Here is a 104,852-nt window from a genome sequence, read left to right as displayed (position 1 = left end):
TAATGGATGAACGTGGCAACAATTACTTAGACTTGTCCATGGAGTAGGAAACTGTAAAAGGGACATATCTATTTTGGAAAGTTTTAAGTTACTTCATATCGTTCGTTCATGCATGCGGCTATCAGGCTATGTGCATGCACATAGGCACATAGCTTAATTAATACTATATACCTGGCCTCCAGAGGATTAATTAGCTCGTTAATTATTCTCAGGGGAATTGATCATTCTCTGTTCGGATTTGACGTATGGATCGAGCTACCGTGAATGGCCGACTAAACAAAGCAACAAAGTTGATCCATGCATCAGTTTTGTGGAAGATGCAAGCTAGCTAGAGATGCTGTGAAAGAAGCTGCTGGCCGGTGCATAAATCAAATAACTAATATAGGTAACTATATATAGTTGACTCTTGCATTCATAGATGAGGGAGTACTGTTTTTTTAGTTGCTTTGATTTCATTTAATTAATTATGATATGCATATCGATCGCCGACACTAATGCTAGTCTATGATATAATGTTTCCAACCGTGCTTGCGCGCATATGTATAACTAAGGCCAAGTCGATCCCGGTCATTTATCAAACAGATTAGATTGGTTTTCTTCCGGATTGTTTTGTCGATGGGCGGGGTTTCCTCTACTAGTGAGAAGGATGGTGATTCCATCTTCCCTATGGTAAAAATTAATATACTGCCGCTGCTAGGGTTTGACGAAGGGCGAGATCTGTTGAAGATCCCCTCATCTATTCGTGTGAAAGACACGGGTGGATTGAGTTCTGCTATTGATTGTAGTCGCTATAAATTCTCGATATATATTATTAGTTATTATTTGGTACCGTGAAACATCGGGATAAAATCCGGGCACCGTAGTCGTGTCCTCGTCACAAGCCGCTGACAGCTGGGCCCACGCCTCTTTCCCTCCATCCATCACCGACAGGTGGGCCCCTCATTAGGCTGTCCGCGTTAGCGGAATATTCCAACAGAATATACCCTCGCTGTTTAATAAATGAATTCTCATTTAATCTTTGAAAATTCGTAGAAATTCAACCGTAACTCTGTTTGACCCCGTTCAACTTCCCAATTTTTTCTAAAATTAAGATCTACACAGTGGCACTGTTGTTTCTGTGAATTGAGCTTGTTTTATTGCCTTTTGTTGATTAGTTTTACTTTTCACGTGTAGAACCCAAGTACAAGGAAGCTCTGGATGCCGCCTTCGAGGAAGAAGACCTGCATCTTATGTAAGGCAAGTCTCTTTGATCACATTGCCACTATATTATAAATTTATTATAACATAAAATTAGTTGTTGGAATTTTAATAGTTAGACCAAATCTTATCTAAAAGACATATTTTTTTTTACCAAAAAGAGTATATATACACCGAGATTGTAACAGGCTAATAGCCTCATTTAGTTTCTAGATAGGGAAAATTCAAATAACCCTACAAGTCACTGGTCTTTCAAATCTTCTACTGCTCAAATCTTCTACTGCAATTTAATTTCGTGCAAAATTCTCCCCATAAGTCCATTCTCTCTTTCAACATAACACCTCAGTCTAGTATATTAACAAATTTTTCTGATCACGCTCAGCGATTTCTCACATCTTGTGGATCTCCAGTTTGGTGAGCGAAGTTGCTCCCTATGTCTTTCCTTATTGGATATGAGATTTGATACACCTTTTCTATAGTACGCGAATGCCATCATGTTTTACCGCCGTACCTTTCGTGGAATTAAAGCATGCAAAATGGAAAGTTGGAAGGATGCCGAGGTATGCACCTTTGATGGCAAGAGGCAACTTCAGGCACCATGGTGGAGGCAAATGGGGCACGATAAATCGCTGAAAATTGGATAAAGGTGGAAAATTGGAAGTGAAAATGAACTTGTGAGAAGTGTTTTGTATGGAATTCGGTTGTAGCTAGGAAGGAGTATGGAAAGACTATTTTGACTTGAAGAGGGATATTTGGATTTTCTCCTTCTCTTCTACTCCTAGTTAATACTAGAAGCTAATTTGTACTTTCTTGTTGTCTCTAAACCAACTAAGAGTTTGTTATTTTTTCTCTAGGTGTAGATCTAATTTAGACTTACATATTCGTCTATCTTGCCAAAATTTATAAATTTTTATACAAATATTTAAACCACATGTATGTAGGTGCTGCACAGAAAAAAAAAACTTTCCGCAGAGACGAAAAAGTGAATCAACTGCAGGCACAAATTAACTCGACTGGTTTCAAAAGTGCAAGTGGATCGACCCGAGAACCCAATTATATGCTAATTAAATGGGTTGATCTGTAAATTATACTCACTTAATTAGCTTATAATAAGTGGGTTTACGGTCGACCCTGCTCGCACCGGTTTTAGGGGAGACAGAAGTGGGATAGACATTATTTTAGCAAAACCGCACAATTACTAGGATATATAAAAACGTTGTACACACCTGCATACATGATACATATATAGGTAATAGGAAACGTACATGATCTGCATGATGATATCGTCTTAGCATGACGTGCGTACGTACATATATATAGTATATGCGTGCACATACAGTAATATATACGTACGTAGAGAGCATATACGGTATTTATGTATGTACGGACAGTATATATGCATGCATGCATGATCGCATGCGAGTATAATAACGTGGCTATATATAGTGTATATAGGCTGCAAATTAAAGCAACCTAGTAGGGAGATTTGCCGTCGACGTTGCCCGGCGGCGAGTAGTTGCAGGTGATGAAGACGCCGAGGTTGTTGTCGCACACGACGCGGTAGCAGCCGATCGCCGTCGTGTTGCGCCACACCACCTGCGTGTAGTGCCCGCACGAGTTCCCCGCCGGCGCCGAGCAGCTGTTCCTGCCGTGGTCGTACCACTGCTTCTCCTTCACCCACGCCACCACGGCGTCCTCCGGCGACCAGTCGGCGCCGGCGGAGCCCCAGAAGATGTTCTCGCCGTACTTCCCGCCGGAGTAGTCCGAGTGCTGCAGCTTGCAGTCGCCCTGCCGCTGCACCGCGTACCACATAGCGAACGCCGCCACCGTGTCGTCCCAGCTCACCGCCGCCACCCCGACGTCGGACCTCGCCGCGTTGTGCGGGTCCACGAAGTCCTGCACCGTGGCCGTCGACGTGGCTGCCATCATGCCCAAAACAATGGCCGTCACCAACACAGCAAAACAGGCAGCTCCTTTCCTTGGAACTCTCTCCATATATGGTATATCTATCGATCGAGCTGCTAGCAGTAGCAGTAGCAGTAGAGGTGATAATTATCGCAATGCAATTCGGCAGTATTTATAGACGAACTAGCTCTCAAATGGCGCTAATAATATACTCCCTCTATCCCTAAATATTTGACGCCGTTGACTTTTTAGCACATGTTTAACTGTTCGTCTTATTTAAAAACTTTTGTGAAATATGTAAACTATATGTATATATAAAAGTATATTTAGCAATGAATCAAATTAGAGGAAAAGAATTAATAATTACTTAACTTTTTTGAATAAGATGAACAATCAAACATATTTAAAAAAGTCAACGGCGTCAAATATTTAAGAACGGAGGGAGTATATAACAAAAAATATATGATGATGTGTATATATATGTTGTAATATAGTGATGGAGATGCACATTTGTCACGCTCCGAACTAGCCTCGAACGAAACTAGCCCGTGACGCTCCAAATTAACCTGTTAATCGATACCAGTCCCAGGAAACAGTGCTGGTATCACAGGAAGACAGAATATCACAGCAACAGTAGTCTCTTTATTACAGAGTAGAAGTATAGTCATGTTGGGCTGCGGACAGAACTCGAGCTCACAACTGCATTACGAAAGGGAAAGCGGAAGCCAAGACTTGGACCAATCATCGCAGGCGCGACTTGGGAACTAGACCGAAACCCTAAAACTCTTCGGACGGCGCGGGCGGGGGCAGCAGGCAGCTGACGATGGCGGCGACCGCGCGGGCGCGCGCGCGAGGCAACGGCACGCGGGGAGCTTGCCGGGGATGGAGCGGGGAGAGGGAGAGCGAGAGAATGAGAGAGAGAGAGCTTGGCTTGGCGTCGGCTCACGCGCACGCGCACGCGCACGCGGTGCACGGGCAGAGCGAGGGGAGAGCTGAGGGAGAGAGAGAGAGAGGGGGAGATGGGCCGAGAGGGAAATCGGCCCACCGAACCTGAGGGAGGCAACCTAGACTTTTGCGAAGGAATTTGATTTGGGAAGGATTTGGATTCGGGATTTGAATTCGACGATGGATCGGGGATTCGAGATTAGGGATTGGCACGGGGACTGACAGCACACAAAGAAACAGATTTCGCAATTAGGGTTTTTAAGAATTAAATTTTCCCGCTAGGCGCCACGACGGAACGGGCGCTACAACATTGGTTAGATACGGTACTGCGCAATGGTAAATGGTATCCAAATGGACACTTGTACTTGTTCTGTTTCATAATGTAAATCTTTCTAGCATTTTCCATATTTATATAGATGTTAATGAATCTAAACATATAAACATATATGTGTGTTTAGATTCATTAGCATATATATATATATATATATATATATATATATATATATATATATATATATATATTAATATGAGCGATGCTAGAAAGTGTTATATTATGAAACGGAGGAAGTACATAATTGATCAGTATCGACGACATTACAAGTCAGTTAATCGTGGCTAAGGTTTAACCGAGGTAAGCTATTAAGTTCAATTAACAAACGGCCCGTCGACAACTTCACTTAGCAAACCATTTACCAATTAATATCACATACGTCGTTCTCACATCACCTAATTTGTTGGCTAGTTCGTGGTCAATCGTCCTCTCGCTCTTTTTCTCTTACCAGTTGCAGTAAATAAATTATTAGTTACTTATCAACTAGTGATTTAGGACTTAAACCTCTCAAAAGAAAAACTAGCAAAGGGGAATATACTCACAACCGTTGCTTATTTCTTAGAGATTTCAATACATATATGAGCATGCATCAGCTATATCTAAAAAGATAGTTCTGTTATTTTATTTTACAAGGTATCGATGTACATATACCTCGTTCGGCCCTCTGATATTACCCGCTGCCCTTAGTATGTCTAATATCCATGTATACATAGGCGCGATTTCCCTATCAGGTTTCACAGTCAAACACCGTAATATATCTATCTAATCTATCTATCTATTTATTACTAAAACAGCCTTGAAAAGAGGCACCACGTTCGCTATGGGGACTAAAAATTCTCACATTAATCGAAGAAAAAGAGAAATATCTACACCGTTAGATCATGGTGGGTCCAAATTATAATGGTGTAGATCAATTGATAACTTCTATAGTTATGAAATAGAATTTGTATTCAACAAGGAAAAGGATATTCCATCTCTCTATTGGTTAGCAGCATATGCATTTACGTATATTAGAGTCCTGATAGTATTTCGGTGTGGTGTCCGATTAGGGAAAGATAAAAAAGAAGTTTGCATGCACAGCAGAACTGGAAAGGTACATGTGGGCATAACTACATATGTATAATCACATATTACTACGAGTAACATAGCATTTGTTGCCAAGTGTTAATTTACTGTGTATTAAAGAAGACATTACGTTCGTTCGTTGTGTAGATTAGAAATTCTCACATCAATTAATTAGAGAAAAAAATATCTTAATCGTTACATCACGATGGGTTTAGATAATAACAACATATATTGATTGATATAGCTGTCTGTAAAATATAATTGTATCTGTATAAATAGAGTTAAGAGTGTATATGAAATCTAAGCTTATAGAAAAAGAAAGAGTTGTATATGAAATTCAAATATACTTTTATATGAACTGTAAAGGAGTAGGGTGGTTCAGAAAAATATGAAATAGAACCCTAATGATGATTATATTTGATTTTTAGAATCCCAATGACAATAAATAGGAGGGATGGCGGGTGGGCCATAAAGGAGTAGGGTCGTGGTAGTTGATAGGACTTATATAGAGTATAAAAGGGACCGCAACGATGATCAGGTTCATTTTTTAACTAACAATGATAATAGGGGGAGCGGGCAGGATTGGGTCGTAAAATTGTAAGATGACCACATTTGATGGGATTTCTAGAAACTAAAAAAGAAATCCGATGAGACAATAAACTCTAAAACTCTATTGTCCGATTTTTAAAGGTTGCAGAGAAGATGAATAGAAGCCGTGGCGGGCTGAGCAACAAGTAAAGGGGGTGTCAGTTGGTGTGACTTTATAAAACTATAAAATTAAAAACCCAATGATGATAAAGTTCGATTTTGAAAATCCTCTAACAATGAGATGATGATGATATAATAAATTTTATAAAAATCATGTGTAAAAATTTAAATAATTTTTTAGAGAAAATTAAATATTTTTTTATGGATGCTAGCCGCGCAATTGCGCGGGCCACCCTACTAGTATATTATTAAAACAGCTTTGAAAAGAGGCGCCACGTTCGCTGTGGAGACTAGAAATTCCCAGATTAATCGGAGAAAAAGAAAAGAATAGTCCAACTAGAAATACAATTTAAAAATAGCTGAAATTCGAAACTAAAAATAAGCAATATTGAAAGAAGAGTCCATATGAGAACCCAATACGAGATTAATCAAAATTCAGAATAAAAATAAAATAAAATGTAAAATTAGAAAAAAAAAGAGTCTAAGTAGGAATACAACTTAAAAATAACTGAAATTCGGAATTAAAAAAAAGAATATTGAAAGAAGAGTCCATATAAGAACCTAATACGGAATTAATTAAAATTCGGAATAAAAATAAAATAAAATCAAATCCAAAATTAGAAAAAAATAAAAGAAGAGTTCACGTAGGAATAAAATTTGAAAATAACTAAAATTCGAAATTTAAAATAAGCAATATTGAAAGAAGAGTCCATATAAGAACCAATAAGATATTAATTGAAATTCAACATAAAAAATCAATCAAAATCCAAAATTAGAAAAAAAAAGAGTTCAAGTAGGAATACAATTTTGAAACAATTGAAATTGGAATAAAAAAAGAAATATTAAAAGAATAGTCTATATAGAACACAATGCGAGATTAATTAAAATTCAAAATAAAACATAAAATAAATTTGGAACATAGAAAAAGAAAAATAAGAGCTCAACTAGAGTACAATTTATAAATAACTAAAATTTGTAATAAAAAAATAAAGACTATTGAAATAAGAGACAATCTAGAACACATGACGAAATTAACTAAAGTTCGAAATAACAAATAAAATAAATTTCAAAAGTAGAAAAATAATTTTAAGAGTTCAAGTAGGAATATAATTTATGAATAAAAATATTGGAATGAAAAATATGCAATTTTTTTTAAAAAAGGCCATCTAGAACACAACGATGACAAATGACAATAAAGAGAGTAGAAGCGATAGGCCTGTAAAGGAGTAGAGTGCCGGCGGTTGATGGGATATCTAAAAACTATAAACAAAATCTCAAATAGAATCCCAATGACGATTAAGAGGAGTAATCATGGGCATGCTGTTAAGCAGCATGGTCACGACGTGTAGACACCTGATTTTGGAAATCGGAAATCTTCTATGTTTATCCGTATCAATCCCTGGATCAGTAGTTGGTACACACATACATAGTTGAATCACAACATATCACGAATGAATTCAGGCTAAAGAGTTAAATACTTACATTAGAGCCAGGTAGGCTAACAACTATCAGAGGACAACAGCGGAAGACAAAATAATACAAGGGCCCGGTTAACATGCCACAGGCAGTCGACTGGGGAACGAGACCTAGAACAAGACTGCACTCCGATCATCTTGTCAAGTACGCAAGCGTACTAACAAGGGCTTCTCTTCAACACTCTCCTAAAAGATATATAAATAGCAAGGGTGAGTACCAACCGTACTCAGCAAGCCACCAAAACAACAATGCATATGATAGAGGGTATTTCAAGGAATAGCCACGGTTCTTTTGCGCAAAGCAAGTTTTGCAATTCTTTTTACAAGCCTAAGACCTAGCATAGACTGATCAAATTTTATTACCAGTGTTCACATTAAACAACGACGGTTTTGTCCACTATCCATTGTGATCCCAAGGATAGCTTCCCGCCATTGAGTCGTCATGGTTTTTTGAGGACGTCCACCTTCCCTCCTCTTAGGAAGTGGCTCCATGCATAAAAATCATCATGTAATATCCCATCCCGCACAAGTTAAGAATTTAGAGTCTAGCCAAGTGTAACACATGTCCTAGTGCTCAATAACCGCGAGCACGGCTATTCGAATAGATTTGGTTTACTCACACTGCAGTGGATGTACACTTTACCCGCACTCCGCGACTGCCCAACATATGAGCCTCATCCCAACACATGAGACGCGTCACGGCAAAGCTTTTTGATAACCTCGCACTGGTAGTACCCGCTCCATGAACTTAAATCCTCATGCACTCTAGGCGTCCATGTTTCTAGCAGTGAGAGGAGTTCTGGCGCTCCCGGGAAAGAGAAGTCTCACACACATATTAAGTTATGGTTCAAGTTAAGTTCTCTCTCTCACATACTCATGGCAGTCCTACCAATGGCGACACCGATGTAGGGCACGCCTCTCGGCCCTACCTCAACGGCTGTCTCACCGTAGCGCAACTGCCTCACTCAGGGGTGAACCATCTATGCAGGGATACTGCCTCCGCTCGACTATCTACTCTGCTAGGTCTATACCCATACGAGAAGTGCGGTTGTACAGGGGTCGTTTCATGCTTAACTTCATGGCTCGGTCCTTAATTGACCGGGGACGGTACTAGCCTTTTCCAGATACCACCCAAATCCTCCGTCCGCCCCAGTCGAAAACAGTTATTTAGTTTATTTCTCCTTTCACAAATCATGTCATCAATATCATGGCAATGTGGCGCTCATGTCTCCACATGCCGCATCTCAATTACCTTCCCAAAGGTAATTGCCCAAGCATATAGTATTTGATAAATATGAGTATGCATGATTCTAGAATAGCATTTCTAAGCAATTGTCATAATTGACTAGGGACTCATACGTAAACATGGTTACGAAAGAATAAGGGGTAACAATAATCAAGGCATGGCATAATCACAAGTAGGATGTTCATCATTGCATGTAATTTTATTTGTAAACAAAGTAATTTCGCAATTGGGATCAACATATTCAAGGAATAGTGATGACTTGCCTGCTCAGTATAGTCCTTATTCTCGATATAATCTTGATCAACCTTCACCTCCAGGAAGTTGCAGACGTTGCCTCACGACTAACCGATACACAAAGTCTATAATACGCGAGAAAAACCAATATTCAAGCAACAATCAAATATGCACAAACAAAATATATTTGTTGAGGTCGAACCTAAGGTTGCTCATATTATTCGCGCTTGCTAATGGACTCTAATCAAGCTAAGAGCTAAGGTTTCTTAGTCTTTCTGTTGTCATGGTGGTTCAGTCTAGCTAATGGCTAAGGAAGGGTTATGGTTACACATGCATCTATCTAAATAGAACGGTTATACACTAGAGGTTCTGTTGCCGGATGGATTTTGGATCGGTCAAATAATTACTGTGAATCATTTGTATTATTATTTTATTAATGGAGGCTTTATTTTAATTATGTACATATTTTACTTGTCAAAATAAATTATAAAAGGTTAACAATTACCCATGCTTTGTATGTTAGAATTGTTTAGGTTAATCATATTATGGTTACGGATTATCCCATCACATAATTTTACAATGGATAATCCAAATTTACAGTTGATCTGTAATTATACGAAGACAAGATGTATAACTAGTATTTATCTAATATTTATGTTTGTCATATACTCCCTCTAAATAAATATATGCAACAAGCAAATTAATACGATACCATATATCTATAATGGGATGTACAATATATGTGTGTGCACAATATCTTAATATATATTGAATCATTTATTTGAATAGTTGCTATTTACTGCTTGGTTAACTAAGGGTTGTTCACCTCTCCTACTATATGCTATTATATGGGATATATCGTTGATTAATTTCATATAGGTGATTTAATCACACTAGCTCTGTTATTATTTGCCATAAACAAGCTTAGGACCGATCTATGTGTCTCTATATTTTACTTACCTAATAATTGTAAGGCTAACTTTATTTAAATAACTAATAAGTCATGGGTTTTAATTATATTTGGACATAGATTAATAAATGGCAATAATATTTTCCTATATATCCATTAATTTCAAACATTGATTATAATTAATTTATGTGGTTGCTACAGTGACAAAACATATTAAAGATAATTATTCTACTGTACAATATCCATTTTTATTTATTGGCACACTATTTAGGTTAACTATTATCTAATCATTTGATATTAATTAATTTATAATTATAAATATATTTTATTAAATAGTGAATTATATACCATTGGAAAGCTTATGAATTTAGATGAATTTAGGTTCAAGTTTCACTCGAATCGGAGTTAAAACGAATAAGTTACGCTAGTTTAAAGATTCAAACTGGAATAAATCCGAAAAATTGTAAAAGGCTACTGTTCATAAATGATTTATTTTAATCCGTAATCTAATCCATAACCCTAGTGACCAACAGGTGGGACCCAGGATTCCTTTTCTTTTTCTACCGAATTAATTTTCTTAGGGAAAAGCAAGAAGAGGGCCCGGCCTGTCAGTGGCTCGGCTGGTCTTCTCCTTCCTCTGTCTCCTTCTTCCTCCCGACCGAGCGGGAGCAGCAGGGGAAACACGACGCGCACGGCAAGGCCGGCCGAGGACGACCCGACGGCAGCCAGGGAAGGGTGCGGCAAGGCTCCGGCAATCTCCCGCCGGCTGCCACGGCGCTTGACGGCACGGGGGCGAGTGGCACAGCATGGCCGCCATGGCTGGGCACGGGTGGCTAGGTGCTAGGGCGATGGGGAGGGTTTCCGACCAAATTGGTGAGGGCTTGAGCATCTACAGCGTATGTGGATTCCATTTTGCTAGTTAGATGGAGAGGAGGAGCTCCAGGATGGCTTGTCCACGGCGAGCTCGCCGGCGGTGGAACGGCGGCCAAACCGGCACGGCTTCGGTTGCTAATTGGCGAAATTAAAGGGGGCTCTAGTTTCTACAGAACTAGGAGAGGCCAGAGGAGCGAGGACTTACCGAGGGATGGAGGAACGACAAAGTTTGATGTCACGGCCGTGGAGTAGAGAAGAAGATGCAGCACGCCCACAAGGTGTTCGACGAAATGAGTAGAAGGGAGGAGGAGTGGTGAGAGGGGAGGACGAGCTCGGGGGCTCTTGGGGCCTTGTGATGGCAGCCAAGAGGGTGTAGGGAAGAAGGGAGATGGGAGGGGGTATTTATAGGGTGTGGGAAGGGTGGCTTAATGGTCGACGCGACGGACGGCGCACGGGGCTCGAGGACGACATGATGGCGCACGGGGCTCGAGGACGACATGATGGCGTGCGGGGCTCGAGGGCGACATGATGGCGCGCGGGGCTCGAGGGAGAGCGTGGGGCTCGAGAGCGATGCAACGGGCGACGGCGACGCGACGCGCACGACTCGGTGTGGGGGCGCGGGGCTCGAGGGCGACGCGACGGGCGACGGCAACATGCGGCAGCGCGGGCGACGGTGATGACGACGCGACGGCGCACGGGGCTCGGCGCGGCGCGGCGCGGCGCAGCCGACGGCGACGGCGACAGTACGCGGCGGGTTGGAGACGGCGCGGCGACGGCGACGCGACATGACACGGTGGCGGCAGTGCGGAGGAAGAGGGCTAGGATGGCTAGGAACCAAATCGAACACCTAGGGGGCTAATAAACAGTGCTAGCAGGCTATTTTTGTTTTTAGAAGGTATTTTGCAATTAGGAAAATATACTATTGCCACTAATTTTGTCACAACGTAAAATACACCAAGTCTAAGTTATTCCATCGAAATTTATATTCAAATTTAATATTGAACATATTCTTATTATTATTATATATTTTTCAAAGTTTTCCTATTTTTCTTCTTTTAGGGTTTTGGTTGATTTATAAATTGAGAAAAGTTGCAAATTAAATTTGTATTTACTCCTAAGCATTTGGGTGACCGTATTAAGTGTTCAAATGTGAATTTGCCCAAAATTTAATATTGTCCAATATTTAAGGTTTATTAAAGATTCTATAATTTTATAATGAGACCGTTATTAACACAATAGCACATTAGCTCAATTTATTTATATGTTAGTTTATTTTATATGGAGGGGTTTAATATATTAAATTTCAATCCCTAAATGCAATTAGGAACTTGGTGCAATATCGATCTACATATCGAATTAAATACTCCCATAATTCTATTATATATACAGAGAGCTCAGTTTATTTGAATGATCATCATTTCATGTGTACCCATATTATGGCACCCACCTACACTATTCAAATATTTTAATATTTGATAAAATAGGTTAATAATAACTTTTCTTTTATTTGATTTTAATATCTTGTGCATAATTATTTGTAGGATTAAATATATTCTCGAAATCATATCTATTGCTTAAATGTAGTTCTTTTCTTTACTTTCTTGGTGATCATTTATGGTTTGGCAAGCAATAGGAATCATAACAACCAGCATGATGCAAAAGTTTTAAAAAGTTCGAAATTTCAGTGATTTTTATTGTTGGGAATTTTCAGGATGTTACACGACGGTTAGCGGAACTTATGAAGAGTAAAAATAAACCCCAATAATAATCATGTTCAACTTTTAAAATCTCAATGACAGTAAGGAGAGAAGGCAGTGGGCGGGCTGTCGAGGAGTATAGTGGCGAAGCCACTAAAGATTTGACGAGATTTATAGAAGTTAAAAAAAGAACACAAACAATAATTATTTTTGATTTTTAAAATCCCAGTGAAAATAAAGAGATGTGGCAGCGGATGGGCCGTAGAGTAGTAAATTGGCGATGTTTGACGATACTTCTAAAAATTATGAAAACGAAACCCAACGAGACAAACTCTAAAAACTATAAGGCCTAATTTTAAAAGTTCTAAAGAGGAATGAATAGAAGTAGTGGTAGATCGAGTAAACAAATAAAAAGGTGATAAAGGAGTAAGGAGTAGCGATTAGCTTGGCTTTTAAAAACTATATAATTATTAGAATCACAGGAATGATAATTTTAAATAAAATCATATGTAAAAATAGATAATTTTAAATTGATGCTAGCTGCGTAATTGCGCGGGCGCCCAACTAGTTTGCATAAACACTACATGGCATTAGCCATTAGGGTTCAGGGCTAACAGGTTATCTGCATGCATGGTTAATTATGTCCTAATCATATAGGGCTATACCGCACAATGTCAACTTTGAAACTAAATGAATTATTAAGGAGATGACATATATAATTATAGATGTGCAGTATAAATAATTGTACATATACCACCACTCCACAGCAGGACCAATTAGAAATAAAGTGCACATTAGGATTACGATCCTGGTATTAACCACAGCTAGCGGATTTAATTTCTCCGCAATATATATGTCCTCTGATCGATCGTTGGCCCCGTTGTTTCCTTTTCTACGTATAAGTTTCTTAGAGAATAGTAATTTAAAATAACTTTCAATTTAATAATTAATAACTTATTCATTTGTTTATATTCTCAAAATAGAGTAAATTACATCAGTGGTCCTTAAACTTGTAAGCATATTTTACTTAGGTCCACGAACTTGTAAAGCATGTATTAATGATTCTAAACTTATTTATTATATCATTATGATCCAAAGCCTCGTAGGGCAACCTGGGCCCCTGTGGCGCAGAGGAGGCGGGGTTGGCCGAGGCGAAGCCGGAGATCGAGCAAAGCGTCTGCGCCGCCGCTGCGACAGAAGAAGGGAGGCAGAAAAAAGATAAGAGACAGGGAAAAAAAAAGGAGAGGGAAAGGGAAAAAAAAGAAAGGAAGAAGAAGGCAAGCTCAACAATATAGGTGCCCGAGGCCCGCGGCCCAGCCCAAGGCACGCCATTTTAGTCCGTCCCAAGCACGGCACGGCCTGACTGGGTCGTGCCCGTGCCGGCCCGCCCCGACAGCCGGGCCGTACCTGGGCTGCACCCTTGGCACAGTGGGCTGGGCAGCTCGGCATAATCGAAGAAAAATAGTATAGGAATAAAAAATAGACTTAAATAACCATATAAGGCAAGGCCCAAAGAGAAGAGGAATACAAAGTAGACTTATTTTTCAGCCATATGAACACAGCCACAGAGTTAAGGGATGAAAAATAGATTTATTCTATGAAGAAGCACAATGAGCTGTCGTGCCTTCGGGCCGACCCAGCACGGCCCGAGTCGTATTGGGCTATGCTTGAGCCGTGTGTGCAGCATGTGGGCTAGCACGGCATGGCCCGGCGTGTCGGTCGGGACGTGCCGGCCTGACTAACCTCGGCCCAGGCACAGCCGGGCCAGGGCCGTGCCTTGCCGGGAGGCCCATTTAACCAACTATATTCAACAACGACAGATGCATGGGAGTTTCGGGAGTCGATCGATCGGCCGTTATCTCCGGTGCCATCACTTGCCGGTGATGATTAATTGTGAATAGACGCAAAACTGGGTAACTACTAGTGCATAACTAATTAAGTATTAATTACTTTAAATTTAAAAAATAGACTAATATAATTTTTAAAGCGATTTTTTATAAAAAATATGTTGTACCCATGAAAACGAAGAAATCTTTACGGGTGCCAAACGCCATCCAGATAAAAACAAATATCGACTGAAGCCCCTCGAAAAATAGCATTCAAATAGGCCTTGATGGCTGATCAACCCACATATAAAATGGAATGTTTCTTCTCAAGAAACAAACTTAGCAATTGAAAAAAAAAAGCATGTAAGCTTTGTAAAAAGGAATAAGTTCACTATGATGACCCTTAAAAGTGATCAAAATCTAATCCGTAATGCTAAACCACAAAACCAGATATCTCGACCCCCAAACTTTTAAAACCGGTGCAATTTAATTCCCTCGGCTGTTTTGGAGGGCGGTTTCGCTGACGTGGCAGCACACATGGTGGTGTTGACCTGGTCTTTATCCTACGTGGCGGTTGACGTCGCTTTTTGTGATATTAGAATTAAAGAAAATTATAGGGCCCATTTGTCATTCACTCTCTCTCTCCTCCTTCCTCTTCCGCTTCGGACGTTCGCAGCAGGTGGGGGCCGGATCGGCGGCGGGCGGCGGGGGCGCGCGAGCGCGCACACCGGCGTCGGCGAACACACGCGCACGCACCCTCCGCAGTGTGTCAGGAACGCGCCCACGGCGCCGTGCCGGAGGATCTCCATCTGCGGTGCCCGAAGGTGGCGCGGCGGCGGCGGGCGGGGGCCGGAGCAGCGGCGACGGCGGGCGCTGACGAAGTTCCCGGCACCGTGTTGGTGACCGTTACTGACAGCACCTCCCCGCGCCACGCCGCCGCCATCGCCACCACAACCAGCAGCAGCATCGCCGGCCGTCACCTCGCTGCCATGGCCCACCGCTCCGTGTCCGCTCTCGCCAACGGCGTGCCCACCCCTCGGCGCGAGCCTGGAGTTCGTACCGGGAGGAGAAGGAGGACGAGGCGATGGCGAGGTCATAGCGATGGGGAAGTAGCCCGGTGGGGGCCGTGTCCCCTTCCCCCTCCGCTGCTCCGGCCTCCGGCTCCCCCAACAAGTTTCAGGAATCAACAAGTTTCAGCAATAGTCTACTTCAAGTTCTCAACAAGCACCTTCCAGATTATAGTTTCACAGCTGATTGGAAGTGTACATGGATGATGGCATACAAATGCTCATCTAATCTGCATTGAAATCTGGCAAATATGCCGACAAATGTACCATATAATTCTGCAATATAGTGCTTCAACTTAGCCTTTTATATTAGTTTACGGCTTGTCCATCAACTTAGCATTCGTCATGACAGCGTTCGACGCAACCACGTTCCTGTTCGGCATTTCACCTAACAGATGGCGGCCAGCATGAGGCGGCCGGTCTTGAAGCACATGTCCAGCGCCGCGCAGGACACGAAGGGGTCGATGGGGAGATAACCAAACCTGATGGCGAGGGAGTGTATCTGGGCCCGATGGTGAAGTGCGGAGGCGCGGAAGCAGCGATCTTGAAGCGGTGGCCTTGAAGGCCGACGGGAAGGTGGAGTCGTTGGGGCGCAGGCCGAGGCGGAGCATGCCGGCGAACACGGAGAGCGCCGGGAGAGGGCGGCCGTGCTGCGCCTCGCCGGATATGAAGGAGGTGTATGAAACCACGTAGGGTTGTGGGTTGGAGGCGAGAGCCGCCGCCGTCGTGGCGTGGAGGTCGAGCTTGGAGTAGAGGTTATCAGGTTGACGAGGTGCGCGCTGATGAATGGCGGGAGTGCCAGGGCGATCAGCCTCAGCGCTCGGGCTTGCGCCGCGAGCGCACGCGCGATGACCGACAAATCGGTGCCACTATCTTTTGTGAATGAAAATATGGGTCCCACACTTTCTTTTTTATTCGAGTGAATTGTATATTGGGCCATATAAATTTACCAGAGTTTCATATTAGACCACCCCTAATATAAAGTTTTCACTTTAGACCATACAACTTTATCATTCTTTTCACTTTGGACCACCTGTCCACCATCTCTAACTCCGGCGACCTGCTGCCACTGCTGCCGTGTGCGCCACCACTGTGAGGATGCCAAGTTGCGGTGAGGGCTTCCGCACGATTGTTGCTAGCCTCTGTCCACTCATCCCCTCCCTTTCTACTATACAATTGAGCTGCCATCGAGCATGGGTGGCTTCCTCAAAATTGATCAACATAAGCCTGGAACTGGTCGGCACATGAGCTCCGCGGTTCTTCACCTGCTCTGGCCGATTAACTCAAGCTCAGCTGAAGGCTGAAGCTCCATCTCTATGCGAATAGGCCCTATGCATGTGCTCGCAGCCTCGCACTTGACCGTACCTCCGCTCAGCTCTAGCCCAGTGTGGTGGCATGCGAGCGCGCCACGCTCTCCTTCCCAGCTCCTCTCTCTCTCTCTCTGGGATGCATTGCCGAAGTGGTGAATACCTGAAGAAGCAACGGCTTGCCGCTTGCGTAGTGTGGTAGTGGTGGCAGTCGGCTAGAAGATGGGAAAGAAGAGACTGAAAGATTGACACAATGATGGCCCAATGTGCAACTAGATGGTAACAAACTCTTGCCTAAAGTGAAAATGTTGCACATGGCCTGGTCCAAGATGAAAATTAGGCAATAATATTTGGCCCATGATGCAATTCACTCCTTTTATTCTAATACCACATAAGAGCCATGTCAACCACCATGTAGGACAAAGACTAGGTCAACACCGCCATGTGTGCGCCACGTCAGCAAAACCACTCTTCAAAACCACTAAGGGAGTGAAATTGCACCGGTTTTAAAAGTTGGGGGTCGAGATATCCGGTATTATAGTTCAGGGATACGAATCATATTCGGCCACTAGTTAAGGGAGTCCAACTGAACTTATTCCTTGTAAAAAGCAACAAAACAGGCCAACAAAAAGTCAGCCCATAAGCAAAGGACGGTGTATTGGAAAAAGTCCATTTCATATCCCTCAACAATAGTTCTAGTTCGATTCATATCCCTGAACTAAAACCAATATAAATCATCGTCCAACTACTCCCTCCGGTTTTAAAATTATTGATGTTTTGAACATCATCTCACATATCAAGGAGTGATTTATTATGGTGTCTAATCTCTGTTTTACCCATATTAAATGTGGTTTTGTGCTAGTTAGAAATCTAGTACTTGCTCTATCCCAGGTGGTTTGGGCATATCACCAGCATTTGTGCATACTGGGTTCCACCATTCGAAGACTACTTTAAGAGGTCATGCGGACATTGGAAACAATGCGTTGGATTTTAATGACTGATGCATGCAGGGATAAGCAGGTCCAAGATGCACAAGCAAACTTAATGGCTGATGCATGCAGGGGCAAGCACGTCCAAGATGCACAAGCAAAATCAAAACGGCAGCTAGCCTACTTTGGTTCCATAGCTAAAACATCAGTAATTTTGACACCGGAGGGAGTATTAAAACTAGATCAATTGCAATCCCTAACTATGGTTCCACCCCACCACCGACTTCCACACCTACGTCGTCCTCTGGAACCAAAACCAGGTCTCTTCTTCCTCATCTACGAGAACAAAAACGGCACCATGCCTTGATCTTGTCATATGCCTCCGTGCCGAGCTCCTCCTCATCCACGTCGTCATCGTCTCCGGCAATGTTCTTGTTGGGTGGCACCGATGCCTTGTACTCCACCTCCCCATACGGGAACTCGACGAGAAGCGGGTCCCATGGCACGGTCGCGCACGGGGTGCAGCACCGCACCGACACGGCGAGTGGCACGTCCACGGCGGCCTCCGCGAACCGTGCCTCGGCATCCTAGCTTGGTGAGGATGGGAAGAGAGGGGAGAGTTGGCTGCTGACATATGAGGATTGCATGGTTCCCTTGCTGAATCCACACAGTATCAAAGCGCCACATCTAACGAAATTGGGAGCCATATATACTGTCTTGGGACAAAAGTTGACACGGTTTGTGAGTTCAGCGACGGGCTATACCTGGTAATGTGATTCACGGCCGAATTTTAAACTCAGCTGCAAATTGAGAGTCGCTGTGGGGACTAGAAATTCTCACATTAATCGGAGAAAAAGAGAAATATCTACACCGTTAGATCGTAGTGGGTCTAAATTATAACGGTGTAGATCAATTGATAACTTCTATAGTTATGAAATAGAATTTGTATTCAACTAGGAAAAGGATATTCCATCTCTCTATATTGGTTAGCAGCATATGCATTTACGTATATTAGAGTCCTGATAGTATTTCGGTGTGGTGTCTGATTTGGGAAAGAAAAAAAAAAGTTTGCATGCACAGCAGAACTGGAAAGGTACATGTGGGCATAACTACATATGTATAATCACATATTACTACGAGTAACATAGCATTTGTTGCCAAGTGTTAATTTACTGTGTATTAAAGAAGACATTATGTTCATTCGTTGTATAGGTTAGAAATTCTCACATCAATTAATTAGAGAAAAAAAATATCTTAATCGTTACATCACGATGGGTTTAGATAATAACAACATATATTGATTGATATAGCTGTATGTAAAATATAATTGTATCTGTATAAATAGAGTTAAGAGTTGTATATGAAATCTAAGCTTATAGAAAAAGAAAGAGTTGTATACGAAATTCAAATATACTTTTATATGAACTGTAAAGGAGTAGGGTGGTTCAGAAAACTATGAAATAGAACCCTAATGACGACTAGGTTTGATTTTTAGAATCCCAATGACAATAAATAGGAGGGATGGCGGGTGGGCCATAAAGGAGTAGGGTCGTGGTAGTTGATAGGACTTTTATAGAGTAAAAAAGGGACCGCAACGATGATCAGGTTCATTTTTTAACTAACAATAATAATAATAGGGGGAGCGGGCAGGATTGGGTTGTAAAGGTGTAAGATGACCACATTGATGGGATTTCTAGAAAATAAAAAACGAAATCCGATGAGACAATAAACTCTAAAACTCTATTGTCCGATTTTTAAAGGTTGCAAGGAAGATGAATAAAAGCCGTGGCGGGCTGAGCAACAAGTAAAGGAGGTGTCAGTTGGTGTGACTTTATAAAACTATAAAATTAAAAACCCGATGATGATAAAGTTCGATTTTGAAAATCCTACAACAATGAGGTGATAATATAATAAATTTTATAAAAATTATGTGTAAAAATTTAAATAATTTTTTAGAGAAAATTAAATATTTTTTTATGAATGCTAGCCGCACAATTGCGCAAGCCACCCTACTAGTTATTATTATTTAGCGACGGACACAATTAATGGCAGTTGGACTGTCCCAACAAATTAACCTTTAATTTCTTCAGATCACCATGCAGTATAGACGCTTCAGAAGACCGGACGTTTCACACATGGATTTCCAAACCGTGTGTAGACACGGTCCTTATATGTGTCACATGCTATTATATATTAACTTTTTCATAAAGTTAATTTGTTTAATGGCTGGATTGTCACGCGTAAATACATTGTCTAGTTAATTATTTTTTAAGCTAGACAAACTGCCTAGTTAATTAACTATGTGCATGACACTATATCATTAGTCTTTGATGTTTTCCATGGATGATGTAAGAGTTTGAAACTATATATCAAATGAGTCAAATGACGGTAACACGTTCTCTTTTGGAACACGTGGTTAGCAGGAGATATGATCTACTTTTTTTCTCCGATAGAAAGTGATGTATGATCTACTTTTTTTTTCTCCGATATCACTTTTGGGTTATTCATCAAAGTACTCTATATGTGTGTATAAAGTACACATCGGTGGATGGTAATCTATCTATCTATCTATTATATATTAAAAGTCCATTAATCTACCTTAAAATGCTCTCAAGATGACACGTGGCTTCCTCAAAAAAACTCTCAAGCTTTTACATGGCGTCAATAAAATCTATCCATTGATTTTTACTTAATTCGATGGGTCCAATATTATAAACCGTTAGATTTGATTGAGATCTAAAACAAACCAGAGGTATAACGTCGAAGTTTGTCTTTGATCAATCATAGACGTCCATAGCAGTGCAACGGTTGGATTACGTTAATGTTCACAAATCAGTTCCTCCTCTTGTCTAACAGTTGATCTAATTCCTTGTCGCCATGGCTGACATGACTGGCTGCATTGTTGGAGGAAATGTCATCTCTACTCATATTTTTCACGAGACTCAAACACCAGCATTAGCACCTAGCTTTAGGCCCTGTTTGTTTCAGCTTAAGATTATTATAATCTAGATTATTGAGCCAGATTACTATAAACTGAATTATAATAAGCCGACATAGAATAAGCTGTGAGCTGTTTGTTTCTCGGTATTATAAGCTGCTTGTTAGCTGTTAGTCACCCAATAATCTAAAATAAGCACCTTTAGAGTGGATTACTAGATTATAGTAATCTAGCTTATAAGTTATAATAATCCATCATAATAAGCTATCTGTTTGTTTCAGCTTATTTTTAATAATCCAGATTATAATAATCCTAAGCTAAATTAAACAGGGCCTGGCCTTAGTAGATTCCATGGTATAGAACGATGTATGTGCTTTTCAAATTGATTGATCTTTGGTTGGAAGGAGACCAGCTTGGTTAGCTTCGTTCACCTTAAATATATATTATCTTCTCTCCCCTGTGAGCAATTGCCCTTTGATTATATCATATCGCAAGTGTCCAATAGGGCGCGAGACTATATGTGAGGGTGAGGTAACCGGGGAAATAAGATGAAACAAACAACAAGCTCGGAGCCTAGCATGGCAGGCAAGTTGCTAATAACGCACTGCAGAAGCAAGCAACAAACGAAAGCAAACCATTAAACGCAAGGTTGGAGTAACAGTTATGAGTTTCTCCACATAGTATTCGATATATAACCTACATTAAGGTAGTAGTGTGCAGTTGGTTTAAAAGTTATATTTGTTAATGTTAAATTCAAATTTTAGGACTCATCTTGACTAGGTTTTTTTTAAAAAAAAACGCTATATATTACACATATAATAGGACAACAAGCTCTAGGATTTATATATCATTAACCAATTATAAGGAGAAGTAGCTTGATGGTATAAATAAAAATATTTATTATCAATAATAATATTTCATCAACTTAACATGAAAAGAAAACACTTCTTTGTACATAACTAAGTTAACCTTCTTTGTACATAACAAAAAAGATTAAAATGAAAAGACATGTCTTTTAAAAAAACTAAGTTAACCTTCTTTGTACATAACGAAAAAGATTACAAATAATTTCTTATAGGAATGAATTCAATATTATATAGTTTGAAGTTAAAAGATAGCTTGGAAAATTACCAAGCAACGTTGATGAAGAAAATTTGTGGAGTAGCACTTTTAAAGCGTGGGAAGTATTATCCGTTTCATATTCGTTCCTTATTAGTTTCTCAAACACAACTTACAATACATGCCCGCGCATTCGCGTGGGCTACCTTCCTAGTTAATCAAAATTTTGTAGGGTAATTTAGCTTACCATCACTGTGCTACATGCCAACGAACTAATTATGTTTCCTTGGGATTAGCAAAAAGTCGCTTGAAACAATCGGGGATACGGAGATACCACAAACCCTTCGTAGGACCCCCCATCTTTGATCTTTTTCCTTCATCAGAATTGCTCTTTCGCTTATATTGTAAAGTCTTGCACATAGGGCAGCATATATCAAACTTGGCGTGTTCCTTATAGAATAATATGCAGTTATTTGGATATGCGTCAATCCTTTGGACCTCCAACGACAGTAGGCACAACACAATGTGAAGTCTTGGATAGCTTGTTCTCCGTGGGAAGAAAATCCTTCAACAAACCAAGCAGTTGCATGAAACTATTGCATATCTATCCATTGCTTTCCTTTAACTTCATAAGATCCAAGGCAGCAGATAACTTCGTGTGTTTTGCCACTCATTTGGCGTACAAAGGTGTTTGGGACGAATCTGCCAGGGATTCTCATTCCCCCTGGGTGCGGACGCCATGGACCCTACCAAGCCCTATAAGATCTACATCTTCATGGTTTCAGAAGAGTGTCGAGACCTACAAGATCCAAATCTTCAAGATATTAAGAAGAGTATCGAGACATCTTGTAGATGCAGAAGTGAGCACCGACACACACCATTGTTTCATCTAAGGTCATGCTCATCATGAACTTCTTCTTCATTGATATCTTTGAGAAGCTCATCCAATACAAAATTGAAATCTACTTTCAACAATGGGAGCATGCCCGAGTAGGCGAGGGTGCCCCGAGGACTCAGCCCGCCCCATCCCAAGGACACAGGGTGACATGAGAACGGCGGTCAATCGGAGACAAACTTTCAACGCCTCAAGGCCCTGAGCTCTGGTTAGGGCCTCAGGATACCCTGGGCTTTACATGGAGGGGTCCACCCACTTAAGGAGGGATACCGGGTCCGATGACTGCTTCTAAACCACTACTTTACATTAATTATAGGATGATTTAAACTTGGTGTACAACTCATACACAATTTGGGAGACGTGGCAGCACATTCAACCCCTTACATGTCCACATCGCTCCAGAGAACATGAGGCATATGACATAGCGTGTCCTTAGCAAACCTTCTCTGGGACCCACCTCTGTTGGATATGGTGGCTGATGATGGGCAGGCCCGGGGATAATTGGCACAAAAACTTTTGACTCCCCTCTTCACTTGTCAGTCAGTAGGTGTGACTGTCACTGGCCGGTGGCTGGCTTGGAGGGATAGCGAGAATACTAAGCATATCAAGTTCAGAGGAGTGGGCCTCACTACTGCATGCATGCAATGATATTGTGGACCCTTGTCACATATAAAACGAGGATCCACTCCACTCCTAGGGTGCAATCTTAATCAATGTAATACCAACTGCGTAGTGCCCCTTGTGCATATCGGAAGATGACTAGAATGCCCCCAATTCAAAGCCGCATTCATGTAAAAGCTCAGGAGTGAAGATGCACTTTCCCATTGTCATATGAACAAAGTGAGCTTCCAATAAGGGGCAAAGGAGAGAGCGATGCCCCTCCATTCACTACCATCATCTCTCTCACGCTCTAAACCTCTCATCATCATCTCCTCTCTATGGTATACTAGAAAGGATTTTCTCCTAGGAAAAGGGAGCTCCTTGTCATGTTTGTTGGGATATAGCTAGCTTCAGTCACCAAAACTTGCACCTAAACTCTAGTAGTAGCTAACTACGGATTTTTTTTGCTAATATTATATTGTTCTAAACACTCCAAGGTAATAATATAGGTAGATAGTAATGACAACGTAGTCCTATAAATATCTAAAATTTGTGTGGAAAAATTTGAGAGTGACAATTGTTATAAATGTAACGGTCATAATGTAATATAAATATTGTTTCGGTGACTTCTATTGTCTAGAGATGCATATATCTTGTGTTCGATAGTTTAAAAAAAAGTGATAAGGATGTAGTTATTTTCTCATTTATATATTAAAAATAAATAATTGTATAACATTTATAACCACTTAGCGGTTGCACTGAAAATGTGTAGTTAATACTCACATTTTTTGAAAATAGAGTAAGTATGAAATTATTAGAACATAATACTATGTGTCTACAAATGTTATTTCAACAAAATTGTGATGGTTGTTGTTTTATTAATGATGTTTCACTTCTTCTAATATTCACAACTAATTAAGAAGAATAAGTTACTGATACGAAATATAGGTTTGCCCATCTCGAGATAAACTATGTCATGCGCTAAAAAAATTTTAGCGTAAAATAATGGTATGTCTTTTTTAAAGAATCAATCGGCTCCATCGTTGACAGAGGCTTCCCTCTAATCCATAGTACAACCTCTCTCTCTTTGTAGATACCGGATTGTCAAACCTGGATCGGCTCCATCATTGAGAGAGGCTTCCCTCTAATCCATAGTACAACTCTCTTTCTTTGTGGATACCGGATTGTCAAACCTGGATGTGCTATTCTTTTTGTTATACACACAGTAGGCGTAGTTGCTAATGCCACGGATGATCCATTCAAGCAATATTCGCCTATCTTGAAATCAAATACATCAATTGCAGCAAGTGGCGTTGAGGAAAAGAGCTTGGTCGTCACCAATTCCCTTCATCTCTAATCAGTAGTGCTTCTTTAGGTACATCTCGAACATATCCAACTTAATCTCTTACTCAGCTCATCAGTGCACCAGTGGTGTACAGAATATGAAATAGGGAGTAGCCACTGCCATCAAACTGTTAATAGCTTGTAGTTCACGACATAGGATGCTCTGCCAATAGTAGTCCAGTAGCCTTAGCGGAGGTGTGTCAATCATGATTTCGATGCAAGACAGGTGATTCTCGCTGATTTATGTCCTTCGCTAAACACGTGGATAATGATCGAAGACAGGGAATCACATCAACGTGTAGTCGACAATGCATCCACCATTGTTGTGGCAACAAAGGTGTACTTCCCTACGTGTCACAACTGCAATATCTTGGAGCTTGACTTGGCACAACTAACATTGAATACAATCAAGTCGACATTTTTCATAGTTGATTCTGGGATGCCGCTGCCAGTGCGAATGACAACTCATCGACCTGAGGTAAATCAATTCGCTTAAGCCAGCCCCTCCCTTGAGCAGCAATCGCTTCACTGTTCCTCTCCCAATTGGCTCTATCGAGATGGCTAGAAGCATCATTTGTTTGGACATTACCTCGACATGCGCAATTTTTTACGCGATCTCCTTATGCCAATTCAAAGTCATATCTCCATACGTGACCTTCTACCTGGCTCCAGCTACAAACTATCCACAGTTTCTTCTACTACTACTTCTGTTGTTTGCCACATTTGGCCTCAAACATTGAAGGAGTGATTGTAATCTTATCTAATTTCAGGTCAAGTCCACTATTGTTTGCCACACCCATTCCAAGTTAGTCACTAGCTGGCCAAACCCATATCCCCTGCAACGTAGACATGTGCTGAAACAATGTGAAATTTCTAATAGGACAAGGTTCCACTGACATGCTACTTCCTTGGCGCTACCTGTAATGCTTTGTTGTTTGTTGTTCCGTTTGTAACCGTCTGAACCAAAGTTTTAGTTTTCCAATGTGAAGAATTGAGCTTATGTTTTTGGCTAGACAACCCTATGTGGCTGTTGATTTGTGCGCCAATTGTAAGCTCAACCTCGCAGCAATAAGTTTGACCTGTTTTTGGCTCACTAATTATGGATGTTGATGCACTAATTGTGACTTGCGGGAATGACTTTTCCCATTATACTTTCTTGAAAGCAGGGTGATTAGCTCTGTTCTCCTTGTCTTTCTTAAAAATTGTTTGCCAAAAAATCCACAAGTTCGATTGTTTATGGGTATCATAAAGGTACAAACTGTGTAATGAAATGCTGCTATCAAGCAAGGAAAGTTACTTTTACAAATCTTGCAGGAATCAAGGTTCTTAAATCTGATTAATGATCACTATGCTAGCTAGTTAGTTTGTATGTGAGTGTCGATTGATGGTTTTGTGTGATCATCTCTTGGCATGATGCTCCTGTTGATCGTCTCTTCAGTACTGAAGTGTGATGTTGCATATTGTAATATTCTAATTTTACCAACAATTGCAGGCGATGATGGTGATGATGTCGGTGGGCATGGCCCTATTGGTAAGGTGTGCTATTCACAAGGTGCGGCATCTGGATCTGGATCTAGATCTCGAGCATGGCCAAGGAAGCGGTGTGGGAACAATATCCTCCAAGATCATTCTGCTCTTGCCACCACCGCCTTCCTTGTTTGTAGCGGTCGTACGTGGACACAATGGTGGACCACGACCAAGCCTATGACATCGGTGATCAGCTCTAGCATTCTCAAATTAATTAACACGGTCTTTTTAGGGATAAAATTTAAATGATAGAATATATAATGTTTTTCGATTGAGGTAGTACAACGTTAAATTTCGAGTGTTTGGTTGTCGGTGAATGAATACCGGTAGTGAGAATCCAGTGAAATTTCATTTGGGTTTGGCTAAGGGATGAATACATTGTGTTACCTTAGGTGCCTCGGAATGAAAAAGTTGATGGAGAATTACGTATGTGTTGCACGCGCAGCTTCAGCATGGACCCTTGACTGAGATTCGCCGGCGGAATAACCTGCTCTACTTTGTAGCAGCAAGAGATTTAAAGGTGTAACTTGCTTGCTCAATAGCAAAGTAGGCCAACCGCTCAACACGCCTGTTGTCATACGTGTAACGACCGCATGAACCCGAGCCTCTGAGCAGGGTACACTGTGGCGGTAGCTTGTCGCCACGTCCGCACCACGAGCAACAAACCGCTTTGGCTCAATCCCGTTTCCCATACGTACGTGCACTGCTTTGATGATAACACGCACAGTCCCATATACCAAGAGGCCTCGTCGACCGTTAGCCACCTATGCCGAGCCCGCTTGCGACGTACGCCCGAGGACCAAGCTAGCCAACCTGTACATATGTGCGCCAAGTTAGCCATCATGGACAGGTCAACCCAGGCAAGTTCCTGTGCGCCGATCGAGTTGGCCACCATCGCCACGATTTAATTACTCCAATTTGTGACGGTGATGGTGCTACTGCTGATGCATTCATGAAACACCTAGTATTTGTTGTCGGAGTGTCGGACGTGTAGTAAATCCCCTCCACTCGATCTACTAGTAGTAGTGCTTGTCCCAGCAAGCCAGTCCCGCTTTAAAGTGCTTGGTTTTTAAACTTGTTCACTCATGTCATCTAGGTTCTCGAACTGTTAAAATACATTTTTAGGTCCACGAACTTGTCATTCCGGTCCCAAATTGCCACGACCCCTCCAAGATCCTACGTGACGCTTACATGGCATACCACATCGACAATAAAGTGACATGCCACGTAAACATCCTAGTCCTAAATTTTTCTTTTTCTTCTTTTTCCTCCCCTCTGCATTTTCCTTCTCTTTTTTTTCTCTTTTTTCCACACCAAGAGAAAGGAAGAATAGAAGAAAAGTGGAAGAAAGAAGATAAAGAAATGAGTCAACTCCCGTGTGGCATGCCACAGGAGCACCATGTAGGATTCCAAAGTGGTTATGGTAATTTAGGACCAGAATGACATATTTTGACAAGTTCGAAAATCCAAAAATGTATTTTGACAGTTTAGGGACCTAGATAATACAGACAAACAAGTTTAGGGACCGGTAATACACTTTACTCTTTTTTTTCTAAAAAAAGAACTATTCTGCTTCACTTTTGAAATATAAACATACTAGTGGTCCCAGCCTCCAAACAAGCTGGAACAAATATCATCCTATGAGACCCACCGTGACTTTTGAGAAAAGGCCAAGGAGATCAACAAGTACCTTCGTCTTAATGTATAGCAATCTAGGATAGAATTAGACTATCCTAAAACTATAAATCTAGACATATTTATAGCACTGGTGGAGAAACCATCTTTGGTCGGTCAGCTAAAATCCACACTAGTCCCGGTTGCAATAAAAATCGGGACTAAAGATTATCTTTAGTCCCGGTTCAAAAGGTTAGAGCTACTTTTTTATCTTTAGTCCCGGTTGGTGTTGTCAACCGGGACTAAAAATCTATTTTTAGTCCTGGTTGGTAACACCAACCGGGAAAAAGGATCCCTATTATCTTTAGTCCCGGTTGGTAATCCTATTATCCAACCGGGATTAAAAATCTATTTCTAGTTCCGGTTGGTAGCCTAAACCGGAACAAAAGATCGGTATGCGCGCATGCGTGGCGGAGAGGATGAGGCGTGCGCGAGATCGAGGAGTTAATAAATTATATTCTTATCTCTTCCCTAACTTTATCTCTTCCTTCTCTCGTCTCTTCCTCTTCCTCCTCCTCTCCTCGTTCTATTCCTCCCCTCTCTTCCATCTTATCTCTTCCTTCTCCCATCTCTTCCTCTTCCTCCTCCTCCTCTCCCCGTTCTATTCCTCCCCTCTCTTCCGTCAGTGGCCGGGCGGAGGTGGAGGCGGCCTCGCGCAGCGGTGGCCAGCCGGGCGGCAGCGGTGGGGCCCTCGAGAGGCATGGTGGAGGCGGCCTCGCGCCGCGGCAGCCGGACGGCCCGGATCCGGAGGGGAGGCGACCGGCCGCCGCCGGATCTGAAGGGGGAGGCGGCCGGGCGGCAGCCTCGCGCGGAGGGCTGCGCCCGGCGGCGCCCAGCGCGGAGGCCAGTGCGGCGGCAGGCGGTGGAGGCCGGCGCTGCCGTGGATTATTTTTCTTTTTTTCTTTTTTTTTCTTAATGTGCGATTCGATCTCTGTTGATTGATATGATCTGTGTTGAATGTGTAATTTGATCTGTGTTGTTGTTGTTGTGAATGATTTGGGGATGAACTATTGCGTGAATGATTTGGGATGAACTATTGCTGGGAATGATTTGGATGAACTATATTGCTGAGTGCTGTGAATGTTTGATCTAAGATAATGTTGTGAATGATTTGCTGTGAATGTTTGATCTAAGATGATTTGGGCAAATAGCAAAAGAACAGTGAAAATAAAGGGAGAAAAGAAAAAAACCCTCCAACCGGTAACACCAACCGGGACTAAAAATCGATCTTTAATCCCGGGTATTTGAACCGGGACTAAAGATACTCCCGGTTGAAAAACCGGAACTATAGAGGGTTCTCAACCGGGAGTAAAAAATCGTTTCTCCACCAGTGTAGTCTTAAGATGAGTCTAAATCCATCCTAGATTGCTACGTATTGGAATCGAAGGAGTAGCTAAACTCGGCGCCACATTCGCCGACGAACCAAGTCAACCACACAGCTATGCCTCGTGCGCGAGTTTGGCAGTGGAATAACTCCATTTAGAGAATTTTTCTGGTCTAGCAGGGGTAGGTACCAAATTAATCCAGATCATCCATTGGTGTAGATCAGACACCTCAGAATTAGTAGTACTGTGTAGTATCATGTTGCTAGTGAGGTGGTACCAGCACATGGATCATGAAGTGAAATAGTAGTATTGTCTTTTTGCCTAAGTGACGGGCTGTGAAGTTGAAGGCAAATCCTAAATTCGCAAATAGGCAGCGTTGCTTGGATCATGGATTTACCCTGAAGTGGGCCTTCACTTTCTGTGGCAGGTGGCTTCAGCGGCACTAGCAGTAACGGATCAAGGAGACAAGGATTCGGCGGCGATGGTTGCTTCTCCCGGATCTCTTGTTTTGATTGGTTTCATTTTTTTCCTTGTAGTTGTATCTCTTTGGGATTTTGTTGGATGTTCCGTAAACAATATTGAACAAAACATCAACAGAATACAGAAATCAAACTTAGCCTCTCTCATCAACTGCGGGTTTTTTTTTTTTTGGCGGGGGAGGACAGGCAGCGGCAGCGGCTAGCTGTGACACCTACGCATGCGAGCTGATGAAACGGAGTCGTGCTTGGCATAGGGCTGAATGTGGTGCTGCCGACCTTATGCCCGTGAGATCATGAGGATGAGGAGGTCATCGCTAGCTGCCTGTTTTGCTTCATCCCAATTGTACCCATGTTATGAATGAATGGTCGTATTTTGTTTGGTACATGGTGGCAGGGACGGATCAGCGTGGGTGCTGGGGAACTCGAGTCTCCCCTATCCCGCTAGATCATCATTAGTAGAAATCATTAGTAGAAGGGGAGATAAAAGGGGAATACTAGGGAGAAAATGAAAAGTAAGGGGACTGAAGAAGAAACAAAGAGATGAGCCCCCCTTAAATCTTGTTCTGGATCCGCTCCTGCGTGGTGGTACTAGCAAGTACCTCGAGAGGGTATTCAGATGTATACCCAAGAATTTTTGACAAAAATAAATATATATACTATATATTTCATATATGTATTCAAAACAATAAAGAGAAAACCTTAAACAGCCCAATAGATAAATAAACTGCTCATTTTAGGCCTTGCTTCACCCTTCCTCCTCTATTGGCCCAAGTTATTGGGCCCAAATTTCCCACTCCCCTCTCCCTCTCCTCTCTCCCTCTAAGCCCATTCCGGCTGATTTCTTCTCTGCTCTCCCCCTTCCCCTAATTCCCCAAACCCTAGCTGGAGTCTGGAGACCGGAGGCGGACGGCGGTGCGGGGGCGAGGCGGGCAGGTGGTGCAATATGGCGTGCGGCGGCGTCATGGTAGTGTGCCGACGCGCAGACGCCGGCGCCGGCGTGCAGCTTGGCTCTAGACCTCCGGTGCGCGGGGTAGCGGGCGGCGGGCGCGCGGCGGATTCGGCCGGACACCCCTCACACTCGTGGCCTCACACGGTCCGGTGCCGGCGCCGTCGCCACACGCCGAAGCAACGGCATCGCAGCTGGGGGCAGCGCGCACCAACGCCAGGTGGAGGCCGTATGGTCGCCGCCGCCGGCACCACGGAAGCACGAGCACACTTATCTTCGTTCCCCTGTGAGGCTGTGAGCCAAATCCCCTCTTCTGGCTTGGCTTCCCATGCTTGATCTGCAATTCTTTTCTTATTTTCTTGCTACAACTACAAGTAGTCCAGTACTATCATGGATTTTGGCGGATCTAGCAGCTCAGTGCTAGTGCATGTGTATCTAGCAATCCTAGTGCTAGCGCAGCTGCTAAATTGCTAATGCAGCTGCTGATTTATCAAGAGAAACTAATCAGAGAGCTAGAAGGAAAGGGACCCTAGTACTGTTAGGCATTTAGGCCGGCTTGCATTTAATACTCCTTTTGTCCTATAATATAAGGGATTTTGGTCATGCACTTATATTATGGAATAAAATGAGTAGTAGTTTAGTACTTTCTATTTGTTGAACAATTGGTAATTAGTACGTAGTATAAATCAATTATATAAATATATGAAATTATATCCAATTCATGTTACACAATTTGTAGTTTAGTAATATGTGAAACATGCTAAAAAGATTACTCTTCTATATTTTGAATACCCAGCCTGAAAATCCTGGCCCGGCTCTGGTCATACGCCAATGATGCCGCGCGCGGAGGGTAACGCGAACTCGCGGGGCAAAGCATATATATACATAATACATGCATGACAAGAAGAGGATGTGAAAGGTGGTGTACAGTGCATGCGTTCTGCTGCAGGAGCAAACGTACCGTGCCGTACGTTCACATGCATGCACCGCGCGCGTCTGCCAAGAGGGAGGGAGTGCGCCGCGCGCGTGGCAATGTTCAATCTGAAAACAAAAAATTGAAATAGGACGTTGAATATATGCCTTGATTCTCCAAGATTTCTCTTGAATTAAGATTTGTTGTCCATCACTCTGTTCTTTACTTTCTTTGCCATCGATGCCCGCATGATTAAGATCGTTGCCACGTAGAAATATATATAGCTGCATCTAACATTTTCATTAATTTTCATCGTAAAATATAATTAAGTCGCTTCTCCACCTGTATATTAACCAATCACTACCTGCGTTCCTTACCTAGGTTTGAAAAAAGAAGTGCATGTGAAACGAGAAAACTAATTAATTAAATAATAACTATTACAAAATTAGAAAATGGATTTTTTTTCAAACAACTACTATATATAGAAAAGCTTTGCAAAAGACACAACATTTAATACTTTAAAAAACATGCTAACAGAGAAAAGAGCAAGTTGAAGAAAATAACAGGCCACAATTATCTCTCATTTAATTTGTCCACCAACTTTCTCATATAATTAGTCAATAACACTAATTTTATTTCAATTCTTTAATTTAATCTTTATAGAAAAACTCTGGAAAATGCTTATATTTCGGTTTAGTACTCCTATATTTCTCATTTATGTTCATGTGCAACTAATTTTTTGTATATTGGTAAAATTCACACATAGAACCAATATTTCATCTCTTCGTTCTTCCTCCTCTCCTCTAACTTTCTTATATAGAGGTGAGGAAGAAAATATGACGAAGGAAAACACTGGCAGGTGGGATCCATAAGTTGACTCGGCCAGTCAACCGCGGGGTTAAAGCTGCACTAAAAGTCAGACGGAATTGCCTCCCAAATCACTAAACTAAGGAGGCTTTTGCACCGGCTTTAGAAGATGGGGAAGTCGTTATATCCGTTTTTGCGGTTGAGTGATGTTCAGTAGTAAGTAGCGGAGACAGGGAGTGGTGAGCAGGGGTCTCCTCTCCATCTATATTTACTGTCAGTAGGCACATCCCTATTGTTGGCCACCTCCAACAAATAAAATTCAGTGTTTCTGTCCATTTAGCAAACCCGTTTTTTATTTAATTAGGAAAAAAAGATAGATATGTTTACATACTGGATACATATATGTAGACAGACAATATGTCTTTATTTTATTTTAGATGATATACTTAGATAGGTAGCACTGCTGTATCATGACCAGATCTTATTATTCCAATATGAACTACATATTCATGTACATATATACGTATAAGTATATAGTACGTACGTACATACGTGCGTACACCACCAGATTATATATCTAGTAGGGCCTCTCGTTGTAGATGTTACCACGCGGGTAGTAATTGCATGCGATGATGGTGCCGATGCCGTTGTTGGTGTTGCAGGTGACGCGGGCGCAGCCGACGTACGCCGTGCGCCTCCACACCACCTGCGTGTAGTGCCCGCACTGGTGGCCGCCGATGCAGCTGTTGCTGCGGTAGTCGTAGTACGGCCTCTCGCCCACCCAGTAGCTCATCGCCTCGGCGGGCGTCCCCGTCGAGCCTCCGACGCTGCTCCACCACAGGTTCTCGCCGTACTTCCCCGGGATGTGCTGCTTCCGGCAGTAGCGGGCGTGCTCCAGGGCTTTCGCCGCCAGCACGTCGCTCCACGCCACCCTGCCGACGCCGACCGCCGCCCGGGCCTTGTTGTGGAGCTGCACGAACACCTCCTTCTCGCGCGCCGAGAATTGCTGCTGCGCCGCCGTGGTGGTGGAGGCCATGATCATGGCGAGGGCCGCCATGGCCACCACCATCTTTGCTACTGATCTCATGTCCATACCCATGGTAGTGTACGTATCACCAATTGATCAGTTTCCCGTTTGGTCCATTTTTTTTATTTTCTTCCAAATTGAGTGTGATGTATATACCCAAATCAAATACCAAATCCCCAAATCTGAGTGCCATGCATGTACCCAAATCAAACCCCAAATCCCAAATCAATGTAACATCCCAAATCATTCACATCACAAATACAAATCCTAAGTTACTTACACACAAATCAACTACATCACAAATCTTAAAAAAATTACATACAAATCAAATACATCACAGATCGATTATACATCTCAGATCCATGCAATGAATCACAAATTGTAATAAAAGAAATTATACATCTCTCAAATAACAAATTATTAAAAAAATGGAGAGGAGAACCGACGCGCTGCCGCTGTTGATGCAAAAACACACACTGGCCGCGCGCTGCCGCCCCGTGCGCGGCAGCGCCGGCCGCCGCTGCGCGCGGCCCCTCTGCCCGCCGCCGCGCGCTGCCTCGCCGACAGCGCCAGCCGCCACTGCCCGCCGACGCCGGCCGTCAGATGTGAGGAGGAGAGGGGAGGAGGAGGAAGGGGAGGGGGGAAGAGGAGAAAGGGGAGGAGAGGAAGGAGATCTGAGATATAGGAGGAGGATCTGATCTTATCTAAATATATCGGTGAGGAGGAAGTATGATCTGGGACTTAACTGATCAGATATGGGAGAAAAATATGTACTCCCGGTTGGAGTTTTCAACCGGGACTAAAGATAGATTTTTAGTCTCGGTTGGTGTTATCAACCGGGATTAAAGATCTAAATGATCTTTACTCCCGGTTGATGTCACCAACAGGGACTAAAGATTGGTAATCTTTAGTCCCAGTTGGTGTTATCAACCGGGACTAAAGATTTTCGGCTCCCTGACATGCCTCTGACAGGCCATAAACCAGGACTAAAGATCAAAATTTTTATAGCCGAGACTAAAAACAATCTTTAGTCCCGATTTGTTCTTTTTGGAACGAGGACTACTGTAGAAAACAGCCGACGTAGCAAAGATCATTTTTCTAGTAGTGTATATGCCCCATTGATTTTCGACGGAGATCAGGAAGAATTATGCTTATATTTTGAGTAAATTACGCTATTCTTCACGGTACATGAAATTCTTACAGTGATGTGATAATGACACTTAAAATACTAGGACGGAGTCTCTTACCTAAAAGTCACAAAATGCAAGTCAACAATGTAAACATGTTTACGCTTCATTAATTATTTGATTTCTGCACAAGCCAGCCGCTTCTTTCAGCATCTAGCTAACTAGCTAGCATCTTGAGTAGCCTAGTGGTTACAGTGATCTAAGTAGCACCCTAAGATTCTGAGTTCAAATATGTAAAATCAAAGGTGTTTTTGATTATTATTCTGTGATGAACAATTGTCATCTGAGATTATTGGTTTTGATATTTGAAATTTATTTGCAAAGTGGTTTTGGAGATAATTGGATTTTACAGGTGATCTACAGGTACTGCTGTTGATTTGGGTCCGGTCAGACCGGGCAGTGGTTGCTGGTCAGACCGGCGTGTATCGCGCGGTCAAACCGGCTAGCCCGCGGTTTGACCGGCCGACGCTGTGTCGGTTTCGGTTTCGGGTTGTTTATTTAGATATCCGTGATTGTTTCATATTTATGGCTTCTAGATGGATACTATACGTATGTAATACTGTTGTTTGCTACTAATGAGTCAAGTTGGAGATAGCTTGGTCTCGGAATATGGTGTTTTTGGTTCTGGAAATTTTCGGACTTGTCCAAAAAGTTTTCGGAATGTCCAAAAAATCTCTCGTTGACTTTGCTGTTGGTGCTGAGCTGAAATTTTCGGACATGTCCAAAAATATTTCGGAATATCCGAAAATCTCAATTATTGTGCATAACGGGCAGAATCTGGGCTTTGGCTATAAATAGCCCCCTCCCCTCACTTGTGAGGGCTGCTGGTTCAGTAGTAAGTAGCGGAGACAGGGAGTGGTGAGCAGGGGTCTCCTCTCCATCTATATTTACTGTCAGTAGGCACATCCCTATTGTTGGCCACCTCCAACAAATAAAATTCAGTGTTTCTGTCCATTTAGCAAACCCGTTTTTTATTTAATTAGGAAAAAAAGATAGATATGTTTACATACTGGATACATATATGTAGACAGACAATATGTCTTTATTTTATTTTAGATGATATACTTAGATAGGTAGCACTGCTGTATCATGACCAGATCTTATTATTCCAATATGAACTACATATTCATGTACATATATACGTATAAGTATATAGTACGTACGTACATACGTGCGTACACCACCAGATTATATATCTAGTAGGGCCTCTCGTTGTAGATGTTACCACGCGGGTAGTAATTGCATACGATGATGGTGCCGATGCCGTTGTTGGTGTTGCAGGTGACGCGGGCGCAGCCGACGTACGCCGTGCGCCTCCACACCACCTGCGTGTAGTGCCCGCACTGGTGGCCGCCGATGCAGCTGTTGCTGCGGTAGTCGTAGTACGGCCTCTCGCCCACCCAGTAGCTCATCGCCTCGGCGGGCGTCCCCGTCGAGCCTCCGACGCTGCTCCACCACAGGTTCTCGCCGTACTTCCCCGGGATGTGCTGCTTCCGGCAGTAGCGGGCGTGCTCCAGGGCTTTCGCCGCCAGCACGTCGCTCCACGCCACCCTGCCGACGCCGACCGCCGCCCGGGCCTTGTTGTGGAGCTGCACGAACACCTCCTTCTCGCGCGCCGAGAATTGCTGCTGCGCCGCCGTGGTGGTGGTGGCCATGATCATGGCGAGGGCCGCCATGGCCACCACCATCTTTGCTACTGATCTCATGTCCATACCCATGGTAGTGTACGTATCACCAATTGATCAGTTTTTCAGGTCCTAATAATGAATTAATTCACGAATGGCTACTGATCGATCGATCTCTATTGGTAGCTAGCTAGCTAGACTCCTGTACTATGCAGAGGCGATGATTAACGCGTGCAGTTAGGCAGTATTTATAGGCGGAGATCACTGGGTGATCAACACGTATGGCTAATTAAGTACGGACAAACGTACAATGCTCGCTGGTTGTGTCTGTGCATACCTCGATCGATCGATCGAGCTGACATCGCCGATGCACACTGGTTAAGAATGATACCAGGTGAAACGGTAAATGCGCGTCAATCCGATCCAGCAGACATGGTCAACGTCAACCCAGCACAGACAGACTTGGTATATATCCTCGACCATTTTGAAATCCCTATAGAGAACTCGTCATCGTCCTCACATAAACCGATCTGTTGGCGAGTTCGATCATCCGAGATCTTCATCTCACTTTTTGGAAAAGACCGAAATTTCATGATTCTTAGAGCTTTCTTGCAGGAATTATTTAAACTTATAACTGAATCTGAATAAATAATTTTGACCAAATTCACAGAAAATTAGAAAAATTCAAGAACTTCTTTTAACACTTAACTTGAGATAGTGGCTAGATTGCCCGGGGTGGGTTTTGATACTGATCTCACCTTCTTTTAACACTTAACTTGTGACAAATTTAACTATCATATATTCTACGAAAGGTTTATCAAATTATTATCATATATATCATCTATTCTGTGGAATCTATTCTATGGAAGGTTTACTAAATTATTGTCATATATAATCTATAGCACGGCTGCCTACCTACTTTTGTTTTTTTCCCCCCAATTATTCTGGGACGTCACGACTATAGTTGGCCATAAGGCCCGAGACCCGACGTCCTAGCCCAGGGCACGAGGTTTTGACCCAGCCCAGGCACCGCATGGCCCGATCGCTGTCGGGCCCGCATCGGCACGACCTGGCTGTTGGGTCATGCCTGGGCTTATGCCTCGGCACAGTGGGCCAGCCCGGCACAGCACAAAGTTCAGGGAGGTGAAATAGACTTATTTTTAGCCATATGTATAGAGGGCACACAGAATAGGGAGGACAAATAGACGTATTATATGCATGGCACGGCCAAAGAGTAGGGACGTAAAATAGACTTATTAGCTATATATATATCACAACCCAAAGATGAAGGAGGGAAAATAGACTTATTTCAAAGAAAGCACGATGAGTTGCCTGTGCCTTGGCTATGCCTGGGCCATTGGTGGAGCACGTGGGCCGGCACGGCACGACTCGGCGTGTAGGTCGGGCCATGCCGCACGGCCCGACAAATCTTTGGCCCGGGCATGACCAGGCCTGGGCCGTGTCGGGTCGGGCAGCCCATTTGGCCATTATAGTCACGACTCACAACCAGACATTTTCTACCCTGAATTTTCTTAACCGGACGAATTACCCCCCGTTCAACTACAAGGTTGTTTTAGTCCTTGGTGACGCCAATGTGGTAATTGTCGACGGGTGATACCCGTAGACTGGATGAATAGGGTACCGGGGTACGTTGGTACGAGGATCTACACGGTACAATATCAAGCAAGCAAAAGAGACAAGGATTATACTAATTCAAGCCCTTTATCAGGTAATAGCTCTAGTCCAGTTTATATGGGATTCATATGGAAAAACACATAATACAATTGGAGTAGTGAATTCGGCGATATCGATGAGATCGTAGTCAATGGATTCAATGAGATCTCCTAGCGACTTGGCTTTACGCGCTTCGACTTTGTAGACTATGGTTGGTGTGTTGGCGATGAAATTCGATGCATTGAACTTCTTCTGGGGTGTCCCTTTTATACCATGGATCACCTTGGCTTCCAAGTAAGACTCGGAGATATCGGACCCTGTACGATATAGAAGAAACCTTATCCCCTCCGAGTAGAACTATGTTTACCTCCCGATTTGTAGGGATATTTTCCATAACACTTGATAAATTCCTTTAGCGCATACAGATACAACCTGTATATATACGCAAAGGCAAAGGTATACAGTACTAGTATATTACATAAGTCATAGGATAGGAGGTATGCTTATCCAGTACTAGTATATTACATAAGTCATAGGATAGGAGGTATGCTTATCCGTAACTGTGACAGTAATGTATTAACCATGTGGAAATCAATCAACAACTTAATAACATAAATATTCCTAAAATTAGGGTGGCCCTAGCTGTCATACTCATAGCCCTGTTTCTTCCACCTCATTCCCCATCTCTCTCTCTCTCTCTCTCGTCTCAACCTCAACAACAGTAAGGAGGATGTAACGGTAACCTCCACGAGCTTGGGGAGGAATGCCACAGCGCCCTCCAGAGTTGGCTGATGAAGGCGCCAGCTGTGTCCTCCAGGAGCCGATTGAGGAAGGTGGCAGCATCAACACCCGCAACGCGCCGCGCTGAGCTAGCTAGGGGGGAAGAGGATATCAATGGGGGTAGAAGGGGCGGTGTCGTGTGAGATGGGGAGGGTGGGGGTGGAGAGGTGTAGTGGGTGGTCGAGTGTGGAAGCGTCGACAACAGGAGGGGGTTAAGGTGATGATGGTCTAGGAGGAAGGAGAGGGGCCGGGTGCGATGTGGGGCTACATACCACCGCCATGGTGTGGGCAACAGCGGGTTCTGCAGGAGCAAGGAGGAGGCGCCAATGGGGAGGAAGCGGTGATAGTGCGACAGGTCCCTCCCATTTTCCCACCATATTTTCGTTCGATGCAAATTCAACGCTCCACAGAATGGACCGAAGGATTCAAGTTTTTGAAGCAATTCAACTTCAACATGCACTTTTCCTGGGCAATTAATTTAGCAAATCCGTACTTATTTATTTATTATTTATGTAAAAAAATACATACGTTTACGCACTACTGGATACACATTTTTATTTTAGATAATACATAGGGCATCATGACATGTGCAGAAATCTATCTATCTATCTAGTAGGGCCTCTCGTTGTAGATGTTGCCACCCGGGTAGTAGTTGCAAGCGATGATGGTGCCGATGCCGTTGTTGGTGTTGCAGGCGACGCGGGCGCAGCTGACGTACGCCGTGCGCCTCCACACCACCTGCGTGTAGTGCCCGCATTGGTGGCCGCCGACGCAGCTGTTGCTTCGGTAGTCGTAGTACGGCCTCTCCCCCACCCAGTAGCTCATCGCCTGGGCCGGCGTCCCGGTGGTGCCGGCGCCGTAGCTCCACCACAGGTTCTCGCCGTAGGGCCCCGCGATGTGCTGCGTCTGGCAGTAGCTCGCGTGCTGCAGGGCCTGCGCCGCCAGCGCGTCGTTCCACGCCACCGGCCCGACGCCGACCGCCGCGCGGGCGTTGTTGTGGAGCTGGACGAAGGCCGCCTTCTCGTCTGCCGAGAATTGTTGCGCCGTCGTGGTCGTGGCCATGGTAATCATCGCGAAAGCCGCCATGGCCACCACCATCTTTGCTACTGCTGATCTCTCCATGGGGTGTACGTACACCACCAGTTCAGTTTTCTCAGGTCCTAGCTGATTCACGAATTGTTACTGCAGCTAGTTGTATGTATATCTCTAGTTAGCTAGGAAGACTCCTGTATGCAGAAGCGATGATGATTAACGCATGCAATTAGGCAGTATTTATAGGCGGATCGATATCACAGGGTGATCTCAACACGTATGGCTAATAATTAAGTACTATACAAACATATGATGCTGTCTGGTAGTGATCTCTCAATCTGCAAAAACCTCGAGCTGACATCGACCGATGCACACTGGTTAGGAATATGATACCAGGTGAAACGGTCAATCCGATCCAGCAGACAAGGTAAACGTCAATTCAGCAGACAGACTTGGTATATACCCTCGGCCATTTTGAAATCTCTATGTATCGTACGTCATCGTCCTGACATAAACCAATCTGCATATGTTGCCAAGTTGGATATGATCATCGATTCGATCGGATGATCACCGAATTTCGGTGGTCACCCACGGTTTACACTTTTCAGAAAGACCGAATTTTGGTGGTCACCAAAAGTTCATGATTTTTGGGATTTTCATAACATCTTTCACGAAATTCTTCAAAATTTTAACTGAATTTCAATTAATTTTGACCAAATTCACAAGAAAATCCAATAAATTCAGGCGAGATAGTTGCTTGCCGAGCGATTCGAAATTACAAAAAGTCCGAACTGAAACCTAAATAACTGATATCACCCTGTTTTAACACTTGTGGCAAATTTAATTACTATCATCGATGAAAGGTTTATTTTTGTACAAGATTACAAATCTCTTTGTTTTTAGTAAATAACAGATAGTATCTAGCAACCTTGAGCTCGTAAGTGTCAGATCGAGACACCGAGGGTTTATACTGGTCTGCAACAGGTTGTGGCAAAATGTGGGGTAGTGATGGCAAACGAGGTGCCCAATCTTCCGTCAGGTGAAGATAACTATCGATTTGAAGAAAACTTGACACACACGATCCGAGCCCTGCAATCGCAGCACCACGTATCCTTTGGTTATAAACCTTGCAGAAACTTGATTAACCTCGCCGAGAAGGCTAGTCCCTGCATGCAAATTGAATAACACAAACAAGAACAAGAAAGACAGCAACTCAATTGCAGATGAATGATTAATCAGAACTCGAAGTTGGGGTTCCACAAACCGATGAACGGCGAAATTTGAATGGCCGAAATAATCTAAGCAAAACCGCACTATAACTATGATAATGTTAACACCAAAATTTGATATGGTTCTTTAGAGAATTCAGTTAAGGAAAGAAGTTGATTGGTAGATGGAAGTTTCTCAAGAGTCAAGATCAAGCTGAATTCAAAGAGAAATCATGAAGACCATGGTAAGGCAGTTTCATATAGTTAGTATATCTCTTAAATAGGCAAAATTAGTCATTTTCCTTTTGTTGTTAGGAGTCTTATCTCATGTCTAATCAGGACTTGTATCAACATAAGGGTATAAATATGTACATCCGGGGTCTTTATAAATTATCCACATAACAATACAATAATTATATTTCGCTGCATCGTCAACCTTTCGACGAGTTCTTTTTTCCGAGTAGGGCTGCATTGGTTAAATTCGATCTCAAGCGAGAAAGTAATTTCCGTCAATTTCACTTGTATAAGCGAGGAAGAAAAAATGCACCTTTTGTTTGATGAATATATATTGTAACCATGGTCATATTCCTGGTGGTGATGACCTCATCAGGTAGTACAACATTGACGGACACAATGCATAAGCGAACTCTCCAAACAAACCTTTTTGATCAGACTCCAGTAGAAACACTTCAGAAAATCAGGCATCCCATATATGGAATCCAAACTATGTATGAAGTGGTCCATGTATATGGCACGTGATTTTAATTATTAACTTTTAAAGTTAATTTGTCTACGGCTGGATGGATTGTCAAACCCAATACACTGTCTAGCTAATTAATCTTGTAAGACAAACTGCCTAGCTAGTTAATTACTATGGGCACCTTAGGACTATATAACTGTAATCTTCAATGTTTCTGATGAATGACGTGGGAGGTTGAAATTATCAAATGGGATACACACGTTCTCTTTTGGAACCTGCAGTGGTTAGCAGGTTATATGATCTGCTATTTTTTTCTTTCTGAAAGTGATGTATCAATCAAGTTGCAATTACTTTCGGGTTATTCAACTACTCTGATATATATAAAACAATAAAGTACACATCGATCGGTGGGCGGTAATTAATCAAAAGAATGTGAAAATCAAATCTGAAGTCATGGTGTATTACGTGTGAGTAGATAAAGGGATGGTTGCATTGTTCAAATTTGAGACTTCAGATTGATCCACCGAATGACGATTTTAGGTGGCCGGCCCATTTTATCATAGAAAGTGAGTCGATCGTTACAAGAGAAGAGATAAAAAAGGAGATGGATTTTTATCTCTCGAGAATATTTTCTCCTTTCTTACATGTCCCTAAAAACCATAAAACATTTTTAAAAAATTGACAATACATGCACGTTCAAATTCTTAGAAGTTGAATTCGAACATGATTTTTTTTAGAGTTATATATCTCATTAATATATCTTGTTTTTTTTAATCTTTGATGACTATTGAGGTGACATGCAATAGTCCCCTCGAGGGATAAACAAATTAAGCTAAGCTGAAAGCAGTATTATTTCTATAAAGCCTCTACGAAAATAGGATTGTCCTCGGCGATTTCTTAAGACATCTATCTGAGATACTGGTTTTCTCAAAGCTTTATTCGTTTCTCGATTGTGGTTCCTTGAAAGGACCATATATATGTTAGAATGATTTTCTCTAGGCTTTTCATAGACACATGTGGAAATCCAGCCCTAAGTAACAAGTGGGTTTCGTGCGATTGTGTAAATAGCTTATCATTTACATGTAAAAATAGTTGTGTACAATTGCAAGTAGGGTAGAGAAGGAAGATACAAAATAATCCCTTAAAAAGGAATATAATGTCTCGATGCAAATAAATGCCGTATTATAACTCTATCTACCCTATACTCTAACACGGTGTTTAACAATGTATAATTTGCTTGATATATTATTGCATGGCTTGAGTTCGAAAAGAAAAATCATGCAAAGCAGTAGAAGGAAATTTCAATATCATAAATACTATTGCACGGGATACAGTCTAGGGACAGGACACCTTAATGGCGAACCATTATATTCCATCGATGTAGATCTGTTTATCCACCGTCTTTCTCCCAACCAGTCACTATGTCCTCCTCCTTGCTTCCCTCCTCAAACTCCCCCATCCACATCGATCCTATCTCCGATCGCTGGAGAACCAATCACCCTTTCTACACCAGATCAAGAGGCACTAGTGAGAGTATGGATGCCGACGAGGTCACACGGATCCATCAGAATTGGTGAGGTCAATAAAGTGGGAGGCTATTGCGGTGGTGAGGTCACTGTTGTCATCGCTGAGGAGAAAGAAGAGGGAAGACACGGGGCCGAGGGGGACAAGGTCTGAGGCACCGGTGATAAGGCGGAGGCGGTCGTTCTGGGCATGGAGTTGACAAAGCGGACAGGGGGTGGTCGCAAAGTGCTTCTCGTCAGCTCTTTGCTGCTCATCTATATTGTCTACCAGTATGCCATCCTTGGCTGATGCCATGCATTGGGAATGATATCTCGGGGTATCACGGATGTTACCTGCTGGTATTAGGCTTAGTTTCTAGGTACCAGCAGGGTCTGGTACCCAAGTATCAGCTAGTATACATAGATACCAGGTACCAATGCTACCAAGTTTCATGTATCAGTTAGAGCAAGTATAATAGTACTTCCTCAATCGGTGATAACAACAGCCACATCATCCTTGTATTACATGGAGGAGGGAGAAAACATGAAAACGAAAGGAGCGAGTGCTTGTTGAAGCATCGGGTGATAGCACGATAATTTAGGCGGTATGAAATATTTTGTATGTTTTGTGGGCCTTTGGTTCAATTCGTTTCATTTAATTAATTATGATATGCATATTGCTGACACTAATGTCAGTCTATGATATAATGTTTCCAATCGTGCCTGCGCGCACGTATAAAGCCAAGTCGGTCATTTATCAAACATATTAGATTGGTTTAACAAAATGCTTATATTTTAGGACAGAGGGAGTAGTAACAAAATCCTTTATTCATCATAGTAAGTACGAATAACTTACAATATATATTTTACAGCGACGTCGTTTATTCCGTATACATATCTGATGATGCGTACATGCATATGTAGACATATATAGGCGCGCACACACACACAATCCGGCTGCATCTGACTAAATTAAGTACTCACTTAATTATATATAGTTATATGCTACTTAAATTAAGTAGAATATATATAGTCTAGTATGGGCGCTGATCGGGCCAGTTGCCGGGCGGGGAATAGTTGCAGCTGACGATGACGCCGCCGCCGTTGCTGCAGGCGGCGCTCGCGCAGCCGATCGACGTCGTGCTCCGCCACACGATCTGCGTGTAGTGGCCGCAGTCCAGCAGCGCCCCCCTCGTGCACGTGTTGCTGCTGTACACGTAGTCCGCCTTCTCCTCCATCCACTTCCCCACCGCGGCCGCCGCCGTCGCCGCGCTGCTGCCGGCGGCGGCCGGGCCGTACAGGTTCTCGCCGTAGCCCAGGTCCTCGCTGTTGGAGTGCGCGAGGCTGCAGGTGGTGGCGGCGAGCTGCGCCACGTAGCTCTCCGCGAACGCCTGCAGCGTCGTGCTCCACGCCACGTCGGGGAGGCCGACGCCCTCGCCGCGCCGGGCGGCGTTGTGGGCGTCGAGGAAGTCCTGCGGCGAGCTCTGCGCCGCCGCCGTGCTGGCCGCCATGGCCAGCGTCGCCGCCGCCAGCAGCACGAGGGCAAAGGCTTTGATCTGCGCCATACAGACGATGTTAATTAGCCGATAAGCTGATGCGAATTTGTCTTTCAAGCTTAGCTCTAGCTGCTAATGTGTGTGTAATTGTGTTGTGCTTCGATGTGTGTTGCTTGTTGAGGGTATTTATAACTGAATCAGGAGAGCTAGCTTAGCTCATCGATTGCATCAATTGCATGCAATACCATGGCTGATTGCACTACCAATATATATATATTTGGGACGTGGCAACTGGCAATGAACTTTCCAATTATTTTCCTGATCGATCTTTAATTTTCGAGTAGCAGTGTACCCAACGTACTACTCACGAACATACGACGACGATGCTAATACGACAGGGGTTGGAAAGACTTGGACTTGGTCTTGCACTGTCACGTTTTGCATTGATTATAATTAATTGGTCAATTCTAGCAAACTGGTGGCCATGGATGGATCCAAATTACTTTAATACCATGGCACGCGTTACCTCCATATACTTTCTTTAGCTGGGCAGGTGAATCAACTTGATGTTTACTTTTCTGTCATACATATCGATATCACACTATCTGGAAAAAAATCTTGCATGTCAAGTATTGTTGATAATGATGGGTAGCAAAGCACAGCCTTTTTCTACACATGATTCCAGTGGGAAAAAAAATCAGGCAACCTATGTAAATTTATTGAATTTAGTGGTATATTTATATAGTATATATACCTCCAATCATAAGTTAAAGAATATAATGTTGTTCAAGACTTCTTAAGATTAAAATGAGAAACATCCACAGGTCTTCTAGCTAGCTCCACAAGGTGGTGGGCTAGCCATCCTATGTTCGAAGCCTCACCCCTTCTAATTATTTGATATTATGTCATTCTCTAATATTTACTTTTTTTTGTTAAGATTAAAATGTCATCCAAATAGTCATATACACTTTTGACAAATTTAACAACATATGTATGATATCATTTCACAAATATACAAGTCTAAATTCAACACATATTGTATGTTGAAAACATAACAGATTAAACTCTAAATAATATAAACTCCAAATAGTATAGTTGTATTTCAAGCTAGCTAGTGAGTATATGTTAACGATTTTGCTAGAGTAGTAAGTGTCGACAGAAATTAGAGGAACCTTTCAGAGATAATTCCTTATATGCCATTGAAAATTGGTCTGATCCCTTATATGTCACTATAAATTGGCTCTTCCCTTATATGCCATTGGTCCAAATTTACGCACCCTCTCATACCACTACCGTCAGTTGACCGTGTGTTGACCGTTAACTCTCAAGTAAAAAAGACATATTTGCCCTCTTTGAGTTGTTAGGCATGCCCTATGCTCAGAAGGCTAAATACGTCTTTTTTCCTTGAGATTTAACGGTCAACACACGGTCAACTGACGGGAGTGGCATGAGAGGGTGTGCAAATTTGGATCAATGGCATATAAGGGAAGAGCCAATTTTCAATGGCATATAAGGGATCAGACAAATTTTCAGTGGCATATAAGGGATTCTCTCTTCACATTTTTAACCGCCAGTAGATATGCATTAAATAAGGTTGCTAACGTGAGAGGAGAAAAATCTGTGTGTTTCTTCTCTGTGCGCGTGTGGTAAGGATCAAACTGGAGACGCTCTACTTGAACGCTAGCTATCCACTAATCGCTTGCACCTGTATGCTTTTATGATAGGTATATAGAAATTATATTGTAATTACAAGCTATTTACAAATATAATTACATTACAATTATACTATTATAACATTTGAATTTTTTCACTAAAAAACTTTTAATGGTATATATTAGTAGTCCCATATGTTAATATTATCAAGTAGTAAATTCATTTCCACGTGTCGTACTCGTACCTTAAGAGAGTCGTATATATGAAAATGAATTTTTTAACTTCTGGTATTTGTAAAGCCAACAAAATGGGATTATCCCAGGCGGTTCATTAAGTCCGCCTGTGATTATGGTTTTTTTCTAAGCTTTTTCCCATTTTCACATATGGTCGCAATTCCTTAAGAGGACTATCAGTTAGAATGGTTTTCTTCAGGTGATTCGCACACACATGTACATGTGGAATTGTTTTCTCTGTACGGTTTGTAGACACCTGTGGAAATCATTCATTTCTACCGACTGTATAAATTGGTTACCATATCCGCCCATAAAAATAGTTTTCGTACCGTGCAAGTATATGGTATGAAAGAGAAGAAACAAAACAATCTACCGATAAAGTGTAAAGGAAATTAGTGTCCCGATACAAATCAATGCCGTATTATAAATATAGCTTCCTTATGATCTAATATTACGGAGTTTAAATATCTAACCTTATACTCCATATTAATAATTATTTCATGGCTAGTGAGGTCGAAAAGAAAATTCATACAAAGTACTCTCTCCTTCCCAAATAAGTGCAGTTTTGCACTGTTTATGTTCAACGTTTAACTGCTTGTCTTATTTGAAATGTTATTTTATTAGTATTTTATTGTTATTAGATGATAAAACAAGAATAATACTTTATGTGTGACTAATTTTTTTAAAAAAATTCATATTTTTTTCAAATAAGACGAACGATCAACTGTTGGACACGGATATCCACGACTGCACTTATTTTGGGATGGAGGTAGTAGTAGAAAGCAATTTTCATTATAAAAAATCATTTATATTTATTATAGTAAGTACGAATAACGTACTGTGTATGCATGCTTTACGTACATACATGAACATGTTTAATTTATTCCATATATATATATCTGATGTGTACATTCATGTAGTAATTAGTATAGTACTGTACTAGTAATAAATATATAACAAATCCTTTATTTATTACGTAATTATAAGTACAAATAACGTACAGTATATATGTTTTACATACATTCAGATTAATTTATTCCATATATATATATCTGATGCGTACATTCATGTAGTAGTAGTCTACTAGTAAGGGCGCTGATCGGGGTAGTTGCCGGGGGGGAAATAGTTGCAGCTGATGATGACGGCGCCGCTGCTGCAGACGGCGCGAGCGCAGCCGATCGACGTCGTGCTCCCCCACACAACCTGCGTGTAGTGGCCGCAGTCGAGCAGCTTCCCCTTCGTGCACGTGTTGCTGCTGTACACGTAGAACGCCTTCTCCTTCATCCAGTCGCCGACGGCGTCCGCCGCCGCCCACGCCTTGCCGGCGCCGCCCCAGAACAGGTTCTCGCCGTAGCCGCTGCCCGGCGGCGAGTGCGCCAGGCTGCAGCCGGCGGCGGCGAGCCCCGCCACGTGGTTCTCCGCGAACGCCTGCAGCGTCGTGTTCCACCCGACGTCGGCGAGGCCGGCGCCCTCGCCGCGGCGGGCGTCGTTGTGGGCGTCGAGGAAGTCCTGCGGCGTGTTCTGCGCCGCCGCCGTGCTGGCCGCCATGGCGAGCGTCGCCGCCGCCAGCAGCACGAGCGCAAAGGCTTTCGACGCCATTAATTAATACTGCAGAGATGTTAATTAGTAACAGAGAAGCACGATCCAGCAGATGAGTTTCTCAAGCTAATTAATTAATGTCTTGTGCTGAGACTTGTTGCTTGCTGAGGTATTTATAGCAGCTAAATCATGAGAGCTATAGCTTAGCTCGATTACAAGAGAGGTTGGAAAGACTTTAATTTAGACTTGGTCCTGCACTGTCACGTTGCTTCTAGTAGATGTTAATTACTCCCACTAATTAATTAATTAAGTGGTCAATTGTCGCAAACTAGCCATGCATGTATTCACACTGTACCTTATAGTCTTTGGCACACAGCTGCATACTTTCTTCATCTGGGCAGGTAGTGAATGCAATTTGATTTTATTTTTCTTGCTTATTTATATATCCTATAGCCAATAGCTCAACATACAAAAAATAAAGGAGCTATTGGATCATTTCTATGCTTAATCACAACCATCCATTTTGTAGCTACTATTCACCATTAATTAGTAAATAACTCAGCATTGAGTGATTCACTTAGTGTAGAACGTTATTACTATAAAGTTACACCATCACTTATCTTTGACCCCATTGGATCAATGACACTTTTATAGTTCATATCAGCGTATATATAATCTTTCTCATATGTATGTGTATATTGAAATTTTACAACTGCACTGAACACACCAATATTCCACTGCACCACGCAAGCTATCATCTTATGTGTGTGTATCCATATCACATTATCTGAAAAATGTGTTCTTTAAGTTGTGACGGCTCCCAACCAATGATGGATAATAACTGGGCCACTTCGGCCATGACGTACTTATTCCATCCAACACACACTTATATACGCATGCAGATATGCATACATACATACGAACATACATATATAATATAGTTCGCACATATATGCGCATATATATCTATAGATCGATTACGTACAAACAATATATAAGTATAGTAGCAAAATATATATACCATAGCATATACGTTACGTATGCGTACATATATACATACGAACATACATAGTAGTTCGTACATATGCGCATATATATATCTACTGAGCAGATCGATTTATACGTACAATATACCATAGCATATACGTAATACGTTACGTACGTATACGTATACGGTAGCTAGTACGGCCTCTGGTTTTGGACGTTGCCGGCGGGGAAGTAGGTGCAGATGAAGAAGACGCCTCGGTTGGCGTTGCAGGCGACGGCGGCGCATCCGACGGCGGTGGTGTCGCGCCACACGACCTGCGTGTAGTGGCCGCACATGGCGCCGCCGACGCAGCTGTTGCTGGCGTAGTCGTACGAGCCCTTCTCCGCCACCCACTGGTCGACGGAGCTCGCCGCCGTCCACGCCTGCACGGAGGGGTTCCACGACAGGTTCTCGCCGTACTGGTAGTTGTTGCGGTCGGAGTGCCGCAGCGCGCAGTCGCCGGCGCGCTGGTTGGCGTAGCCCTGCGCGTACGCCGCCAGGTTGTCGTCCCACGACAGCGCCGCGACGCCGACGGCGCTCCGGGCGGCGTTGTGGATGTTGACGATGTCGGCCGCCGTGGTCTGCGCCTGCGCCGTCGATATGGTGGCCAGAACCATCGCCATGGCCGCCATCACCACTGCAAAGCTCGCTCCTCTCTCCATGGCAAGCTCGCAGTTGATTTGATTGGCAGTGTACGTTCGATCGACTGCGAAATTAGAGTAGAGATAGCTAGCTAGCAGAGGTGATGATTAATGAATGCAATTCGGCAGTATTTATAGACGGATTGGCTCTCGATCGAGCCATGGACTTAATTAATTAAGCACATGGCAAAGAAGAAACGGTAAACGCACGTCGATACGGCAGACTGGTCCTATATTAAGAGAAAGAGATGGGAGAAGAGGTGATAAGACCTGAAAGTCATGAACAAAGCCACTCATGGGAAATAAAGTGGATAAAATGCGTGGCATAACTTGTTACTACAGACCAAATTCTCTTACCCAAAATGTCTGAAAATTCTTCAAATCGGGTGCCCGCGCCTCGGCGCTGAAAAAAATCGGGCACTGCACCTCCGTCCACCACGCGCCCTACCACACGCACCGTTACAACAAATCTGCCACATATTACAGAAACGCTTTATTAACATGAATCTGTTTCATTTTTTGTTCACCAATAATATTTCAACAAGTATATTCGTATTGTTTCACTATGTACAGATCATTGTTAAATATACTTTTATGTACACGTATAGTTTTATATATTTCACAACTTTTTTTTAATAAGACGAATGGTCAAACATGTGCTTAAAAAGTCAACGATGTCAAATATTTTGAAACGGAGAGAGTAGTAGAAAGGAATTTCAACATAACAAATCCTTTATTTATCATGTAGTCCTTAAGTACGAATAACGTACTGTATACTGTATGTTTTACATATAGATATCTGATGCGTACGTATACGTACATGCATGTACACCAGTAGTCTACTCTACTAGTACGGGCGCTCGTTGGGGACGTTGCCGGGCGGGAAATAGTTGCAGCTGATGAGGACATCGCCGTTGCTGCATTCGGCGCGCCCGCAGCCGATCGACGTCGTGCTCCGCCACACGATCTGCGTGTAGTGGCCGCAGTCGAGCAGCGCCCCTTTGGTGCAGGTGTTGCTGCTGTAGACGTAGGACGCCTTCTCCTCCATCCACAAGCCGACCGCGTCCGCCGCCGACCACGCCTTCCCGACGGGGCCCCAGTAGAGGTTCTCGCCGTAGCCCCTGCCCGACGTGTGCCGGAGATCGCACGCGCCGCCGGCGGCGGCGCTCGCCACCACGCTCTCCGCGAACGCCTCCAGGGTCGCGTTCCACGCCACGTCGGGGAGGTCCACGCCCTCGCCGCGCCGGGCGGCGTTGTGGGCGTCGAGGAAGTCCTGCGGCGAGCTCTGCGCCGCCGCCGTGCCGGCCTCCATGGCGAGCGTCGCCGCCGCCAGTAGCACCAGGACAAAGCCTTTCCGCGCCATTATTGCAGATCGATCCAATGCAGAAGAGTTTCTCAAGGTAGCTAAAGCGATTGTGCTGTGCTAGCTGATCGATATGTGTTGCTCGCTGATCAGGTATTTATAGTCGTTATATCACAAGTAGCTCATCTATTAGCTCGAAGATTTCATGCAATACCATGGCTAATTAATTGCACTGTTTGTATTTGGCACGTGGCCCAAATGAACTTTCCAATTAATTTCCACATCTTTTTCAAGTAGCACGTACGTACGATATTCGATGCTACTAATTACTCCATCCGTCCCATAATATAAGAGAGATTTTGAGTTTTTGTTTACACTGTTTGACCACTCGTCTTATTTAAAAAAAATTAGAATTATTTTTTTTTACTTACTTTATTATCCAAAGTACTTTAAGCATAACTTTTCGTTTTTTATATTTGCACAAATTTTTTGAATAAGACGAGTAGTCAAACGGTGCAAGAAAAACTCAAAATCCCATATATTATGGGACGAAGGGAGTATATAGCTAGATTATGCTTATGTGAAACTTGATCATATAGTAGTATAATCCTGTCCGTACGTTTTACAACGTACGCGCAGCATGCGAGAGAGCTAGGGAGGTTGAAAAGACTTTAGACTTGGTCTTGCACTGTCACGTTGCTTCTAGTAGTTTTTCCTTCCACTAATTGTATGTGGTCAATTGTAGCAAACTGGCCATATGCATGGATCCACACTAGTTTAATATTATCTCCCACGTTACCTGGATATACTTTCCTTAGCAGCTGGGACAGGTGAACCAACTTGTTTAATTATTCTCTGTCATATATATCTTTTTTTAAAAAACTTCTGTCATATATATACCAAGTTTTAGTGAAACTAGTTTTGCATATACACCAAACTAGTTTCGTTAAAACTAAACTTTAATCTATTTTGATAATTTGTCTGTTATGTATTGAAATTTTTTCTATATTTTTATATAAACATAGTAAAACTTAAAAGAAATTTGACTTGAATCAAAACGACTTGTAATATAAAACGCAGGGGATAGCTAGCTATGCTAGAGACAAATAAATCTTCATAATATTGCTAGCTTGCTCTCCCTCTAGACCTGGCAAAGGGAGGGTACCACGGCCGGGTTGTGCCATGCGACTGAGCCGCCGCCTCCTACCTCTAGCACCTCCGCCGAGCCGCTGAGAGAGAGAGAGGGGGGGGAGGGAGAGCTGAGAGAGCGGCGTGAGAGACGAGGAGATAAGATCGAGGAAGAGGAGGTGTTGGCCTTATCACCTCGTGGGTTGTGGGGCCCACCAACTATCTGCCCGAGGACCGGCTCGGTTTGATTTTTAGGTACCGATTCTTGACTATGAACTGGCATCTATTCTTTTTACCACAAAGATGCCGGTTCTTAGAAAGATCCTGTGTCAACTACTCCGATGGGATGGGTACTAAAAGGTGTTGGATATTCAATAAAAACTAGCACCTATTTGAGGAAAAATGTGCCAGTCTTTTGAAATTTGGCGTGTGGACGGACGCGTGAGTGGGCACGTGGGAAGGAAAGACGCTAAGCTAGGTGTCGATTTTACCACTTCCGGTGGCCTATAGTGCCGATATCTATTTAATGTTTTGTAGTAGTGTTCATCGAAAAGAATCCTTCTGTTGAGGTATCTTTCCCTTTTCGTGGTGTCCTAGATTTGTTGGAGCAGGGATTGGTCGCATGGTTTGTGGTGATTAATTTGTTCTTTTCTAGGTGCTGTCTGCGTAATGTACTCTCTGCTGATTTTTTTTTCTCTTTCGGTTTGGTTTGTTCTTCGTGTTGTTGTTTGCAGCAAGAATCGGTGGTTGCGCAGTTGCGCTGCCAAGATTGTTACACCTTTGCTGATAATAGCCGAGGACAATCTCGTCGGCATCCATGGCGGCCAGCAGCTCGAAGGAGATAGTGGACGCGGTGGAGAAGTGGATGGCGTTCCCCATCTCCACCGCCGCCGGCTTGGAGATCGTTGCCGAGGAGGGCCCTAGCGGAAGCAGCGCCCAGCAGCAGCAGGCTTGGCGTCCGGTGGCGGCAGCGGGGTGCGACAACGGCAGCACGGTGGGGACGGGAGCGGCATGCAAGTCGTCGGTGGACGGCGGCGCGCAGCGGCGGCCACGCGTCGTAAGACTGGCTGCCGCGTGGGTGTCACTGGAGGTCAAGGACGCGCTGTCCAGCCTGCAGCAGACGTTCGTCGTCTCCGACGCGACGCGCCCGGACTGCCCCATCATCTACGCCACCGAGGGGTTCTTCACCATAACCGGCTAGTCCCTCAAGGGAGATAAGGCGCAGAGGCATTTCGGTCCGACCACATTAAAAAAGGGCTCCCGAACCTCCACGTCAGCATGGCAAGTTTCATTTAGACGGCGCGGTGCTCATCGATAAATATCTATGGTTATGTAGTGTCTTTCCCCCAAAACTTTATTTTTTGGTGTCCCTAGACTAAAACCACACAACTGCGATGCCGCGTAGAAAAATTTACCTTACTTATTATAGTAAGTACGAATATGGTACTGTATATGTTATACATACATGAACGTGATTAATTTATTCATATAAATATATATCTGATGCGTACATTCATGTAGTAGTAAGTATAGTGTACTAGTAAGGGCGCTGATCGGGGAAGTTGCCGGGCGGGAAATAGTTGCAGCTGATGATGACACCGCCGCCGTTGCTGCAGGCGGCGCGCGCGCAGCCGATCGACGTCGTGCTCCGCCACACCACCTGGGTGTAGTGGCCGCACATCAGCAGCGCCCCCCTCGTGCACGTGTTGCTGCTGTACACGTAGTCCGCCTTCTCCTCCATCCACAAGCCGACCGCGTCCGCCGCCGTCGACGCGCTGCCGGCGCCGCCCATGTACAGGTTCTCGCCGTAGCCCAGCTGCACGCTGTTCGAGTGGTCGAGGCTGCAGGTGGCGGCGAGCACCGCCACGTAGCTCTCCGCGAACGCCTGCAGCGTCGTGTTCCACACCACGTCGGGGAGGCCGACGCCCTCGCCGCGCCGGGCGGCGTTGTGGGCGTCGACGAAGTCCTGCGGCGAGCTCTGCGCTGCCGCCGTGCTGGCCGCCATGGCGAGCGTCGCCGCCGCCAGCAGCACGAGTGCAAAGGCTACCTTCCGCGCCATTAATTACTGCAGATGTTAATAGAGAAGCAATATGCAGGCTCTGCTAATGTGTGTGTGATTGTGTGTTGTGCTGATCGAGGTATTTATAGCTAAATCAAGCATGAGAGCTATAGCTTAGCTCGATTACGAGAGAGGATGGAAAGAGTTTAGACTTGGTCCTGCACTGTCACGTTGCTTCTAGTAGATGTTAATTACTTCCACTAAATATAATTAAGTGGTCAATTGTCGCAAACTTTCCATGCATGTATTCACACTGTACTTTAATAGTCTTGGCACACAGCTCAGCTGCATACTTTCTTCATCTGGGCAGGTAGTGAATGCAACTTGATGTTTATTTTTCTGGCTTATTTATATATCCTATACCAATAGCTCAACATGCATTAAACCACATCATTTTAAAAAAAGAGAGCCATATTGAATCATTCATATGCTTAATCCATTTTGTAGCTACTATTCATCACTAATTAGTAAATAACATAGCATTCAGTGGTTTACTTAGTGTAGAACGTTATTACTATAAAGAAGTTAGACCATCACTTGACCATATTGAAATTTTACAACTGCATTGCACACACCAATATTCCACCTGCTCCGTGCGGGGTATCATCTAGCGTGTGTATATATCCCTATCATATTATCCGAAAATGTGTCTTTTTAAATTGTGATGGCCCCCAACCAATGATGGACCATAAGCGGGCTACCTCGGTCATAGCTCAAGGCCGGAGTACAGAGGCCCATATAAAGCTATGCACACTACATCGGATCTGGTCTCCTCTGACGGTCTCCAAACCCTCATCTTTGACGTGTTTGGCCCGAATCAGAAATTAGTGGTCACTGATGACTTCATATATTTGACAGACGACTGTCCGTCATATGTAACAGTCACCATGTTTTTTTATTTATTTTCCCCAACACTCCACGAACCCGTCGAGGGCTTAACCGAAAGCTAGGTCACGTTCATCCCCTTTCTAACTCTAATCTAATACTTAAAATTACAACTATATTGGGCCCTATTCATAGCCTGGTTGAGAAATATCAATACACACACATATATAGAGTAAAGATACCCTTAATTAGAAAGCTTCGAGTAACACTGACATAGCCGATGACAAGTGGATATGCCGTGATAGATATGGTTTTTAGAGAATATTTTTCTTTTTCTTATCTAAAGAAATGGTAAAAAGGTACTAGTTTCTTTCAAGATTAAAATTAAGGATCAAACCATAATATATGCCCAGCTGGAGGCACAAGATATATCGTTGAGCATGCACAGAGGCAATATTAATATTTGGCACGTTGCAATGAACTTTCCAATGATTTTCCTTGATCTTTTCCTCTCGCGCGTGTAGCCGCATTACCTAACTCACGAAGACGTACGTACGGTTCTACTAGTACTTGTTATAGTACGTACAGCATGCGAGAGAGGTTTGGAAAGACTTTGACTTGGTCTTGTACTGTCACGTTTACCTGTAGTATAGTTTTTAATCCTAACTAGTACTACTAACGTAACTAGAGTTAATTATAAGTGGTCAATTAATTGTAGCAAACTAGCCGTATGCATGGATCCACACTACTTTAGTCTTGGCACACGTACGTACGTTAACTTCTCATACTTTCTTTAGCAACTTGATGTTTAATTTTCTGGTCTACATAAGTCAAACATTTTTAACTGTAACTATTAATAAAATAATAAAAAAATTAATCATCTAAATTTGATGTTACTAGATTTATCATTAACAAACTATCATAATATACAATTTTTTTTAGATATTATTAGTCGTCGAAGTAAAAAAATAATTATATTTTAGAACAAATGGAGTAGCTAACAAAACATAGCCTTTTTACACACGAGTGTGTCCGCTGGGAAAAAAAATCAGGCAACTTGTGTACGTACAGGTGGTGTTTACATAGTACACCTCCGATTTTAATAAAAGAGTAGAATATTACTGCTACTTTGATCACTCAATTACTTAACTCTGGTAAAGAAAACGTACTCCCTCCATAGTCATAAAAAAAGTCGTTTAGAATAATGTTTAAGTCAAACCTTGGAAATATAAATCATAAATAACTCTCAAGTTGTTGAGTTTGAAAATGTAAAACTTATATGAATAGATTTGTCTTGAAAAATATTTTCATAAAAGTATACATATATCACTTTTCAATAAATATTTTTATAGAAAAAAATGTTAAAGTTGTGTTTTGAAGACTATATCGATGTTCAAAACGACTTTTTGAGTACGGAGAGAGTACGCTTGTATATACGGACGATCCATAACTAACCTGTTTTCGGCAGCATTTATTTGAATCGATCAACTGTTACCAAGGGCCTATAAAAATTAAGGATTTGCATGGGGTACGAATTTCATGACCCCGCGTACAAGTTGATTTTCACATATGGCTCTTTCGAGAAATCATCCATCAAAATAAATTCTAGTTAATTACCAAAAAAAATATTTTGTATTTTAATAGGCATAGAGTATTGTTCTTTGGGAAGCACCAAAACTTCTCAGCATCTGACACATCCTTTCCTAGCTGATTGACTCCATCCCACTCCTATTTTTACACATTTTGACGAGGCGTCAACAAATCGGACGCCCGTTTTTCTTTTTAAATCGGGATTGTTCCACCAAGTAGATCGGAATTATTTCACTACGTAGATTGAAAATGTTTCAATCGTTTAAAAAGCTGAAACACAACCAAATCAAATCACTTCATGAAATATTTTGCTACAACGTATGAAACAACGGTTTTTTGAAGCTATTTCACCGCATATAAAAACAATGTTTCAGCAAATAGCGAAAGGATGTTTCAATTCTCTGCAACATTTGATCTATACATAGTGAAACAATATGAATATACTTGCTGAAATATTATTGGAACAAAAAATGAAACAGATTCCTGTTAATAAAGCGTTTCCGTAATATGTGGCAGATTTGTTGTAACGGTGCGTGTGGTGGGGCACGTGGTGGACGGAGGTGCGGTGCCCGATTTTTTTCGGCGCGGAGGCGCGGGCACCCGATTTGAAGAATTTTCAGACATTTTGGGTAAGAGAATTTGGTCTGTAGTAACAAGTTATGCCACGCATTTTATCCACTTTATTTCCCATGAGTGGCTTTGTTCATGACTTTCAGGTCTTATCACCTCTTCTCCCATCTCTTTCTCTTAATATAGGACTAGTCTGCCGTATCGACGTGCGTTTACCGTTTCTTCTTTGCCATGTGCTTAATTAATTAAGTCCATGGCTCGATCGAGAGCCAGTCCGTCTATAAATACTGCCGAATTGCATGCATTAATCATCACCTCTGCTAGCTAGCTATCTCTACTCTAATTTCGCAGTCGATCGAACGTACACTGCCAATCAAATCAACTGCGAGCTTGCCATGGAGAGAGGAGCGAGCTTTGCAGTGGTGATGGCGGCCATGGCAATGGTTCTGGCTGTGATAAAATGTGAAGTGTTGAACCCTTTGCCTCGGGCCGCATCTCTGTTAAATAGTGGTAGAAACAGCCTCTACTATGGCTTACAGTATTCAGTTACAATGGATAAGAAGGTGAAACAAATTTGGAGATAATCTCCTTATCCTAATGAACCATATCCCAGTGATCTCTATTGTCGCATGTACTGGAACATGCGCAAGTACTGGAGCATGCATGTATATCTCATGTTCAGGATAATAGAACAGACTGTTTCACAGCCCCTCTCAATCATAACCTAGTTAGGTTAAGATTGTGTTTAAAATTTTCAAGAAGTCGAGCTGACAGTGCCTTTGTAAACCCGTCAGCAACTTGGTCTCCTGATGGAACAAAATCAATCTCTAACAGCTTCTGTGACACTCGTTCTGTTACAAAATGATAATCAACCTCTATATGCTTTGTTCTTGCATGAAACACAGGATTAGCTGATAAATATTTGGCTCCTAAGTTATCACACCAAATCTTGGCAGCTTTAGGAGACTCAATTCCCAATTCTTTTAACAAGGTTTGTGCCCATATCAGTTCGGCTATAGTATTTGCCACAGCCTTATATTCTGCCTCTATGCTTGACCTTGACACAGTAGGCTGTTTCCTAGCACTCCAGGACACAAGATTAGAACCCAAAAATACTGCAAATTCTCCTGTTGATTTTCTGTCATCTATACTACCTGCCCAGTCTGCATCAGAATACCCATGAACAAGAGTAGAAGCACTCTTGTGTACATGAAGTCCTAGACTTGTGCACTGGTTCAAGTATCTTAGGATTCTTTTTACTGCTATCCAATGACTGGTAGTAGGAGCATGAAGAAACTGACAAACTTTGTTTACTGAATAAACTATGTCAGGTCTTGTCAAGGTCAAGTATTGTAAAGCACCAACTATACTTCTATATTGTGTTGCATCATTAGGACCCAAGGGTGATCCCTCATATAGAGTTAATTTTTCACTAACAGAAAGAGGAGTACTAACTGGCTTGCAATTTGACATATTAACTCTCTTTAGCATATCATTTGCATACTTCTCTTGAGTCAAGATAACGCCATTGGAAACTTTAGTTACCTCAATTCCAAGGAAGTAGTGCAGGTCTCCCAAATCCTTAAGTGCGAACTCCTTGTTTAGATCCTTTAGAAGTGCTGTAGTTGCCTTCTCTGTAGAGCTAGCTACAATTATATCATCAACATATACCAAGACAAACATAATTATCCCTCCTTTGTTAAGAAAGAATAATGAGGTGTCAGCCTTTGAAGCTTCAAAACCAAGTTCAGCAAGTTTCTTACTCAGCCTGGAATACCACACCCTTGGTGCTTGTTTCAGCCCATATAATGCCTTATCCAATTTACATACATAATCAGGTTTAGAGGATGACTCAAACCCAGGAGGTTGTTGCATGTATACTTCTTCTTCTAAGAATCCATGAAGGAAGGCATTCTGAACATCTAACTGTCTAAGACTCCAACCTCTAGAGATAGCAATGGACAGAATAATTCTAATAGTAGCAGCTTTAACAACAGGACTAAAAGTATCTTCATAATCGATACCATATCTTTGTTTAAACCCCTTTGCTACAAGTCTAGCTTTATATCTGTCAAGTGTCCCATCTGCCTTCCTTTTAATCTTATATACCCATTTACACCCAATGATATTTTGTCCTTTCTCATATGGAACTAGGTGCCATGTGTCATTTTTTATCAAAGCATTATACTCAGTTTCCGTTGCATCTCTCCAGTTTTTATCTCCTAAAGCCTCTTTATCATTTTGTGCTTCACCAGTAGAAGAAAAACAACCATATTTAACAGTGCCATCAGTGTATACCTTCTCTTTTCGAATACCACTCCGCAGACGAGTGTGTGGTCTCGATGCAGGGGCTACTGTAGCCGCTACTGTACCCGTCACATCAGGCTGCACCGGCTGGGATTCTTCGCCACCTGCTGCTGCGCCATTTGCTGCTCTAGCTCCCAGGGTGGCAGTGTCTCCACCCGCGTTAGAAGCTGCGCTAGAGACCGCGTCACTGGTGTCAGCTCCCTGGTCCGGCGCAGTGCTGCTGTCAGCAGTTGGCTGATCCAGCACAGGTCCCGATGCCGCATCCCCATGCACGTCGTTCCCATGCTTGACATTCTCTATTTCCTGCTCATTCTCCATTTCCTGTTCATGTGCTGCACTATTTTCTCCAGAAGTCACATCAGCAGCTTTAGAAATTAAATTATCACTAGGTAATGGAGTATTAGCCACTGGTGCAACTATATGTGTTCCCCCTGCACTAACCGTATTATAGTTTGTCAAGGGGGACGGCAACAAAAGAATTTCATACCTGAGTCTGGCTCCTGCATTTGAGTGGAGTGTAGAGAAGGGAAAAACATTTTCATCAAAGACAACATCTCTTGAGATGGAGACACGGCCTGATGACACATCAAGACACTTAAATCCTTTGTGGTGAGTACTAAAACCCAAAAGCACTCACTGTTTGAAGCGAAACTGGAGTTTGTGTGTATTGTAAGGGCGAAGATGAGGCCAACATGCACAACCAAACACTCTCAAGGATGAGTAGTCAGGTTTTTGGTTAAACAGTTTCTCTAGGGGTGTAGAATTTTGGATGGTTTTACTAGGTATACGATTGATGAGATAAGTGGCTGCAACAAAGGCTTCATCCCAAAACTTAAGAGGCATTGATGCATAAGATAAAAGAGAAAGGCCTACTTCAACGATATGCCTGTGTTTTCTCTCAGCTGACCCATTCTGCTGATGAGTGTGAGGACATGACACATGATGATCAATTCCTATTTGAGCAAAAAAGGAATTAAGTTTCTGATATTCTCCCCCCCCCCCCCCCAATCAGTCTGCATGGCAATAATCTTTCTATCAAACATTCGTTCAACTAAAGCCTGAAATTCTTTAAATTTCTCAAAAACCTCAGGCTTGTATTTCAGCAAGTATATCCAAGTAAACTTACTAAAATCATCAATGAAACTCACATAATATTTATTTCTCCCAACAGACTCTGGAGCAGGGCCCCAAACATCAGAAAAACAAGTTCAAGAGGAAATTGAGACACACTAGTAGATCTAATATAAGGTAACTGATGACTCTTTGCTTCTTGGCAAGCATTACACACAGACTGATTGACTGACTCAACTGAACATGGGAGATTATTTCTGCTAATGACTTGCTTAACAATAGGAAGAGACGGATGTCCTAGAGGGCTATGCCACCTAGACAGGGATAACTTGGCGGCACCAAGGGCTTGTTTGTTGGTTGAGCGACCAAAGGACTTGGGGATCGGGTAGAGACCGTGTCTACATTTCCCTTCAAGCAGAACGTCCCTCGTTACCTGATCCTTTATAGAAAAGAATTTCGAGTGAAGTTCAAGAAAGCAGAATTATCAGCGGCTAATTGACTAGTAGATATAAGATTTTTCTTGGCTTGAGGAACATAAAGGACATTATTTAGATGAATATTACGGCTAGGGGTATGCACAATAGTATGACCAATGTGACTAATATCCATACCTGCTCCGCTAGCAGTGTGAATCTGCTCGCCGCCGTTGTATTTCTCCTTGGTGGTAAGCTTCTCTAGCTCACCGGTAATGTGATCTGTAGCACCTGTATCAATATACCAATTTGTATCTATACCATACGAGTTAGTAGCAGCAGCAACGAGCTTCTCATCTGCAACGTAGTCCTCGTCGAAGCGATACCAACAATCAGCTGTTGTATGCCCACGCTTGAAACAAACTTGGCAGGTAGGGCACCTGTCTTGGCCTCCTGTGCGGCGCCCACGGCCACCGCGACCTTGGCCGCCGCCGCTACGTCCACGCGGCGCGCCTCTGCCGCCGCCGCCACCACTGGAGTTGTTGTTGTTGCCGCGCCCGCCGCCGCCGCCGCCGCCCCTGCCGCGATTAGCGACAAAAGCAGCTCCTCCCTGACCAGTGCTGCGGTAGAGATCAAGGAGGGTTTCAAAGTTGACGAGCTGGGAATACAGCTCCTCAACCGTGATGGGATCGGACTTGTTGCAGAGGTTGGAGACGATCGGGCTGAAGTCTTCATTTAGCCCAGCAATGATGTACTGGACAAGGTCTTCTTCATCAAGTGGACGACCGCCAGCAGCCATCTCATCACCAAGCGCTCGCATCTTGGCGACGTACTCGGCGATCTTCATTGTTCCTTTCTTCGTGTTGGTGAGGGCGAGTCTGGTGTTCACCGCCCTTGCTCGAGTGCCGGTGGAGTAGAGTGCTTCAACGTTCCACCATGCCTCAGCCGCCGTCTTGCATGTGGCGACTTGGATCAGCACATCCCTTGAAAGAGATGACAGGAGATAGCCAAGAACAAGCTGGTCATTGGCCTCCCAATCTTCAAATGCCGGATTTGGCTTTGTTGTGGTCTTCCCATCTATGGTGACCGAGATTTCGGCGTCTGGAGCTTTGATATCGCCGTTGAGGTAGCCCAGCAATCGGGCTCCACGCACTGCAGTGCTAACTTGCGCTTTCCACAATGCATGGTTGGCTTTCCCGAGTTTCTCTGAAACCGAGTGGCCTTGGAGGAGATTGGCGGCTGCCGCGCCTGAGGAAGACGACGACGACGCCATGTGGATGAAAGATGAGATCTATCGAGGTAGAGAAAGGCTCTGATACCATGTGATAAAATGTGAAGCGTTGAACCCTTTGCCTCGGGCCGCATCTCTATTAAATAGTGGTAGAAACAGCCTCTACCATGGCTTACAGTATTCAGTTACAATGGATAAGAAGGTGACACAAATTTGGAGATAATCTCCTTATCCTAATGAACCATATCCCAGTGATCTATTGTCGCATGTACTGGAACATGCGCAAGTACTGGAGCATGCATGTATATCTCATGTTCAGATAATAGAACAGACTGTTTCACACTGGCCACCACATCGACGGCGCAGGCGCAGACCACGGCGGCCGACATCGTCAACATCCACAACGCCGCCCGGAGCGCCGTCGGCGTCGCGGCGCTGTCGTGGGACGACAACCTGGCGGCGTACGCGCAGGGCTACGCCAACCAGCGCGCCGGCGACTGCGCGCTGCGGCACTCCGACCGCAACAACTACCAGTACGGCGAGAACCTGTCGTGGAACCCCTCCGTGCAGGCGTGGACGGCGGCGAGCTCCGTCGACCAGTGGGTGGCGGAGAAGGGCTCGTACGACTACGCCAGCAACAGCTGCGTCGGCGGCGCCATGTGCGGCCACTACACGCAGGTCGTGTGGCGCGACACCACCGCCGTCGGATGCGCCGCCGTCGCCTGCAACGCCAACCGAGGCGTCTTCTTCATCTGCACCTACTTCCCCGCCGGCAACGTCCAAAACCAGAGGCCGTACTAGCTACCGTATACGTATACGTACGTAACGTATTACGTATATGCTATGGTATATTGTACGTATAAATCGATCTGCTCAGTAGATATATATATATATATATGCGCATATGTACGAACCACTATGTATGTTCGTACGTATATATGTACGCATATCGATCTGCATGCGTATGCATGATCAATGTGTTGGATGCAATAAGTACGTCATGATGCAGACGTATTGAGTATCTGCAGATACAGATATATGTATCCGGTGTATATTTTTATTACAAATTAATAAATAAAGAGCTGTCTGATTTTAGTCACCTGATCGAGGATACTGCATATATTTGAGTCGATTTTATTATCTCCAGATGTTTAGCAAAATCGAGGTTTGATTAAGTTTACATAAATATATAGTAATATTTTCAACAGAAAATAAATATATTATTAAAATATATTCAATGCTATATTTAATAAAACCAATTTAGTGTTCTAGATGTTGATAAATTTTTATATAAATTTGTGGTCGAACTTTGAAAAATTTTCTATCTTTGATCACTATTTTTTTTCATAAAAAATATAGTTACACGTGCACTGGCTAGTAGCTATATTCAAATTTCCAATACATATGCATCTATTGGAATATGGGTAACCATGCTTTCCTGCCGCGTTTTCTTCCTTTCTACCCTGTGACGTTCATCAGCAGCAAGTACATGGCCGGATCGACTTAATTTGATCCACTTGATTATTTTGATTGGTAATCGATTTCCCACTGACCAATTCTTACACGTACGTCTAACTAGGTCAGACATCATAGCATGTCGATATTAATTTATCAAATTGCGGAGAAATATTAATTACTTTGTCTCTTATAGGAATATGTCCCCAAGCTTGTTGCTTAACTAAATGTCAATCCAAATAATAATCATATATTTTGTTGAAAAATAATTAACAATATAGATCAATATCTGGTATCACTTCACAAACTTTCAAACAAACAAATTGAACTCTAAATAGTACGTATGTACTAGTAGTTATTTTTCAAGGTATATGGTAATATCAAGAAGTAAATTAGTAATGAGCACTCTAATATTTTACCCCTCGGCCATATAGCTAAAGCTATTTTTTTCTTAGCTACAAAATTAGGTTTTCCCTTACTTTGCATACACTATGAGCTTCCTTGATGCTTTTATTGGGATCGATTTACATGGACACCCTATAGTTTTTTTTCACCACTTTTCTTTTTTTTTCACCATATAGTTTTTTTAAGTTTATATACCTAAAGTTTATACATATAGGGTTTACACATCTTTTATAGGTCAAAAGTTTATATACTGATTCAAATTTGAATTTAAATTTAAATACATTTAAAGATGAACTTGAATCTGATATATAACCTTTTGACTTACAAATTTTAGGTCAACAAACTTAACAAACTTTAAGTATATAAACTTTAGATGTGTAAACTTGATATGTATAAACTTTAGGGGTATAAACTTAGTAAAACAGGAAAGTAAAGTTGTCAGGGTTATGGGTCAGACATACCCCCTACCCTTCGATATACGTTACGTATATCGACATGGCATACCCACGCGCACGCGGATATTTCCTTTATGATCTAAGGAAACCTTTCACGAAATCAATAGACGGGAAAAGTCCTTCTCGGACAAGAACTGGGTTACCTACTTATCGTGCTAGGTCTGGTATGTTCGAGTCCTACTCGGAGAGCACCAGACCTGTGATATAAAAGGGACCCCCAGGGGAGGGCATAGGGGATCGAATCTCAGAGCCAACACAATCCACACAGCCTACGAAGCCGGAGCCTGCGAGGAGCCAAGTCGTCGAGAGCTAGTCGAATCAACACGACTACAATCTCGCCGGATCTAACAAGTTCCATCTTTTCCTTTGTAACCTGTGTTTTCCACCATATAATCCCATATCAACTAGATTAGGGCTATTACCTGTCAAGGGGCCTGAACCAGTATAATTCTTGTCTTTTGATTGCTCGATGTCGTACTACGTAGATCCTTGTACCAGCGTACCCCAATACCCTTTATATCCGGTCTACGGGTATCACCCGTCGACAGTGGCGCGCCAAGTAGGGGGACTTGGTACTCAAGGTTCCACTACTATACCATCAAGCTTCGTCGACAACAACGTCTAACACCAGCTCCAGCCAAGCACTCTCAACTTCAACAATGCTGGTATGGACTCAAGTCGGCGAAATCGTCTTCCCGGTTTACACCACGATGCCAATCTCAACCGGTCCTCCAATGACTGAAAACGAGAACGCAGTGGCTACGAACCAAGACGGCTCCATGTCGAAAAATCCACCCGTTGAAACGGAGAACGGATTACCGACTACATCCAAACTCGGGAAGGATTCTGATGCGGCCAAGTCTTGTCCCTCCGACACAAATCACGGGCCGACAAAGATGACTTCCGAAGCTATCAGGTCTTGGTGTCCTATCCACAAAACCAAGAAACATACCCTTCAAGATTGCTGGGTATTCATCAATGTCCGTGCTGAAATTCGCGCCTGCAAAGAACGTGGAATTCAGCGTATTTCTCCAACTCGGGATGTCTATTGTCCTATCCACAAGACAAAGAATCACGATCTCTCGAGCTGCAAAGTTCTCCTCGGCGCCATGAAAACCCCGTCTCCTAAGTCATACGTCCCCGCCAGGGATAACGACAAGGAACAGGGAGCGACTCCAGCCTCAGATCGATTCGTTGGGTAATCGATCTCGATCCTCACGAACCATCGGTCTTACATCTCCTCAAAGACTACGGGTCATCGACAACAAGTGCGCCGCGGGAGGTATTAGTTATCGATGACGTTGGCACGTCAGCGCAAGCCAACGCAGAAGCGGCGAATCAATCGACTACTCCAGCCCAGCACATCAGGGCTATTCAAGCTATACTGAGGGAAACTCCTTACGATCCCGTTCTAAACGACGACCTCGAGCGTTGGACAGAACGATTACGGGAGTCGGTGACCAACCTCAACAATGCGTTCGAAGAGGCCGCTACCGCAGCACACCAAGATCAGCCACCAATCGGTGACGCCAATGGTGAAGATCCGGAGCGGAGGGAATCGCCTCGACAGGCTACCCCTCCACCTCGTGGCACTGGCGATCTTCGAGATCAAATTAATGGTCGCCAAGAAGCACGGCGCACACGGGACGACGCAAACCGCTCTCGGCGTCATGTTTCTTCACGGCACCATGATCGAGGAGACCGCCCAAACGAGGACCGAGAATGCAACAATCGCGAACGGCGGGGGCCAGACAATACTGGTCATGGCCGTCGCCGCAACGACAATGACGAAGGAGATCGGCGCCGAGATAACAGCGAGAGACAACGACAAAATTCCCGGGATCCAGGTCGTCATCCTCGTAATCGTACGCCGGAGCCAAGCGACCCATCGTCATCGTCATCATCCGCGTCCTCTTCATCGTCAGACAGACATCCATGAAGGTCACGCGACCGCCGGCAACCCACCGCCCCCAGTGCTGGGTGTAGGGCTTTTGGTCGTTCCCTACGTGATGTCCGATGGCCTGAGAGATTCTGACCCAGGGCCATTGAAAAGTATGATGGGAGCACCGACCCAGAAGAATTCCTTCAAGTCTACTCGACAGTGCTTTATGCTGCCCGAGCAGATGACAACGCGTTGGCGAACTATTTACCAACTGCGTTGAATGGTTCTGCACGTTCATGGCTGATGCATCTTCCTCCCTACTCAATCTCTTCATGGGCAGACCTGTGGCAACAGTTCGCCGCCAATTTCCAAGGAACATACAAGCGCCACGCGATCGAAGACGACTTACACGCGCTAACACAGAACTCGGGGGAATCATTGAGGGAATACGTTCGGCGCTTCAACGAGTGTAGAAACACAATTCCCGAAATTATCGACGCTTCTGTAATTCGCGCCTTCAAGTCCGGTGTCAGAGATCGCTACACCAGGAGTTGGCGACAATATGCATCACAACTACTCGAAGATTATTCGAGATCGTTGAGCGGTGCGCCCATGTGGATGACGCGCTAAGACGCAAGAACGACAATCCGAAGACTGGGGAGAGAAGAAACCAGCCGCAGACGCCTTTGAGTCAAATAAGAAGAAAAATTGCAAAAACGGGAAAAGGAAAGCTCAAGCGGAAGTCCTCGCAGCAGAATACGCGAACCCTCCCAAGCGCCCAGACCCACAAGGCAGCGATACAAAGAAATCATGGTGCCCCATACACAAAACGGACAGACATTCTCTGGAGGATTGCCTTGTTTTCAAAAAGTCGCTCGAGAAGCACATGGCGTTTGAAAAAGGCAAGCGAGTACGCGTTGTCGAGAAGAACGAGGAGACACCTCCTCACGAATCGGATTCTGCGTACCCAGACTCCGACCTCCACGTCTCACACATCTTCGGCGGCTCCACAACGTACTCCTCCAAGCGGGAATACAAGAAAGTGGAACGTGAAGTCTGTTCGACATGGCAGGGGGCTACACCCAAGATGAAGTGGTCTGAACAGAGAATAGAGTTCTCGGAGGAAGACCACCCCAAGACCTCTGTTATCTCAGGACGATATCCGATTGTGGTCGAACCCACTATTCGGAACGTCAAGATAGCACGAGTTCTCATCGACGGTGGCAGCTCGATCAATCTCCTCTTCGCCAGCACTCTGGATGCAATGGGAATTCCGCAAAGTGAGTTGACACCCACCGATCAACCCTTCCGTGGAATTACTCCCCAATCATCGTCCAGACCTCTGGGCAAGATTACGTTGCCCGTGACTTTCGGCCAAGCCAACAACTTCCGAACAGAGCAGATCACTTTCGATGTCGCTGAATTCGATACAGCTTACAACGCCATCATCGGGAGAACTGCACTTGCGAAGTTCATGGCCGCATCCCACTACGCATATCAAGTGCTCAAGATGCCGGGACCGAAGGGAACAATCACTATTCAGGGGAACGCAAAGCTAGCGGTGCAGTGCGACAAGCGGAGCCTCGACATGGTCGAGCAAACACCCACCCCACCCGCCACGTTTGAGCCACCCAAGAAAGTGAGCAAGCCAAACAAGGCGACGAAGCCGGACGGCACCATCAAGATCATTCCACTCTCCAGTGCTAACCCCGACAAGACTGTCAAAATCGGGGCTACACTAGATGAGAAATAGGAACTCGCGCTCATCACCTTCCTCCGCGATAATGCCGACGTGTTTGCTTGGCAGCCGTCCGACATGCCGGGGGTCCCCAGGGAGGTGATTGAGCACAAACTTATGGTGCGACCCGATGCCAAGCCAATAAAGCAGAGACTGCGGAGATTTGCACCAGACCGAAAACAAGCCATACGAGAAGAGCTCGACAAACTTCTCAAAGCTGGCTTCATCAGAGAAGTACTTCATCCAGAGTGGCTAGCCAACCCAGTCATGGTGCAGAAGGCCAACGGAAAATGGAGAATGTGTGTCGACTTCACAGACCTCAACAAGGCGTGCCCCAAGGATCACTTTCCTCTCCCTCGAATTGATCAGTTGGTGGATTCAACAGCCGGTTGCGAGCTATTAAGCTTCCTCGACGCTTACTCTGGCTACCACCAAATCAGCATGGCAAAAGAGGACGAGGAGAAGATAGCGTTCATCACACCGTTCGGGGTATTTTGCTACGTTAAGATGCCTTTCAGACTGATAACCGTCGGGAATACTTTCCAGCGCACGGTCCAGGGCGCACTTAGCAACCAGCTTGGCAACAATGTCGAGGCTTACGTTGACGACATCGTTGTCAAGACCAAGACAAGCGACTCATTGATTGACGACCTGCGGGAAACGTTCGACAACCTCCGACGATATCGCCTCATGCTCAATCCAGAGAAGTGCACATTCGGAGTACCGTCGGGCAAGCTACTCAGATTCCTTGTTTCTGGCAAAGGAATAGAGGCAAATCCCGAGAAGATCAAAGCAATCGAGAACATGAAGTCGCCCACAAGACTCAAGGAGGTACAAAAGCTAAACGGATGCATGGCAGCGTTAAGCAGATTCGTCGCTAGGATGGGAGAACGAGGACAGCCTTTCTTCGCTTTGTTGAAGAAACAAGACAAATTTGTATGGACACAGGAAGCCGAAGAGGCATTTATTGCACTCAAGCGCTACCTATCAAACCCACCTGTACTCGTTGCTCCCCAACCTAATGAAGAATTATTCCTTTATATTGCCGCCACGCCATATTCTGTTAGCACTATCATTGTAGTCGAGAGAGAGAAAGTACAGCGACCAGTTTATTACGTCAGCGAAGCTCTCCATGACGCAAAGACAAGATACCCGCAGATTCAAAAACTGCTCTACGCAGTCATCATGACAACAAGGAAGCTACGCCACTACTTTCAAGCCCACAGAGTCACAGTTGTCTCCTCCTTCCCCCTTGGCGAAGTTGTGAGAAACAAAGACGTTGTCGGCCGCATCGCGAAATGGGTAGTCGAGCTAAGCCAATTTGATATCCACTTTGTGCCGCGAACAGCCATCAAATCTCAGGTACTCGCCGACTTCGTGGCCGATTGGACCATGCCAGATAACAAGTCAGACAACCAAGGTGACAATGAGACATGGACAATGGCGTTCGATGGCGCACTCAACAGCCAAGGAGCAGAGGCAGGATTTATCTTGACATCTCCCTCCGGAGATCAATTCAAGCACGCAATCCACCTCAACTTCAAGGCAACCAATAATACTGCAGAATACGAAGGACTACTCGCCGGGATACGAGCCGCAGCCGCACTTGGGGCCAAGCGACTAATCGTCAAAGGGGACTCTGAGCTAGTCGCAAACCAGGTGCACAAAGACTACAAATGCTCCAACCCCGAGTTATTCAAGTATCTTGCAGAGGTCAGGAAGCTAGAGAAGAGGTTCGACGGGATCGAGGTCCGACACGTCTATCACAAGGACAACGTCGAGCCAGACGACCTAGCACGACGCGCATCCAGACGAGAACCACTCGACCCCGGCACCTTTCTCGACGTCCTGACGAAGCCATCGGTGAAACAAGTTAACAGTGAATCTGGCCCGAGCACCCCGACATTAGCTCGGAGGTCACCGAGGCAGAACGCGTCGTTGCTGACATCGAAACCACAGACGACTGGCGCACCCCATTAATCAAATTCATCAGCAGCGAGGAATTGCCCGAGGACGATACAGAGGCCGAGAAAATAACCCGTAAAGCAAAGATCTATTGTATGGTCGGTAACGATTTATACAAAAAAGCACCAAACGGGATACTTCTAAAATGCGTCTCTACCGACGACGGCAGACAACTCCTCCTCGACGTACATGAAGGCATATGCGGGTCACACGCCGTCGGTCGGACATTAGTCGGCAAGGCCTTTCGACAAGGGTTTTTCTGGCCAACCGCCCTTAAAGATGCATGCGACATGGTCCAGCGATGTGAAGCCTGTCAATTCCACAGCAAGCACACAAAGCTACCTGCACAAGCGCTCCAGACAATCCCTCTGACTTGGCCATTCTCGTGTTGGGGGCTAGATATACTTGGGCCATTCCCACGAGGACAGGGCGGCTATAGATTTCTATTTGTGGCGATCGACAAATTCACTAAATGGATGGAAGCACTACCCACTGGGGAAATCAAGGCCAACAACGCCATTAAGTTCATCAGAGGGATATTCTGCAGATACAGACTACCGCACCGCATCATAACCGACAACGGCTCTCAATTCATCAGCACCAACTTCCAGGATCACTGCATCGGTTTGGGAGTCAAAATATGTTTCGCCTCAGTCTCTCACCCTCAAAGCAAAGGACAAGTCGAAAGGGCAAACGGCATAATACTATAAGGGATAAAAACCCGCGTCTACGACAGACTCATGTCACACGACAAAAAATGGGTTGAAGAACACCCATCAGTACTATGGGCCGTACGCATCACACCGACAACATCCAATAAGGAAACACCCTTCTTCCTCGTGTACGGCTCTGAAGCCATGCTCCCTGGCGAGTTACGACATCAAAGTACACGAGTACAGAAGCATCCCGACGAGAACCAGGAGGAACAGCGAGACATCGATGTAAACCTTCTCGAGGAGCATCGTGAGCGAGTCGCCGTTCGAGCAGCTAGCTATCAACAAGCCCTCCGCCTTTATCACGAGAAGCGCACCCGAGCACGCATACTTTCGATCAGCGACTATGTCCTCCGACGAGTTCAAACCCAAGCAGGGCGAAACAAACTCTCACCAAAATGGGAAGGACCCTACACGATCACACAAGTCTTGCGGCCAGGCGTATTCAAAATCACAGACAGCGACGGTCGCGAATTAGCAAATTCGTGGAACATTGACCAACTACGTAAATTCTACGTATGAGTCAATAACGCCGTACCTGTAAGCTCCCTTACAGTATCAATAAAGCCTATTTCTAGGCTTCATACCACGACCAAAGTGTTTTTCACCCGACGATCCCTTACTCTGATAACACCTAGCGTTGAAACCTATCCTTATGACCCTTTACGCCGTCTCGACAAGGCCTCCGAGGAACCTAAGGGATCTTCGGCTAGGGACGCCCAGAGCTGATCAGGCCTTGTCAGATCCTTCAGAGACGAAAGACCATGTAAGATCTGGTCGTGTAAGAGTTCTCGCCGTGCGTATTAACCAAGCCGTGTAATCGGAAACCAAGCTTTCCAACTTCACGGCTAGGGGCTAGGATCAGAGCTTATTCATCCAAGGCAGATCAAGTGTCCAAGAGTCTTATCATCCGAGAAAATTTCTCCCACGACAAGGCTGGGGGCTAGGGAGAGTGTATGACTCAAACGAACGAGGTCGTTAACTGAGAACACACTCTAACACATAACATCCAGAGTAAGATGCATTTGTTTAAGGAATATTTCTTTATTCACATAATAATTCTTACTGTTTTTTACATAGATCTCCCACTACATTACACTTTTTCCTAAGACATCTGTAGCAGGCCACGAGTACTACCAAGAGGGCCAATGCCAGTCCATAGATTGGAATACTTTCTCGGCTAACGGCGACATCGACCTCGCAAGGTGGCCTATCTCCGCCGGAGTCCTCCGAGAACGAGCAAACCCTTCATGGAGGAATTCGAGATCCAGGCGCGGGCGGTGATCTCGCAGGCAAGCTAGCACATGTCCTCCGGCATATCGGCTCACTCGACGACATTCTTGCTTCAAGGCCTCGTCGATACGCTTGCCGATGCCATCGAGTTGGGCACAGGCCCCGTTGAGCCACGAGATGTACCCGGCCGCCGATTCCTCAGGATCGCTGCGGACTACTCGAAGCCCCCTGCATACCCGGGCCATTGAGGTACAGGAACTCTTTAAATATGATGCGAACCACACCTCGCGGCCTCAGAGCGTTTCCACGGCTTGCTCTTTCTTCACGGCTAGCATGGTTCTCTCGAGTTCCGCCACTTCAAATTTCGTCTTCCAATATTGGATACGACGATCTTGGTTTTCAAGGGCATCCTCGAGACCTGCTAAACATAACGACCACTAAGACAAGCTGGAAACCACTAACCCAACACAGAGTTAAAAAGGCTACTCACTTGAGGTGGTTGTCGCCATCTCGACCTCCACATCAAGAGTTTGGTCCTCGACGTCAGGTGAGACGTGTGGTTCAAACTCGAGTACCGGAATTATCGCCAGTGACTCAGGCTGCCCACGCTGCTGGACATCCTCGTCATCAGTATCTCTACAATCGACAAGAAAAACTTCCGAAATCAACATTGAACAAGGATGGTAATCATATGCACGAAGGCAACCAGAGTTCAAGATTTACAAATTATAAGGAATACAAGAAGTCCTACTCTTCAAAAAGGGGGAGGACAGACTCCCCCAGGTCACTGACTTCTTCCATCACCTCCTTACGCGTGTCGCTTGCCACCCCCTGATCCAAGATCTCACGCAGATCGAGTTCAGGGCGCGACAACCTTACACACGCGAGGACGTGACACACCCCGGTGTAGATACCGTTGGACGTCTCCTCCGCGATCCTGGCCGTATGCTTGGAGGGGATCTCCCCCATCGCCGTCGCCAGCTCCGCAAGAGAAGAAGTCAACGAGAACTCGTCGGGGTTCACCGGGATCGTGGACTTGACGCCGCACTCCCTGGTGAGCTGGTGGAGGCCGGTGTAGGTGACCCACAGCGAACCACGGATCACGGAGAGATTGTCTCCAAGTTCCGACATGCGGTCCTCGAGCCCTTTGCGTTGGCGCTCGTTCCCGGCCACCAGCTCCCTCATCTTCGTGAGGTCCTCGCGGGCCTCAGCCAGTTCCCGCACCAACCGCTCGGCACGCGCGTTTGCCACCGCCGTCTCCGCCCTCGCCTCTGAGATCTCGTGGCCGATGCCGTGAGCACCAGGTTCGAGAAGGCGCCCCATTTCGACTTGGAGCTCCTCCCAGGTGAGGACGGCCTCTGGCAGACTACGACCCCCAGCGGGATCGCTGACAGGGCCGCTTGGCGTCGCCTCCCAACTCCCGACCACGGGCACGACATCTGTCGACACCGTGGTAGGGGATGCGCTGGACGTTCCCCCGGATTTGGCCCGAGCAGCCTTCGCCCGCGCCTCCCTACAAATGACCACGAATCAAAACTCCATTTGAACAGAAGACACGAGAATTCAAAAGTCTGTTTACTAACTTCTCGCCGATCGTCACAATGCGCTGACGTCGCGGAGGTGGAGGAGACGCGTCGGAAGCCTGCAAGACAACCAATGTGGGGTGAGAATAAACCTTCCTTGCTACATAACCTAGCGACAAGGTGAAATTACCGAGGGAGTCGCTGCCTTACGGCGATGTCCAAGCACAGACGAGAATTTCCTCGTCTTGGTCGGAGCTTCGCCACCACTGGTGGTGGCAGCGTCAGACGCCTCCTTAAGGACCTTCTCCTTCAGAGATGCCGCCACCTGATGATCCGCGAGCGGTCTGACGACATTAGTCAAAGGAAGGGCCTACGCTAAATCATGTCATAAGCTGATTTCGAGCAGAGAAGGCGGGACGCTATCGAATGAACTCACATTGATCGCTTCGTCGCGCTCCATCGCTCCCTTTTCACAAAGGGGTGCGGGGATGTCGCTTGCCGTGGTCGGGCCGCTGATCATCACCTGACCAACACGCTGCTCCACGGCTTCGCTGCTCAGACCTGTCAAAAAAGAATCAATTTTTGATAAGTCGAAGAGGAACGCGAGTACAAGCATGTCTAAATGAATGCGAGAAAGATACCCCGAGGAGAAACCCGGGTCACGTCGTCTGGCCCGGAATAGTTATAAGCCGGATGGGCCCGACCCTGGAGCGGCTGGATTCGCGTACCGACGAAGTCTGCAACGACTTCATATCCCGATAAGCCCCGTTCTCGGAGATCATCGATGATGTCGATAAACGATTGGAGAGAGGGGGTCAAGGGGGGCTTGGCAGTCCAGACCGGAATCTTGTCCGGTTGTTCCTCGGGAACAACGAGGACCGGATTTGAATCCTTGATTTCAAGGTAAAACCACCTGTTCCGCCATTTGCTGCGAGAAGAGGGACACTGGAAGGGGACATAACGCGACTTCATGCCATCACGAAGTCGGAACCCGACGCAACCGGATACCCTATTGGGTTCCATCCAGCGCAACTCGTAATAGAAGCGGAACAGATCAAGAAAGGGCTCTACCCCAATGTAGGCCTCGCAAAGATGCACAAGGACGCTAAGGAAAGCAATGGAATTGGGGTTCAAGTGCAGAAGAGAAAGCCCATAGAAATTCAAAACCAGCAGAAGGAATTCGGAGGGTGGAGGGAGAAACCCGCAGACAACATAATCTTCAATCGCAACCATGCAACCTAAGATGGGCTGAGGATTAGTACCTCCTGCTCCCCTCTCCGCCTTTTCACGGCCAGGAAGGGCGCCATCCTCCTGGAGCTTCTTCAGGGTTGCGCTGGAGGAAGCCGACTTGCCTAGATCCATCGCTGCTGGAAGATCGCCGGAGATGGACCTAGAGCTAGCGAAGCTAGGGTTCTTTACGGCAGCGGAGAAGGCGAGGAGTGCTAACAGGCGGTGTGTTTGACGGAGTTCGGACTTCAAAATGCGCACCCAAAATCCCTTTAAATAGGCGCACCCCCGACAGTGCGAATTCCAAGGAACTGAGAGAAATCCCCGCCGGAAATTTCTAGGTCCGTTATGCGCGGCAGTTTTTGGACTTCAGTTCAAAATTCACTCGCGACCGTTGGGCTTTAAACGGTATGCTCGATTACACATCATCTCCGCGGTTCTTGCACCAGGAATGATAACGTTCTCGACACCCGAAGTCGCGAATGGTCGCCCGAGTTCATTTTTGAGCAGAAGTCGGGGGCTACTGTCAGGGTTACGGGTCAGGCATACCCCCTACCCTTCGATATACGTTACGTATATCGACATGGCATACCCACGTGCACACGGATATTTCCTTTATGATCTAAGGAAACCTTTCACGAAATCAATAGACGGGAAAAGTCCTTCTCGGACAAGAACTGGGTTACCTACGTATCGCGCTAGGTCTGGTATGTTCGAGTCCTACTCGCAGAGCACCAGACCTGTGATATAAAAGGGACCCCCCGGGGAGGGCATAGGGGATCGAATCTCAAAGCCAACACAACCCACACAGCCTACGAAGCCGGAGTCTGCGAGGAGCCAAGTCGTCGAGAGCTAGTCGAATCAACTCGACTACAATCTCGCTGGATCTGACAAGTTCCATCTTTTCCTTTGTAACCTGTGTTTTCCACCATATAATCCCATATCAACTGGATTAGGGCTATTACCTGTCAAGGGGCCTGAACCAGTATAATTCTTGTCTTTTGATTGCTCGATGTCATACTACTAGATCCTTGTACCAGCGTACCCCAATACCCTTTATATCCGGTCTACGGGTATCACCCGTCGACAAAAGTGGTGCCAAAAAAGGATACCGCGTGGGGCAGAGGAACCGATTGCCCCAAGCAATCAATCGTGCCATAGGAGTTTCGCACCCTATCCTCACGGGCTTCAAGTCTAGCCTGATGAAGGCCTTAGATGGGCCTCATCGCCAGCCCATCTATGTAGGCTTGAAATATTAGCTCATACATGCATGTTTGTGGGCTGTAATTCGTTTGACCAGATGAAGCCTATTCAAACTTAGTCCCAATTGGTAGTTTCCCAACATAGGTCAGCCCAGATGTTCAATTCTTTTTGGTAGAGCTTAAAATTGTGAGAATTAATAGATTTGTTCTCAGTTCATGAGAATATGAAAAAGTTAGTTTTCCAAATTTTTGTTATAGTTCATTTTCTGAATTATATATCTACTACAAATTCTTATAATGTGAATGACAATCTAAATTGTTTAGGGAGAGTTAAAGATTATGAGAGAAGTTGTAGCTGCTAAAAGCTTTTCCCAAATAGACACCTAGGGCCTGTTTGGGGGAGCTTCCAGTTGCTGCAGCTTTTCCCAGAATCAGAAACTCCCCCCAAACAGTACAGCTTTTGGTACAGATTCTGAGAAGCTATAGTTGTATGGTAGAGCTCCAATTTCTAAATTTAACTCTAGTAGTTGGGTCTAAAGTGGAGTTGTGGAGTTGACTAAACACAGCTCCACATCTCTAGTTCATTTTGTGACTCCACCCAGCTTCGCTCCTATTAGGTGGAGCTGAAACTGTTTGGCTGAGCTCCAGTTTTAGGAGAGGTGGAGCTGGTGATGGAACTATGCCAAATAGGCCCAGAATTCAAAAAATGAACAAGAAATTAGAAGCTGGGAAACCAACTTTTACAGATCCTCAAAAGATGTCTACTAACCAGCTGCTTCTAAGAATCAATTCTTAATTAGTTTCCCCTGGACAGGCCACTAGGACTGTTCCACCACAGCACCACCCAGTCTCTGATTGTATGGTCGTCCTTTCAAATTACATGCAGACAATGGAATTAATTTTCTCATTTATTTTCTTCTTTTATTCGAACGACAACGTACATATATATATAATAAGATCCCCGTAATTATTATTTCGCACATTTATATCATACTCCATACATAATATTATCACGTAACATAGTTAAAGTAAATACTGTATTAATAACTTATTAAGCAGAGAGAGTGAGGCCACGCTCGAAGGGGCGCTCTCCCTGGAAGTTGCCGGCGGGGTTGTAGTTGCAGGTGATGAAGACGCCGCCGCCGTCGCACTCCACGCGGGCGCAGCCGATCGCCGTCGTGCGGCTCCACATCACCTGCGTGTAGTGGAGGCACGAGTCCCACGACCCCAGGCAGCTGTTGCTGTCGTAGTCGTACAGATCCTTCTCCCCCACCCACATGTTCACCGCGTCCGCCGCCGTCCACTCGCCGCCGGCGGAGCCACCGAAGAGGTTCTCGCCGTAGCCGGCCTTCTCCCAGCTGCCGGAGTGGATGAGGGCGCAGTCGCCGGCGCGCTCCGCCGCGTAGTTCTCCGCGTACGCCGCCACGGCGTCGTCCCAGACCACCTCGCCGACGCCCTCCACGCCGCGCGCCGCGTTGTGGAGGTCCACGAAGTCCTGCGGCGAGTTCTGCGCCGCCGCCGGCGTGGTCGCCATGGCCGCCACAACCACGGCGGCGGCGATGGCTGCCGCTACTGCTCCTGATATCTTTGGTGTCTCCATATGCAAACACTACTACACTAGCTAGTAGCTGTCTTGATCGATTATATGTATCGTGTTCTTCGATCGTTGAATGCTGATGCGATATTACTCGCGATCGATCAAGGTATATATTTATAGCCAGATGAGCCCCCAAGATGTCAGTAAAATAAATCGATTATTAATCCTACAATTTGCATGGCAACTTGGCAAGTAGCCATGATGCTTGGCTCTGCTCGGCGGGAGCGGATTAATTAGGATAAAATAAAACTTTCCCTCACTCTCATTTCTCTTTATTAATTGATTACCCCCTCCATACTTATAAAAGGAGTCGTTTAAGACAGTGACACGGTCTCCAAAACACAACATTGACTTTTTTCTTCTATAAAAATATTTATTGAAAAGTGATATATGTATACTTTTATAAAAGTATTTTTCAAGACAAACCTATTCATATAATTTTTATATTTTCAAACTCAACAACTTGAGAGTTATTTATGATTTATATTTCTAAGGTTTGACTTAAACATTGTTATAAACGATTTTTTTTATAAGTACGGAAGGAGTAATTGTTAATGATTTTGTGTTTGGTTCATGCATGAATGTATGCGACGTGTTCTTTCTTTTCTCCTTTCTTTTTTGGGGTTGCCGTCGTTGAATCGTAGTCATTGGAGGACGCAGCACGTTGCTCATGTGCTCGACGGCTAAGGCGATTATATCGATCCGACTAGGTATGTCTTATCTTTGATTGGTGGACTAGTTCCTTAATTGATTGATCAACTGATCAGTTTGGCATATAGCATGTAGTATTTTATATACATACAATTTTATTTGGTGCAACTTGTTGTGAAGATATATATATATTTTCAGTGTTTCAATAACTAAATTTTAAATACTTAATCAGTTGTAAATGATGATTTTTATGCCATCAGAAAACCCAACCTTAATTTAGTTTATGGAACAAACCACAATGGTTACTGAATAACATTTCTACATTTAGAAACAAAGTCCACCTAAGCATTCATGATCGGATCAAGGATCCATCCAAATCATGTGGGGTATGGGTCAATATTTGGTGGGAAATTTCTCCATCTCCATGCTGTCTGAAAGAATTCTATAAGGCCAAGTAGCCAACTTTAAATAATTCATGCATACCAGCAGGTGCAGAGTTTTTCGATTCCTAGTGGGTGTGGGTCACCCTAGGAAAGAAAAACGAAAGATCAATATTCAAGAACGGAAGAGATATGTCAGCAAATTAAGCACATCCTCGTTGCGTGTTTGCTAAGCCTTCATTATTCCAAACAACCACTAGGATCAATATAATAAGAGTTAATTGCATATTGGGCCACCTTTCTTTACTATTGTGTCAATTTGGACTGGTGATAGAACAATATTTTCACTTTGGACCGCCTAAATTTACATGTTTGTTTCACTTTGGGCCTCTTCTTCCACATCTAGGTCCCTCTCTCTTATCTTTGTTTCTTCTCTCTTTCTTGACTGCAAAGGGATAGAGGAACCACCATGAGCAGGCCAACAAGTGATCATCAGTGCTCGTAACGAAGCTCCGTCGGCGTCACCTCTGTTGGGAGGTCAAGCTCCAGCTCGAGATAGAGTATGGCAAACAACAGGACTCAAGATAGTGAGGCATCAGCAGAGCTTGAGAATGAGTACGGCATGTAATTCAGGGAGGCCAGAGAGAAGATCGATGGAGTTGAAGGTAGAAGAGTGCCTCAAAATGAAACTAACATGTAAATATAGGTGGTCCAAAGTGAAAAGGTTACTCTATCCCTAGTCCAAGTTGAAACCATGGTAAAAAAAGGTGGCCCAATATGCAATTTACTCATATAATAATGATAGTATATAGAGTTATTTACTTTCCTCGGTATTTTTTTATAATATATATTAAACCTGGCCTTTACTTCAATCACAGCTACAACCTCTTATTATATGGTTCTTGACACAAAGTCCAAATAGAATAGAATGAAATAAAGGTAAATGAAAAGAGGACACAACGACAGTAACCAAATAAAAAAAGAAATTTATTCAAAGCTCAAGTCTAATGCTAAATCTCTATCCAAACTTGAAGAAAATATGTATAACAATTGATTCTAATTAAATCCTGGCATGCAGCATTTATGATCTTCATGTTCTCTTCACACCTTTGTAGTTAGCCTCATAATCGAAACCAATACATATGTTGCTCTGAATAATACCTAGATATAAGATTTAGTTAGAGTTTTGTAAAACCATATTATTTTTACGAAGCCATAAAATCTAAAAAAATGCAGATGCTTCTATTAGAATATGTTTCTTGGTCTTTAAGCCTATGCCAACTAGCCAATTTTCAAACATATGTACAAATAAAAATATGCGGCCTTACGTTCAGTAAGAGTGAATCGATCTGACGCCTTAATTAAGTTCGGTAATTAATAAGTTGATTATAGAAGTACGTACTTAAAAAAAAGCAGGATTAATATAATGATATGTATGCTGAAAAAAACAGGTTCCTCATTATTTTGCCCATTAAGTCGATAACGGTGTTGCTAGTCCGCGCGTGCGCGCCAACGGCTGGCGCGTCCTCCCGGCTCCCCAAGCCTTTTTTTCGTTATTTTTGTGATTTTTTTCGTTTTTTTCCTTTTTTCGATTACTTTTTTAATCTTTTTAGCACACATATTTTTTTCGAATGTTTTGAGTTGAAAGTTTTTAAATCTTGACTTAAAAATTTTCAAATCTTAACTTACAAATTTTCAAATCTGGTTTGCAAGTTTTTAAATCTCGAGTTAAAAGTTTTCAAATCTGGGTTGAAAGTTTTTCAAATTTGAGATGAAAGTTGAAAGTTTTCAAATCTCGAGTTGAAAGTTTTCAAATCTGGGTTGAAAGTTTTCAAATCTCGAGTTGAAAGTTTTCAAATCTAGGTTGAAAATTTTCAAATCTTGAGTTGAAAGTTTTTAAATCTGGGTTGAAAGTTTTCAAATTTGAGATGAAAGTTGAAAGTTTTCAAATATCAAGTTGAAAGATTTCAAATCTGAGTTGAAAGTTTTTAAAATTTAACTTCAAAGTTTAAATCTTAAGTCAAAAGTTTTCAAATGTAACTTAAAATTTTTTAATCTATTAGTAAAAAAATCTCCCAAAAAGAAAAAAAATATTTCCTTAGTTACTATCATTATCCATAAGTTACGTTACTTAAAAAAAAAAAGGCCACGAGAAAAAAAAATCCTGATCTTAACAGCATCAACGGTCGAGTGGGCCGTGGGCAAGAAGTACGCGCCGAAGCGCGTACGCGCGAACTAGAAAGGAATAAGTTCACTTTGGGTCCCTCTATTTGTCGCCCAGTCCGATTTTCGTCCCTTGACCGCAAAACCGGGTACAACCCATCCCTCAACTTACCAAAACCGGGCAAACGAGATCCCTCGGCAGTTTTGAAGGCGGTTTTGGCTGACGTGGCGCCTACGTGGCTTGTTTGACCTAGGTCTTCACCCCACGTGGCATTAACGTGGCGCTTACGTGGCAATTATATCCCGGAAAATAATAAAAAGCGTGGCCCCACATGTCAGCTACACACAAAAAATAATTTAAAAATGGTGGGCCCCACATGTCAGCCTCACTCCTTTCTTCTTCCCTATCCCCTCTCTCTCTTCTTCCCTTTCCCCTCTCTCTCTCTCTCCTTCTGGACAGTGGACGACGCGTGTGAGTGGCGGAGCAAGCGAGCTCCGGTGTCTGCGGCGGGCGTGGTCGGCGCCGCTCCCCGACCGGAGCGCCGCGGACAGCGCGGCGTATGCGCGCGGGTGACCGAAGAAGCGCGTGCGCCGGGCGATCGGAGTCAGCGAGCGTTGCGACGTCGGAATCGGCCGGCGGCGTGAGGATGTTGGAGATGCGGACGCCGCCGACGAGTTCGAGGGGGCGAGGCTGCCCCAGTGGCGAGTTGGGGGCGGCGGCATCCTCCGCTTGCGCCCTGGGGCCCCGCGCGCCGCCGACGCCCTACTCCCGCGCCGGCGCCGCCAGTCACGGCCGCTTGCGTCCTTGCGTCCTCGGAGGCGAAGGTCTGCGCGGGCGCGTCCACGTGCCTCCCCCACCGCCACCGCCGCCCACGGCCATGCTGCACGTCGTCTTCGTCGATGGTGACCAGACCGTCGACCTCGCAACCGTCACCGTCCCGCCTCCTCCTCCTCCCGCCTGCCGGCTTCGCTCGCCGCCGGTGGGGCGCATCTCTGCGACGAGCGCGGACTCCCACGCCCGCGCCTTCTCCTTCTCCTCCTCCGCCCACTCGATCCAGTTGCCTTTGTCCTCCATCACCGCCGCCGCCGACGCCCCCATCCTCCGTGCGGCGGGGGCCAGCGCAGGTCAGGGGGACCGCGTGGCGCCGGCGATGTCCTCCTCATCGTCGTCCCCTCCGGCATCGTCCTCCCCCTTGGCATCGCCCTCCGCTCTCGGCTCCGCGGTGGCGCCGTCGCCGCCGCCAGGCTGGTTTCGGCAGATCGCGGAACGGCCGCCTCCACTCTCCTGCCCTGCTGATCAAGGTGCCGGCGAGCATCAGCCGTCGCCCGACCCACTTCGCCCCTCGGATCCGTCCTGCCTTCACCCGCTCCGACTGCCGCTCCACCCTGCCGTCGTCCGCTCCGGCCGCCGCCCATGCCGCTCCGCCAGTTTGGAGAGCGAGAGAAGAGGGAGAGAGAGGATAGAGAGGGATAGAGAAATGGGAGGATGACGTGTGGCTCCTCATGGGCCCACCATTTTTTATTGTTTGTGTGTGACTGACATGTGGCTCCCACGGGTTTTTTTTATCTAGTTGCCACATAAGCGCCACGTCAATGACACGTTGGACAAAAACCTAATCAAAAGGAGCCACGTAGGCGCTACCTCAGCAAAAACCAGACACAATACTGCCGAGGGACCTAATTTAAACGGTTTCGTAAGTTGGGGGACCCGTTGTATCCGGTTTTGCGGTCAAGGGACGAAAATTGGACTGGGTGACAAATAGAGGGACCCAAAGTGAACTTATTCCAACTAGAAATCTCGAGTCGACATGGCGTACTAAATCAGCTTTCTTAAAAAATCTGGCCCAAAAGAGCCCATATTTACATGGACTAGTTTTCGGCCCATCCACCTGTGCATAGGCTTGACATACAAGCGGACAGGCCGAATATAGGCCCATACAAACGAGGCCTAGATTGTGTCGGCCCAGGCGTTCCTCATGCTGCAAGTGTTCCACCACTGAGTCACTGACAGTGGGTCCCCTCAATGCGGACCTCGGGTCCACTTGCAGCCACACACGCACGCCCCGAAACGAGCACACGGGAAGCGACAAGCGAGCGACCGACCGATCCCCAATTCGCCGCGCGCGCGCACGGCGGCGGCGGCGAGCCGGCGACCTCCCCCTCCGCCGCCATGGACGGCCGCCGCAACGGCGAGCACCAGCCGACCCGGTGGCCGCCGGGCGCGGGGGTGGAGGAGAGGGACTCTGCCTCCTCCTCCCCCGCCTCCATCCTCCTCTTCGCCCTCATCGGCGCCACCGCCACCACCGCCGCGGTACGTGCGCGCATTCTCCCCCCGCATCGCTCGAGCCCTACTCCGAGCGGCGATGGCGGCGGTGATTCACTCTAGCTCACTGGGAATCTAAAACGATTAAGCGGTTTATGTTTTCTGTGTTGGCTATTACTGCGTCCGGATTTGTGATTTTGTGCATTCGTCTTGTGGATTTGTAGTTTGGTCAGCTGCGCAGGACGATGAGCTGGTTCTACACGCAGGTACACCGAAAATGCTTCTCATTCGGCTTTTGCCATGGGTTCATAAGCTGCATGGCTCTACATGGAAAATTTGGGCGAGAGGTGTTAATATTTTGTAGTTTGAATGAAGCTTAGTAGGTCGGAGCCTTATGTGTACTGGGAAGACATACCACGTCGACCGAATCGGCGTGGTGAAGCCTGGGGCCAGTATTACCAGAGGATGCGCGAGAAGAGTGAGGATCAGAGGGAGAGAGTGGTCAGTTCCCTGCTCTCCCATCAGACATCATTTGGCATTTGCATTTCAATGCTTATGTTTATCATTTCAGTACTCCTGCAAAGAAAAAAAAAACGTGTTGGATTAGGATTATACCTCAATGATTGTCCATGGTCTTTACAGATTAACTCATAAAATACAGACGTTGCTTTAGAGATTTATGAGCTGCCGATATTGACGATCACCTCAAGTTGTTCCTAAATAAACTATATATCTTAGTAATGTATGGTAAATATACATGGTCAAGAAAATATTTGGTAAATATATCTAAAATATGCCTGAGAAAGAAAACAGCCTTGTTACTATTTGGTGTTGCTCTGTATTCACACGCCGGTATGTTTCAACTAATCCTCAAGCAGCATTAGTGCTTTATGTAGGAACGCATAAGGCACATGCAAGATATGTTCAAGAAGGAGAGAAGTAAATGTCGGGATTACCGAACTCGGGATGGCCATAATCCAAGCTACTATCAGAATAGTCGAAGAGAGGAGTGGTACTGGGATGCAGAGTCATTTTATGCTAACCAAAGAACAGATTTCAGATCGATGCCCAGGGAAGCCATGGGTTACACTATGTCACAGCACTACTCTGTCTTGGGTCTTGACAGGTATGAGTGCACTCACTTTTGCAGCAATACTTAGTATACCTGTCAGTTCGATGTACTGCTCCCCTCAAAAAGAAATTGGATGCCATGATATGCTAGTTTGTTAAGTATTTATTATTTTATTGGCTCTTATACACTCCTGTAGTCCTGTTTCTGATCTCGTGGTCAGTAATCAACCATGAAACTGTACGATGGGCTTGCAAGTTTTTTTGAGAATACGCATAAGCTGTGCATATCTTTGTATTGAGATTTGAGAGGATCACAGCAAGTTTACATTGAATGAAACCACGATGGGCATGTAATGTACTAATTGACCAGCTATTCTGAGTTTTCTCCTATGCTGATTACTCACTACCTTCAAATCATTACATAAACACACTGTATGGTCATTTCATATCTTAGGTATTTCCCTTAACAAAGTTTTCTGCCTTTTATTTGACAGGTCAAGATTGGAGCCGTTCTCAGATGCTGAAATTAAGGTGTGTGCCTTATTTTACCAAGTATTTTTTTTTCTTGCAAAAATCACGGCAGGAAGATTGCCATCGTGCTCTAGTATATTCTATAGCGTTAAATTCATATGTTTAGACAAGAAAAAAAAGTAACTAAAATACATCCTTTCAGGCACATAAAGGATCACTAATTTACTAGAACATTCATCTATTCTTTATACAGGATAGCTAAGTTAGGTAATGAGGCATGCCTGCAGAAGAAGGCATTTTCCTGTTCAATTTATCACTTATCCCCTGTTAACTGTTATGTGCAACTCTGAAAATTCAATGATCATTGGTACACTGTAAAACTTGGCTAATATGTTGTTTACATAGTTCTCTTTACTACTATGATCAGCAAATCTTTTGGGAATCTGGATGTCTTGCTTATTTTCTTTATGGCGTGCATTCCAGAATGCATTTAGGAGAAAAGCGATGGAGTATCATCCAGATCAAAACCAACATAACAAAGGTGAATGCAGCTCCTCTCCTGTATGTAAAGCTAACATGTGTCCAATACATATGTCCTGATATTTTGTCCATTTTATTTCTGTCAGAGTTTGCTGAGGCAAAATTCAAAGAGGTCATGGATTCCTATGAAGCAATAAAATTAGAAAGGCAAAATGGAAGTTTATGAATGCGCTCACAATGGAGGGCTGTTGTATATAAGGCGTTTGACACAAGACAAAACATGTCTTAACCTTGATTGCTGTTTTGCTTCTTTTTTCACTATTTATGTAAGCAACAACAAATAGTTATCTGTTGTGGGTGCTGAACAGCAGATTGTTGCCAAGATATCTAGCTGTCAGACCAGCTGTTGTAGGACATGCTGTCCTTGATAAAAATCCTCGTGTAGAAGTTTTGCTCTCACAAACAAAAGACAGAATTTTGACTTTTCACAACGAGCAGATTTGCTGTCTTTTTTTCAGCATGCCTGAGAATGTTAAGTGTTACAGTGACAGTCCATGGTTCATAGTTAAAAATTGACTCTAGGTTTCAGTGAGTTCAGAGGAATGGGTGGTGCAATTGTTGTGAGTTCAGCTCTTGGAGCTGAGAGCTCCTAAAGAAGTTCAGACTTCCGGACCCATCATTTCGCTTATTCGGGGAATAAGCGAAACAGCATATTTGTAATCGAAAAATAATTTGTGAACAAAACTTTTATATACATGTTCTTATCGTTCTAAAAGCAAAGTCTTAAAAATAAACTTCGATGATAAAACCCCAAAATCAACTCAAAATTCAAGATCAAAAATTCAAATTTTGGCTGATAAGCATAAGTATAAGTGAAAAATGAGGCATTTCTTCAGTATGCTTAAAGGAGTAAATTCAGATAGATCTAGGTACATAACATTATACGACCTTTATAGCCCCTATTTTCTACTTTTCTGTACATTACTCATACTGTGATACTGGCATACAAGATCATGTGGAGAATATCATACCATCACAACTCATACCAGTATTCTTCAGGAAACATGAGTTAAAGCATCACAGAACAAGATAGCAGGCAACCGTTGGTATCTCTGAAACGCATGTTCTCGTGTTTGTCACTGATGCTATTATCTGAAGAGATCACTTTCTACAGTCTGTCCTGTTACTGCTTTTGTACTACCATGGTAATAAGAACAGAACTTGCGGTGCTTATTCTCCTTGTTCTGCATAAACTGTAATACTTGTTCTCCTCAAACCTTTTCAACTAGGTCTCAAAGTCGAAGCCAATAAAGAAGACAGCATGTCATTGCCAAAGTTCTGAAATCGAACTCAAAAGTCTCAAATGGACTGACCAAAAATCTGACGCATCAGTAGGGCAATCTTAACAAGATTATAAGCTTTGGATCCATGATTAGCTTTGGATCCATGATTAGACATGGTTTTTCACAGTTTGCAGATCCGACATGAATCCTCCAGCCCAGGTACAATTCTCACGAGATGCTGTCTGTCCCAAAACAAGCTTGATGTTGCAGATAGAAGGGAACAAAGAAGACTGATGATCTGATCTGATCTGGGACAGAGACGATGGGTCACATACAGAGAGGAAGATCTGATAATATGGGGAAGGGTTCAGTGAATGGGGAACACTGGATGATCAATCACTCTGCAGCCATGGATGTCTAGTTTGTCCTGTCCAGGTACAGCTACAGTTTCTTCCTTACTCTCTACTCCATCAAGATGCTATGCATCTCTATACATGGAGATCACGCTCTAGAATGGGTTTTCTAGCTTGTTGAGTTGTGACAGGCAAGTTGCAAACAACAAAAACTACAGAAGGTCACACGATTCTTTTGTCTCGTATTTTCGTTCCATTGCACTCTTCTACAAGATTGATTATAATCTATTTCCTCCGTTTCAGGTTACAAGGCGTTTTGACTTTGGTCAAAGTCAAACTGTTTTAATTTTGACTAAGTTTATAGACAAATATAATAATATTTATAATACTAAAGTAGTTTCATCAAATCAAATAATTGAATATATTTTCATAATAAATTTGTCTTGGGTTAAAAATGTTACTGTTTTTTTCTATAAACTTAGTCAAACTTAAAGTAATTTGACTTTGACTAAAATCAAAACGTCTTATAACCTAAAACGGAGGGAGTACAAACTTATCATGGGCACGTTTTCCCAGTTTCTAAGCGGTACATAGTCTATAGAAACTTTCTTCGTAAGATTTCTTATAATACCTTTTGAATTAGCCTATCAACTTTCTAATATTTAACTCTTTGATAGAATTTCACTCTTAAAATTGTTAGAAATTTCAACTTTTTTTTTCTTACGGCTAAAATATAATGACTTTTGAGTTAAGATTGTTACTCATGTACAATTTTTTTAAAAAATGATGAAATCCGTTAATCGGTGTGTACGATATGTACGCAAAAAGCTTGTGTATGTAGGATATGTTGTCCATTTATACTATTAATAATTATAAACTTGGTTATCCATAACCCGTAATATGTCGGAATGCAGTACTACTCTTGCCTTCCCCCTTGAAAAAGACTTTAGGTGAAGCTTGAGGGTAATATAAACATAATAAATTAAATCGGCATGGGCATATTACTGGTAACTACTAATGGTTTTGTACTGAATTACGTGAGCAAATATAATGTCATCATCAGGGAACAAAGGCAGTAACATGATTTCTGTTAAGTTTAGTACGGTTTCTTTTCAAATACGCGTATACTGTACATTTCTATGTTGTACACTGACACGCATATCCTGTGTACATTTCTATGTGTATTCTCGAATAAAATACGACTAGTAGGAGTATGTGTTAATGTGCACGTGGCAGCACGCATGCAGCAGAGCAGCTGGTAGCACGAGCAGTAATCCACTTGTTGATTGCGGCACTAGTACATCCAAGATGGATCGGATTGACTCATGCCACGTGGCATGTGTGACCTGGGTTCCAAGACACGTGTCTCAACGGTACGACACCAAACCATGTGTAGGGGTAGGCAACCGAACCGAAAAAGCGAGGCCAATTTGAAACTATTCGGTCAATTTGACCAGCTGTAGGGGTGGGCATTCGATGCAACCGAAAATTTCGGTTTCGGTTTCGGTCTTTCGGTTTTTTCATCTTTAAAAAGTAAAGACCAAATTTCAGCGAAAAAATATCAGGACCGACAAATTCGGTCTTGGTCTCAGTCCTGACCAAAATTCAACAATATTTTCATATATGCAAAGAAATAATGGAAATTTTTAATACAAAAATCACAAAAACAAATTCGTAAGCACCTAATGAGGAAAGACTTTTATTAGGTTGTATGCCTAGAAGAAGTAGGAATGCGAAAATTAGAGTTTAATCCTATTAAACATAGTGGATCGTAGGTTGCATTTAGACATTTTTTGATAATTCGGCCTTTCGTTCTATTCGGTTACCCGAGGAGACTAACCGAATTGACCGAACAAAATTCGGTCTTTCATTACCTAGGACCGAATTTCTCGATCTTGGTCTTTTCGATCTCGGTCTCGGTATTTTCGGTTTGGTTTTTTCTACCCACCCCTAACCACCTGCGGTAAAACCGAATCGACAAAAAAAAGACTGGAAATTACCCAAATAGAATCAGCCTGGAAATTACCCAAATAGAATCAGCCGGCCTACTAGCAATGCTAATCCAGTAAAAACTGTTGGATAGTATAGAGAGGAGAGGAATACTGTGAATATTGGACCATATTGTATTGAGTCTCTGGGGCCAGTATATATAGAAATACATGGATTGTATCTTAAATAAACTCAGAGAGATAGAGATGGAAACTAATCATATCATGCCATAACAAACCGATATAATACAATCGTATCCATATACTCTAACAAAAACCCTATAATACCTATGCCACTTGCCATCTCCTCGCGGTCGCCATGCACCGCATCGATCTCCTCCTCTAGCCCATATGGATAGAGGATCAGAGGTGAATATAGACATATACTTGTCTATCGTAGCTAGGATTTACTTTTTTCTGGGACATAGTATATTTGTAATGAGGTGACATGGTAAGTAACGAGATTAAATCATCACATTAGTTGAAGTGGCCTCACGAGGATGCATATACCATAACGAACGCACCGTAGCCTTTGACTAGGGATGCAAGCAGGCAAACCCGTGAACCCGCTTATAGGTAAAACTAATAGGTAACTCGCGGGTTACCTACTAATTTGACTCATAAATAGGGTTATAGATTGACCCATTTATATCTCTAGATGTGGTAAATCGGACCACGATACGAAAACTTATGGATAAGTACCACCTATTTAACCTACAAGTGGATTTGTGGGGCGATCTGCTGACATCCCCTAACAAATGCATTGTGCGAATAATGTCGTTATCTTTTTTTTTTGCCATTCAAGCTAGGAAGGGAGTGCTAGGAGGATTTTCCTATATTGATTATTCTATTTTTGTAAATTCTACCGGTAGTATTACTAGTATTTTGTTTTGGTTTTGTATATCTGACAAGCTGGTCTCCTAGATGGATAAGAGTACGGATACAGTTGCCGGGGCAGTACCAATAAGGGTCAGTTTAGCTTGCGAAAAAAAAATTAGGTGTCACATTTAGATGTTTGATCGGATGTCGGAAAGGGTTTTTGGACACGAATAAAAAAACTAATTTCATAATTCGCCTGAAAATCACGAGATTAATCTTTTGAGCCTAATTAATCTGTCATTAGCACATGTGGGTTACTGTAGCACTTATAGCTAATCATGAACTAATTAAGCTTAAAAGATTCGTCTCATGATTTCCTTCTAGCTGTGTAATTAGTTTTCTAATATATATTTAATACTTCATACATGTGTTTAAATATTCGATTTGTTGTTTTTTGAAAAAAAAAATTGGGAACTAAAACAGGCCTAAACTTCTGAACCGGATAGAGTAACACGTCTGCAATGTGGGTCCCACCGCCAGCTGTGCAATCCCGTGAATTTATCTTGTGCTTGCAAGTTTGCAGGCAGCAATAAACAATATGTGAATACATCTCCGTTCAAAAAAAAAGTGAATACATCGCATTTTCATTTCAACAGGAGACTCCGTGGCAATATCCAATATGGTCGTTTATATCCACTAATATACACAGCTCAAGGAAGAAAAAAATCTAGCAAGAAAATTAGTATAGAAAAGAGAAAACACTAAAAGAGCGTGAAAAAAATTACAGTAGTCGTGTTTTGATTTTTTTTTTCCTTTTTTATAATGTAATTCAATCCAGCATGGTTATGGTTTGATATTCCAAATGAAGGAATCGCACTAAATTTTAGATTGCTGGAAGAGAAGGTTAAAAGGCTGAGTTCTAAGCTCTTACTAGGAACTGTTATTTTCTCATTTTCTGGACATGTTTTCTAATTATTAAATGGCGTGTTTCGTGTAAAAGTTATCTAATATTAAGCTTAAGAAGATCAAATAAATCTATATTTCAAGTTCATAGTGATTAAAACTGGATTAATCATATGCTAATAACTTAATATTGTTTTGTGTGCTGCCAAAAATCCAAGATGAACTCTGTTCTGAACTCAACCTTTGAAGTGTAGGGTGAATAGATTTAGATTGTCGAGTTGAACAACGTCCAAATTTCAGATTTAGGATTGATTTTCGGACCGGTGGAATTTCATGGTCATATAAAAAATGTACTAATCCTATAAATTTTCGTAAAAAAAAAAAGCAACTCTTGACTAAACATGAACATGTACACGTCCATAGTTAAGTTAACTTTTTAAGTTGTGGGCGCAGATACACTTTTGGATTCCACTAATATTCCACAAAGCCATGCACCTCCCGCGCCATTAAATCATTCAATTAAATTCCATTATTATTATTATTATTATTATTATTATTATTATTATTATTATTATTATTATTATTATTATTATTATTATTACTTCTCTCTCTCTTCCTCCTTGCTTCTTCTTCTTCTTGAGCATTTCTGCCATTGCTTGCAACGGCGGCAGTGGAGGTCGCATTGGCGGAGAGGAGAGTGGTGGGCGGAGGCGGCTCCGGTTGATGGGCATTGGCAGCTCGAAAGAAGGGGAGCCCCAGGAATAGTGTGCGTTTGTGTGTCAGTGAAACCTTGCTATTTTGGGAGCTCAGCGAGTGGCGGGACTGTCGTGTCGTGTCGTCGAGTGTTCGTCCCGCTCCCCGCCGCGTGCATGGCGCCGTGGAGCGGCTTCTGGGCCGCCAGCAGGCCCGCCCTCGCCGCCGCCGCCGCCGGCGGCACGCCGGTCGTCGTCAAGATGGACAATCCCAACTGGTCCATCTCCGAGATCGACGCCGACGGCGGGGAGTTCTTGGCCGGCGGACGGCGGCGAGGCAGGGGCAAGAACGCCAAGCAGATCACCTGGGTGCTGCTGCTCAAGGCGCACCGCGCCGCGGGGTGCCTCGCGTGGCTCGCCTCCGCCGCCGTCGCGCTCGGCGCCGCCGCGCGCCGCCGCGTCGCCGCCGGGCGGACGGACGACGCCGACGCCGAGACGCCGGCGCCGCGGTCCCGGCTCTACGCGTTCATCAGGGCGTCGCTCCTGCTGTCCGTCTTCCTCCTCGCCGTCGAGCTCGCCGCCCACGCCAACGGCCGTGGACGCGTCCTCGCCGCCTCCGTCGACTCGTTCCACTCCTCGTGGGTGCGCTTCCGCGCCGCCTACGTCGCCCCGCCGCTCCAGCTCCTCGCCGACGCCTGCGTCGTGCTCTTCCTCGTCCAGAGCGCCGACCGCCTTGTCCAGTGCCTCGGCTGCCTCTACATCCACCTCAACCGCATCAAGCCTAAACCCATCTCCTCGCCGGCGGCGGCGGCGGCGGCATTGCCCGACCTGGAGGACCCCGACGCCGGCGACTACTACCCCATGGTGCTCGTCCAGATACCAATGTGCAACGAGAAGGAGGTATACAGACAAGCACAAACACCTCTCACAAATTGCCCCCAAATATCCAATTTCTCACCAAAACATTCCAATTTTGTTCAATTTCAGGTGTATCAGCAATCGATTGCGGCGGTCTGCAATCTTGATTGGCCGAGGTCCAACATCTTGGTGCAAGTGCTAGATGATTCCGATGATCCAATTACGCAGTCATTGATCAAGGAAGAGGTGGAGAAATGGCGGCAGAACGGCGCGCGCATTGTGTACCGCCACCGCGTGCTCCGGGAGGGGTACAAGGCCGGCAACCTCAAGTTGGCGATGAGCTGCAGCTATGTCAAGGACTATGAGTATGTTGCCATCTTCGATGCCGACTTTCAGCCATACCCTGACTTCCTCAAGCGCACCGTGCCGCATTTTAAGGTGAAATTCAGTGGCCGAATCATGTGGAATTGTGTGCATTGTTGATAAGATTCTGAACGTGATCAGTTGCATTTGATGGTTGCAATGCAGGACAATGAGGAGTTGGGGTTGGTTCAGGCTAGATGGTCATTTGTGAACAAGGATGAGAACCTCTTGACGCGGTTGCAGAACATAAACCTGTGCTTCCACTTTGAGGTGGAGCAGCAGGTCAATGGCATATTCATCAACTTCTTTGGGTTCAACGGCACGGCTGGCGTGTGGAGGATCAAGGCGCTGGAGGACTCGGGAGGCTGGATGGAGCGTACTACGGTGGAGGACATGGACATTGCGGTCCGCGCACATCTCAATGGCTGGAAGTTTGTGTTCCTGAATGATGTGGAGGTGAGGAGCACAATGAATTGCATCAAAAAGTTGTATTGCCAAACCATTGGGATCATGTTGCTTGATTACGTATTTTGTGCTAAATTGTTCATTTTGTCTTTGGACAGTGCCAGTGTGAACTACCAGAGTCTTATGAGGCTTACAGGAAGCAACAGCACCGCTGGCATTCAGGGCCAATGCAGCTGTTCAGGCTATGTTTACCGGACATCATTAGATGCAAGGTATTTCCATGTGCTGTATTCCTATTGCATAATTGGTTGCAGTGTCAATGCTTCTTTTAGATAATAATAATAACAGTGTTAGTACTTGTCTGTGATCATACATACGACCAAGCTCACAAATTTGTACTGGTGCATTTATATGTAGCATATGTTAGCATTGTACATTTGAGGTACATACTTATGAGAATAGGTTGCCTTGCGTACGATATGCCGTTTCATGATGGATTCCTTAGTTTATCCGTAAAATTTTGTCAGCTAGATCTAATAATTTTAGAAGATACTACTGCCAGTTGATAGTATAGTCCAATTTCAGATATCCCAAAGTACTACTACCTGTATGTACTTCATTATAATTGTGTTAGCTTTGTTGTTTCAGATTGCATTCTGGAAGAAGGCCAATTTGATATTTCTCTTCTTCCTGCTTCGCAAGCTCATCCTGCCCTTCTACTCCTTCACACTTTTCTGCATCATCCTACCAATGACAATGTTTGTACCTGAAGCTGAGCTTCCTGACTGGGTTGTCTGCTACATTCCTGCCCTGATGTCCTTCCTTAACATTCTTCCCGCGCCAAAATCATTCCCGTTCATCATCCCATACCTGCTCTTCGAGAACACCATGTCTGTCACCAAGTTCAATGCAATGATCTCCGGGCTGTTCCAGCTCGGAAGCGCATATGAATGGGTGGTGACCAAGAAATCAGGCCGATCATCGGAGGGTGATCTTATCTCATTGGCACCCAAGGAGCTGAAACAACAGAAGATCCTTGATCTCACAGCAATCAAGGAGCAGTCCATGCTGAAGCAATCCTCTCCAAGAAATGAGGCCAAGAAGAAATACAACCGGATATACAAGAAGGAGCTTGCCCTCTCATTGCTTCTCCTGACCGCCGCGGCTCGCAGCTTGCTTTCGAAACAAGGGATACACTTCTACTTCCTGATGTTTCAGGGATTGTCATTCTTGTTGGTCGGCCTGGACCTCATAGGTGAGGATGTCAAATAATTAAGCTCTAGTGTAGACAAAAACAGAAGATGTTGAACAGCTTGTCCATCATGAAAATGTGGTTGTACTTTTGTTAAGGTGTAGGAACTAGGAATCAGATGCGAATGATCGTTCGGAGGATTAGTCTGTGACTGTAAGTCATGTGTAGATAGTTAATTAGTCCTTGGCATGTAAATCAGTTAGTTGTTTCAGGCCACTTGATTCTTTTGTAACTATTTTGGTGCTCAGGTTTTAGGTTACATTACAATCCAAGATATGTTTTCCTCCTATCTGAATCTGATCGATGCATGGGGCCGAGAAAACATCCCAGATCTCAAGAGTGATGTGCAGAGCTTATGATTATCTTCACCTGTTCTGAATTGTTTCAGTCATGCTGATCAATTCAATGTATCTGTTCAGAATTCAGAATGATGCTGATCAATAACAAGCTACATTGCACATGTCCTGAACCTGGAAGAACAAGTCTACTCATGCACAGCTAGAGAGTTGAAATGCAACTGCATTAGTACAGATAGCATCAAATATTTTGCACTGTGTTTTGGCTGGATGAGCTGTGATGAGTGAGTGAACAGGGAGCAGTTAGTGGTTGCTGTGAATCTGTGATCGGTTGCACTGTACTACTACTTTTTTTTCTTGGCTTTGCCTTATCTGCACTGAAGTCTGAAGGTGACACTGCTACTGCAGTACAGCTTATCATCGTCCTGTGATCCGGTGAGATCATCTCACATGACTGCAGTCATATTGGTTTGTTGGTTGGTTCATGGTTGATTGGTTTTCAGTTTTCAGCTGCATTTGGTTGAACTAGAAAAAGAAAAAAAAGTCTCACTTGTTTGCCATTCTGCTGAATTACTGCTGCTACATTCACCTAGTTTGGGCCAGCCCATTCAAGCCAATCCAACACGGCCCAGCCCAATCATTCAGAAACATTCAGAGAAAACCAGAGTTGACTGACATGTGGGTCCCCCTTGCAGTGAGTCTGGCTTTCAGTTTCAGGCCAAGAGCTACTTAAGCTTGCAAGAACAAGGGGATTGAGAAATTAATTTGGTGAGGCTATAATTAATTAATTAATTAATTAATATAAGATATATAGTTTTGGATTTTGGAGGAGAAGCACCGCCTCGATAGATCTCCGGCCTCCGTGTTACAAAAACCCTTCTTCTCCGGCGCCGATCGAGCTCTCTGATACATGGCGGCCGGCCGTCGCCGGAGAAGAAGGAAAGGTGGGGGAGAGGCCGCGGCCATGGCGTGCGTCGGTTTCCTCGCCTTGAGTGATACTAATTAATACTCCAACTAGCTGCTAGTGCTACTACTACATCGCTAGCTTAGCTAATCATGTCGCCGAGCAACCAAGAACCCTAAATTAACCAACTAAACACGAGCTAATTAAGCTAGTGTCGTCGTCGTCGTTGCCTAGCTCTAGCTATAGCTAGCTAATTACTACTCCGGTGAGCCATGGCGGCGAGGGTGATTAGGCGTCGGTCCAGGCGGCGAAGAGGGGCATGTGGGCGATGGAGACGGCGGGCGGCCTGGCAGACGCCGGCGGCGAGGAGACCCAGGAGCCGAGCGGCAGCGGCGCCGCCATGAGCTTGGTCGACGCCTGCTGCTGCGCCGACGCCGCCACGGCGGGCGACGGCTTGGCGAAGAGCATGGAGAGGCCGCCGCCGCGGTCGGGGCTCCCCTCGCGCGAGTTGCTCAGGCTCGTCACCAGCGACGACGCCGCCGACATGGACATGTGCTGCTGCTGCTGCTGCTGGTGGTGCGCCGCCGCGGCGTCGACGGCGACGAGGTCGTGGAGGACGGAGAATGCGGCCTGGTCGGCGCCGGACAGCACGACGTCGTCGTGGTGCTGCTGCTGCTGCCTCGGGGCAGTGGTGGCCTTCCAGAGGGTGTCGGCGACGGCGATGTCGGCGGCGGAGTGCACCGAGACAATGGCGCCGGCGGCGGCGGCGGAGTGGTCGTCCTTGGAGGTGGTGGTGGCGGCGTTGCGGCGGGCGAGGTCGGCGGGGAGGAGGGTGTTGCTGGCCATGATCTTGTCGACGTCGTAGCGGGTGATGTCGAAGTTGGTGACGGCGTTGAGCCCCCGGAACTTGATCGCCGCCACGTCGTACGCCTCCGCCGCCTCCTCCTGCGTGCCTGCATCCATCCATCCACAAATTTTACCATCCTTCGAGATATCTGAATTTTACACTATAAAATTTTATACCTACAATCGAAAATATTTAATTTTACACTAAAAAATGTGATGTGCTACGATAAGCAAAATATTTAATTTTACATTTAAAAAATGTGATGCGCTACGATAAGCAATGCAAAAAGACACGAATATTAGGGAATGGCCTAATATCAAATAATTAGGAGGGGTGAGGCTTCGAATCCAAATCATCTAATTAATCCACGACCTTGTGAAGTTAGCAGGAAATCCCTGATATAACCGCAAAATATGCAATGCATATGTTACGTAAAAAATGGTCAAAGAAAGCAGGGAAGAAAGCAAGCAGGCGCGTGCGATGGCTGGACAGTGTAAAAACTAGAAAGGATATGCAGATGCAGGCCCAGGGAATGCATGCATTTGCAAACTAGGTCGGTCAGCCTTATGCAAAAGTGAGAGAATCGCAGCTGCACGCACAGGCCCATACACACATTCATCTCTCTCATTCGCTCTCTCTCTATCTCTCTCTCTCTCTCTCTCTAAGATTAGTGTAGAGAGAGAGAAACATTCTTTGGCAGGGAGGCATGATGCACATGTAAGCTTTAGACGATCTAGAGAGAGAGAGAAGAGATAGCCAGCTTTTGCGTTGCGTTGCATGCGATCGATGGATGGAGGTATGAAATGGAGTATTATAGTATATGCAAAATTATGTGACATGCTAATGATCATTGTGACAGGACGGGGTTGTGCCCCTGGAGCATGACAGCCTCCGCATGCAAACGCAATGCCCACGCAACCTCTCATCGTCTCTCACATTGCATCCATATAAACATAAGAGGAAGTTTAATGTTATAGCCAATTAATAGCTTTAAATCATACTCCCTCCGTATTTTAATATATGACGCCGTTGACTTTTTGATAAACGTTTGACCATTCGTTTTATTTAAAATTTTTGTGCAAAATATGAAAATATTTATGTCATGCTTAAAGAACATTTGATGATAAATCAAGTCACAATAAAATAAATAATAATTACATAAATTTTTGAATAAGACAAATGGTCAAATATTGGATAAAAAGTCAACGGCGTCATACATTAAAATGTGGAGGTAGTATATAGTAAATTTAATAGCCAATTCATATAATAGTTACCTATAAACATATACTACATTATTAATATCTGGTCCCCACTTATCATAAACACATTGTATCTTGGAATCCGTGCTGGTCTTCTCTCTTATCTTTTATCTCATATAAATGTATTTATAGCTGACTTATGGTGTGCTATTGTACCTGCTCTAATTGTATATCTATGCACTCCTTCCCAGAAAAAAACATATTTCTGACTAAATCTAAACATAGGTTACGTTCAGATTTATCGTAGCAAGAAGTTGATTTTTTTTTTAAGACGGAGGAAGCATGTATGTGTAGGATCTAATTAAGCTATGAATCTGCATCATGATGAATTGGTACTAGATAGTACTCATCATGCATGCATGGAGGCAGGCATGCATGCAAAAGACGATCAATCGATCGATCGACCATGCATGCATGCATTGCAGACGTCGTCGTCGTCGTCTACTATATGTATGTACGTGTTTGCAGAATTATTATTCAGAGCTAGAAAAAATAATTAAGGCTAATTTAATTAGGATCGATATAATGATTCGTACTGAAAGTGCCGAGGTAGAGGTCCTTGTTGCCGGAGACTCGGCCGATGCGTGCCTGCCACCGTCCGTGCTGATGATGCCTGCATATAAGCAAACCAAAAAACACATGTACAAATTTTTATTCTGAATTTTCTCTTCTTCTTCTGAATTTACGTACGTATATCTTTCTCACCAATGCAAAATGTGTACTTTTCAGTAAGGAAATGTGCAGTACATAAACAAATGTACCGATCGATCGATAGATCGATGTGTGTGTGTGTGTGTGTATTGTTACCTTGTGACACCACGGTACATGGAAGCTCCCCGTGAGAAACCGCTGCTTTTCCTGCATCCACACACCAAAACAAACACACATGTTCAGACTTCTTCAGAGTTCAGACACTGGCCGGTAGGAACGTTAACTATAGTAGTACTATACTACTACCATTCTCTGCACATTCACATGCATATATTTATAGGAACTTGCACGTTACCACAAGTAACAAATACTTTTAAAGTTTGCATCATTATATTGTTGTTATTAACCATTATCCCAAATTAGAGGAAGATCTCCTTAATTAATTAGTACACGAATAATAGTTCAACAATATGTATATTACACATTGAGTCAAATTTGTTTGTACTTAATCACATAGTGCATACTATTCGTAGTCAAATATAAACTTGTATGTTAATGAAGTGACATACCTAATATTGATCTATCATGTAAAAAAAATATTTTGATGACATTTGAATGGTATAAAGAAAACTAGGGGATGATATCCCCTCAATGGATAAAATCCACTTCTCGTAGTTTTATGTGCATCTCTTCAAACAAGTACATATTCTCATTATGCACTCGTCACTCTCTATCTAAAATATAGCACTAGCTAATTTGTCCATAACTATAATCCATGTATTATTCATCCTTTTGATTATTGGTTACTATAATTTTAGTTCTCTCTCTCTCTCTCTCTCTCTCTCTCTCTATATATATATATATATATATATATATATATATACTTTCACAATGTACAGCTCATCATTTCTTATTGCATATCAATATTAAAACATAAATCCAGATATTCCATGAATGGCTTTGAAAGTGTCTAAAATGTGTCCTACATTGTGGTGCGGATGACACTGTACATGCTGTGGTGTTACCCATTTAGTTGACTTTGTGCAAGCATGACATTAACTATGTATGATGCAGGTATATATACATCCATTTGTCTAGTCATTTTTCTGAAGAGTGCAGATTAAGTGATTAATTTATTCAGCATTTTGGCAACAAGAACAATCTGTTTTTATGAATTACCTCCTTAAGTGAGCCACATACTCCTGCCTTGTCATGTTCTTCATCTCCTCCAGCTCCTCCTGGTAGTCCTCCAGCTGCATACATACATACATATGCATGCACATTATTCAATTAACCAACTAATTAATTAACAGTGCTTACAGAATCAAAAATATTAATTGAATTGATTAATTACCGGGAAGTTGATGTGTGTGGAAGGGCCCCAATACTTGAGCGCCGCCAGGTCATACGCTCTCGCCGCTTTCTCCTCCATGTCATACCCACCTAATCACCCCCAACCAAAGTAAAAGAACTTTTTTTATTTATTTTTACTTTTTACCACGAGAACATTTTTACCATGTAAAGTTACCACATGAGGATGTAATAACACTTACCGAGATAAACTGATCAGGGAGGCGCAGCAATATCAGCAGTAGTACACACAAAACCAGCAGCGAAGAACAGGAGCAAGCTTGTGAGTGATTAGTTAGGCAGTAATTACGATTAAAATGATGCTAATGATGGTGAATAAGAAAAGGTGATTAATTAATTACCTTGCCTCCCTTTCCTGGTCTGGCCTTCCTTCTTGCAGCTGTTGTCCCACAGGTGCGCCTCATATCGCCCAGTCCACCTATGCCTGCTTAATTAAAAACACCTCCACTAATTAACACGCTAATCACTCTGCTTAATTAATTAATATTACCAGGTAAATTAGTTAATCATCTAGCTAATTACTATTAGTAATTGAGTTGATTTGTACCTGGTGACGCCTCTGTACTGCGACGTCCTCTGACCGAACGTGTCGATGGACTTGCGGTGGTGCACCGGCTGCTTCTGCCCGCCGCCGCCGGCGCCACCGCGCTTGCGGCCACCGTCGGCGGCTGCCACGGCCGCCATGCCGTACTCGCCGGCGGTGATGCAGCTGGAGAGGGAGCCGGAGCTCATGGACAGGGCGAGCGGGTGGTGCAGGTGCTGCGCGGCGGTGGCGGAGGGGAGGACGTTCTCGGCGGCGTTCGCGTCGGCGGCGCCCGTGGCGTACGCGGTGGCGGCGCCGCGCGCGGCCACCCAGCTCGCCATGGCGGCCGCGGCCGCGGCCGCCTCCTCGTCGGCGGCGGTCACGAGCGACGGCGCGGCCGGGCCGCCGTACAGGTCGCACGCCTGGAGGTAGCCGTGTTGGCCGTGCCCGGCGGCGGCGGCGCCGCCGCCGCCGTAGTAGAAGCTGGAGGTGTTGTCCAGGCTCAGCGCCATCGCCGGCTGCGCCGCGCCGAGGAAGTCCTCAAGCTTGGGCCCTGAGCAATCAATCAACCGATCGATCGATCACGCCATGAATCCAAGAAACCAAGAAATGGATGGATGGATGGATCGAACAAGCAAACGCAGTAGCATACCGTGATGATCTTGATCGGTTCTCCGGAGAGCCTCCATGATGCAGAGCGAGCCGTCGGACTTGAGCGGCATGGAGGCGAGCTGGGAGTAGTACCCATTGGTGGCGGCCACGACGTCGCCGGCGAGCCCATACGCGGCGGCGGCGGCGGCGGTGGTCACCGAAGGGAAGAACAAACCATGTTGCTGCTGCTGGTGATGCTGCTGCTGCTGCTGCTGTTGCTGTTGGTGGTGGTGCACGTGGTGGTGTTCGTCCATGGTGGAGGAGGCCATGTGAGGCGACAGCGAGAAGCCCAGCCATCCACTCGCCGCCGCGTTCGTGCCGCCATTGCCATTGTTGCTGTTCGTCATCGTGCAAACAAACTGAGGCTAATCAAATCAAGAAACAAACGAGCTGGAGATCGATCGTGTCAGTGTCAATGGCGGTGGGCTGCGACAGATCGATCAACCAATCACTGCAGAGGCAACTCCCGCCATTGCCGCGATTGGATTGGAGCTATGGATGGATGGATCGATCGATCAAGAAGAATGGTGGATTGATCCGAGGAGTGGAAGAGGAGGAGGAAGAAGAAGTGAAGTGGAGAAGTGAGGGGGTGAGGTTTTGAGTTTGAGCTTGGCTTTAAAGTAAGCAAAAGGAATGAGCTGCAGCTTATTACTCTCTTGCCCTTGACCCACACACATTTAACACTACACACATATACAACATATATGCAACAAAAAAAATTAAAGAAAAAAGGATAGAAATGAAATGCTTGGATGGATAACATTCTCTTCTACATCCCTCAGCTTTGCTTGGGATCTGTGTAGCAACCAACAACAAAGAAAAAACCAACCTCCCCTTCTCTCTCTGAAACTCTCTCTCTCTCTCTCTCTATCTTCTCTCTCTGTCTGTCTGTCTGAAAGAAAAGAAAAGAGATTGAAAGAAAGAAAGAAATGTGAATGAGCATGTATGGTGTTGTTGGTGTAGTGCACAGTAGAGCTAGTAGTATTGGTGTACAATTAGATGCATGTCTACATATGTGTATGTATGGGTGTAGGTATGTGGTAGAGCAACCTTTTTGTTGTACTAGGTCCAGCATGCAGAGGCATATCTATATGCAAACTATACTAGCTGGTATAGTACTGCACAACTAGTCACCTCACAACAGTTGAGAGCTGAGCATGCATCCTCCTTCACTCTGACCTCAGTGCAATGCAATGCCATCCCAACTGTTTTGTGTGATCTTAAAAAAAGGTTGAGTTGAACATGCTTCAATTGCTTTTTCAAGAAAAAGAAGAACAAGAAGAATAAGAAGCAGCAGATTAATTACAGGTAATACAATGTTAGTATTCTGAAGTTCTTTATGCTATTGGAAAGGGTTTTTTGTGTTAACTCCATGAGCTGTATATATACTTGTACTGAATTGATATATGCCTTGTAGTATATATTAATCATGAGGTATATACATATGTACATATACCTGGCAACACCTCCCAAATGACAGTAAAAAGGTGATCAACAGTAGAATATACACTACTCTAGGACTACTTCTGCACAGCAATACTACTCTACTGCACAAAGTTCAGAGGGAGAACAGAAATGAATAATTCAGGGAAGAGAAGAGGAAAGAGTGAGAATATGGTAAGACTATATCCAGCTAGCTAAACTGTTCCTTGGCTCTGAACTCTCATGGCCAAAGTACAAAAGGCCATTTACTTGTATTGGATTAAATACGTATGTACAGAGGCCACTTGAATACAGTGGTATACGTACACCATTCCACTTGTGTAACTCTGCTGCATTGACAACACATGGGATCTTGTGTCTACTCAATACTCCTATTTGCTTGCATATGCAATAACATGTGTACACACACAGACAGACAGTTGCAGTAAAAATACACACACAACAGTCACATATAGATCAAGATCTTCAATTCATTCCAGCAGTTATATTTCAGGCATAAATGTTGGCTAGCTGTGGATATTTGGCACATCCAAACTGTAATGTGTCTGATCTTTAAATAATTCTATATATTGGCAATGCCAACTAGCCCCTTGACTTTCATACATTGAACCCAATTATTGCTCATCTATATAACTCCACTTCACTATCCTTTATTATTTACTACAGTTGAAAACTGCAGACAGCTGCTAGTAGCTAGCAATATATATAGAGAGGAGTACTGCCTTGAAATTACACAATAATGTTGCAACTATTCATTCTGATCAGAATTAATTAATCAAAGTTCTTCTGGAAAAAAAAAGGCAAGTAGCTAGCTATAGGTGTTGCAACCAATGGATCATATTAAAGTGCTAGCTAGAATAATCATGCATGGCCATGGCCAATTGTGATCGATATGATATTGCTTCATGCCATGAAACAGAAAGAAGGTTCTTGGCGTATCTACAAGAGCCCATACATATATACACCAAACCTGAAGATTCAGACTACAGTATGATCACACAGTATTATTACAGAGGCAAGTTCTGTAAATAGAGGAGGGTCAGAGAGGGTTTGGTACATACATACATATACTACATGTCAATATGAGATATGATAGTGAAGTGAGCTTGCAGCTTGCTACAATGTAACATGTATCTCTGCATGCATGTATGCTGCAGAGAACACTGATCCTTGCTTGATAGATTAGCTAGCTTGCAGATTGTTTTCTTTTGAATTTGGGGGTAGTCAACACCTGCAGACAAAAAAGAGAGATGTCGGTCAATAGGATGTTCTCATGAATGATGTAGGGAAGAAGGGGCCATGGAGATAGATAGATAGAGATGGAGAGAGAAAGAAAGAGAGAGAGAGAGAGAGATGAAAGGCTGTTGCTAATTGGGAGGTATCAGTACTATTCACCATCTCCTTTCAGCATGCTTGGCTACTTGTTGGCAGCCACACTCTCTCTATCTGGGCCCTTCTTTGGACTTTTGCACAAGATGAATGAGAGTGTAGCTAGAGCTAGCTCCAAATCAAGAGAAACAATGGCCTGGAATCTTTTTTTGATCAAACATTGGCTGCACCATATGAGTGCAATGCATCTTCATATATATATAGTATGGAATACTTCTTCTTTTACTCAACTTTTTTTTATTTAAAAAAGTGTACTTTGAGGAGTTATATATGGTAAAAGTGGCTGTTTTGTTTCCAAGTTTTGTCAAAAGGAAAAGTTTAGCATGGCCTAACAAATTTTGCTTTTTACACCCTCTTTTGTAAGTTTGAACTCAACATCTATACTATAGGAGGACTTCTTCTCAATGGCTTGCATCTGCAGAGGGAAACATCCTAAGACAGATATTCTCTGGTACATGATTACGTAGGGAGGTCTAAGAGGAAAAAATGAGTGTGCTTCACAAGGTTAGGAGCTCAGCCTAATTTCTTAAAGATTCTCCATGGGATCCTCTCCACTATCATGGTTTGTGGCTCCCCGTATGCATGCATGTGATTTTGTTGGCATGTCCTCCTGATGGACACATATCTATGCTTCTTTAAAAGACTAATGGGTGGTGATGAATAGTGTTTGCAATCACCTACCACCAATACCAATGGAATCTTCAAATGGACTCATTATAGACATAGACATGTACAGATACATATTACATGTAAAAAAACAACATGTAGCTTGATATATATGTAAAACAAAATGATGAAATATTGATTGCAATGGAATATTTTTTATTATGATTTTTGGGGCTTTAGAGTATATGGTGGTTCTCTTTTTTTTTTTAATTCTGATGCAAAGTACGGGCATTCAGCGAGTACAAGTAAATTTAAATATTAGCCTATGCATTGAAATGTGGATTATATATCTGATATGACTGTTCAGTGAATTAGCCATCTTTTTTCACAGCTTAAGCTTAATTTCTAGTGAACTATATAAAGTGAAAAAAGAAACTGCAATTCGGTTGGTTGCCCTATATAAAACTCACACGACTAAATTTTATCCATTTTGATGGTCCATTTTTTTTAAAATTGCAAGTGTTGAAGCATGCATATTCTAAAATTATATAATAGTATACACGCATATTCTGCATTTCTGTTTAGTAGAATTCTAGCTAAATTACAGCAGTATGAGCTATATATGTGTGTATGGATTGACAAAGATTTGAGCTTTTGACACTGTGAAAGTGTGAAAAAACATGGCATATTGGCATATATGTATGTCACAGAGGATCCAAGATTGAAGGAATAATGGATGGAATGGAACTAGGGATCCATGCACCCACTCCCCTCACTCAGCTTTGATTAAGGTAATGATGGCAAATGGGCAGCTTGCTGCTGCCTCTGCTGCTGCCTTTTGCTTGGAGCTAGCTAGCTACCAGCACAGTGTGGAGTACTGCATACAGTTCACATCACATTCAGGCCACCCTCAGTTAAGTCTCAACTTGAAGAAGCCAACCCATGCATATACATACATCTAGCTAGCTGGACAATATTGCAAATGCAATGCAATGGTGGTGAGCTTAAATGGGGTAGAAAAGGAAAGCAACCAAGATAAATGGAGATCCTCCTTTTGCTCCATGCTCCAGTCCCTTTCA

At 44.0% G+C, this 104,852-nt stretch overlaps 14 protein-coding genes and 1 pseudogene across 16 annotated transcripts; 3 read left to right on the top strand and 12 right to left on the bottom strand.

Moving 5' to 3' along the window:
- Window positions 1–2,670: 2,670 nt before the first annotated feature.
- Window positions 2,671–3,150, bottom strand: LOC127779874 (pathogenesis-related protein 1-like). The gene has a single exon (XM_052306795.1). It carries the CDS (start codon window positions 3,124–3,126, stop codon window positions 2,671–2,673), a length of 456 nt encoding a protein of 151 aa, XP_052162755.1. The 5' UTR covers window positions 3,127–3,150.
- A 29,649-nt stretch (window positions 3,151–32,799) lies between these two features.
- On the bottom strand, window positions 32,800–33,315 carry LOC127780890 (pathogenesis-related protein PRB1-3-like). The gene has a single exon (XM_052307879.1). The coding sequence runs from the start codon at window positions 33,313–33,315 to the stop codon at window positions 32,800–32,802; it is 516 nt and encodes a 171-aa protein (XP_052163839.1).
- Window positions 33,316–35,632: 2,317 nt separating this feature from the next.
- LOC127780856 (pathogenesis-related protein PRB1-3-like) lies at window positions 35,633–36,148 on the bottom strand. Its single transcript, XM_052307830.1, has one exon. The coding sequence runs from the start codon at window positions 36,146–36,148 to the stop codon at window positions 35,633–35,635; it is 516 nt and encodes a 171-aa protein (XP_052163790.1).
- Window positions 36,149–39,124: 2,976 nt separating this feature from the next.
- Window positions 39,125–39,637, bottom strand: LOC127780729 (pathogenesis-related protein PRB1-3-like). Its single transcript, XM_052307685.1, has one exon. It carries the CDS (start codon window positions 39,635–39,637, stop codon window positions 39,125–39,127), a length of 513 nt encoding a protein of 170 aa, XP_052163645.1.
- A 4,130-nt stretch (window positions 39,638–43,767) lies between these two features.
- On the bottom strand, window positions 43,768–44,684 carry LOC127780377 (pathogenesis-related protein PRB1-2-like). The gene has a single exon (XM_052307279.1). The coding sequence runs from the start codon at window positions 44,520–44,522 to the stop codon at window positions 43,992–43,994; it is 531 nt and encodes a 176-aa protein (XP_052163239.1). The 5' UTR covers window positions 44,523–44,684; the 3' UTR covers window positions 43,768–43,991.
- Window positions 44,685–47,287: 2,603 nt separating this feature from the next.
- On the bottom strand, window positions 47,288–48,004 carry LOC127780369 (pathogenesis-related protein PRB1-2-like). The gene has a single exon (XM_052307269.1). It carries the CDS (start codon window positions 47,936–47,938, stop codon window positions 47,423–47,425), a length of 516 nt encoding a protein of 171 aa, XP_052163229.1. The 5' UTR covers window positions 47,939–48,004; the 3' UTR covers window positions 47,288–47,422.
- An 812-nt stretch (window positions 48,005–48,816) lies between these two features.
- LOC127780018 (pathogenesis-related protein PRB1-3-like) lies at window positions 48,817–49,633 on the bottom strand. Its single transcript, XM_052306977.1, has one exon. It carries the CDS (start codon window positions 49,565–49,567, stop codon window positions 49,058–49,060), a length of 510 nt encoding a protein of 169 aa, XP_052162937.1. The 5' UTR covers window positions 49,568–49,633; the 3' UTR covers window positions 48,817–49,057.
- A 649-nt stretch (window positions 49,634–50,282) lies between these two features.
- LOC127780581 (pathogenesis-related protein PRB1-2-like) lies at window positions 50,283–50,959 on the bottom strand. The gene has a single exon (XM_052307502.1). The coding sequence runs from the start codon at window positions 50,907–50,909 to the stop codon at window positions 50,394–50,396; it is 516 nt and encodes a 171-aa protein (XP_052163462.1). The 5' UTR covers window positions 50,910–50,959; the 3' UTR covers window positions 50,283–50,393.
- Window positions 50,960–53,379: 2,420 nt separating this feature from the next.
- Window positions 53,380–54,074, bottom strand: LOC127780460 (pathogenesis-related protein PRB1-2-like). Its single transcript, XM_052307366.1, has one exon. The coding sequence runs from the start codon at window positions 54,034–54,036 to the stop codon at window positions 53,515–53,517; it is 522 nt and encodes a 173-aa protein (XP_052163326.1). The 5' UTR covers window positions 54,037–54,074; the 3' UTR covers window positions 53,380–53,514.
- A 3,276-nt stretch (window positions 54,075–57,350) lies between these two features.
- On the top strand, window positions 57,351–62,927 carry LOC127780014 (pathogenesis-related protein PRB1-3-like). The gene is made up of 2 exons (XM_052306974.1): window positions 57,351–57,483; window positions 62,375–62,927. The coding sequence occupies exons 1-2, from the start codon at window positions 57,417–57,419 to the stop codon at window positions 62,842–62,844; spliced, it is 537 nt and encodes a 178-aa protein (XP_052162934.1). The 5' UTR covers window positions 57,351–57,416; the 3' UTR covers window positions 62,845–62,927.
- A 13,858-nt stretch (window positions 62,928–76,785) lies between these two features.
- Window positions 76,786–77,529, bottom strand: LOC127778786 (pathogenesis-related protein 1-like). Its single transcript, XM_052305407.1, has one exon. It carries the CDS (start codon window positions 77,439–77,441, stop codon window positions 76,893–76,895), a length of 549 nt encoding a protein of 182 aa, XP_052161367.1. The 5' UTR covers window positions 77,442–77,529; the 3' UTR covers window positions 76,786–76,892.
- A 1,082-nt stretch (window positions 77,530–78,611) lies between these two features.
- On the bottom strand, window positions 78,612–82,020 carry LOC127779249 (pre-mRNA-splicing factor cwc22-like; annotated as a pseudogene).
- A 614-nt stretch (window positions 82,021–82,634) lies between these two features.
- On the top strand, window positions 82,635–85,437 carry LOC127778512 (uncharacterized). Of its 2 annotated transcripts, none has more exons than XM_052305131.1 (7): window positions 82,635–82,943; window positions 83,120–83,161; window positions 83,271–83,396; window positions 83,792–84,021; window positions 84,461–84,497; window positions 84,865–84,978; window positions 85,064–85,437. In XM_052305131.1, the coding sequence occupies exons 1-7, from the start codon at window positions 82,656–82,658 to the stop codon at window positions 85,112–85,114; spliced, it is 888 nt and encodes a 295-aa protein (XP_052161091.1). In that variant the 5' UTR covers window positions 82,635–82,655; the 3' UTR covers window positions 85,115–85,437. The 2 variants fall into 2 exon arrangements, with proteins under 2 accessions (XP_052161091.1, XP_052161092.1); XM_052305132.1 differs by having other exon boundaries at window positions 82,667–82,943; window positions 84,921–84,978.
- A 5,471-nt stretch (window positions 85,438–90,908) lies between these two features.
- Window positions 90,909–94,044, top strand: LOC127779533 (putative xyloglucan glycosyltransferase 10). The gene is made up of 5 exons (XM_052306334.1): window positions 90,909–91,855; window positions 91,943–92,251; window positions 92,342–92,632; window positions 92,740–92,853; window positions 93,230–94,044. Exons 1-5 carry the CDS (start codon window positions 91,133–91,135, stop codon window positions 93,851–93,853), a joined length of 2,061 nt encoding a protein of 686 aa, XP_052162294.1. The 5' UTR covers window positions 90,909–91,132; the 3' UTR covers window positions 93,854–94,044.
- A 119-nt stretch (window positions 94,045–94,163) lies between these two features.
- On the bottom strand, window positions 94,164–101,143 carry LOC127779534 (AP2-like ethylene-responsive transcription factor CRL5). Of its 2 annotated transcripts, none has more exons than XM_052306335.1 (9): window positions 100,337–101,143; window positions 99,709–100,237; window positions 99,503–99,588; window positions 99,344–99,352; window positions 99,145–99,233; window positions 98,970–99,043; window positions 97,947–97,997; window positions 97,676–97,752; window positions 94,164–95,986 (listed from the first exon to the last, which is right to left on the bottom strand). In XM_052306335.1, the coding sequence occupies exons 1-9, from the start codon at window positions 100,680–100,682 to the stop codon at window positions 95,322–95,324; spliced, it is 1,926 nt and encodes a 641-aa protein (XP_052162295.1). In that variant the 5' UTR covers window positions 100,683–101,143; the 3' UTR covers window positions 94,164–95,321. The 2 variants fall into 2 exon arrangements, with proteins under 2 accessions (XP_052162295.1, XP_052162296.1); XM_052306336.1 differs by having other exon boundaries at window positions 94,165–95,986; window positions 99,503–99,585; window positions 100,337–101,139.
- Window positions 101,144–104,852: the final 3,709 nt, after the last annotated feature.

Source organism: Oryza glaberrima, chromosome 7 (assembly GCF_000147395.1).
Source record: "Oryza glaberrima chromosome 7, OglaRS2, whole genome shotgun sequence".
Taxonomy (NCBI): domain Eukaryota; kingdom Viridiplantae; phylum Streptophyta; class Magnoliopsida; order Poales; family Poaceae; genus Oryza; species Oryza glaberrima.
Note: the sequence above shows the minus strand (reverse complement) of the source record. Positions and strands in the feature narration are given on the sequence as shown.

What these genes read in the sequence shown, in the direction of transcription:
- LOC127778512 (XM_052305131.1), top strand. Translation starts at nt 82,656, where the DNA reads ATGCGGACCTCGGGTCCACTTGCAGCCACACACGCACGCCCCGAAACG. An exon ending in AGGATCAGAGGGAGAGAGTG is followed by an intron (nt 83,397 to 83,791) that starts GTCAGTTCCCTG and finishes TGCTTTATGTAG; the next exon opens with GAACGCATAAGGCACATGCA. An exon ending in TCAAAACCAACATAACAAAG is followed by an intron (nt 84,979 to 85,063) that starts GTGAATGCAGCT and finishes TATTTCTGTCAG; the next exon opens with AGTTTGCTGAGGCAAAATTC.
- LOC127780729 (XM_052307685.1), bottom strand. Translation starts at nt 39,637, where the DNA reads ATGGAGAGATCAGCAGTAGCAAAGATGGTGGTGGCCATGGCGGCTTTC.
- LOC127780018 (XM_052306977.1), bottom strand. Translation starts at nt 49,567, where the DNA reads ATGGAGAGAGGAGCGAGCTTTGCAGTGGTGATGGCGGCCATGGCGATG.
- LOC127778786 (XM_052305407.1), bottom strand. Translation starts at nt 77,441, where the DNA reads ATGGAGACACCAAAGATATCAGGAGCAGTAGCGGCAGCCATCGCCGCC.
- LOC127780377 (XM_052307279.1), bottom strand. Translation starts at nt 44,522, where the DNA reads ATGGCGCAGATCAAAGCCTTTGCCCTCGTGCTGCTGGCGGCGGCGACG.
- LOC127779874 (XM_052306795.1), bottom strand. Translation starts at nt 3,126, where the DNA reads ATGATGGCAGCCACGTCGACGGCCACGGTGCAGGACTTCGTGGACCCG.
- LOC127780460 (XM_052307366.1), bottom strand. Translation starts at nt 54,036, where the DNA reads ATGGCGCGGAAGGTAGCCTTTGCACTCGTGCTGCTGGCGGCGGCGACG.
- LOC127780581 (XM_052307502.1), bottom strand. Translation starts at nt 50,909, where the DNA reads ATGGCGCGGAAAGGCTTTGTCCTGGTGCTACTGGCGGCGGCGACGCTC.
- LOC127780369 (XM_052307269.1), bottom strand. Translation starts at nt 47,938, where the DNA reads ATGGCGTCGAAAGCCTTTGCGCTCGTGCTGCTGGCGGCGGCGACGCTC.
- LOC127779534 (XM_052306335.1), bottom strand. Translation starts at nt 100,682, where the DNA reads ATGACGAACAGCAACAATGGCAATGGCGGCACGAACGCGGCGGCGAGT. An exon ending in AACCGATCAAGATCATCACG is followed by an intron (nt 100,238 to 100,336) that starts GTATGCTACTGC and finishes TTGATTGCTCAG; the next exon opens with GGCCCAAGCTTGAGGACTTC. An exon ending in TATGTGGCTCACTTAAGGAG is followed by an intron (nt 97,998 to 98,969) that starts GTAATTCATAAA and finishes GTGTGGATGCAG; the next exon opens with GAAAAGCAGCGGTTTCTCAC.
- LOC127780014 (XM_052306974.1), top strand. Translation starts at nt 57,417, where the DNA reads ATGGAGAGAGGAGCGAGCTTTGCAGTGGTGATGGCGGCCATGGCAATG. An exon ending in GGTTCTGGCTGTGATAAAAT is followed by an intron (nt 57,484 to 62,374) that starts GTGAAGTGTTGA and finishes ATAATAGAACAG; the next exon opens with ACTGTTTCACACTGGCCACC.
- LOC127779533 (XM_052306334.1), top strand. Translation starts at nt 91,133, where the DNA reads ATGGCGCCGTGGAGCGGCTTCTGGGCCGCCAGCAGGCCCGCCCTCGCC. An exon ending in TGTTCCTGAATGATGTGGAG is followed by an intron (nt 92,633 to 92,739) that starts GTGAGGAGCACA and finishes GTCTTTGGACAG; the next exon opens with TGCCAGTGTGAACTACCAGA. An exon ending in CGGACATCATTAGATGCAAG is followed by an intron (nt 92,854 to 93,229) that starts GTATTTCCATGT and finishes TTGTTGTTTCAG; the next exon opens with ATTGCATTCTGGAAGAAGGC.
- LOC127780856 (XM_052307830.1), bottom strand. Translation starts at nt 36,148, where the DNA reads ATGGACATGAGATCAGTAGCAAAGATGGTGGTGGCCATGGCGGCCCTC.
- LOC127780890 (XM_052307879.1), bottom strand. Translation starts at nt 33,315, where the DNA reads ATGGACATGAGATCAGTAGCAAAGATGGTGGTGGCCATGGCGGCCCTC.